General features: G+C 25.0%; 7 protein-coding genes across 10 annotated transcripts; 4 read left to right on the top strand and 3 right to left on the bottom strand.

The window, feature by feature from the left end:
* Nucleotides 1-19,110: 19,110 nt before the first annotated feature.
* On the top strand, nucleotides 19,111-76,804 carry LOC129609578 (arrestin domain-containing protein F-like). The gene is made up of 6 exons (XM_055521577.1): nucleotides 19,111-19,271; nucleotides 22,266-22,693; nucleotides 66,596-66,697; nucleotides 69,146-69,195; nucleotides 70,538-72,192; nucleotides 74,277-76,804. Exons 3-6 carry the CDS (start codon nucleotides 66,596-66,598, stop codon nucleotides 76,514-76,516), a joined length of 4,047 nt encoding a protein of 1,348 aa, XP_055377552.1. The 5' UTR covers nucleotides 19,111-19,271; nucleotides 22,266-22,693; the 3' UTR covers nucleotides 76,517-76,804.
* A 955-nt stretch (nucleotides 76,805-77,759) lies between these two features.
* LOC129609549 (U1 small nuclear ribonucleoprotein 70 kDa) lies at nucleotides 77,760-81,898 on the bottom strand. Its single transcript, XM_055521526.1, has 8 exons — nucleotides 81,644-81,898; nucleotides 81,410-81,592; nucleotides 81,268-81,330; nucleotides 81,032-81,113; nucleotides 79,156-79,257; nucleotides 78,955-79,092; nucleotides 78,542-78,883; nucleotides 77,760-78,223 (listed from the first exon to the last, which is right to left on the bottom strand). Exons 1-8 carry the CDS (start codon nucleotides 81,785-81,787, stop codon nucleotides 78,066-78,068), a joined length of 1,212 nt encoding a protein of 403 aa, XP_055377501.1. The 5' UTR covers nucleotides 81,788-81,898; the 3' UTR covers nucleotides 77,760-78,065.
* A 1,772-nt stretch (nucleotides 81,899-83,670) lies between these two features.
* LOC129609492 (A-kinase anchor protein 17A) lies at nucleotides 83,671-88,225 on the top strand. Its single transcript, XM_055521418.1, has 7 exons — nucleotides 83,671-83,911; nucleotides 83,985-84,120; nucleotides 84,255-84,715; nucleotides 84,796-85,053; nucleotides 85,231-85,438; nucleotides 85,500-86,227; nucleotides 86,282-88,225. The coding sequence occupies exons 1-7, from the start codon at nucleotides 83,850-83,852 to the stop codon at nucleotides 87,012-87,014; spliced, it is 2,586 nt and encodes an 861-aa protein (XP_055377393.1). The 5' UTR covers nucleotides 83,671-83,849; the 3' UTR covers nucleotides 87,015-88,225.
* Nucleotides 88,226-90,231: 2,006 nt separating this feature from the next.
* Nucleotides 90,232-100,094, bottom strand: LOC129609521 (HEAT repeat-containing protein 5B). 4 transcript variants are annotated; one of them, XM_055521474.1, is made up of 11 exons: nucleotides 99,938-100,094; nucleotides 98,495-98,837; nucleotides 96,803-98,428; nucleotides 96,468-96,741; nucleotides 96,340-96,372; nucleotides 95,072-95,555; nucleotides 93,762-95,008; nucleotides 92,274-93,678; nucleotides 91,588-92,190; nucleotides 91,460-91,474; nucleotides 90,233-91,208 (listed from the first exon to the last, which is right to left on the bottom strand). In XM_055521474.1, the coding sequence occupies exons 2-11, from the start codon at nucleotides 98,833-98,835 to the stop codon at nucleotides 90,865-90,867; spliced, it is 6,372 nt and encodes a 2,123-aa protein (XP_055377449.1). In that variant the 5' UTR covers nucleotides 98,836-98,837; nucleotides 99,938-100,094; the 3' UTR covers nucleotides 90,233-90,864. The 4 variants fall into 4 exon arrangements, with proteins under 4 accessions (XP_055377450.1, XP_055377452.1, XP_055377449.1 ...); XM_055521475.1 differs by lacking the exon at nucleotides 91,460-91,474 and having other exon boundaries at nucleotides 90,232-91,208; XM_055521476.1 differs by lacking the exon at nucleotides 96,340-96,372.
* LOC129609522 (uncharacterized) lies at nucleotides 99,216-99,738 on the top strand. The gene has a single exon (XM_055521478.1). The coding sequence runs from the start codon at nucleotides 99,263-99,265 to the stop codon at nucleotides 99,503-99,505; it is 243 nt and encodes an 80-aa protein (XP_055377453.1). The 5' UTR covers nucleotides 99,216-99,262; the 3' UTR covers nucleotides 99,506-99,738.
* Nucleotides 100,095-100,763: 669 nt separating the features above from the next.
* Nucleotides 100,764-102,374, top strand: LOC129609796 (polyglutamine-binding protein 1). Its single transcript, XM_055521918.1, has 4 exons — nucleotides 100,764-100,976; nucleotides 101,117-101,463; nucleotides 101,528-101,732; nucleotides 101,776-102,374. Exons 1-4 carry the CDS (start codon nucleotides 100,875-100,877, stop codon nucleotides 102,274-102,276), a joined length of 1,155 nt encoding a protein of 384 aa, XP_055377893.1. The 5' UTR covers nucleotides 100,764-100,874; the 3' UTR covers nucleotides 102,277-102,374.
* A 2,996-nt stretch (nucleotides 102,375-105,370) lies between these two features.
* Nucleotides 105,371-108,903, bottom strand: LOC129609674 (myb-like protein I). Its single transcript, XM_055521765.1, has 3 exons — nucleotides 108,648-108,903; nucleotides 106,921-107,805; nucleotides 105,371-106,848 (listed from the first exon to the last, which is right to left on the bottom strand). The coding sequence occupies exons 1-3, from the start codon at nucleotides 108,780-108,782 to the stop codon at nucleotides 106,501-106,503; spliced, it is 1,368 nt and encodes a 455-aa protein (XP_055377740.1). The 5' UTR covers nucleotides 108,783-108,903; the 3' UTR covers nucleotides 105,371-106,500.
* Nucleotides 108,904-112,866: the final 3,963 nt, after the last annotated feature.

Raw genomic sequence — 112,866 nt, 5'->3', positions numbered from 1 at the left:
CCATAAACAACCTTAAATAATACATATGTATTATGTTACATTGTCGAATAGAATTGTAGCACCAATTTAGATACACACTATTGAATCGCAAGAATTCTGGTTTTGTTTTACTATTAAATAAAGTATGTAATTGAATAGAATTGGTTGAAATTTTTAATTGAAACATTTCAATATTTCCAATGAGTTCATACACTATATGTACATTGAATTCACGTTGGTCACCCTAACCTACCTAAAGACATTATAATGTTATAACTTCCTGAAGCTAACATTACTTAGTATTTGTGTAAGTCTGTATACAACTTAAACTAAGAATTTTATATAGAAGTTTACATTAAGTACATTACAGAAATATCAACATTATTTTTAGTTCTAATTAAATAAATACGACAAACAAGTGACAACTTAAGAAATTTTAATCCTATATAGTATATGTACAAAGTTCTTTATAGAATTTGAAATAAATATACAATAGAATTTTGTGTCATATATATACTACATATGTACATAGTTTGTCATTTTATTTAATTGCAGTTACTTAAGGCTTATAACTAATTTAACTGTTACTTATAAATTTTTTTTATACAAGCGTCTAGAAGCATTTTTAAAATATTATAGAAAAACAAAACCATCTTCGAAAAATATTTAATAACAAAATTATAAATTGGATATTAAATTATTGGACTAATTATTATTAAATTAATTGATATAACTTTGTAGCTGGCAGCTCTGAATATTCAATTTCTTAAAAAGAAAAAAAATTTAAAATTATCCCAAATTCTTCTACAAATTTTTAATCGTATTTCTGTTTTTAGCGCGGGTGATAACAAATTTTTTTATATACGATAATGGCATCCCATGCATACTTATGTATATGTAATTATATAAATACATATGTGTATATGTTTGTATCGCATGATATTTTTTCAGTAAATCTTGTCAATTTATTTGGTATAAACATCATGTAAACATGTTAAAATAATATTAAAATTATCACATTATACATATATGTATGTATGTAAACATATTGTGCTTATTTTAAAAATTTCAATTACCTACTCGTATATGTATCTTACAATTTTTTTAAAAATTCGACAAATAAAGTTGTAATCAATTAAATTAAAATCATACAAACATACAAATGTTTTTGCATTGTTAATGCATATTGTACGGGCAATATTTATACAATCTATCCTTACATACGCATGTATATATGTATGTATATACTTCTGCAAAGTAATAATAAATGCACACATTATGTACAAAAAAATATACACATATGTATGTATAATACATATATATATAATTAATAATCTGAGTAATGTGGTTGACTTTAATGCGAAAGTATATACACATATTCATATGTATATACATACACACACATATTTATGCAAACAGAACGCTTATAGTAATATTATGTGTGTTCTTATCTTACCGGCATAAATTTTAAAAATTTAATTAAAGAAAATTGAAAATATTTATAATTACTTTTGAAAATTTTAATAACCAAGCGGACTTTTCTAGAAAGACTTTCTAAATGAGTCTATTTAATATTAAAATTAAAAAAAAAAAAATCACATTAGCGCCATTTTCAAAGGTCATTCACAGATTTAAAATTTTTTTTTTTATTATTTTTTTTTTTTGAATATCGAATTTTTTCAAGTTTACTAATTTTTAATTTTATTTTTTCCTTTGTATTTCTTATAAACTAAATAAATATTTTGCTTTAAATTACAAATTTATTATTTTCACATAAACCAAAAATTTTATTTTATAATTTTTAGAAACTTGTAATTTGAGAAAAAAAAATCACTTACAAAAAATATTCGCTATTTTTTGTTTCCCCAAAAATCGCGAGGATGAGTTGATTCAAGAACAAGATACTATAAACTGTATACTAAAAAGGATTTAACGCGTACAGCGTCGTATCAGAATATTCAGAATACCTTCAGTTTATTTCAAATATACTTATTACAATTATATGTATGAACAAATATATATACGTATATGAAGGTACATATATGCATAAACACATACATTATGCTAAAATATATTTTGTTTTTTCATCTTTTTCTATATCATTGAACAGAAATACCGAAATTCGTTGTCCTTTTTCTTGTATTTTTTTTGTTTTAAACACATTCTTTTTTTTTTCGTTCTCTTAATCGTATTGTATTTGTACATTTGTGCTGTTTACCGTCGTCGTATACTTCTACTTTTGTACTTCATTTCTAAAAACAAAAAAAAAAAAACGCAACAAAAAAAATATCGCAATAAAAAAAAATGTATACTAAAAAGAGGGAAAAAAATAATAAATTTTTCTTGTGTGTTATCACCATCGAAGAATCAATGATGCCAGGTTGAAAGGATTTGCTTAAATTTTAAACATTCTATATCCTAGTATGGAATTTTCAAAAAGGATATTTTGCTTACATAACTAGTGATTCTTTTGCTGCTTTACTTATCGTGTTTGTATTTTTAATACTTCACCACAATTCGCTACAGTGTTGCCAACGTCAATTCTATTCTATAACCATAGAGAGATTGACATACATATATTGAAACAAAACGTTTGCAAATTATACTACTATTTAAATAACTAAATAATTGAAGGTTTCCTGAGTAATTGAATATCACGTTTTGGACCTGGAAATTGAAACAGTTTTACAACTGCAATCAAATTTTACCTGACTTTTTCATTGCTACATTTAGTAAATTCAATTTTCAATTTTCTTTAACTGTATTATGCAATATATTGTTCACCTACATATAATAAACCTACATATGCACATATTTGTATAAACATACATACATATACATAATTAATTATTGTATACCATTACTGTGTTGTAAAGTAAATAATATATAAACTTAATCAATTATTATTATTTAAAATTTTTACATAAATATTGTAATTAATAATTCATATATCTACATCTAAATATGTATACGTATGTACAGAAATTTCTCCCACTACAAAACATATAAAAATTATTGTTATTAAAAGCACATGTTTAAGGTTTAAATTCTTTTTTAAAAATTTCTCGTTTCTTGTGGCGCATACTCTTTATCAAATTTCAAAAATAAATTACAATTTTAGTAGCCATTCCATATGAAGTTTTAATTCAATGTACACAAATAATATATGTTATTCATACATACATATATCATTGAAGAAAATTCTAATAATTTGGTAAAATTTTACTGTTTCATCCATATCTGAACAGAAGTAAAATGTCCGAAGCGAGGGATAAAATGGAATATGAGAAGAAAAAATACGAGTATAGTCAAAAAGTATAGTCAAAAAAAAAAATAAAAAACCTTTAGTTTTTATATACATATAAACAAACATACATTTAATTCGCATACATACGTACATAAATATTTACAAGCATGTACATATATTCATATATAATGTCGTCTATCACCAGTCCACTATCCGCTTTATCAGGACTTGATTCAGCTTAACGGCACTCACAAACTGTTTTGATTAAGATTTTTTTCCCTACTATTTAATTTTTATTTTCATATTATTCGAAACAACTTTCAGAGTGTTAGTAAAATCTGTAAAAAAAAATTGTAATCACTTTTTTTTTTATTATTTTTTAGTTATTTTTTTTTTTATATTTATATGGTTTATTCACCACACTATCGCAAAAGTATTATATTTATGTATGAACATATTATGTTACATATATACCTAAATGTACAAAAAGAAAAACTATATATGCTAAAGCTCTTCCATTCACGTTTCCTAAAAGAAAACAGTAAAAAAAAAATTAAAAAATAAAATAAAAACTGAAAACACCATTCTTAATAAAACAAACAAAATTAAATGTTACCAGATTGTTCGTACTTTTCTTCTCGAAATATTTTAGCTTGATAAAAATTTATGATCAGTTTTAAATCTGACGCAAAATAATTTAAATTTTAATTTATTAAAGTAAGCATGAAAAATGTTTCTATGCATAATTTTTAACAATTAATAGAATTATTCTCCAATTCAAGTTAACAAACTATTACATATGATGTACAAACATATACACGAGATACCCTTAATAACACGAAACTGACACTCTGCACAGGGTCTGTTCCTGTAAACTGATTACCAAGAAAAATTATTACACGATTTTCCCTGAGTAACTGAAATAAAATATTTCAGGAAAATCTGTTGTTTATTGTCTCTTATTTATGTATGTATTATTGGAATGAGATGAAAAAATTTAAACTAGCTAGTATGATATGGTATATTTGTTAATAAATCTGAAAGTATGCACTTAACCTAAAAATATGCAAAAATATTATAATTTGTAAATTTTTGGTTTTAAGGTGTAATAATCAAAAATACATTTGTTTGTGTAATTTACTGTGTAAATAATTTTGTTTGTTTGTGTAATTTGTTTGTGTAAATAATTTGTTTGTGTAAAAATACATTTGTTTGTAATATATGTATGCATATTAATAAATAAATATTATGTTTAAATTATTTAATCACTTAACACAAAAATTTCAGTACCGTTTAAGATAAGAAGCTGAAATTCAAAATTGTGGACTCTAAAATTCTCAAAAATTTTATTATCTTTTTTTTTGCAATTTGCAACCTTACATAAATACTTACATTCCGTAATTTAACTTTTTAAATAATGTCATTTATACATATGTTTAATTAATTAACAAATAGTTTAATTCGTTTGAGCAGAATCATTTTCTTTCTATTCTCTATTTAAACAAGGCAATAATTGTAACTTTTAACTGCTCTAAAAGGCCATCCTCCATATAATCAATATGTTAATACAGCTTTTAATTCTTGTTCTCCTCCTATGTGTATGCAATAAGAAGATAAATTTACATAAAATGAAAATGCTCATAAATAACAATCAAATAAAATAACTTTGTTGAAATTGGTATTTTTCAACATTTTAAATTTTTTTAAAAAAAATTTGTTACATCACAAATCATTTATTTCTGCAAAGGCCCGTTTCCTAAAACTTCATTAATTTAACGTACAAATTTAATAATTAATTTATGATTGAAGAAAAACTTAACCAAATTATACTTACATTTATTCACTTAATAAATGACTCGGAATTTATAGTTAACTGCGTAATTCTTATTATTTTTATAATTTTTTTTTTTCATTAATAAATAAATTTGAAATTCTTTAACAATTTTTTTATTATTTACACAACAATTCTTATATGCTTTCATTTTTCTTTAAATAAAAATGTCAAGTGTACATAGACATAAAATTGATCGATTATTCGATTTCCTTTAAAAAAAAAAACTTTCTAACCAATATGAAAAAACTATAATATGCTGTTGTTTCACGGACCGAATTGCATACAATAATATGGAGGTATTGTAATGGAACCATAAAAATTTTATATAATGGAATAAATTATTTAAGTCAATTATTTTTTTGCGAAATGTCGGTCTGTTGTAAAGATTATGTCGGTCTAATATTTAGTGAAAATTTGTGTCTGAACTAACTTTAAAAGTATGATGAGTTGATAACCTTTTAGATTATTTCATATCTAAGGAATTAGTTAAGGGAATTTCTTAGTATTTAATATTTTGTGTCCATTTATCAAAGAAAATTAGAAATCGCACAGAAAAATCGGATTATAAAAAGTGATTCTGTCCCAAGTTCCAAATTTTAATTTGGAGATCTAATAATAAAACTTCAAGTAAATTTAAAAATATATAACAAGTCTTAATTTTTGGAGATAACTTAAAGATTTATGCGCTTATTAAAATTTGTAATATTTAATTAGAATGCATATAGAATTTTGCCAGTAATATGCTGACCACATTTACAGAATATCTTAATACCATCCAAATAAAATGTTATTCTTTATACTAATTGTACATACACTATAAATATGTATAAAATATATATAAATATTTGATATTTTAAAGCACCCTATTATTATTGTTATTGTTATTTTATTATTAATCAGAATAAATAAATAAAATTGTAAGTTATTATTATTTTTAGAAAAAAAAAATTAAAGTAAAAAGTAAAAGTTATACTTAAAAAATTATTAAAAAAGATAACAAACAAAATAAATATTTTTCCAGTCAAAAACAATAATTATTACATATTGGTTATAAATTTTAATATCGCGGGAAAGTTTATACGAAGAATCGGATGCATCGGCTAATAAAAATCATATATTAAAATGAATTCTTTTATAATTATAAAGAAAATACATAAATTAAAACAAATATATCAATATAATATGTAAATATAATATATACATACATTTATATACTTTATTATGCATGTGATTATTAAAAATTTAAATTAAAAATGAGGCCCAGCAATCATTTGTATATACGTGCATATAAAGTGCATACAATCAATGTATGTATAGATGTATAGCTCAGTGTTTTATTGTTTTATGCTAATAATATTTAAAATTTTTCACAAAAAAAAATGAAAAAAAAAATTTCACTTTCAAAATTTCATTCAAGTGACAAAAATTTTTACACTAAAATTTTCATTTTACTTTAATTTTTTTGTTTTTTATCATTTTTTATTCACTTTTATTTAAATTTTTTTTTTTTAAATAAAAGAAAACAAAAATTATAATAATAATAAAGTAAAAAATTTAAGGTTCATTAATTAAGACTGCAATCTGGCGGTGCAACAAATTTAAGGTTATAAATTTTAAAAATTTATTGTGAAAAAAAGAAAACGAAACACTTAAATAAAAAATTGTAAAGAAAAAGGTAAGATTTAAAAGAAAACAAAAGTTTTAATTTTTTTTTGTATTTTACCTTTTCGATTTTTCTATACCATTTTACGATGCCCTTTAAATCAACCAATTTCAATTTTTTTCAATTCTAATCTTAAAATATTCGTTTATTATTTTGTCAGTATACTGCAAAAATCGCTTAAATCCATAATGTAACACAAGGCAATAAAAATGTTTTCGTACTGAACACTATAAAGCATTTTGAACTTAAAGGGAAAAATAAGAAAAATTAAGTAATAGGGAAAGTAATTTGTTAGGTGAGGGCAAACCTAGGTTGGCGCCCTATGCGATTTCCAAAAATTGTGCCTTCCTCTCGCTTTGAAAGTTTCACTATTTAACTTTCTTATCTCTCACTTATAAATATAAATCACTTTCTTATTTAACTTTATCATGCTTAACACATAGAATTAAAGCCTGAAATTAAACTTTCAGTTTTTCCTTTTACAATATTTGTATATAGATAATGTCTGTAAATAGAAAAAAAAAATTATTTTTCGATAATGGAAAAATTTAAAAAAAAAATTATTTTTTAAAATTTAACTTTTTTTTAAGTTTTCAATGAAGCCCCTGTTTTCCGGCGCCCATTGCAAATGCTTACTTTGCATATAAATGTTAATCCGACGCTGTATAAGAGAATGTAATTGTTTTATAATATAACAAACTAGATTTCGAAAAATTTGACTTAAGTGATTTACGTCGTACACCGGCATTAATGTGTTGAAAACTTTGAAGCATATTTTTTGTATATTTAACAATATTTATATGTAAAATGTCTTATATCCCATTAAATATGCACTTTTGAAAATGAAAATATAAATGTTTGCGGAAATATTTAAAAAGACGAAAAAAAAATATTCAAGAATTGAAAATGAAAAATAAATAAAATCAAAAATAAAAATTTTTAACTTTAATTTACATTATAATGGTATAACAAAAAAAGAATTAAAATAATGATGGTAAAAGAAAACTTCGTATAGGTTTAGATATTAGAAATTGTAAATTTTGTAAAATGATCGGTCTTCAGACTATTTTCCCAAAATGTTGGTCATTTTATTTTATTTTCATTCATTTTTTTTTTTGTGTTAATCTATTTCAAGATATCGAAAGTTAATTTTCTTTTTGATAATTCTTTCTCTATATATACTATAGTATTTATATTGTTATATTGTTATATTGTACTAGATATTGTGTTTTTAAAAAAAACAAAACAAAAAAACCGGTCTATAGGGCTTAAAATGACGGCTCTTCTTAATCATTAATATTATGTTTTTGTACTGATACTTACGCACATACATAACGTACATATATGCATATATGTAAATATGCATTTATTAATTTAGGAAATGGAAAGTTTTATTTTTATTTTGTCAAATATTTTAAATAACACAATATTATTTTAAATTAGTATAACAATAATATAACGATAAAAATAAAAGTTTTTTTTAAAAAGAAATTCTTTATATGAATTGAAAATAATTTTAAACAAATTATTTTGAAAATCTATAGGTACTGTTATTATTTAAATCGAATATTTTTGTTAAAATACTGCATGGGAAAAAATTTTTTATATATCAAAAAAAAAAAAATCGTGATTTAAATTTTCCTTACCACATCCATTGTCATACTAGTAGATGCCATTATCTATCCATTTACATCATAATTATCGTCATAAAAGCCAGTTGTCATTCATACAAAAGGGAAGATTTTGCCGTTATAATGAATTGTAAAAATTTTGATATACATATAACATTTCTGAATAAATTAAAATTAGAAGTAGCACTGAGATAAACAGAATTTGTTAAATAGAATTCGACGTTGAATAAAAATTAGTAGATTTGTGTAACCGGGGTAACATTGCACTGCAAGCACGTATAAGGATTTATTGTGCCTCTCATCTGAGTACGGGGCATGCATTGCAATACCCGCTCGGGTCCTACCCCACGTATGAGCTCGAGCACACTCCGCCGATGTGAGAGAAAAACCTCCTAGTAATTTCCTTCTCCTATGGGTGAGAGCATCACGCACTCTAACGCAAGGTGTCATGAGGTCGCCTCCAAGTTTTGAAAGAAAATTTTAATATGAATATAAAATATATGTTTATTAATTAAACACATTTGTACATTTCTCTTATTAAATATTTTTTAAATCAATAACGATAAAAACAAATTAAAAAAGCAATTTTTATTAAGTTCATTAACCGAAAGGTTATCTTAAAAAAACAGGTATAGGTATTAAAATATCAGTTATCATTTTATGTATACAAAAGAAAATAGATCACTTTTTAATGTATAGAGTATAGAAAGATTTACATTTATATGTCCATTTGGTATTAAGTATTTAAAATTATATGATAAAATAATTTTTTCAGTTGCAATGATCGAATATCAAGTTTTAATTTAAGTCTTCATACCTTTTACGATAAAAAAAAACTTGTGTCGAAAATAAAATTGAACAAGAAGATTTTTTATAGGTTAAGGATGCATTTGAGAATAAAATTTAGTTTCGATATGGTTGTTTCTCGAAATATTCTCAAAGGGTTCTGCTTTCAAAAATAAGAATTTGCCATGTTCTTTTTTCTTTTACTTAATTTATTAATGATTTTTATCTGGGACTTTGTAATTGACAAAAAATAATAATTTTTTTTTTGGATTCGTCATCGTCTGTTAACAGTTAATTTATTACCAAATGTATTACTAACGATCAAGATAAGCTTTATGTTAGTTACTTTTTATTCAAATAAACTTGGTTTTTACATTTACGTATTCCTTAAAATGCTTCAATATTATGCCTTTTTCAGAACCTTTTTCGAGACCCAAGAACTTACACGAACAATTTTTTTATATAATCCCTGAATAACACTTATAACGTATGGAACTGTTGAAAATGTTTTCTACAATATGCTTCATGAATGTAATAGATACATTTCTTTTAAACCTTTTGTTAGGACCTTTGCATCCTTTAGGTGTTTTAGGATATTTGAAGGGTTCTTAGGATTAGATTTACATGTTACTCCGCTTCTGAGATTTATTTCAGAGCCTGAGCCCTAACAGATATGATTTTTAGAAAAGTCTCCAAACAAAAGTAACAGAGCTCTTCATTACCCTTTCAATAGTACCACATTTAACAGAAAATTTCCATTTTGGGAAGCTGTTAAGATTTCATATCAATTACCATTTGCCATTTAACAGAAATTCAACAAAGTTAATTTGAACTTAATTGGATGAATAAACCCATATTTTGATATTAACGATTATAAGCTAATATTAGGAATTCAAAAACTTATTTCAATAAGAATATAAAGGAACTGAAGTTAATAAATATAATAACTTATTTTATTGATCAAAAATGTATAAGTGTGGTGGTGTCATAAATCAATTCAAATTCCTGTCCATTACCTAAAAACCCTTTAAGATAATCAAAAAAATTTGTTTTTCGTTAATTAAAACGTTATTACATTAGAAGGCTAATTTTTGATAAACCGTATCGATCTGTGTCACGAAATAACACTATTCATATTTGATTGAAAAACAAAAATAATCTAATGTGTTATAAATGCCCATATGTTATGTGCACGTGTGTGTATAGTAAGCCCCTAACAGATGGATGTTATGTGAATACTTTTTTTTTTTCATGAATATCGAAAAACAAATAAAAATAAAAGTTAATTAAAATTTGTAAAAAGTGACCTGTTCAATTTTTTATGCTTCTAAAAATAATTTTTTTATCACGTGTGTCTACAAAAAAAAAATTAATTTTTTATTAGACACTTTTTTTGTATTTTATTACAAAATTAGTTTTTAGTTTTTATGTATTTAGACAAAAATTTAATTTTTAAAATTAAAAAAGATTATTTTCCCATCAGTAAAAGAAAATTCTGACTTTGACATTATGTAATTTAAATTAGTTTTGAAAAATGATTTTGGATAATGTAAGAAGATCAGTAAAAGAAAATTCTGACTTTGACATTATGTAATTTAAATTAGTTTTGAAAAATGATTTTGGATAATGTAAGAAGATTACTAGACGTTTGTTTTCTAAAAAAAAAGGTTTTCCGCAGTTTTCCAATTCTTAACTTGCACTGCACCACAATTTATTTAAATGGAATCGATACAATATGATAATAAAACTTAATCAAAAAATTGGATAAGTTCCATCGATAAATAAAAATAAAAAATTATTGCATATATTTAGGATGAAAAAAAAAATTAAGAAAGTGTTAAAAGCTTACAGTTTTAGAATGAAAAGCGCCGATAAAGTAAATTTTAAGAAATTCGATAGGCGATAGCTTGAACAAATACACACTCGGGCGAACGAAGTTATATACTAATAACTACTTTTTCCCAATTTTTTGAAAAAGTGCTAAAACTTAGATTCTATTTTATTAGAAATTCATTTAAATTGGCTTTTAACATAACTTACTCTTTTTTCATGCACTTAGTCATTAATAAGAAAAATTTGTAAATTGGTTTAATTCTATGATACAGTTTACAGTTTTTTCAAATCCAACTTGTCGAAAACACAATATTAAGATATCAATTTCATACCCCCATCCATCTGCCGTGGAAAATTATTAGATTGACAGTTTAATGTGTTTTTACTAAATTCTTACAGAGTTTCATCAGGAGAAGCATATTTCAATTTTTGGTCCTGTAATAGTAGTTTACATATTAAGACATTAAAACGTTCTTTAAATCTAAACGTGGGAGTGGAAAATTTCCTTGTAAATATTACTTATTTGGGTGTACAGTACTCGAAATATTATGCCATATTAAATTAGTTCTATGTATACGCACGTATTTACATTAAGAATATGAATTTTGCAGCTTACATATTTTCTTTTCTTAAAGTTTTTTTAAGTTAAAATTATTTTTTAAATTCAATACCAAATTATAATAGCATAAAAATTTTATAAAAATATACATTGATTAACTCAGTTAAGAACTTTTACGTATACTCTTCTCATTATTGATGTGAAAATTTTAATTTTATAAATTTGAAAAATTTTTATCAGCTTATTTAATTATTATGATTGATCGTATTGAAAGTAAACCATTCTTAACCCATTTCTTTTTTTTTTTTATCGTAAAAATAAATATTTAAAATCTTTAAAAATATCAGTAAAGTAGATTTTATAATTTTAACCTATCAATTTTCTATTAAATGATTAAATGAAATCAACTCACTTTACTCAATACGTTTACTCACTATATATTTAATACTAGTATATATATTTTATATAAGAATCTTATACTAGTTTTAATATAAAACGTAATTTTTGATTAAGTAAAACTAGAATCGATCTTTTGTATTTTATCCCATAATCTATTTTTAATGCTTACATGTGTATTACATCTACATGTATACATATGTACGTATATATATCTATATTCCAATAATAACAAAAACTTGTTTATTTCAAACCATCATATTCAGCAGTTAATGATTTAGATATTTATTTCATATTATTTTGAAATAGAAATATTTTGTAGTAGCCACCAAAACAGAAATTGAAAACCTAATTACTTATACTCTGTTAATGTTATATATATTAACATACATATACTCGTATAATGTAGTTAGACATAAAAGATATAGATAATATGCAAGTAAATACATACATAATTATATAAAATATTAATTATAATAATCCGGTTAAATTATTTACTTTTGAATTTCGACACAATCTGTGTAATTTAATGAATTCGCCTCTATAAGTAGGAAATGAATCTTTTCAATACTTTTACATTTAAAAAACGAATTCGGAACCAAATTAAATCAAAGGGTAGTTTGTTCCTATGTTTGTGTACAGTTTACATATAAGCAAGAATTTGTCGTATTTTAACAATCTTAAGAGCTAAGGAACTATATAGAAGCTGAAACGATTCCATTACGTTTCGAAATGTAAAATTTATTTTCGCATAAGCAAAGATTATCACTTATATCATCAAAAATATCTTTGACTAATTTACATACACATATTAAATTTTTTTTTAAAAGCAGAAAATTGTATTAGAATCGCGACCAAATTCCTTGTTGCGAGAACAACGCCTTGTACTCAGTATGCGTAGGTTATGCATTGCTATAAGAGTTTCTAAAATATTCTAATTTTAACTATTTATTCAAATGATTTGATATAACTGAATGATTGTGTCAATATCTGACTTTAAGATAGATAAAAAAAAATTAAATTGCATTTTAATTTTATAATTTTTTTTCCCATATATTATATTTTTTTTTACTTTAAAAAAAAAATCCTTCAGAAATGCTTGAAATTCTTTTAAATTGATTTAAACTCCATTTAATTTTCTTAGTTTCAATCAGTTGCAAAGCAATTTGGAAATATTTATATGCACTTGTATGCAAGCAAGCATACACTGAAAGAAATATTTCAGTTATTATAAAAATTTTAATAGAAACAGAAGAAATTATATTATTGAAAAATCTGATGAAAATTAGTAAAACTGTTTGGTGAAAAAATGTATTGTTTGCAAAGAATATTTTACCGAAATTTATAAAAAATGAATTAAAAAAATTTAATAGTGCTAATTAAACTGTTACAGTTCAAAATGATCCTTTTATATGTGCAATTTCAAATTGTGCGGGCAATGGAAATGCTTACTTAAATATGTAAGTTCTATTTTATATATTTTTTAATCGTTGTGTAAGACTTTGGTAAAAAATTCATTTTCGCCATTTTACTTTCGAAAAATCGGACAGTAAATCTGCGAAGAGAATAATTTCTATTGCCTACCACAACTGTAAACAAAGCTTTTTTTTTATTTTTTTTTTTGCCCGCAACGATTTTTTTCCGTGTAATTTTAAATATGTAAAACAAGGTGTTTCTTAAATTTAAAAGAAAAAAATTCTAACAATAAATCTAAAAAGTTTACACATAAATTATTAATCTGTTAATTTATTTATAAAATATAAGTTCGACAAATTCAGAAAATTTACAAATTTGTTGAACTCAGTGTATTTCTTGTATTTTAATTTTAAATAAAATAATACTTAAGTAAGTAAAAAGCACGACAGAAGTTAGCTATTTATTTTAAAATGTAATTTGAAATTTATTACGGAGGCTAGCCAAGGAAGGGGTTAATATAGAATGAGCTCAAGCAAATAGTGAAATAAGATTAAAAATAAATAATCGGCGAAATTTGATTCCCAATCTTCTTTCTCGAGTAATTGAACTCAGATATTCGGTTCGTAAATATAGTTACTGCTGAAATTTTGGCATTTCAAATGAAAGCCTATAATATCATAGTCACTATATAATCCTAGAAATTTTATTTAACATATTTATGTGTATGTTTAATAATTGAACGAATTATAGGTTTTTCATTTAGCAGCGTAAATGACCACTGATTTTGATAACAAGTGGTAAAAATTTCTAATAAATTTTTTTAAGAAAATTATTGAAAATAATCTGAAGAAAACTGTTTGGTGCAGAAAATTGTAAACTGGTCAACTGATCAAATCCAAAAACGCGTGAAAATCGTCATTGAGTAAAATTTTCCATCTAATTTTTGATATGACTTCACATTATTATTTAATAATTATTGGATATGCAATCGAAATTTTTTTATAACACCCTGCATTAAAAATATTTAGAATTTTATTTATTGGTATTTTAAATTACAATTAATATGTGTATTTATTCATATATGTACATAAGTATGTGTATTTAACTAGTAATATATATAAATATAATATATGTATGTATGTACATATGGAATAAATTTTTACATATTTTTCTTAATATGTACATACATCCAACAATTATTCAATTCACTAATTCATAAACCATAAAGTAATTTAAAAGAAAAAGAAATATAAAAAATAAATAAAAATAAAAGTATGTAAACTAGAATCTAGTTTGTTATTATGTATATTCATCAGTATATATACCTATATAATAAAATACCTTTTATAAAATCATACCAAAACATTTGAAACCCCATAATGAATAATGGTAACAAAAACAGTAATAACAACAATAATAATAAGTGATAAAAATTGTAATTGGTATGACTCTTAACTTAAAATTAACTCTTATTAACATAGACTACTTTGTTATACATAGATAACATTATTCTAATATAACAATAGGTAAATAAATGGCATATATTACAATGCAATAAGATATCCCACATAAAGACGCTGGTGTACATTTTATAAAACATTGAAAAACAAATTGAATAAATTGTATATAGTTATGAGTTCTAAAACTGGGTTGCATATTATATCTGTTAGCATAAGCACAGATATGAATTCATATAATAGTAAAATAACAATTGTACATACTGCATAATATTTTAATATTCATTTTACTATATCGTAAGATTAATAAATTCTCAACATTATAGAATACTAAAAACAATAAATTGTGTGACTGTTTAAAATTATTTTTTTTCTATCTCGTTTTCTTTTTTACTTCTTATTTTTATTTTTCTATTTTTAATCTATTGTTTGTGTCACGGATCCAATCACCTGTACAATATTAATTTCATGTTTAGATTGAAAGCGAGGAAGTCACTATCAATTATGAGAAAAACGATTAGAATATTCTCAAATTAAATACGAGAATAAAGAAAAAATAAATTATTGTAAATTTTGTATAATAAATTAATGTAAAAATATAAGTATATAATTTTAATTTTTTTAATAATATTTCATTTTTTTTTAGTATAGTTGTACAACATTTGACATATTTTTACTGTCAAGTACAAAGTCTTTTATATTATTTGACATAAAGGTTCAGCCATTATTGACCGCGTTGCATAAAATAATAAAGGTATTGTAATCTTATCAAATTTGGCATGCAGAATTCACGACAGAAATGTATTGCCTTACAGAATAGTAGGAATGCAGCACAATTAATCCTAGCAGGATTGCCTGACAGTTTATTAATTTGCCGGTCTTTGCTACTATTGCCGAATTGATTGTCGCGAAAGTTTATATCTAATTTATTTCTGTGTGTGACAATATGTGATTAACGAATTACGCCAGATCTATTCAAGTAAAAATTTACTAGAGGTCGACTTAAAATTTCAAATAATTTTTATTAATAGAATAATTAATAGATTTGTTGGATATTTTATGTGTTTACAAGGAATGGTCAGCGGTAACAGCAACTGAAACTTTTTATTAAAATTATTTAACGCGTTTACATTATTACCTACACAATTATAAGAAAATAATAAACGAATTTTATAATTCAATTCTGGTAGCCAAAATAACTGAAATCTTGCTATAGAGAATCAGAACAATATTGAATATATTTTAATTTCTCATTTTCTGTTTGCCAAGGAAACTATGCATCTATATCCTCTAGTAAGTCAGTATGTACTAAGAATCAAATTTACACTATTTGAGGTGCTTTATAACTAGAAGGTCATTAGTTTTCTTAAAATTTTAAAGAAATCCATAAAATATATTTTTATTATCGTTTGCATTCCCATAGGCTATATCTTATGAAAGTGAAAATAGGTTCAATGAAATTCCAGAGTTAAATTGGCTAAGGCAGTTCGATCGATCATTTGATGACCACTACAGGTTTTTTTTGTATAGTAGATAACATAAATTTACTAATAGTATGTATGTATATAAGTATGAACGTATAATTTTGGTTAATTATAGGCACTTGAAAAATTTCAAATTGAATATCATATACACGAACCATATTTACATAAAATAACCTCATATCATATTGAGTAATTATTGTTTATGTATGTTAATAGCTATTTTACAACAAGAAATTAAATATCAAAAATACCAATAATGTACCAAAATATAAAATTTAATTGCCCATCATATACGTACATATATGTACATGAGTATACATATTGATGTGCATACATTTGTTGATTTGTAAATATTCTTACTAATATATCACATTTCCATAATTATTTTTTACTTATTAGAAATTTTACAATTTTTATTTCTATTTAATAATTTTCACGAGCCAAAATTAGAAAATTTTTAACCAGATTTGGATATACTCGTACAAATAAATTTAAAATATGTATGTAAATATATATGTAAATATATATGACACATTCGAATAGTATATTATAATAATTATAATATTATATTGTATTTATAAATTATTTATATACATAAAATATAATATTGTTCAAGAGTAATGCATAAAAAAAAAATAATAAACATAAGGCGTATATAGCAATATGATCACGCGTATAGCAAACTTCATTTTAGTACTTAACTTTTTTATTTTTCTAATTTGGTGTTTATAACATTTTTTTCCATTTATATACAGAACTTGTTTTAAGTTAAGGTATTTTACTATATTTTTTTTTCTTTATTTATTCTGAAATGTAATATCAATAACATACATTATGTATTTATAGTTATATATAAACAAGTGCATATTGTTATACTCATACATGTACATACATATAATTTTTGTATAACAATATAGTAATATATATATTTACATAGTCTACGGTTCTCTTATCTTAAATTCCCTTTGCTCATTTACTCTTCAAATATAATTCAATAAGTATGTAAGTATGTATATACATAATTTAAAAAAAAAACAACATTTAGAAATAAAATATAAAACAAGTTTTCATTACAGCTCAAACTGGTATATTAAAAATTTCACCTATATAATATAAAAGTTTTTGGTGTTATGATCAAAATGAAGAAAATTAAAAATTTCGAATTATAACAAACATTTTATTTATTATGCGTTAATTATAATAAAACAGCTACAACTTTTTTGGAGAAATCCCAAACACTTATTATTTTTTAAATATGTGTATATGTACATATATACCAGGAAATACTTTATTTTATTAAATTAAAAAATTTCTTACTTACGTTCTCCACTTATTAACACTCAAAATTCGTATATCATATTAAATTGTTAATCACGTCCATACTTTTTCAAAACTATATATGTAAGAACTTAATTAAATTTCTCTAAAAACAATAATTTTAATACAACCAATAAATTTACTGTTATACCTTATTAAAAATAATAAACAATCTAATTTAATATTAAAATGCTAATGCCTATATACAACTTATTTTAAAATTATTTCTCCTAAACATATGCAAAATCAAAGCTGGGGATTACTAAATGAATAAGTTAATTGAAATTTGTTTCAAAAGTTGTCTTTCATTAGTCTTCTGCAAATCCTATGTGTCTTTTCAATCAAAAGAGTTTTATACAAAACATAATGCATTGGGATTTGGAATGTATTATATAACGTATATTCAAAACTGCTCTGTATTTATTAATATTCATTAAGAAATTTTGCGAGTTTTTTTTGTATATATAACAATTTTTAACTTACAATAATGTAGTGAAATTCTCATGAAGAGCAAACTTAACCCATCTGTACTGACACACATTTACTATATCACATTACCGTTTTGCTATATATATTGAACTTATGAAAATCTCTAATATATCACGTTTCTTTTTTTGATATATGCAACATAATTTTTGAATCCCTTCAATCTAATACTTCAATAAAACAACCCTAAAATTCAATTAGTTTACATTTTATTTTAAATTGATAAAGGAATAATGCACAATTTTATTATATAATCATGACTTTAATCGGCTATGTTTGCTACTGAATGAAAAATTTAAGTATGAAGTTAATATTTTGTTTCCAATTTAAGGAATTTAAATTGTTTCTAAAATTTCACCAAATATTAAACAATTATAATTATCAGGCACCTTACCCGCACTGTAACATATTTGTGTGAAAAACTTACCCCGACTTTTTTACCACAAAGTTGACAGTAAATAAAATTCTTACAAAAAATTTGTATATAAGTATATTAAATTTCTATTTCTATTAATTTTCTACTTTTTCAATTAATATAAAATTTTATGATACCAATTTTATTATAGCTCAGTATTTATAATACATTATTTTATTTAAATAATATTATACGAGTAATATACATATATATCGGTATTTATACACAAACCTTACACATAAATGTATTCTATACAAAATAACTTCACTCTCACTGAAATTAAAATAAAGTATATACATAATATAAGTATGTATGAACGTATATAATGATAATAATGTAGTATTCAACAAGTTGTATTTATTTTTTTAAAGATCACCAGTACTACAGTCAAGTATTTACTATTGTACACCCATAATAAAAACAAAAAATAAGAATAATATAAAAAATACATGTAGAAAAGAAAAAAACAAAAAATAAAATACCTATGTGTACATTCATACATACATACGTACATATTTTTTTATATTACAAGATTTTTTTCTTTTTTGATACACACTAGAGCTATTTGACTCTCAGATCTTTTTAATTCAGTCAGTCATAATTTAAAGCTCGAGATCGATTGACCAAAACGAATATTGTGTGTGTCATGATAAATCGGTATACAAGTGTATACTACGGCAAATACGGAATTTAAAAACAAAAATATATATACATTACATATGTACATACATGTATACACTTATTTATAAAATTCATGTGCATTTATAGGTATATAAGTATATTATATGATTAAATTAAGTGCATAAATCTATTATAGAATAAAATAATTGATAATATTTTGTAAATACAATTATTTAATACGAAAAAATTATCAATCAATATTAAAATTAATTTACTGTTTATTAAAAAGAATTTGAAGAAAATTAAATTAAAAAAAGAAAATTAATAAATTCGAAAATAATTTTTTTGAAATTTTTAATTTTGTATGTTTTTTCGTGTAAAATACGCGTTTCGATTGTATGTGAATGTTTGTTTTGTGTATGTTTATTAATAATTTGTTTAGAAGTTATTAAGGAATTTTAAAATATAATATACAGAAAAATTAAAAGAAATTTTTTAAAAATTAAATCACGTCTTATGTACACATACTTACATACATATTCTAAGTTCAACTTTTTACTTGTTTTTTTTTTTATATTCACGGTTAACACGGTATTCGCACAATATAATCACAATGCTAAAATCCATTAACCATTTATCACCCAGTTGAATTAGTTGAGTAAAACTGGCGACATATTAAACGGTTATAGCTTTTACGGAAAATAAAAAAAATAAAAATATTTTTTAATAATACAAAATAAGAAAATTTATACAAATTATTCACAAAAAAAAATAAAAAAAAAAAAATGAAATAATCAATAATAATATAATAGCATAGTACATAAATTCAAAACAAAAAAAAATTTTTTCTGAAAAGAATATTAAAACAATAAGATGAATAAATCGTAATATTAAGAAAATAACAATAAGATAAAAAAAAAATTCAGAAAAAAATAACTACCATTGAGGTGAAATCAAGATTTATTTTTTTACTGATTTTGTCATTTCAAAAAATAAGCTTTGAATTTTTCAATTCCATTCAATCAGAATTGATTTTGTATAAATTATTCTGAATTTACATATGTATGTATATATTTTTGATAGTTATCGTAAAATTTAAAGCTGCAAACAGAATGAATTCGTTCCGTTACGACATTTTAAGGTGATAACAATCAATACTGCTTAATATTCTTAAACACGTACATTTATACACATATAAAATATAAAATATAAGTGTGAATTGTGATATAAAGCAAAAATACTGCACCGTATATCGAACATATTTGACATAATAATAATGTTATAATATAAATAAATCAACAATTATATTATTTACGTTAAATTCAATTATTTTAAACTTTTAATATGTCAACTCTCATACATATATTACTTCAAAGACAAACGCTATATGAGTTAGTTTATGCTATAAAAATATCAAAATATTGATTTTACTAAATTCTAGCGAAGTTTCTCATTTAGAGTATAGTTGATCTTAATTTTTCGGCCCTAATGATTACTTATATTTTTAATTTTTTTATTGAAATTTCTTAAATAAAACATTGATTTTCTTATTTTAGTAGTGAAAAATGTATACATATATGTAAATATCATTCTAAATTATGCAAGTGTCATTTTAAATTGCCTTTATACAGTAACTAATATCTATTTTTAATTTTATTATCAAACGGAATAATAAGTAATATCTATTTCTGGTTCGGATTGTTTATTTTATATAAAAAATCTGATGCTATAAATTTGATGTTTTTTTGATTATTTTAAAAGGTTCTAAAATTTAAAAACATTAATTTTTATTTTGAAATTTTAATAAAATTTTAAAAAAAAGTATAGATTCGATCGGATTAAATTAGACATAGTGTAAAAATGCACCGCGACTCAAGTAGTGGATTTGTTGCGGGCCCCCCTCGTTCCACCTACTCGTATTACGCCTAAAGTACTACCTCGAGATGTGTCCTTTTAACAAATTCGAGTATCTTATAAGAATCGATTTCTCGTAGCTACCTTGCTCAATAGGACTTAACCACCTATAAAAATGTATATATATATATATATATATTATATACAAAAATTTTGTTTATTTTGAAATTATTGTCAAATTGGACTTTAAACAAATTTTCGTATTAGTTTTAGCTCTATCTGTGTATTCATATTTCAAAAAAATTAGAAAAATTTCTAATCATTTGAATAATTGCTGAATAAAGCATTTAAATTATTAATTTTTGACTAAAATATACGTGTTTAAAATATATGAATGTACACATTATAACCTGCATGAAATAGAAAGTTTTAAATAATTTTCATAAATCTTTACCTATACACAAATGTACAAAAAATAAGAGTCTTAAGTCTAATATTTGAAAATTTCAAATCTTATTTTAATGATTTTGTATATATTATAATCTTCGAAATTCGAAATAATATTATTACGAATTAATTGAAATTTAAAAGAGTAGCCATTTAATTTGTAATTATTAAAATACTTAGATACATAGGTAGTAATGTATGAAGTTATTAATTCCTGAAAGCTTGCAAAGTGGCTGCTATTAAATTTAATTTGAAATTCGAATTTCTATTATTGTTATTGTTACGGTATAATTCCGTCGATTTGATCATCATTGCGTTTGTTATAATTTTGTTTTGTTGACGATCGTTTTACAAAAGGCGTAATGTGATGATAAATTTCGGTATTATTTGTTTTTTTTTTCTTGTTTTTATAATTTTTGCAGTATTCTTCGATCATCAATTGATTTTTTTATTATTTTTTTTTTTAAATTGATTTTTTTCTTTCGTTTGCTCAATTTGTGATTTAATTTTTGTTTTTTTTTTATTTTTCTACGATTTTCATTTAAAATATTTTCAATTGATATACGAATTAAAATTCAAAAAAAAAAATAAAAATTAAAAATTTTGAAATTTTTCTCAAAAATTTTTTGTTTTTTTATTGAAATTTTACTAAACACCACAATTTATTTAAAAAATTTTATGGATTTTTTTTCTTTTTATTATTATTATTATTTATTAGTTTCTTATGGTGTACACAAACAAACATACGTATAGCATACACATACAATCAAATATTAAATTTTAATATTTTTTTCTTCATTTGTTTATTTTTTCAAATAAAATTCCAATTTGTATTTTAAGAGGGTCATTCTAAACGCAAATTATTCGAATTTCATTTTGCACAAAATATTTTTTCTTATTCATAAACTTTTCTTAACAAAATTATTTTGTATATGTAGATTAAATAATAAAAAAGTTTTATTGTGAAAAGTGCAATTTTTTTAAATAAATAAACTTTATTGTTAAATGAGTAAAAACAAAATTTTATAAAATTATTAAAAAATTTTAAAAAATCAATGATTAATGTTATACGTATAATTAATTACAATTATACCACTTTAATGTGGATGTCTCTAAATTCTTTGTTTTTTTTTTATAAGTAAAAGTGCAATTTTAAAAAATCTATGTTTTTTTTATTATAACTTTAATATTTATTTAGAAAAGTTTTGTAATAAACATACTACATACTACATACATATATAGAGGAAAATATATTTTCGCTGTTAAAGGTAAGATTTTTTTGAAATATTATAAAAAATATTTAAGATTTTAATAATATTTATATATTTTAAATTTATTTTATATTTGAAATCGTTTGACTCGATTGTGTCAAAATCGAATGAACATATAAAAATAAACACCTAAATACACCAAATTTTATGGGTATAATATGGACGTAATGGGGTTTGGCGTGAAATTTCTCTCTACTTAATTTCACAAACCAATTTCTATATTTTTTAATATTAACCGGTTTAGCAGTCATAATAATGTTCGATGGCAATCTAATTATTGTTAAATCTATTTAAGAAGATTAAAGAAAATGTTTAATTTATAAGATTTTAGAATAAAACTCAATTTTATAGAAAAAATTTAAACGAATACATTAGGAGAAATTTAGTTCTAAAAGTGAAAATGCATTGTCCATCTCATTTTGGGCGAAATTATGCGTTAACAATTTTTATATAAATAGAACAGCTTTTTATATAAATCGAATAAAATAGAATAGCTGTTTATTAAAGACACTGTTAATTTGATAATAAGTACCCAAAAATATTGGAGCAACTTTTTGAAAAACAATTCATTTAAAATGTCAGTTGCATACTTTTAGGAACAATTTCTTAAAAAAATTTAGTTAAAAATTTTTACTTAAAAATACGAGAATTGAGAATGAGAATTTTGAATTTTGATGGTAACCATAGTCTTAAAATATACGATATTCTTTTATAAGCTATTGCGAATTGTTTTAAATGAGTTTAATGAAATCATTTTGAAAGAAAAACAAATATAGAAAGTTTAATGAACTTTCGAATTGAATGCTCATTAAACTTCTTTTTTTTTCTCTTAAATGGAATAGAATTCACTTTTGTAACTCAAATTTCATATTGTTATATAACGCTTTTAAATACTCTAATATTGACGTTTTTCATTTCCTATTGAAATTTTGGTATTTAAATTGAATACCTTTATATATTTATATAAAATTTTATTCAAATTTTCTATTGATGATAACGGTATATCATAGAAATTTAAGTACCTTAAATTTTAACATTTAAAATCTTTATGATATGCAGGTACTTGAAAATATTTCGAACCTATTTCGGATATGAACACATATGTAATAAAAATATAAATTAACACATTTTAATAAATATTGTAGTTGCCTATCAATTGTTAATAACACTATGAATTTTGATTTGAAATTCATTGTATAAAGAAGAATTTAATTATCTAATTTGATCGATCAACAATAAAATATGTGAGAATAAAAAGATCTTAAATACTTAAAATATTATTTTATTTATTCAAAATTTGATGGACAGAATTTTTTTAAAAAACATTTTTAAATTACTAATCAATGTATATGAATGTGTTTCTATGTACACGCTATGTAGAGCAATAATTTCAATTTTAATGAATATAAAAGAAAAGATTGCTTGTTTTATAAAAGCAATTGCCTGAAGGCATTTTTAATAGAATATAGAGGTATAAGAGTTAAAATACCCAAAATTCATTAACATACAGTTTTTACATAAACATATGATTACATGTATGTATATGTATATAAATATATGTTTTAAATATTAAAGTGAACGTCATTAAAAATTGAAAATATTAAAAAAATATATGATAATTAAATATAAGTACCTTATTCATTTTATTTTATTTAACAATATAAAGAAAATTTTTAAATTATAAACAAAAAAAAAAGTGGTATACAAAAATCTTAATAATATTATTTTTCAAAAAAAAAAAAATACCAAAAAAAAATTTAATTGAGTTCATTAAATAATTGAGATTGTATGCGTTCTTTGATTCTTTACCTTTGCTCTTTTGAAACTTTTGAACTTAGGCTCATTATTATACCCTGCACTTCGTGAAGGGTATATTAACTTTGGTATGGAGTTTGTAACTACTTGAAGGAGTCATCTGCGGTATGGACATATATATATATTCTTGCTCAGCGTAAAATTCTGCGTCGATTTAGACATGTCCGTCTGTCCGTCCGTCCGTCCGTCCGTCCGTCCGTCCGTCCGTCCGTCCGTCCGTCCGTTCGCACGATAACTTAAAAACGAATAATGCAATCGACACCAAACTTTCACAAGTTTTTTCTTTTGTGCCAAGGACGAGCCCTATTGTTATTGGACTAATTCGGACAACGGGTTCGGGTAGCTGCCATACAACTCAAAGAGTTTATTTTAAATATTTCAAAAACTAATAAAGCTATAAATATAAAACTTTGTATACATGTGTCCAATTATATTCTACACATGCTCTAAAAATTATAATGGGATAGCTGCACCGGTTCGGGTGGCTGCCATACAACTCCAACAGCAAATTTTTTATATTCGGCAAAATAATAAAGTCATATTCATGAAACTTGGCAGTCATGTGTCCAATTATAGGTCAAATATACTTCTGAAGTTTTAGAGGAATTGCTTTACAGGTTCGGGTACCTGCCATACAACTCCAGAAGCTAATTTTAAATATTTGGAAAAATAATATAGTCAGATTCATGAAACTTGGCAGTTGGATGTCCGATTATAGATCAGATATATTTATGAAGTTTTAGAGGAATTGCTTGACAGGTTCGGGTACCTGCCATACAACTCCAGAAGCTACTTTTAAATATTTGGAAAAATAATAAAGTCAGATTGATGAAACTTGGCAGTTGTGTGTCCAATTATAGGTCAGACATATTTCTAAAGTTTTAATAGGATTGCTTGACAGGTTCGAGTAGCTCCCATACAAGTCTTAAAGCTTATTCTTAATATTTGGAAAAATAATAAAGTCAGATCCATGAAACTTGGCAGTTGTGTGTCCGATTATAGATCATATATATTTGTGAAGTTTTAGTGGAATTGCTTGACAGGTTCGGGGACTTGCCAAACAACTCCAAAAGCATATTTTAAATATTTGGAAAAATAATAAAGTCAGATTCATGATACTTGGCAGTTGTGTGTCCGATTGTAGATCAGATATATTTGTGAAGTTTTAGTGTAATTGCTTGACAGGTTCGGGGACTTGCCAAACAACTCCAAAAGCTAATTTTAAATATTTGGAAAAATTATAAAGTCAGATTCATGAAACTTGGCAGTCGGATGTCCAATTATAGGTCAGACATATCCATGAAGTTTCTATAGAATTACTTCACAGGTTCGAGTAATTGCTACACAATAACGAAAGGTGCAGGGTATTATTCAATCGGTTTATACCGACTGAAACGTTTTTACTTGTTTTTAATTATATTTTGGGTACAGATTTATAAATTTGTGCATACATACATACATGTGTTCTAAATTTAAAACATCATATAATAAAATCTTGTGAAAGGGCTCTTTGTTAAAGTGTATTTCTTTAAAATTAGGCTGTTAATTCTTAAATTTATTTAATTAATTACAGAACTGAATTCTTTCACACAAAGAGTCTCCTCTAATATTCAATACTTATGCATCTATTCAATTATTAATTTATTATTTCAAATGACTTGCAAATATCGGATCTTTAGTCTGTGCATTATATGTGAAGCTTAATGGTAATAAAAAAGCTATAAGAAGGTCGAGAATAACGTATATATAATTTAAGAATATAGAATAATTTAGAAATAAAAAAATAAAAAAATAGGAAATTCGAAATTAATAACCAACAAAAAATACTGATATTTTTTTTTAAATTAAAGGAAAACTTTAATTTTAGTGCTATAATTTATAAATAATTTATTAAGGTGAGAAAAAAATAACAATTAAGAGTCCACAACATTCTTACTGAGTGATCCTTGAATGAAAAAATATTGTTTGCATACCCTGTAACGCTGACAACCGTCTCATGGCTGGTAAAGACATTAAGACAAGAACAAAATACCCTAATAAATCCAGAATATTATATATGTATGTTTTTTCTATATCTATTCAATATAGATCTAGGGATCTGCAAAATGGGAAATTGATTCTTAAATAATCAAAAAATAATAAAAATAATCAAAAGAGCAGACTTTATTCAGCAAAATCCTTTAGTTAAATATTTTGTAAATTTTTTCTTCTTTTTGGTACTATTCTTTCATATTTAGTCTAGATACTAATTTATTTAAAAAATATACTATTTAACTCATCAACGAATATGCTATATTTTAATAAGAATACAAATATTTCTCTGAAACACAAAAATTATATTGATCAAATCAAATAACAATTTGGCAAGTCAAAGATAAATTAAATTAAATATCTTTATTCTATAATCTAACTAATTAGAATTTATTTCTCAGCATGTTTTCTATAAATATGAGAGCATCAATAAAGTTAATTTTCAATTTAAGAAAAATTTCAATTGAATAAAAAAAGAAATCTAGACCACCATCATGTTGACTTTTTTATCAAATTCAATTTGATTTTTGTCATTTAACTAGAGATTTCTGATGTCAATATTCATCAATTTTAATAAAATTTTATATTAAGCATATTATATATAAAAAAATAAGTATTGAATAATAAGAAAATCTAATTTAACATATAAACTAAATTTAGAATCTAGATCTTTAATATTATTATAATAAAATTTAAAAATATTTTTAAGTTTTTCCAATAAAATTCTTTAATATTTCAATAATATAAATTTATATACGCAGTATGTGGTTTCTTCTATATTTTTATATGTATATTTTATCTAATTCTATATGTAGTCCAATTTAAATTCTTATTTATAGTATATAAGGTTAATGAATCTACTGTTTTAATTCTAATCATAAAATACTTGTATTTTATACGGAAGTTATATTTTTTATTTTGGTTTTTTGTTATACCCCGGTAAAATAGAATATATGGAATACAGGGTGATTACATGTAAAGAGTACAACATTCTATATATACGTAAGTACGAAAGATGTCAAAGCGCAACAGTTTCCCAAATAACAGGAAATTCAAGAAAAATTCGCAATATTTCTTGTTTGCATTTCTTCAATTAATCTATACATTCCCGACAGAATCGAACTTTCAAATATGAAAAAAATTCGAAAACAGTAATTAAGGTTTTGAACATTATGTTTTTGTCTTACGCACTTTCTTGTAAGCTTTCCCACTTATAGAAAAAAATTCAGAACCATTTTCCGTTCTTAATCCAAACGATGTTACATGTTGATGATTCTTCGGGTGTGTCAAAGACTTAACGAATGCAATAGAATGTTAGGGATTTTAGACAATTTTTGAGGAGTTCGGGGTAATTTAAATGTCGGGCGGTAAAAGGGCGATCCATCGGTACCACAACAGTCCTAAATGATCTAAGTGTAAATATCTATATATATTACGAGTAATGATATTGATTTTTTATATAAAATCAGCCTGTAGATGTATTTATGCATTTATAAGACATATCTTTAAATTCATATAATTTATAGTACACTTTTCTAAATGCCAGACTATTTTATGAGTCTCATGTAAATTACAAAAAAAAAACACGCTATTATATTATTATTATTGCTGTCTTGAAAGGAAGGAATCAACTTAATAAATTTTAATATTTAAGATGGAAATAAATTAAAATATCAACATGACATGAAAATAAAATTTAAATATCTTGTTAAATGTTATTTTAAGTTTTTTATTGTTTAATAACAAAAGAAGATAAGTACGCTACATACGTATGCATCTGCATACATACTTTAATAAGAATGCTGACACACCGGAATTGCCTTTATTATTGGATGTTGGAAAGGAAATGCATTGAACTTTAATTTGATGAAGCACACAGAGTGTTGAAAATTTGTGTACATATATTTATCCCTGTTTTCCTATCTAAATACACACACATTTAAAATCAATGATATCGAAAGATCTCTGTGCGTTTTAGTTATTCATTCAAGAATCATGTTAATACTTAAGAACTTACCATCATAGCTGTTATGATTTTTTTTAACTAAACAGATTTCAAAGATAATGTCAGACAACTTTGAAATAATTATTACTTGGAAATATTTTATATTTGTGCTTATAGTAAATATTTTGTTCATTTTTTCGGAATTTACTTTAAGTTTTTTCTGCAATTTGTTGTAAGTTCCAGAAAAACTTACAGTTAAAAGTTTTCATTATTTTTCCTAAAGTACTTATAAATTTTATTTTTTGTTATCATTTGTATGGGCTTTTACTCACTGCTACATCTATTTATATTAAGATTGTCTATACAGGAAGAAATCGAAAATAACCATTATCGTTGGTATTATTTTGAATCTGAAGATTTATCGTGAATTTCATCTCGTAGATTTCTACAAATACATGAAAAAAGAAATTTGTTGGTGAAGTATTGAAAACTATTTTCTCAAGTACATCATTGATTAAAATTACAAATTGTACTTGCTTAGAAAAAATTACTTAATTTTTGTAATATCTCTAAATTTTAGCGCATACGAGTACATACGACTTCTTACTATCGAAATAATGTTGAACATATGTATATTGAAAAAATTGAAAAAATTTACACATTTGCTTGTCGCATTTCTAATCTTTTACATTATAGATGGAATAATACTTATATAATTAATTTTTTCTTTTCCATATTGCTGTCACACACTGAATCAAACTAATAATTAAAGCTACAAATACTTAAGTATTTTAAATATTTTTGAGATTGGTATGGTAAATTAAGAATTTCCTCTACTTTCTTTTAAATGCTTCTCTTAAATCAGAAGATTCTCTATTTGTGGGCTATAGTATACATCAAAAATATCTAAGTTTGAATACATAAGTTGCAATGAAAATGTAGTTAGTATATAGTTAGTATTATAATCAGTAAAAGAAATGAATTCTATAAAAGAATTCCATAACTAAATAACAACGAAATAAAATATGCAAAATATTTCTATTGTACATTTAGAAGAACCATAGAGGCAGATGTAGTATAATTATTTCGAAAATTATTTTTACAAATTTTATTATTATATTTAGAAATTTCAAATAAATTTAAAATACAAATAAATAAAAGATTTTTCTAATGATAAAATCAAATTTGTTAAACGATTCAAATAAATAGAAATTTATAAAAATTGTTTACTTTAAATTGACGCTCAAAAACAAATTTTTCAAATTATTTTATTTTTATTTTAAAATTATCTTTAATACAATTACGACTATTATTTTAGTTTGACTATGTATGATTGACCCTGACAATGACTATAATATGTGAAAACATAAATTTAATAAATTTTAATTTTTAATAAAAATTTATATTAATAGAAAATTTCACATGAAAACATGAACCCCATCTATTTATCTGAAATAATAAATCAAAATAAATTCAAAACTAAAATTTAGTGCTTATTTCGAGCCTACATATGTGTGTATAAGTAAGTACTGATTGCACATATTCGAACAAAAACAAATGTTTCTATTGTTTTTAGTATTCATTTGTGGACAATTGAATTTTTTATAGCTTCACATAAATTTAGCAACTAGAAAGATATACGCATTCAAGTATAAAAAATTGAGAAGTAAGAAGATTCAAAATAAACATACGTAAATATTACACTCACCATTCTTTAGTATTTTTTCAAAAAACCTATATGGTCATTGAATTTAGTACACAATTTCCTATATTGTTAAAATTTAAAAGATTTTTCTGGACTAAAATAATAATTTTTAAAAGACGCACGAAAATTTAAAAAAAAACCTTGAAAAACATCTTGAACTTAATTATTCAATTTAAGAAAGTGTTTACAAACATTTATATTTATTTTTTTTTGGTTCGATTAGGTGATTGTGTTTTAAACTAACTTAAAGTTCTTATAATTACTGAAGTTTTTAATTAATTTTTCGAGTACTTTCATATATATAATAAAATGCGAAGTTCCAAATCTCATTAAAATTAAAATTTCGCCCAGGAAAGGCCCCTTATGGATGTATTATGAAACTACTAGAATAATTGATTAATAAATTGTTCGAGCAATTTATTATTTAAAAAACGTTTAAAAATTTGATATATATTGCGGCTCAATAAGCTTTTTAATTATTATTCAGAAGAAAGAAACTAAGGAGTTTTAAGCTACATAGATCAGCTCAGTCAGTCTAGTTGAGCTCAATACACATCACAACTCGATGATAGATCAGTCTAGTTAAGCTCAAAACTCATTGAACTGATTGTGCTGATCTATGCAGTGCAAAACTCATTACTTAAATCATCAGTTATATAAAATATATCAGCAGCGGTATGAAATGATGAGAATTCATAATACATTGCAAACATAGTTCGTCCAAACAGAAAAACCTACGCGAATTCGTTACTCTGATACTCAGCCTATACCAAGACCTTTACAGCCACTTTTTTTTCTTATTATTATTATCTAAAGTTAAAGAACCCATTCCAACGTCTCCCAAGTTATCGCCTCTAGAAATTCGTAAAATTTCAATTTTCAATGCCTTATATTTCCGAAATCATAAAGTTTTCCAAATTTTTTCAAAAGCTTTATCTTTTCAAAATATTTTTCGTTACTCACTAAGTTAACCGTTCAATTCAACCATTATTTTAATGCTTTTTTCCATTTTTTTCCTTTTGCTTACCCCTAAATGTATGCAATATATCGGTATATTTTGGTATATAAATAAAAGCAATAATATAATAAATAACGCTGTAGGGCGTAGATTGTTTTTAAAAGCAGTGTTTTTCTTGTTCAAGGGAAATAATTTGTATATGTACGTATACTTACGCGTTAAATTTAAAGGAATTTTCTATTTCATCTGTGTATCACAATGAACATAGAGATTAAAAAGTAATATAAAATAACCTTGAATCTAAAATAAAAATATGAACTTAAAAATTATAAATTTGTTAATGTACTTCATTATACTAATTTGAAATCTTATCAGGAATCCGAAAATTAAATACTAATATTAGCATATATGTGTTTACGCACATGCATATCTATATAAATGTGTATGTTTACTATCAAAACAAAAATATTATGCAGCGTTTTTGTTAGTGAAAGTAATTATAATACATATTATATAGTAGTATATATATATATATATTTAGTATGTATGTATATAAAAGTATAATAAAAATTAGCATATACAAATGATTAATTAATAAACAAACATATGTATGTACATAAGTGGAAAACACTTTGTTTATTATAAGGAAAACATTGATTTTGTCTATCTGATTATACAAATATGTACATTACATCAATAATTAAATAAATTTACGATTTCTGTACAAATAAAATCAAAACAAAAATGTCCACATGTTTCTGTGTAAATCTATGCTTCAAATAATTAGTGAGTTCGAATCCAAATGCGATATTAGGGCATTGATATTCTTTATTAGAAATTACCAGTTTTTTGGCAGACAAATCAAATTCTATAATTTACGTGGTAACAACCCAAATGATTGGGAAAAAAGACGAATCAATCCATGAGCATACACTTTACTTTGGCTCCAATTGCAGTATTTTTACGACTGATGTTATTTTTAAATAATGTTGCCGATGTTGCAATTAAATTTGCTAATTTAAATTCATAATAATGACAAAAGGCTTAATAAAAGTACACATGTATGCAAAATTCTTAGGTAATGTTATAGGTGTGCATTAAAATAAACGTTCTTTAAATAAATATCTTGCAAAATAGAAATTGAATAAATTCTAAAATATTCTTGGCTTTATAATATATAAGAAATTATTGCAAAATAAAAACATTGCCATTTAAATAGTAATTACTTTTACAGTTATCGACACCCACTATTTATTTAATTTTTATAATTTCGATTGTTATTCTAAATTGTGCAATTAAAAACAAAATCAAAAATTATAACATTTTATTCTGGTATATTTGTGAATTGTGACCTACTAATTAATTTAATTATATTGCTTATATATCTACCTATTTACTTATATTATGTGTTGTGTATGTCATACATGTATCTGCCCATTTTTAAATAATTCAATATAAATGAGTACACATACGTGCAATTTGAAATTTTAATATTAAACTTCCGTAAAAAGTCAATCCATTTTTAGAAAAACCTAATAAAAAATATTAAAATTTATAGGAAATTTGATCGAATTTAATTCTTGCATTGTCTTTATTATTATAATAATAATGTAGTAGGTAACCTCCAATTTAAAAGAAAAAAATAAGGAAAAATACTCCCACAAAAGTACAGTTTTAAAAACTAAATACAAAATTTATTTTTTTTTTTTTTTTCAGTTGCACATAAATTTTTGCAAATTATCAATCCAAAGCTTAATTCTCTTTTTATTTCTCATTTTTATACCCTGCACTTCGTGAAGGGTATATTAACTTTGGTATGGAGTTTGTAACTACTTGAAGGAGTCATCTGCGGTATGGACATATATATATATTCTTGCTCAGCGTAAAATTCTGCGTCGATTTAGACATGTCCGTCTGTCCGTCCGTCCGTCCGTCCGTCCGTCCGTCCGTCCGTCCGTCCGTCCGTTCGCACGATAACTTAAAAACGAATAATGCAATCGACACCAAACTTTCACAAGTTTTTTCTTTTGTGCCAAGGACGAGCCCTATTGTTATTGGACTAATTCGGACAACGGGTTCGGGTAGCTGCCATACAACTCAAAGAGTTTATTTTAAATATTTCAAAAACTAATAAAGCTATAAATATAAAACTTTGTATACATGTGTCCAATTATATTCTACACATGCTCTAAAAATTATAATGGGATAGCTGCACCGGTTCGGGTGGCTGCCATACAACTCCAACAGCAAATTTTTTATATTCGGCAAAATAATAAAGTCATATTCATGAAACTTGGCAGTCATGTGTCCAATTATAGGTCAAATATACTTCTGAAGTTTTAGAGGAATTGCTTTACAGGTTCGGGTACCTGCCATACAACTCCAGAAGCTAATTTTAAATATTTGGAAAAATAATATAGTCAGATTCATGAAACTTGGCAGTTGGATGTCCGATTATAGATCAGATATATTTATGAAGTTTTAGAGGAATTGCTTGACAGGTTCGGGTACCTGCCATACAACTCCAGAAGCTACTTTTAAATATTTGGAAAAATAATAAAGTCAGATTGATGAAACTTGGCAGTTGTGTGTCCAATTATAGGTCAGACATATTTCTAAAGTTTTAATAGGATTGCTTGACAGGTTCGAGTAGCTCCCATACAAGTCTTAAAGCTTATTCTTAATATTTGGAAAAATAATAAAGTCAGATCCATGAAACTTGGCAGTTGTGTGTCCGATTATAGATCATATATATTTGTGAAGTTTTAGTGGAATTGCTTGACAGGTTCGGGGACTTGCCAAACAACTCCAAAAGCATATTTTAAATATTTGGAAAAATAATAAAGTCAGATTCATGATACTTGGCAGTTGTGTGTCCGATTGTAGATCAGATATATTTGTGAAGTTTTAGTGTAATTGCTTGACAGGTTCGGGGACTTGCCAAACAACTCCAAAAGCTAATTTTAAATATTTGGAAAAATTATAAAGTCAGATTCATGAAACTTGGCAGTCGGATGTCCAATTATAGGTCAGACATATCCATGAAGTTTCTATAGAATTACTTCACAGGTTCGAGTAATTGCTACACAATAACGAAAGGTGCAGGGTATTATTCAATCGGTTTATACCGACTGAAACGTTTTTACTTGTTATTTTTAATTCTTAATAACGGATCCATATTAGAATTGCTGTTTTTTATTGTGAAATAAATGCATATACGTATTGGATGCTTTGTAAATAAAATGTGTATACGTAATGACGTAATACGCGTATCCGAAAAAAGTTTCCTATCAATTCAAAAACCAGTTATTGCCTCAATAACATAATTTATAGCGATCACTTTGAAGGCCCTTCTAAACGTATGGCACTCTGAGTTAGTATACCTATACATAGTAACGTAGGTACATACATTTATTTCGTCAAATTTGGCTTCATATTTATGTAAAATAGACATTTAATCTTTAATATTCAATTTTTTAGGTTAGTTTTACTCCTGGTGTAATTTTCATTCATCGGAATATCCATTCATTTCATTAGCACCAAGATTGCATCAGCAGCATGAAAGAATCATAAACTTTTGTAGCGATACGTTGTTACTGTCGCAAAATTTCACATTTTATAACTTCCCCAATATTAAAAACTTCGCATTATCTCGATAATTATGTCATTTACGAGATTTTCCTGTATTCTCTAATAAGAAAATAATATTTCTGAAATATTCATTTTTACTGTTTTGTTCGCTTTTTTTGAAATTATAGTTGAAATCTTATCTTAAATTTCAAAAGGATTTGATTACGAGAAGAAAAACGCTCTACTCTTTAAACAAATTAATTAACGCTTACAAAGCAAATTAAGAAAGTTTCTGAAAAGGATTCGAGAATTGGAATGTCTCCCAACTTCTTGCAAAAATTTTTAACTTGTGCTATTTTTAAGATGTGACATATATATGTGTGTATGTTTTATTTTTGAATACTTATGTATATACATAAGTATTCAAAAATAAAAAAAAAGAGATCAGTGAAAATTTTTAGCAATAGCTTTCCCACATATGCTCGTGAAATGCCATTTTGTAAACGACGTACAAACGAACGGACAAAATTTGTGTAAAACCTCAAAATTAATACAATTTATAATACATAAATCTTAGTTTGAACTAGTCATATAAAATTAAAATTTCTTATTTGACATTTTAATAATGTTCTCACTATATGAAAAAATATCTAAAAAATTAAAATTGCAAGGTTAACTTTTGATTAGAATTAATGAAGAATTAAAAAATCGGATTATTTTCTTCTATCTGATTTTCTTGAAATCTACAAAATTATTTAAAAATTAAAAACTGCTTTTTCTTAACAAAAAAATCTGTTATATTGTTCATCAAACTTTGTATATATGTATGTACGTATACATATGTTAATTTTTAAAATATCAATCATAAATGTAGTGAAACTACAGTTTGCCGTTTACCCTGAGATTTCAAAAAGATGAAAAAGCTATTGAGCCATATTGCATGTATTTTGTCATTATATGTGATTATATAATAGAATATTAAATTTTATTCATTGTTTTATTAGTTGTTTTCTATTTCTGTATGTGAATAATAAAAGTTAATGAGTTAAACATGATGTTACATTATTATTTAAAAAGTATTTTTGTGAAATATTAAAATTTACAGAATACTAAATAAACAATTCATTAATAATTGTAAAAATATAATAAGAAAAACAATAAGATCGTTAATAAATTTCAAGTAAACTTTAAGATTGAATTTAAGAATTACCAGATTGTTTTAATTTTAAGATCAGAAACATGATACTAGATCGATTAGAAATATTATAAAAATTAAAAAATTCTGATTTTTTACTTGCTAGTATTGCTTTTAAAAATCGAATGTTACAAATCAAGTTCTAAAAATATTTTAAAAAAACATATACTTTCGTCTTTAAACATACTTACTTATTATTAATTACTGAGTTACTAATACACATTGTATTAATAAGTATTGTGCCTATTACACTAACAATATTAACTCAATGAAAATTTCTTCATATGACTGCAGAGCTTATAGTTGACGTAATCAAAGGAACGAGTTAAAGGCAAAAAAATTAAAAAAATTTTTCTCCTCGAACTGGACTCGAACCAATAACCTACCGATTTCTAGGCGGACGCTCTACCAACTGAGCTACAGAGGTATAAAGAAATTGTCGACATAATAATTATTCTTTACATTGCTTTATACAGTAATCCACATGATTACCAAGTATTGTTTATATTGATGTGGCAGATGCAATCTTTTATTCGAAACTCACAATCAAAAGAACATATTAATAAGTAATGTGCCTTTTACATTAATAACAAAACTGAATTACGTGTAGCTGTTTAAGTCATAAGTATTGTGCCTATTAGAAAACCGCAGGTCACTTCTAGCGTTCGCCTAGATAGCGCTAAAGAACATTCAAATATTTGACGACTTCATATATGGGACAGACATATAAATTCTAATTTTCTGAGGTAAATAATATAGCATTTGTGAGTAAAACATTAATACCTAATATTTCAAAATAATATAATTACTAAAATATTACGCACATACAATCATTTCTCATCCGATGAACAAAATGTTAAAGTTATTTGATTAAATTTTAAGTTGTGATTTTTATTACATCGGATCAGGGTTTTAGTGAACTCTGTATTCGTCTGTACTCGTCTGTGATTTATTATTAATTTAGTGTATTTATTATTCAATAAATTTCACAATACATGTAAACTACTCCGGACAATTCTGTGCCCAGCATTGAAACAATACTACTTTCGTTTTAATCCAAAATATGATGAATCACTTGCAATAAACTTCATAACATTTATTTATTGCAATCGAAATTTTCTGTTTTCAAAGTATATAGGCTGATCATCATTTTTAGATCCAATATTATTAATTCTTTAATGCTGGATAACTCACAAACATGTCATTGGAATCAAAATTTTTAATTTCTACATATACATACTAACAAATTTTTAACTAAGACTAGTTTATATCAAGTTTATATGTGTATTTATAAATGTAGGTAAATTCTTATTTTGGAAATCTGATTTTGGTTAAACAACTTTAAAAAAAAAAAGTTGTACCAAAGATATAAAATTTAGATTTGCTGACAGAAATGGTTTCAAATATGATTTAGACTGACTAATTCTAAAATTAACTTATTTTAAAAATCAATTCGCACATGTATATGTATAATTATTAATTATATGTATGTAGATGTACATTAAATACTTTAACATTTTCAAATGTACATTGACTTAGAGAATTATAAATCAAAATTTAAAACAGTCGTGTATAAACGGTCTTAACAAAATGTCGTCATCAGACAAAATAAATAATTTCTTCATTTTGAAATTCAATTTAATCTATATATATATATATATAACTAAATATACGTATATCTACACGTATTAAAAATGAAATTTCGTAATTTTTAACCTTTGCAAGGATAACACTAATTTTCGTCATCTTCACTTATACTCTTATAGATTAGATTAATTCAATAATATTTTTGATTAAACCAAAATGAGAACTGCCTGCGTTAATGAATAAAATGTCTTTAAAAAATTATCATTTTTTAAATTAAATAATTTCTATAAGTTTTATTTTTAAAAACTTTCATACTTATAAGTATACTATGAATGCGATAAATACCAAATTTTTTATTATAAAATTAAAAAAATATTTTTAATTCTTAGTTTTGGGTCATATTAATAAAAAAGCAACTAAATAATTTCAAAATTTTTATAACTATCACTCAAAAATTATCTCAAGGTCACTGAAATGTTATGAAATTAAACAGAATGAAAATAAAAATCAAATCGGAAAGTAATGTCATGGTTCACAAATTCTATATATAAATTGTATAAAATGTTAATTTTATTGTTATACTTATAGTAAATTTACAATGTAACACAAATACATCAACATTAAAATTTTTGTAATTTCATTCAATTGTTTCTTTTTTTGTAAATTCATTAATTGTACATGTGTAAAGTTTCAATTGTTTGAAATTTTCACACGTAATATTGTCACACAAATTTCCATATATCGATAACGTTGTCATAAAACTCATAGTTGATTGTCAATTCAAAACATTAATAAATGTTTGGGCATTTCCATTATTCACCTTAACTGCGTTCAAAACTAAAAATTTATGTTTTTTTTTTATGTCAGACTCAGAACGAGCTCTGTGTGCTCTCGAAAAAAATTCTCAGATTTCACAAATTTTGACACTTTAAACTTGAAAAACTATTAAATGATAGAACTATTGTGTTCGATTTTAATACCAAAGTTTTCAAATTAAACAAAATTTTCGTTTGATCAGAAAATGCTTTCACAACTCAGAATCTGATCGTACTAAACCTCTGAACTAAAGAATTACTTTTAACGTTGATTCCGCGTAGAGTTTAAGAATTTCAAAATTTCTGCCTTTTTTTGAACAAAATTATTATTAATAATTATTTTTTACTTCTTCGAAAGATGCACTTATACCACGTAGGCCAATTATATGCTAACGATATTTTTTTTTTCTCACATAGCCCAAATTTTGCTCAAATCTAATCGAATTTTTCTCAAATCAATTCGAATTTTTCTCAAATCAATTCGAATTTTTAAAAAATCACAAAAATCGTTTCCAGATAAACCATTCTTCTTGTAATTTTCGTCATTCACATAATGTTTCAAATGTTTCCTTAGTATACAATTCCCTATTATAAATCTCATTTAACAAAATTTAACTTGGAAATCATTTGCATTTACTTTTTATGCGTAAAAACATACTTTTTATCGTCATTCTCTCAGTTTTTATTAAATTTTTCGAAAATTTGATAGTACTTTACTATATAACAACTCGAATAAAAGTTCGAATTTTAATTGACAAATCGGTATATTGAGTGAAACTTTTGATTTTATAACCGGTTTGTCAATTATTTTCTGATGTGTACAATCATAATATATAGCAAAAAGAATAAATGAGTACTTTTTCAGCTAAACACATACTATTACATATGTGTAACTAATTTTATTGAAATGCCGGTAATCGGATCAATGAATTGAATATATCAAGTACATTTATGGTAATGCAAAATTATTTAATTTTATTTTGATATTTTATTTAATGGTTATAATTGCAAAATATATTAAAATTTATAATAAATTATTTAATATGACGTACCATAACGTTTTCATTTTGAAAATTCCAAAACGTTTCTTGCTTATCCTATTTTTTCTTTTTTTTTTTTTTTTGGACAAATAGAGAAAAATGGCAATTTTGAATAAATTATAAAAATTTAAAAACATTTGGCAGTGTTTTGCCAATTTTGTATTTTTATATATTTGGATTTAAACTCAATACGATTTAAATTATTATGAAGACATTATTAACTTTAAAACTTACAAATTAAATTGCGTATTTAATAATAAATAAAAAAAAAACGAAAAAGAAAAGCATTTTAAGATCTTTATGTTTAATTTCATGTTGTTAAAAATAAATAAAAAATTAAAGTCTTGTCATATACACAAAACCATTACAATTGATTCATTGCTCATGTATAGCTTATAGGTTTTTCTTCTTTTATTCTTTTTTCATATTTTAATTTCAATGTTGAACAAAATTTTTTTTTTTTTTTGGATGAAAAATGATGAAGTTATAAATAATGCTGTCTAATATTGAATGGATTCACACCTGAAAATTTATTTTGAATTTTGAATTGTGTCACTGAACAAATTTAGTCTTATTATAGTTTAAAAGATTGCAACATTTTAAAGCATTTATAAGTAAATAAGTAAAATTGTTGTTTCCGATAAGCTTGTTATAAAATATTTATTTATATGCAGCTATATAATATCGTATTATACATATAATGAATTAATATAAAAATAAATTATGTTATGTTAAGTAAGTCATCGTAATACTTTTAGATATTCATTTAATTGGATATTCATTGAGTTAAATATGGGTTGAAGATGTTACTCAAGGTTTTGTTTAAAAAAAAATACTACAATTTTATGTTATCTTACTAAGAATGGTTTATCTGGAAACGATATTTGCGATTTTTTTTTTAAATTTTAGTTAATTTCATGCTATTCCCTAAAAACGATCAGTAAACACTTGTGCAGGATTTATTAAGGCCTATTTATTACTACTCTCTTGATTTTTGTATAACGTTAAGCTTTACTCATTTTTATTATACGAGTACATAGTATAACAAAATAATATATAAAACACAATGTTACATATATAAAACACAATGTTCGCGTTCATTTTCATAGGAATTCATAGAGTTAACGGTACACTGATTTGTTTAGAAATTCGATTAAACAGGAGTTCATACATATATAAATTCAAATTGTGACGATATGTGCATTTCATATAGTCATAAAAAAAATTATAGCTTCCAAAATTTCACATTCGAAAAATATATAGATTTACAAATGCTAAAAAGTATATCTTTTTATGTAACATTCTAAACACGGTTTTAACAATAAGAAGAAATTCAGCTTTGATAAAGTGCGTACGAGTATGTAGCGCGCGAAATATATTAGCGAAAAATAAAAAGTATTTTATTCCGAATAAAAGGAAGTTTTCTTTTTACACCAATAAAAAAAAAAAAAAAAAACGGTTTTAACAATTAAAAATTTTGAAAAATGTACCCACATTCTAAAAGCCGAAGCAAGTTAACAACCTAAGCAGTTAAAATCAGAAATAATTCAAAAATTTCTTATTATTTCAAATAAGATGTAAGTACAAAGTTAGGTATTTCAACTCCACCCTAAAGCTGAAGTATATATACGCAAGTTTTAATAATAACACAAAATAGAGTGTGTGTATGTATTAAACACTAAAATATCTTGTATATTGTGCAGTTTTAAACACACTCATATTTTCCCAAAATTAGAATTTCAAACTGCTTTTTGAATTTCGTAAGTGCATGAGCCTATATACTTATAAGAATTTGTAATTTTTCGTAGATTTCTACAATTTCATACATACTTTTGATAAATTCCGATTAATAAAATGTAATCTTTATTATATAATATAAGTAAATTATGTAAAAATAATATTTAACATGTAAATTATAATTATGTATATTCGTATGTGTAATTTTCATATCAAGATTTCTCAAGTCATTGTTCTTTTTAATAAAACATTCAAATAAAGTGCCTCTTATCAAAAATCTTTGAAAAATTTCAAAATAAAATCAAGTATATTCATATTCCTTACTATGTATACAGGTATGTACACATATATGCATGTATATAAGGAAAACTTACAAAAGTTACTATTGAGTTCATTGACAAATAAGGGATCTTCGTTTGATGTCATGGAATGCAATATAAAAAATTGTTATGGTAAGGTACGAGACTTTTTTTTTTTGTTATTTAAAAATAAACAATTCGTTTCGTTACCTTATTCAAAATTTTTTTCTTTATACGAAATTTATAGGTAATTGTAAATAATTTTATCATAAAGAATTTTTATATTTAACCATGAGTGTATTGTGTGTTTTGTATAAGTAAGTACAGTTAAGGCTGTATTAGAGGAACCCGAATAAAATGGGGGCCTTATTTAGTGAATTTTTCGGTGTTATTTTAATTTTTATTCATCTTAAGATAAATTTTAAGGTAAATCATATTATGAGAGAAATTTCAAATAAGGTTTATTTAAAAACTATCCCCAATCACATAAAATTGCAATTACATTAGAAAATTTGACAAGAAAAATTATCTTTAAACAGATGAAAAGCCGAATAATTTATTTTTTAATAAAATATTTTTCTCTCGTACGGTATATGCAATAATAGCATGCATCATACTATGCGGCAATAATAAATTTCGTAAATTTAACACTCTAATTTAATATAGTAAGGTAATTACAATTATAAATCACCCAGTACACGTACCACGACAAATTTTATCTTAATATAAGTAAAAATTTTTGTATAGACAACCTCAAACAATTCAATTCAGTTTTTATTTAAATTTATCATAATTATGGTATAACAATATTTTCTAACAAATATAATAATATTAAAATTATACACAAAACTAAAACCCTGTAAGTGTGATACCTTTATTGCTCGAAAAGAAAATAAATTAAAACAAATTGGTCTTTTAACGTTCCTCTTATCCAGATTCAACTGTAGATATTTATAATAAGTGCACATTATGTACGTATGTATATATTGAAAAATTTTCACATAAAAATTATAAAGATAAGCTTATATATTAATACGCTCTGACTTTTTGGAAAACAATCCGGTAATTCTACCATAATCGACTCTATTCAAATGATTATGTATTCGGGATGAAAAAAAAATAATTCTTTAAAAAAAATAACCATTGAATACAAAATTTTGAATATATTGTACTCGTTTGAACAATCGAAACTTTAAAATTAATTGTTAAAAAACGAATTCAATTGAAAAGAAAAATTTATAATGTAATCGATTGAATAAAAAATAAATCCTTTCCGAATATGTGAAAATTTTATATAATTTATTCGAGCTATTTTTGATTTTATAATAAATTTTATGAATATAATTTTGTTTTAGAGGAAATTCATCCACATTTGCAAACTTTTTGCAATTTATTTTTGAATCTTGTGCTTAAAAATTCTTTAATAACCAGTACAAGCACATTTCCATCCAGAATTTTAATGTTTATTATTTGCTACGTTAAAATATCACCGAATTATTACAAATAAAATCTGAATTAAAAAAAAATTTAAAATCATTGTAAAATTAAAAAAATTTAAAACTCCTGCTGATTAAAATAATGCAATTAATACAAAACATAATTAGAAAAATTGTAAATTTAAAAAAAAAATTACCGAAAATCATTTTAGCTTCTCTCTTGTTTTTAGAAATGAAGGTTAATGTTAATTAAAAAAATTGTTATTTATGCGCATTTTTTTTTAAATTAATAAAATGTGAAAAAAATGCGATCATGAGTCTGAAATTTTAAAAAATAGAATTTTTGTAAATTAAGCAAAAGTCAAAAACAGAGCCAATGTTTAAATAATATTGGTGAATTATTAAATTTAAAATTGCATATATTGTAGAATTGAATCATAAGTGGTGCCAGTGCCCTATAGTAAACAAAATTTCATAATTTTTTTCTTTTTTAGCTAATGCAATGTAGTAGCCATTTATTACAGTTAAAATTTATTTTGTTAGAACCCAAGATATAACAGAACTTATCGAACGTAAAACTTTTGTGTACATTACAAAATTAGTGTAAAATTGAAATTCGCTTATATTCAAATAAAATTAAATTGCTTCGAAACTCATATGTGATGAATTTTTTCATAAATTGGTTTTTAAATACAACAAAGTTTGAGAATAATTCTAAAAATATCAATAAGTACGATTTTTAACATATCCTCAAAAAAATAATTGAAAATAATACCAAATTGTATTTAAATCCAACTAAGCTGTTCAAAATGCTATGGTTATAAGGCTATAATAAAAAGCTCTTAAAAAGGTATAGTTTGCAGATCCTGCAACACCGTTGATCAACTACCTCAAGCCTAATGGCGATAGATAGACTATTCCAAAGCGAAGCAAAGAAAGAAAGACAAATACCTATTGCGACCTAAGTGGCTAGGAATCTCAACCATTGGCGACCTAAAAAACCCATCCCTAATAATTTTATCCTTGAGATAATCAAAAATCCCCATCGATTATTCTTTTAAAGAATCTGATATAGTGGTAGTTAAGGAACTCATCAAAAGAACAGCCCAGAAAAAGTTTTCACTTGTTAGCAATGCCACCAAAATCCCTCTTTTCAGCTGCAAACCTAGTATAGGCATTGAAGATTTTTCTAAGCTTCATCAGTCCGGTAACACACATAGAAGAAAGCACAATATCACAATATACAATAGAAGGAAGCACCAGCGAGTTCACCAATCTGACCTGGCACGCTCAGTTAGAAAATCAGAAAATATCCAACAGACACGCAGACCAATAAAAACCTTTGAAGCCACTTTGAATATTAATTATCAAAGGACCTATTCGAGATAATCATTACCTGAGATTTCTCCTGATTTGAAAATTATATCCATCTAGTTTGTTTAAATAAACTAGATATGCTAAGATTAGCTATGTTTAACATAAAAATTTTTCATATTTCCTCCCCCCTCCCTCATTGTAAGCAAAATATTTGAGAAAATTTATTCTAGCATTATTTTTTAAAATCTATAAATTATAAATCTCTATATGCATTTTTGCATATTTACATATTGACGTAAATTAACATATAAGTATAAAAAATTGTTAATTATTTTTCAAATAATATTACAATATTCTAATTTCCTTCAAAAAATATTAAACAATGCTTGAGTGCGAAGAATCACCCACTTAAAATTTTGTTTTATGTAATACACAAGTATGGTTTTGTGAGTATAGAAATTGTCGATCAGACATCCAACTTTTACACTTCAATATAGAATCATTAAAATAACAAGACAATACAAAAATTAAGTGAAAAAAATAACAATGAAAATAAAATAAGAAAAAGTATAAGAATAATTTCCAGCATGGACGATTAACACACACATTAAGGTACCTTTACAAAAAAAATTGTATTTTTTTTGGGATTGGTTGCATTTGAATTTCTTAAAAAACATAAAAAAAAAAATTAAAAAATTTTTAATACCTTACCTTTAAAAAAAAATTATTTTTTTTTTTTTTGGTTTTACTTGCTTTTATTTTTAAAATATTGGCGTAGGTCTTTCTAAATATCACAAAACAAATACCATTTGGAAATGCGACTTTCAAATAAAAATCACACAAATATTTTTTAAAATAAAAACTTTTTATAATGATGCAATAAAGAAGGAAAGGTGCTCTTTTTATTGATTTTATTATTTTTCATTATTCTTATGTTTCACTCGAAATTTATTCACGCCTCAAAAAAAAAATCATATCAAATATTCATCACAATTCATTATTTACCAATTTTTATCTTAACTCTTAATGTATGTATGTATGTTTGTATGTATATAAGCTATATTATATCGTAATAATATTAAAGTAAATGCACTCAATGTCTTTTTAAGGAGTTTCGGAACCTGAATTTTTATTTTATATAATTTTTTATCTTACACTTATTATACGCGTCTATATAATAAACGGAATACAAAATAATTGTTGCTCTTAAAGAATAATATTATGCGATAAAAACTATTATTAGCGTAGGTTACCTTGAATTAATAATTATTACCGCATTAATTTAAAATTTAAGCATTTATACAATATATACAGACATTCTTAAGTCATGAATGAACATTTACATAAATGCATACATTAGGTTTATTATACTTTTGAATATTATTAATAAAGATTTTTTTAATGATTTTATGTGCTATATCGTAATTTTGTCTGAAATATTATAATTTATTCAACTATAATAACAATAATTGCAACTCTTATGACATTATACGATTGCATTTGCAATTCGTACCGTAAGCAACGGGTAGGTTCTTTAAAGCGCATACGCACACGTATATAGCACATAAAAGATTAAGGATAAAGATGGGCGCATCATATTAAATTTTAAAAAAATTTTTTATAACCCTACAATTAATATTATTTTAAAAAATTATTATACAAGTCATTACTAATTTTAAAATTAAGAATTTTTTAAAATATTACCGATATTATGTGTGTGTATTTAAGAATATATTTTAAGTAAATGGTATTTATTTTATATATTAACATTTTTATTTAAAATTATTAAAAAAATATTATTATTAAAATTATTGAATTAAAAAACTTTAAAACATAACTAGTTTTATTCAGATTTTTAATATTATTCCATCAGAATTTTTTCGTATATTTTCATTAAAATAACCTGTTTGAATTTTAATTAAATTATAGTATATATAATTATGATTAAAATGTAAATTATTAATTATTTTTTTAACACTGTTGCGTTTATTAAAATTCCAAATTAAAAAAAAAAAATTATGATTATCAAAATTACAAACAGGATGAAATTTTCTTAACCTATACCATAAACATACACTTGTATATAATATGAATTTATTTGAATATTAACCCATTCATTCTTATAATTATAGTTTCTGATAATGTCATAAAATTTTAAATTCAATACAAAAATAAAGTTTAATAAAAGTGAATTATTGATATAGATTAAGTCCTCGTGAATTTTTTTAATAAATTGCAATTATTCATAAATCATAATTATTGAAATTATTTAGAGTAATTAGAACTTGTATTCTAAACTATTGTCATTGTTATTCGTCTCAAATGGTGAATCTTAGTATAGTCGCGTAAAATATTTAACTATTCGCATTTAGAACGATTTAAATTTTAACTTTTATTATTACTATTATTTTTCTTGTTTTATTTTACTTTAAAAGCACTAGAAATTCTTGAAATTGTTAAATTTCGGCAATTTATTTTTCTTAAAATTTTAAGCAATTCTTAAATTTCGTTAAAGCAGAAAAGTAAGGACTTGCATCTTGTTGTGTTAAGCAGTTAATTTTTAAAAGTACGATGGCAAAATGACATTTGAAATTACTCAAACGGTAAAATGCAAACGTTTGAAATTCTGTCTGTTTTAAGGCGTTAGCAAATGATTTATTTCCTCATTTTTGGAATCCACCTTTCACTCTTCCAATTTTTGCCTCCTAAAAGGTGCAGAATTTCAATTTCCGGCAAAATTTTATTTTGAATGACCAACTTCATTCATTCAATTTCATTTTCACTTCCTTTAATTTTGTTCTCATCCGGAAAGTATGCAATTTTTATAACAATGTTACTGTGATAATAGTAGCAAAATGTTAATGCAAAGAACCATTTTTAAAATAGTTTAACTTGGAAATTTCTTACTTAATACAAATACCAATGTTTTAATTCAAATTTATTTGTGCACGTTCTCTATATGTATCTATTTTCATATACATGCGGTTAAACTTTTGCCGAATTTCTTTTGCTAAATAGGAAATAAAAAAAATTAGACCATACCAGACTGTAAGATGCATTAATTATTTCATCGCCCACTACATGTTAATTTATAATTATATGTTTGTATGTATATGTACGAATATAACGTAATTAAGTCTTAATGTCTTTAAAATCTTTTCAAATATATTATTTTATACTGACGATGATAGTAATTTTGTGATTATTATTATATTGCGATTATTGTGAATTGAATCTGATGAATTGATAGATTATTCGAAAAAATCAAACTACATTATAAAACCATTACAATGTTACAATAATAGAAGCTTTCTCTAATTCTATATCATAGCAGTGTGTTTACGTATGTTTATAACTTTATAAAATCATTAGTACATTTCACGCATAATTTTCTATATATGAACGCTATATATATATATAAATATGAATGTGAATACGATATAGTAATATAGCCACAATAATGAAGATATTTTATTGTATTAATGCCAATAAATACGATCACAATTTCTACTTATAATTTCGAATAGCAATGAAAACTACTTTTTCTTTAATTTCACTGCTTTGGTTATACATTGAATTTTTTCTTTTTAACACTTTCAATTGAAACATTTTTATTTTTATTTAATTGTTATATTGGTCTTAATTAACCGTATCTGGGAACAAATATAAATGTTTCACAATATTTAAAAAAAAAAGAACCTGTACACATGTACAAATATTTTGAGTTGATCTTATGCTTATTTTTACTTATGTATGTGTGTTATGTGTATGTACGTATGAACAGACATTACTTGAAGAAGATGTTTCATTCATAAATACACATGCATATATGTATGTATGTTGCTTACATGTTTTCGAACGCTAGTAGTATTTTCTATACCGTTTGAGAAAAGAAATTTAGTTTATTACGTTTAAGTATCTAATTCACGCATTTTAGATATAGTTTAATAAAATTTAAAAAAAAAAGTGTATAAAATTTAAAATTTGAAAATAAAAACAATGTTTTTGGGTTTCTACAACTGTAAAATTTAAAAAATTTTATAGAAATTTAATAACTTTTCTCTCTTTTTACTTATTTTTTGTTGTTTTTCAGTTTGAATCTCTTAAATTTTACAAAATCTTTAATGAAGTCACAACGTTTTGTGGTCAAAGACATTTCTGAGAGCACGCTTGAGTAGATTGCGGAAGTACACAACCTTCTAGAATTGTCCGACGTCCAAAACAGTTGATATATGCTTAAACATTCATATTTTGTTATTTTGTTCAAGAATAAGCAGAATCTTAAAAAGTTTTCTCCCAGAACATTATTGCATTTATAAAATAGATGGTGCAAATAAGTTAAAAAAATCTTAATCAATTTGCCTCATTACTCAATTTGCCGGCAATTTCTTCATTCCTCTGTAGCTCAGTTAATAGAGCGTCCACCTAGAAAACGGTAGATCGCTGGTTCGAGTCCTGTTCGAGAAGAGAAGTTTTTTAATAAACTTTTCTACCTTGACTTATTCCTTTGATTATGTTATCCATCTCAATCTCACAATAAATATACGAACTATATACATTTGAATAATGCTAAACCTCAGAATATATGCAGTTAAGCTTATTTCCATACTAATTTACCAATAGAAAACATAATGAAGATGTACTTTGGATTGTAAATTATGTCATATTTAAATACAAAAACCCATAACATTTAATTAATATTTCTTGTGATTCATTTATATAGTCAGTGAAATAGTTAATGTAAGCCTAACACATTGTAAATAACTTTTGAACGCAAATAATTCAATCATACCATATTTTTAAGTTAATTATTTATAATAAATGTGAAAACCACAAAATTAACATATAAGTTGCTCTAAATTATTGTCACATATATGAAGTGTAAAATACGACCGTAAAAAATACAATCTTAATTTGTTATGTATATGATGTATGTAATAAATTATGGTATATTACAATTTTACGCAAATGTGTCTAATCCTAATGCATTTAAATTATATTATTTAAAATATTACAGTACCAAAATAGCTAAAGAGATATGACTAGCTATATGAATAGCTAGGTTTATATTGTATATATGTTTATATTGTATACAGAGTGAAACTAGTTGTCTAATCTCAACGCTTTCCGAAATACACAGGGATTTTAAAAATTTTCACGAAATTTCTGCTTGTCCAAGTTTTTTTCCTATAGCTTTCTTTCCGAAAAAAGTAGACAGTTTATACAAACTGTTTTTGAAAGGACTAGTAAAGGCCTTGAAAGTAAAATGTTACTTGATTACGTATTTGATGTACTTTCGGAATACAAAGCATTCGAACTTTAGAAAAATCTCAAATTTTTCCATTTTGCATTTTTTTAGCTTTCTTTATCCCAATAATTTCGTATGAAATTTTTTTGAAACTTTAAAAATTTTTTTTACAGAACTTTAGCCACCGTTACAAAAATTTTATCCATTTTGATGCCCTAAATAATGATATATAATATTATAACCCTTACTGAGAATCGCCCTATATGTTTATTCACAATATTTCCAACATTTTCTTTAAACATATACAAAGTTAAATAATTCACAATATACAAACTCTATAATTTCCATATGTAAATGTAAAAAATATAAAATATTGCGATTTGAAATGACAACTTTATTTAAATTATACAAATTGAATAAAGATAATTTAAATTATTACCTATAATTATAATAAAAAAATATGTAATTTTAATTGCCGTCTAAATAAATACTGAAATAAATCATTCAAAAATTCAAAGTAAATTATGCATATGACTTTAAATTTATTAAATTAAAAGTTTAGTTTAAAATATAATGACAGTAATAAACTCACATAGGTGTTGTTCCGCATATGCAGAAAACTTCTTAAATAATAATAAGTAATAAAATCCTTACGACGACGTACATATGCATGTAGACAAAATATTTCTAGTTCAGAACGTCTCTTTTAACACTAAACTACGAAATTATTATTATTTGCACGCAATTGTATATAAGCTTACCAATCATACATAAACCGGCGAGAAAAATATATTAACTCAAAAATGAGTTTTCTTATATTTAAAGATCTTAAAAACTTAAAATATTTATCTACGGTAAAGTAAGTTTAAAACTCACCAATGTTAATTGATAACAATTTTTCACTGTTTTTTCAAAATTTAATTTTTTTGAGTTAACACCTTTTTACTATCGATGTTGCCGATATATAAATCAATATAATTCCTTTTTTTTTTATTTTTCTTCGGTTTTACCCTTTCAGAACAAAGCATCCAATTTTCGTCTGATTTACAAGTATCACACATAAACATTAATATATGAGTGCATATAAAAGACCCGGCAACTAAAAAATAAATAAAATTTCAAATGAAATTTAACTAAATTATTGAAGTTAAAAGAAATTCATTTAAAAAAAATATTAACATAATTGAAGCTGATTACAATTTCAAAATTATTGACATTAATAATAGGTTTGCATGAAATAATGATCAAAGTTGAAATGGACCAATGTCGGAAAAATTACGTTTAATAATTTTCTTACCATGAAATTCAATACTGTTAAAAGGCAAATATTTTAGAATTTACTTGCGTGCATGCATATTTTAATTACCATTCATCCACAAGTAATAATTTGTTTTCCATATTTTAAAAATTTAAAATTCTAAGAAAAATAAATCGTTTTGGTTTTCTTCTCAAAATATGCAAAGATTTACCATGCGTTATTACAATTAATTGTACCCGTATACTATAGGTATATGTTAAATGTTAAAAATTTATATTAATATTATTTAATAATAGTTATTCAAAATAATGATACTAAATTCTGCTATTCTAAAATTAATGCACATTCTAAAATTAATGCACAGAATCAAAACTATTTGAAGCGAATTTCAGAAAACAGTATAGTTTCTGTGCAAAAATCGAATGATATATTGTGGAATGTATTTTCTTATTATAGCTTTAATTTCCCTAAAATTAGCAACATACAAGTTTTTTTTAGAAAAATCAATTTGAATTAAAATTTAAATAGCTGTCGACATGAAATGCTCACTCTAAAGGAATGGTACCTATAGTTAAATATAAGGACTTTAAATAAAATTCTGGCATTGCGATATAATAATATTTTTAACAAAATATAGTTTTACCTTATAATGAACCTGTGGCGTGCATAAATCTAAAATTTTTATATAAATTATGCAAGAAATTCTAATAAAATTATAAAAGTACCAATCGATTTTTGCGTTTAAGCAAAGACAATATAATTATTTTTAAAGTCTTTGGTTTAAGTCTTAACTATAAAAGTCAAATTTCGAAATTTCTCAATTTTTTACAATAAAAATTTAATGAAGATTGGGCACAACTCATATTTGATGTAATTGTAAGTCAAATTTTTGCTTTAGTATAATAAGCAAATTTTGCTTCACTACACATCAATAAATTTTTTGCATATTTTTTAAATAAATATTTGAAATCATTGTGTAATCAAATAAATATTATTGAAAATTAATTTCAATTATAATAATCAAATATTTTATTATTTATTTTTAAAATTAATAATAATAATTTTTATGGTTAATATTCGTAGTTACTAGTTTATGTTAATAAAATTTATTTGTAAATTCAATTATAAAATTTAAATTTACACTCATTTTATATTAAAATATTAAATTTGTGTAAGCAGCAAAAAAAACATTATTCTTAACAAATATGCATTTAGAAATTATTTGAGTTCAAGTGCAAATTATTTGAATTGAATGTTAAATTGATTGAAGTGCAGTAAATATTAAATACAAGATAGGAAGTCGAATGCAAACATGCACAATAATTTAGAAAGTATTTTTGATAAACTGAGACTCAATTATGTATACATGCAGTAATAAGCAGTAATAATAAAACGGAAAAACATGTAATAAGTTTTATACTTACTTAATAAAATCAACTGATTAAAACAGATATATTTAAAATGTAGAACAAATCTAATTTTGTAATATTATCGTCGCTAGTGACTGTTTTGGTTCATCAGTTGATGAACTTTGATATTTGAAATCGATTACTCAGCCACCTGAGTTGAGGGCTTTTCAAAGGAGGGAAAATATTTACACTTCCATACTGTATTCACTTGGTTTAACAATCTTTTAAACAAAATGATGAAAGCTTAATTCAAAGCCTTATAAGGCTCTGACAAATCTTGCATTCAGCATGAAAAAGTTACAAGAAAATGTTTTATTATAAACAATATGAAATGTTTATTGTATCCTGTTTATTACTTTGAAAACGGGAGAATATAACCGGGAGATAAGTCAGAATCGGGCCTATTTATGGCAATATTTTCTTATGCTTTACTAAAACGTACCTGTTTCATTTGCACAAATGTGAAATTAGTACATTTTATAAGTATGTGCAAATAAATTATCATCATTCAATTATAGGAACGCTCAATCTGTCTATATTATTTTTAATATTATAACAATATATACATATGTATATCTATTTGTCATTAATTTTCACATATTAAAATCAAATATTTTAAAATAGAAAAATAAATTCAAATGTGTACAATAAACTGATATATTATATTTAAAGATTTTATTACCAAATTAAATCACACTGTTCACACATTGTATAACAAATTATTTCATATATAATTAATTATAACATTAATTAACATCAAATGCAAAGGTCAAATAAAATTTCACAAGCACTCACTTATTATAATATTGAATTGATTGACACTTGACTATTATAAATTTAATCAGATTTTATGACGTAATAATCTGTCATTAAATATTTTTAATGAATTTTAAAATTAAATTTGTATCTATTTTTGCAGAATTTCAAATTTAATTTAATTTCCTGATTATAAAATTCAGATATTGTCACTTTTTAAGTGCATGCATATTACATTAGATCCACACACATGTGGTATATTAGTGTAATTTAGTACCTTAGTTAAATAATAATATTATTGTTTATTATAAAAAAAAATCACTGAAAAATATAAAATCCAATTTGTGTGGGTTAAAAGTGAAATTTAAGTATCTGGCGACAAAATAAATTTAATTTTTATTTAACGTGCCAAAATTAAAATTAATGTGCTATTAAAAGTAACACACTATTATTTTAAAATAATAAATCTTTTTTAGAAAATAAAAAACCAGAAATGAAAAACCCATTTGTCAGATTTTACTTCAAATTAATTTTAAATGATACGATTAACTTTCTAAATTGTGGTAAATTTAATTAAGAAAATTAAATTAAATATGCATTATAGCTACTACCTATCGGCCTGATTCCTATATAAGTTGATTCCTTATATTTTGGGAACTGAAAAATTTTAATTATTATAGTCTATATGAAGATTATCAAAATTTACATACGATTTAGATTTAAGTAATAAAATATTGCATCTAATAAAATAATTATTTCTCATTATTACATAACTTTGCATAAATTAAGTAGAAATCCTAAAGTAATAACTAGACATAGTACAAAATCTTAAGTAATTAATCATGGCATATCCGTGTATATTTTTGCGTTATAGAGATCAATTATTGTAGCATTTGTACTGCTATGTAGCCTCACAAATGTAAGGACGAAGAATTAAGGAAAAGAAATAACTCAAGAGTGGAAGAAGTTTCAAAGAAATTTAGTTTTAATATAATCAAACGATATCCATAAACTGTTAAAATTTGAAATTAATCCAAGTTGCCGTGTAAAATAAAAATTGTTTGAAAATTTTTTAGAACACTGGTTTGAGATAACATGTGAATGTGAAGAGTCAATTCGACAACTAATTCCTTGTTTACAGAACTGCGTTTACAGAATTTACAAAATGTTTTACATAATTATTTACTTCTTTAAAATATTTTCATATTTTAGATAATTAAAATTAATTTAAAAATGCTTGTGCTTTAGAGTATATTTTCCAATTGTTCCGATTTTTAAAATACAATCTAGTTAAATAATCTACAATAATTTTGATATTAAAATTTTAATATACCACATAAGCATTTTTAATTAATTAGTTAGTTAGAGAGTGGAGATGGCACCCTCAACGATGCCATATTTAACACTAGGCCAATAGAAGACCTATTGCCATGCCTCTACAATATACCTCTCGCCGCTAAATGCACTCAAAAACCTTGACAAAACAATTTTAGTCATCATTATAAACTACTTGATAATTTTTTTTTATATTATATTAAAAATATTAAAATACTTCCGTGTTTTCCCGCTATAAAATAATTAAACAAAAAAAAATAGTATAAAATGTGTACCTACATAAAATTGAAAGAAAAATTAAAAGAAATGTGAAAAAAATTTCTACAAATATTAGACAAGAAAAAAAATTGTTTTTTTAACGTACAATTTATGTTTATTAATTACGACGATCATCTATAAAAAAAAAATTTACTTAAATTAACTTAAGTTTATTTTTAAAATTTATATGTGAAGGCATAAGCATATTTGTGAATATAAACGTACAATATGTGAATACATACACATTCAATACATAAAAAACGAAAATTTCTAATGTTAGTCCAAGTTAAGGTAAGAAATTAAATGTAATCAGCAACTTTTTTTTTGTGATTTTTTTAATTTTCTAATATTTTCCTACAAAAGAAGATGAATTTGTTTGATTGTAATAAAAATGCATAAGATCTGAAAGTAAAATTTCGAAAAATAAAAAAAAAAAACAAGACGGTCTTCTATTATGCTACATGGTCCATCGCTACGCTACGCCATATCCCATGTTTTTGTAAACACAACAATACAAACGTCATTTTTTCTGATCTATTCACAATTTTTTTTTCTTTTGTTGATTATTATTGTTGTTGTTTCTTTATTTTCTTCCTCTTTTTCAATACACCAACAACGTGTCAACGATAACAACAAATCATTTTTAAGAAAATTTTTTTTTCTTCATTTAATATTTTATATGAAATTATACACATATACCTACTTACACATGTACCTACTTATACCTAACCTTAAAGGTATTCTTGTATATATAGAGTTTATTTCACCTGTCAGTTGGAAAAAAAGTGGGTCATATCGTGTATTTTTTATTATTTATCTTTTTAAAAAATAAGTATTTTTTACATACATACAACATAAATTTTTATTAAAGATCACGTATGTATACATTTAACAAACATATATATATATATATACATGTATGTATATATACGAATGTTTGTAACGTATAACTATGGAAAATGAAAAAAAAAATTTTAAAGATTCGCTTTCGCTCAGAATTCAAAAGTAGAAAATAAATAATAAAAATATACAACGGAAGTAATGGAATGATGTACAAATAGCGTCGCCTAATAAAACAAGTCACCAAAGTTATAAATGAGAAAAAAAAATAGAATAAAAAGTACAAATTAAAGATTTCATCTCTTGAATGGACCACCACCACCGCCACCGCCAGTTTATCTGTCCTATAGTGTTCGTCATCAACATCGGTAAATATCAAGTTTTCCTTTTTATTTTCTTACATTTATATGTGCACATGTATGTACAGAGAAATGTACATATACATAGTTATGTGCTATATTTCATTTTATTTCTTTTGAGAGAGAGGCCCGGTTTTAATTCATTCTTTATAAATTTCTTTTAGTTTTGATATTTTGGTTTTTATTTTTTTTTTTTGTAGGTAAGATCGAACCATATATCGGAATTAAATAGGTAAACAGAAATAAAAAAAAGCGGTATGACTAAACAGAAATTATAAATTTGTATTAACAAAAATAAAAACCAAGAATAGTTGAACTTACTAACTTTAGGATATTATTATAAGAAGTAGGTATCCAAAATATTGAAAACAAATGACAAAGTAAAATATAATTAAGAACAGTTTTTGTATCAGCTTAAAAATTCAATACAGAACAATAATTATGCAACAGCTCCATTCAGCACAGTCAAACCACGAGCACTAGTAGATATGTATGTATGTATACCTATACTTTCCGGGGGTATTGTAATTTGCGTTATTGTTCAAGCTTAAGTCTATTTAAAATGATTTAACACAATAATATTTATTAATCATCTATATAGTGTCACAAAACGAGTACAGTATGACAGTACATTTGACAGTTACTTATATCGTAAATGTATAAATTAATATACTGTAAATAATAAATAAAATGACTGATATGAACAAATTTCAAATATTTGCAGTTGCCATAAAATGTACGAGTACATTCAAACTGGAGCCATCGGCAAAAGTGAATTAAATAAAAAAAAAAAATAATTTCGAGGGAATTCGGCTTCAATCAATAAAATAAAATAAAATGAGGAGTTTTAAACGTACATTAAATACCTTCATTAACATACATAGGTGACAGATGGATATTTAAAAGTTCAAAGCCTGTCGATTTAAAATTAACGTACAGCAATTTTATTTACAATAACTTTTCATCAAGTCTAGAATACCCATAAAATTTTATCGTGTTTTCGATAAACCAAATTTTTCTATACTCTTTGGCTTATTTTTTAATTAATAAATTATAGAAAAATAATCAATGACCGTGATTCATTAAAGCAAATGGTTAAAAAATTTTCTTTTTTTTTTTTAGCCGATTTCTCATTTATAAAAATGAAAATTAAAATTTTAGATAAATGTAGGTGTCAAACATGAGGTAATGAATTTTTTTATTGTAATGTCATACAATAAAAATCAAAATTTGTTTTTAATTTGAGAAAATAATAAGAAAAAAATAACAAAAATTTCGCCTTAACTAATTTTAAATTTTAATTTTAGTCAGTAAACTTTGATTTTCATTGTCACCACCAATATTGAAAAATATCATCGCACATTATTTTGAAATTAACATTTGAATCGAATTTTTTTTAAGTCATGCACCGTAATAATAATCGCATTTTATGATTCTAAATGCGAATTTATCTTAGAAATGCAACCTTCAATTTTAATTTAAAAACTAAGTCGGTTAAATTTCATTGTAGGAGTCGGTCTATTGATTGTACACACAGAATTTTTAATGTATATTTATTTTTTTCTTTTATTTACTTTAAAATATCTACACTTTAAAAAAATTTAAAGTTTTTAATAAGAAAACATTAAGCAATATGTACATGCATGCAAATTAAATTTCGTGATAAAATTAAAAACAAAAAAACGCATTAAAATTGAAGAAAAAATCAAAAATAAATGAAAATACAAAAAGTCCAATTTATTGTATAGATTTAATGACCAGAAAGGATTGTTTTTATCAGTTGCTTATAACTTGAATTTAAACGGTGATATAGAATTAAACAGAAGTGTAACGTAAACACTTATCTGCATAATAGCTTTTCATAAACATAGTGTATATGTACATATATGAATTGTAAAATAAAGAGAAGTTAAGTCACATTTTGGGTCCTACATGAAATTCAAATTGAAGCAGAGCAAATTCTAGGAATATGTAAAAATGATGTAGTGCACGTGATGGGCCATAAGACTATGTTTAAATAAATTACCGAAATAAACATGAACTAAATCAAATACATAAGAGCGACAAAAAAGCGAAAAATTTTTTCAATTTAGTTTGTTAATTTAACAAATTTATTAATTAAGATCCTCATTGAGTGTCTTCCGCTTTTAGCAAGTTTTTTTCTCCACACTTTTCATATTTTTAATTTGACTTTCCTCGATAAAATTTCTTCATTCTATCTTCAATACAAATATTCACCAAAAATTTTGAAAATAGATGCCCAAATTGTCACTTTCTCTCAAATCCTACAGCAATACAAATGCAATTTTTTAGCGATTTTTCAACTTTTCTTGCGAAGTCAGTGAGTCAGTGAAATAATGAGAAATAGAATGAAACCATATATGTAGAGTATATAGTACAAATTAATGGTGAAGCTCACAGATATGCTAAGTAGCAAATTTAAAATTTTATAGTGGAAGCGTTTTGAAAGTTTGCAAATTTATGAAAAGAAACCAGTTAATTAGAATAACGCTGTATAGTAAAATTTTTTTTCTTATTGTTTTTTCTAATTATGCTACTTAAATAAGTTTTTTTTTAATAAAATTTAAATTTTTGCCCAAAAGGTTGTGCTTCATAAATACGTATATCAGTTTTTATAAAAGAAACATTCCAAGACAACTATTTTTCGTTACTTAATCTATTTGTACCACACCGATCTCGAAAGCTAATAAACGTCATTGAACTAGTATCACAGAAAGAGGGCAGTCCGAAATTAGTATTGGTGAAAAACAAAACGCATTTTGAAAAATTTGCTACATGGCATATCTGTGCACTTTACCATCAAAATATTTTTTGTATACAAATTTTTTTTAAAAGAAGAAATAACAAAAAAAAAACAACACTGACAGAAATAAGGTTGTACAGGACCTAAAAGTTAAATAATCTCGTTGCTCTCGTTGGTGTTTAATCATTACTTCAAAAACTTTCACACAAAATTAATCAAATGTTTATTAAAACCGCGGTTGCGATAACGTGAAAATTCCATGTCCTTCATTACAATTTTTTTTTTTAACTTTTCCGTATTCTTCTTATTTGTACAATAGAAGTAATAATATATAGATTTTGTTTCGTATTCAAAGATCAAATTAACATTAACGTACACAAACAATTGGTATATAAAATAGATGCATGTTTATTTTACTAATTACAATTTTCAATGTTTATTTAAAGATGGAACTCGTACCAATAACTCTAGACTTTAATGTATGTTTGTATTATATACTCTTTCTCTATTAAAACCATTAAATTATCTTTTATTTGTTCCACAAACAATTAAGTTACAAAACTGTGTAATTTTTACACTATATAGTTATTAGATTAAAAAAAAAAAAGAAGGTGTTGAAATCATATACAAAAATGAAAACCTATAACTATTAAAAAATTCTTACCTTAAGGCCAGCATTTTTATTATTATTTTTTTTCACATTTTTCTTATTGTGTACAGAGTATGTATATTCATGGGTTTAAGTTTTTGATTTCTAAGTACATTTCCAAAAAAAAATTTTTCAAAAATGTACTTAATTTTTTCTTAATACGCCCATCTAGATGTCCATTCACAGATTTTTGAAATAAATTACTGAAATTTTACAAGCAAATAGATTTTACTTAGGAATTTTTTTCTCCAGAATGAAATTTTCATTTATGTCTACTCTTTAGTAAGTTAGAGTATGTTGAAATCCTAAATTTATAGTTTACTTACCCTCTCATTAATCATTTTAGAACACAAGATGAAAATATTCGCCGATTAACTGACTTTGGCATTACTTAACTTTATTAGACTGAAATTTTTTTATACCTTCTCCTCTTTTAAGTTCTCATTCTTCTTCCTTTTTAATCGCCTCTCAAATTTGACAAAATATCAATTTCCTGTCGGTTTTTTCATTCAAATTATTAAAATGAAATGTGCTACTTTACACAACCCGTTAACTTGATCGACTGTGGTTTTTCGTTTTTTGTTTTGTGTTAATACTGTTAATTCATTTATGTTCAAGTATCATCATCACACTCTACATACAAGTAATTACATACATACATATCTTGATGGCATTAAAATTATCGTATAAAATAATCATTACAATTCAATATTATTGTATTAAAACCATTTGCCTTTCTATATGATATTGTACTATTAGAAACAATATAAGCATTCATAAAAGAGGAAAAATAGAAAAAAAAATATTTTGTATTTTTTAGTTTTTCTTTCATTGCAATTGTACTTTTTAACAATACCATAAGCTTTTATGCAATAATATAATTTATTGTTTCTTTTCATACTCATATTCACCTATTAACTTTTCTTTCCCTTACTCAAATCTACACCACCTGATCTTAATTCCGTGTTTTATTAAAGGGGGGGTGTAAGAAAGTAATTGAAAACAAAATTGATCTTAGTAAAAAAAAACACAATACCACAAAAATACTTTGTAAAAATAATTGTTGCACGTTTTATTACTTCATAATTATATTATTGCATATTTCTATATAAACTACATGCATATACCGCGAAAAATGTAATCAAATCAGTAATCGACATAATCAGTTCTATTGAAATTTCTATATGGTTTAATTTGTGATGATTTTGCCAAAAAAATAACAATAATAATAAAATTATTAGATTCAGCGCGGTTTATAAATTGAACGTGCGAATCTGATTGCGTCTACATGATTCTATTTAATATTTCCTTTTAATTTCGAATATATTTGTGTATTATTATTGTAGGAGTTATTTAATAAAATAATGAAATTTTAAATAGAATTATAAAAATTGTTTCTCCATTCGTAAAACATTTATAAAATCAAAAATTGAAAATATAAAATGTTAACTTAACTTCGAATTTTTAAATCGAAATTTTTATACAATAATGATAAGATTTTCGATAGATAAAAAGAATTTTGTCAAATTCTTAAAAATATCTTTAAAATTCAGAAAATTAGAGTGAATTTAAGTAGCCCCCCCTTCCTTGAAATATATCGCAATTATTTTTTGTTCAATATTAAAGTGGTTGAATCGGAAATCATTAACGAAGATGCCATCATCAACATACAAGTTCAAATTCTATCCAAAACGAATTGGAAATTTAAAAATCCATCTAACTTATGTACATTCGAATAGTTTAAGCTAATTAACCATATGCCAGAAATTACATATAAATAATAAATCCTGAAAATAAATTAATCTTGAAAAATAGTATAATTTACTTTATTCTTTCAAGTCACAATCTTTAGGAACCAAATCTGTTATATAGATTGAATATTGTTAGAAAGCAGTTTTTAAAGCGATGATCATATTAACATTTATTATTCTGCAAATATTTAATTTTTTTTAATGTTTGATAGCATAAAAATTTTGAAATTTATTTAATAGGGTTAAAGAGTTGTATAATACATTTTCTAGAAATTGTTAATGAGGATTATAATACGAACGTGGTCAATAAAGTAAAAATTTTCGAATATATAACTGTACACAAATATCATACCTGTGTTTTCCATCAGAATGACATTTTCGTACAATTTAATTAGCAAAAAGTTGCATTTTTATATAAATACGAGAAAAAATAGAGTTAAACTTGTCAACTCTGTGACACCCTTACGAATTAGTTGCCATAACTGGCTATGGAACAGACTGCGATTTCAAGTTGCCATATTACCATATTAATTTATGCAAAATTTCAGTACTGAGCAAAATTTTCAATATTTTCTAAGATATGCCAAACTACTATTGTAGTTGTACGGCAGCTACCAGAAGGTGCCAAGCAATTTCAACGTCTTTTATAAAACACATTGGCCCTACTAATATATTCGCTTGTGTGAAATTTCAATCCCATAGCTTTTATAGTTTCTGAAATATAGCCAAATAACTTTTGAATTGGAAGGCAGGTACCCGAACCAGTACCCGAACCAGTACCTCGATCATGTCCAATTTAAATAGGGTTCTGGCACTTACTACAATAAATCATTTGTGAAAATTTGATGAACTTAGCTGAACTAGTTTTTGAGTTATCGCTGGAACGGACGGACGGACGGAAGGACAGACAAAGCTAAATCAACTCAGAATTCGACGCTGATCAAAAATATACACTTTAGTACACTCTTCAAACATACGTTCGTACGGGTATAAAAACCAAGATTTTTAAAAAAGGGGTAAAAAAATACAATACGTCTGATCATAAAATCACCCGCGACACAGCTGTTACACGATTAAACCAGACTTTCCCTTGAACTAAGTGATAAACAACTTTAAAAAAAAAAACCATTCTACTATATTATTTAAATTATTTTTATTCATATACTTCAATATATTAATTAATTGCATACTTTTGGGATAAGCAAAGGAAAAAAATTAAAAAAGAAACCTTAACATAATGGTTAAATTGCACGATTAAGTAAGTGAGTTAAGATAAATATTTATGAATTTCAATATGGCATCATGGCTTTCGCTTTTATAAAAATTTGGAAAATCTTGTAATTTTGGAAATATCAGTAACCGAAGATTCAAATTTTACGATTTTTACGAATTTACCTAGGTGCGATAACTTGAAATAAATTATTTATTAATGCCTAAAACTTGTTCCATTTGAAAAGTTTTAGATTCCTATAAGTTGTCGTCTATAGAAGAAAAATAATTGATGAAATTGGTTTAGGGTAACGGTTAATTTTAATGGCCATTTTACATTTATAATATTCAATTGTGCTGCGCGGCGGTAGGAAGAGTTTATCGGTACCTTTCTGGGTTTTCGGAATATAAAAAATACTTGTGGCCTCGTTACAATTAATACTCAAAAAATTAGTACTCTTGGGTCTTTTTATAACTTTAACTTCTGCTTATAACTTTAATTTCTACTAAAGATTTATTTGTGTAGTATGGACAAAGTGAATTTAAAAAGTACTTTTTTTAAATTTTTGGAAAAGTGCTAAAAACAATAAAATCAGTTTGTTCGTAAAAAATAAATATTATTGAAAAAATCATTACCGTCACTTTATTTCTATTTTATTGTCATTTTAAGAAACGAAAGTTAAATTTAATTTCTTTTCTTTTCTTTTAAATTTGCATAAGTAAACTAAGAAAATCATTACGACTTTCTATTACTAATATGCGAATATTGTATATAATACTTACTTATTACAAATATAAATAATAATATTTCTTCACAATTTTTTAAAATTATTTTAAATTTCGTTTTAATGATGGTAGTTACCGAAGTTAACAATAATGTGTACGCTTATTACTTATACGTCAATTCTATTGTGAGTATCGATTGCTGCATTCAAAATTTACTAGAATCTCTATTATAATTCATTTGATTAATAAAATATATTAGACGTCTACCAAAATGCAGATCTAATATTAATTCGACTCATTCAGCAATTCTGTCATTTATTAGAGATTAATTTCAATTTATGAAGATAATCGTTCCATTATTTTTCTTCCAATAAATTATTGTAAATTTTTGTAAAATAAAATTTTTTTAGTATTTTCTAGATCAAAATAAAAGTAAACTTATTTTCATAAATTTAGAGTAAAGAAACTATAATGCACACATACATTAGGTAATTGAAATTTAAAAAAAAAATATTAAATATACAATTAATTTATATTTTTAATAAATTTTCACTTATAATATTTAAATTTATCGTGATTGAAATTTTAACACCAAAGTGCAAATTTCTATTTATTTTTTAAAATCTATACTTGTATCTGAGATATTATTTTTCATTAAGAATAATAATTTATTATTATTATTGAAAGCTTTTAAATAAAATTATTTATAAATAGCTAGCTTATAATAGTTTTTAGATCTCACGCCATTCAAAATATTAAGTACGTCTACAATTGGGTATAAAATGAAATTTACCCAATTAATTATTAATTTTAAAATTAACTAATAATTTTCTATTCAGATTTACATATTTTTATTTATTTTAAAAAATTAATGATGTTTTAGTTTTCAAGAACTCATGCATTATTATTTTTCAATAATAAACACGTATACAATAATTCTCGACAAAATTAAATTTTCTTTACCCATATTTTCGTTATATAAGAGTATTATGTTCCAGAACGTTTATGGTTTCAAATTAAACTAGAATTAATAAAATTTCGCAATAACTTAAAAAATTTCTGATTTATAACATTATACAAGTATCGCGGCAGACCGAGGCGCTATGGCCCTTCCCACCTCGACCTTAGGTGATTCACTGTTCATTTACATGAGCATCTTTTCTAGGCCCTTGATGAATCTTAGTATTATGTCCGTTTAGGTATTCCCTTAAGTGGGCCACAACCTCACATTCGCACAGCAAATATTTTGTCGCTTCATTCTCTATACCAATCAGTTTTAAAAAGCAGCACTTTCCACTTTAATCATTCTTTTTAGGTGAACATAACGTTTAAGAAAATTGTGTTTCCGAAACTATAACTTATGTTCCAGAATATCAATTAAAAATAATTTTTAAGGTAATGAAAATTTAACAAATTGGCATCCTATTTACACACATTCAGATATTCACACATGCAAAGATCTCACATCGTATATAGTTAACATTGAGCTATAAATTTCCCTAATACGAGCTTAAAACTATGCTTATTTTCGATTTTCAGCTAAAACGCATACCTATTTTTAATTTAGATTTTAAATATCTATTATAAGGCATCAATAAGTTTAAAAATATTAAAAAAATGCTCTGAATAAGTCTATTGCCTATATAGCTGAATGATTTTATAATGAATGGTATATGCAAAATATACGGGTATCAACCATACAATTTGCTTACGAACTAAGCAATACAACGAAATATAGAATTTGTATACGTCCAGTACAAAAAAAATCACGGGATATAATGCAATCAATACTTGTTAATCAAATTGTTGGAACTACTCGTATAAGAAAAATGTATGGGAAACCAATTTGTCTCTCGTTTATTACCACATAGAATGTAGATTTATATATTTACTTACCCATATAAATTGAAATATTTCAAGTAATTAATTCATTAATTCTATATTAGAAATTAAAATAAAATTATATTATATGTACACATATACATACATACTCGTATATTAATGAATAAGCTTTTTATTGCAGAGATTTATACACTAAAAGTGCAATATACCAATCATCCTTGACCATAATTTTCTCATATGAATATTTTTTTTTGAATAAATCTTGTTTTATATTTTAATCTTTTGCACCGTTATACCTTAGAGAGGTTAATATATATATATATATATATATATATATATATATAGTTATATTGAATCATATTCAAATTAGTTATTTAAATATGTGTATTTGAAGACATACAAAACATATTTTTATTTATAATTATATTTAAAGTAATTAAGGTTAATTTGCTCACTGTATATATAGTATATATAGTGTTTTGACTTTTGACATTATGCTTTATATATGTACATCTTCATATACATATTCATTTTATAAGTGAATAGCAAATTGTATATACAAGATTTTTAACATAATCTCAAAAGAATTCAATAATATTATATATTATAATTGCACCAACTCTTGAAATTTTTAATCCCTAGCTCTTAAAAATGATTCCCTGAACAGCATTACATTAGAAATAAAGTGACCACTCTAAAAATTAGAACTCTTTTAATTTGCAAAAACGATTCGAACAAAATTCAAATGCAAAATTATTAATTTAATTTTTAACTCGTTTATTTTAAAAAAAACACTGGGGTTTATTGTGATTATGCACCTTTAAGTAATAATGATACTTATCTTTAGTAAAGTTTCTAAAGCTTTATTATAGACACGAATCATTTGTATTACTTGCTTTGTATTCACATTAATAATATCGAACTTTTTACGATATTTATCATTATCACTTAGTGATTCGATTCTGAGATTAAACCCCATTCTTATAAACAGAAAATCTTAACGGGGAAATGTTCTTTTAATCTTAACTGGAAATGTTTGACAAACAATTGTATAATTGAAGCATAAGTCAATCAAATTTCGTTCCATTGAGTTTTTTTTCCAGTCTAAAACGCAGACTTAATTGCAAACTGAATTTTAATTTTGCAAACTGAAAACTCGGAAAATATATTCGGGAATATTTCAAAATATAAGTATGCACATGTACTAGATTGCCAAATTTATATAGAATTTCCAGATTTTTGGACTTTTGAGAAGATTTTTGACAGATGAAAATTTTTTTTTTATAATTCCAATTATATACTCGTACAAGTTGAAAATTAGATAACAATTAATGTACTTATATATTAGCTTTAATTTCTCAGATTTTGCCAAATTTTTCGCAAGGATAATGAAGATTTTCAGTCAATCTCGTCTAGCATCAATGATGTACATAGATAATATATGATATTGTAATTTCTCAAATGAATTTAAAGGCATGGACAAAGTTAATATGGTATAGAAGAGAACTGAAATCTTCCTAATCGGAATATACTTACATGTCTATATATTTAGATCACATAAGCCGACTAAAGTTAATTGACATTATTCTTACATGCCGATTATATACCAAATTCTGAAAATTATATTTTAATATTTAAATTCATTCATTCTTATTATTATTATGAATGAATACTTTAAATAATTTGTATTCACTGCAAGTTTTGTTATTAAAAGATTTTATGGTATAATAGGTATAAAAAAAAAATTAAATCTGAAATGATGAAAGTTAAATATTAGTCACACGTTGCTATAGAAAACTTGAAAGTTAATAGTTGACGTAATCATAAGTTTCTAAGGTACAAATAAATCTCTCATCATTTGAATTTCAATTCATTTAAATACGAAAATATTGCAATTCATATTTAAAATTTTAATAAGTAAAAAAAAAAATATTTTTAATTTTCAATTAAAGTTTGCTTTAAAATTTGATGATTCATAATTAAAGTTTTCTGATAAATTCCCATATACCAATTAATTATTAATAATTTTAATTTTTCTTTTACAGATGGGAAACGTTTTGTGCAAAAATCGTGCAAATCGATCTGGTAATAATAACACATCTAATGGAAAAAATCCTGTTGATCGGGTTATTGGAGAATGTATGCAGGTATGCATGTAGTTTTTCGGTAATTAGCACAAAAAAAAACAAAAGAGTTCTTCATCATATTATATAAAGCTTATTTATAACAAGAATATTAAAGAGAAATGGTAGATCTTGGAGATTAGTACATTATGTGTATGTTCGTATATAATTCGGTTTGAGTTCGTACTACCGACCATCTAATGTTTATAAAGAATATCATTAAGAAATACTTGAGGACATAATGCAAACTTCGAAATCATATTTTTGTTAAATTTTAAATTTATCATTCTTTTCTATAATAAAAATAAAACTACTGTTATTCTGGCCCACTTGAATATTAAAAACAGTGGTTTGAAGGGAGGGGCGGGGGGGGGGGGGGGGGGGGGGTGAAGATACACTATATTTAAAAAAAAAAACAATTATTTTATTTTTATAATTAAATTGTTTTTCAAAAAATTCATTCAGTCATTTATTTCACAAACGTTAACAGCTACATCAAAAAATGTTATTGAAAATTATTATTATACCGAAAAAAATACCGTGATTAAAAAATTTTTAAAAATTAATTTTTTTAAATAGTGGCAATGTTTGCCGCAAAAGTACCTTGAAGATCGTTATGTACTTGTTAAATATAATCTGCTTAATCTAATTCCATATTTTAATCGCCTTTTCATAGCGTATATCTAAAAGTTCCGATATATACTTAACATAGTCAAAGTTTTGGCCAACTTTCAAAAAAGTCAGTCAAAAAGAAAAAGAATTTTACTTCTAAAAACCCGTTTCTACTAAAGCAGTTGCGATAGAGATCAATGCACCGTCGCAAAGAACAACTTGCATATACTTAAGCTATTTATTCTAACAAAATCTTGTATATACAGTTCTCCCCGGTTAAATGCACCACGCTTAATTGATTTTCCCCTTTTATTGAACGAAAAACTAAGGCAACTTTAAATCCCTATTAAAATATACATGAATAACATCGTTTAATTGAGTCCCGTTTAATTGAACAACTCGCTTAAATGAATCTCTTTTTTTGGTATTACCTTATAAAAACTGTGAAAAATTCCCCTGTTTATTGACCTGTTTATTCTATTTGTTGTTGTTAAACTAGCAATAGTAAATTTATTGAAAAATTAGATATAACGTATGAAATATTTTGTTTTCTTTGTAATATGAAATATTTATTTTTAATTTTTGTTATGTTATGTGATATAAAAATATTATGGTTTACATATTTTGAATTTGAATTCACAGTTACATTACTTAGATGGATTTAAAATGATGAAAAATTTAAGTTTTAAAATTTTGAAATAAAGAAAAATTTAAGTTTTTAAATTTTGAAATAAAAAAAAATTTGAGTTTTAGTATTTCATTAGTGTATCCCCTATTTTAAATATAGCTTTTTACCTAGGATATTTTGATAAGTATATGTAATAGGATATGCTTCCTATTGTTTTTATTAATTTTATGCAGTAGCAGGATCAAATTCGTTTTTGCGCCTGATCTTCAATAGCGAGTATTCGTTTTCATGCGTAAACGATTCAGTTAAAAAAATTCGTTTTATTGCACCAATTGTTCAATTAAACGGGATTTTTTTAATTGATTTACCCGCTTAATTGATACAAAAAGTGTGCAACTTTTCTCGGTTCAATTAACCGGGGAGAACTGTACATGTTTCTTAAACGAATTTGTTTAAAATATTTACATACATACATATGTATGTTTTTATCACAAAAAGTGTAAAAATTTTGTAAGCAAACACACACGAAAAGAAAGAGGTATGGGCAAAATAAAATTATTGAGTGCATGTTTTTCCAATATAACAAATTATTTCATAAACAATCCAGACTTATAATTCCTTTACATTAGTAACAATATAAATCGCATAAAATACAGCGGATTTAATTCTCAGCCTTCTTAAACTAATATGGTGTGAAAACAAAATTTTGGTTTTAACATTAAGATGTTTAAGTATAATTTAGAAACCGGCTATTCTCGACTTTTCTTAAGTATTAATTTGAAAGTACATTTTGATCTCACTATTTTGCAAATTTACGGTGTAAGCCATTTCTTAAGAATATATTTTATTGTAGTACATGGTTTTTTTTAACTAAAAATTTGTTAAAACTTAAACTTTTACACTGTTTAATACTTAAAATTTGAGTAGGTCAATTTGGTCACATTATTGTGGGAGTATTCATTTAAAAAATATATTTTTCTTATAATATTTATTCAAATTCAGAATATTATAAATCAAAAATAAATATGATGCCTACGTATAAAATTTATGTACAATATAAAAACGCTTTAAAATATTTTTTATACGGCGTAAAATCTAGAAATATAAACCTCTTTTTTTTTATTTTTTTTTTTTAATTATACATAAGTATATACTTATTCATAATACAACACAAATACTCGCATATATACATAACAAATATTTACTTGAAAATTTTAATTTTCCATTTACAGATTTGTCCAAATGGAATCAGAAAGAAGAAGCATTTTTGGGAAAAGCAAGTGTAAGTATATTAAACGTATGTACATATACGATTATATAAAAATATACAAATATTGTATTTGGAAATAAATTTACATTAAACACATATAGTAAGGTAAAGTAATGATTCACTTAAAAAAAAAAAGCATAACATAAACCATTTAAAAACGACTTACTAAAACACTTAAGTTGAGTAAAAAAAAAAAACTTTTACTTTTAAAACTTTGTAACCTACCCATAACACATGGGTAAGCTAAAATTTCTAAATAAATAAAATTCATATAGCAATATATGTATATGTAATTATGTTATACCTTTAATGACTTGAAAACAAGCTACACATTCATATTCCTATATATACATATATATGATAAAAATTAAATTAAATTAGGTGTGAAATTAAGATAACAAGATCTTCTTCTTAATACTCATTAAATTAAGCTGTTTCACCTAAAGTAAAAATAATAATTATTTACATAATTTCCATATATACATATATATATATACTGAAAATGGAATATATACCATAAGTATGTACAGAAATAAATATAAAATAAAAATTTAGTTACTATATATGTGTACATATAAATATACTACTGTATGTACCTATTTATTGTACATGTTCATACATACATAATTAATTTGCTGTACAAGCTGGACTAGGAATAGCAAATATATTACAAGGGGAGTTTTCGTTGGTTGAACCAAAAATTCGAATTTATTTTAGGAATCGATTCCGGATGCTATTAGAGGATTATCAGGCTTTCAAAATATTTTAAACGCTTACATGAGTATAGTGATCTTCAGCTTTACAATTAATTACAATTACAACTAATTTATTTGAAAAATAATTCCAGGCTTTGATACAAATAAAATTTTTCTCTCTATATAGAATCCTGAATGTTAAAGGTCTAGAATGGGAAAATAAAAATGTTTTTTTAATTTTTTCAAATTAACCCATTTTGTCAGCAATATAAAATCTGTGTAAATAAATTTTTGTAACTAAATAATTAAAACAATTCTATTATTCTATTAATAAATTAATAAAACGTCAAAATTTTCTCTTCTCAGCGTTTCCCATCTATCTTGAAGAGAAATTTCAAAATTGAGTTTTATTTTTCAAATCGTCAAATTTTAATCTAAAATTCCAAACGTATTTTGGAACGAATCGCGTTTGACATAATGCACGTTTGGATCATTAGTTCACGTTCGGTCAGATTAATGCACTTGTAATTTTTCAACTGAAAAAAAATCTTTTCTTGCTCAAAATGGTTTATTTTATCTTTATTTTATAATTAAAAATATTTTGTATTTTTGTTTTTTTTTTTGTAAAAACTTTGATTAATTTGTACTTTTTTTTATAGATTTGAAACAGCACCACCATCCGAACCATTACAAGAACAACCAAAATCTCAACAAAAAAATGGTTGGCAAAATGCAAGTTTAACAGTTCCAGATCATCCAGTTGCTCCACCAAGAAAGAAAAGAACATTACAAAGGAATACTGATCCATCTGAAAAAAATGCTTTTGAAGAAATTAATTTGAATGGAGAAATACCAGAAAAATATAACGAAAGGTCTGTTGATCGAGAAGAATACAACGAAAGATCTGTGGATCCACCAGAACCATTAACAACAACGACATCAACTAACGTTAAAACTAATCAATTGAGTCTAACTAATAGTACTAAAAATGATGTGCCACAAAAAGTAACAAGAACAGTATCAAAAGTCGGTAATAAAAAGTCTGACAAATTTTTTGGTGAAAGTTTATCAGATTTATCGAATGATTACGAAAATGATAAAAAATTGGAAACAACAACAACTACTACAACAACAGTAACAAAAACTGAATCGACAAAAAATGACAATGATCAAATTCAAAAATCTGAAAGTCAAAATAAAAAAATTGAAGAAAATTTTACTAAAAATAAAAATAATGAGGAAATTAAATTAAAAACACAAAATTCAACTGATAAAATTGTTCAAGAAAAAGATTCAATTTCTGCTGAATTAGCTAGAGAATCAGTTATAGATTTAGTTGAAGATATAGAAGAAGAATTAAATAGAAAAATTACTAAAGAGCGTGGAAATTTATTGTTTGCAATTGAAAAACATTTAAAAGAAGAAAAACCAACAGAAGATGACTTAGAACGTTTTAAAGATGAAAAACCGTGTGTCGAAGAAGTCATTGTACCAGTAAGACGTTTAGTTAAACGTCATATATGTGACGATGATGATAAAATTAAGGAGTTTATTGGAGATAATCCAACAAGAAAACAACAATCTCAATCACAACTCGAAAATGATATTGAGAATCAAAAAAATTCATTAGATCCAAATGCACCTAAGAAACCACAAAGGGATTTTGCTAAATATAGAAAATCATTAAATGGTGATGAATTCGATATTAGTCAAATTATTGAAGCAGTTAATCTAAATGAAGAAGATAAATCAAAAGAAAAGAAAATAGAAAGTTCAACTCAAACTACTGGTAAAATAGCAGTTCGTGAAAAAGCTCATCATGCAAAACAAGAAGCTGAAAATATTTCTAAAAATGTTAAATTATTATTGGATAATTCCATTAATAAAGAACAAATAAATAGTCATAATAAAATAACACAAGAAACATCTAAATCACCAATTCCAATTGTAGAAAAAACATCATCCACAAATGTTAAAGCTGAAATGAAAAATTTCTTAGATAATATTGGTAAACTTAAAGCTGAAATTAATAAAAATGCAGAAAAACAAAATGATGAAATTGAAAATGTGGCAAAAGATTTAGTAGATAATGTACTTGATACAGCACAAGATTGTATTAAATCGGGTAAACTACAATCAGAATTCAATTCATCTGATAATGTAGAAGATACTGTAAAAATAAAAAATCAAAAGAATGAACTTTATAAATTAAATGATAAAATACAAAATAAAGAAAAAATTGAAACCAACAATAGTCAGAATGTTAAATTTGAAATTGAACCACAAACAAAAATGGAAGAAGTTGTTAAAAAAGGTAAATCAAAAATTATAAATTTTAAATTTATAAAACAAAAAAAAATTTTTTTTTTAAATTTTATATTTTTAAATACAGAATTCTCCGTCAATAACGCAAATGTATAACTAAATTCAGATGGTGAAAAGTATGTGTGTGTTAAATTGTGGAACCTCTTACATATCAACGCTAATATTCTTCAAGTTTTTTTTCCTTCTTTTTAAACAAAAAAAAAAAATTTTTTATATAAAATTTTCTAAATGTTTTCATTTTAACATTTTCATTCATTTAATGACATTTTAATGCAATAATTTAATTTTAATATTATCCTTTATGTATCCTTTTCTAAATTTATTTTTTTTTTCTTCTTGTATGTTATTTTTGGAAAAATGTTATTCTGGCTTTGTATATAAAAACTGTTCTACTATATATTTTTCATATAAACTGCTTTATATTGTATATATATTTTGTATGTGAGCTATTTTAAATAATTTTCATATTATATTTTGTTCTGAAATGCATTCCGAAGCTATCTTTCATGCAGTCCAACTCTGCAATTCACTATGTGTTTAGCCTCCTGTATTTGTATATAATATTATTGAATAAATCTATTTTATACAAGATCAGATTTTGGTACTTGTCTTGGGACAAAGGTTGCTAAAAAAAAATATTTTAATAATACAAAAAAAAAAAAGCTTGAGTCTTTTAAATGTTAATGTATTGACGTACTTACCTATCTTCTATGGATATACTCTAACAAAATAATAAATTCTAGATAGTTTTTTAATTAAATATGCAAATTAAAGAAAAAGGTGGACAAAACCAACTTCAAAAATTTATTTAGCTTCTTCTTTTTAAAAATATTTTATATAAAGAGAACAAACCTATTTAAAAAATGCCCAAAATATTTGAAGTCGTTGACAAATTCTTTAATGGTTATAACCCAAAACCGTTTTACCGAGTATTTAAAATTAAATTTGGGTTCTTTGATATTTTAAAAATTTATTATCATATCAAAATAAAATTAAAGTTTTCAAAAATTATTCATTAATTAAGGTAGTTCAAAATACTTTCAGTAAATTGTATAACAATTATTAAAATAATTTTGACGCTCCAATTATACAAGAATCAAAATATTTGTAGTCAAGTGAATTTTATTTATAAATTAACATTTACGCGCAATACAAAAAGTACGCATATTACAAAATTTATTTTTCTACGATTTTGATTAGCGTAAACCCCGTTTAATAACCTTTGATTCAATAACCGTTTTAATAAGTTATCCGTTTTAATATGTAATGTTAAAATATCGTCGGCATAAACATTAGCTAATGATTAATAAAAATCCAACGATTTACACTCATGGTAAATAATTGTAAAATGAACGAGGTCAACACAAGCAAAAATATTGTATTTAATCGTTCACTATTAACTAAGAAAAGCTAAATATAATAAAAACCTAAATGTAATCAAATTTTTTCGTATGTACGGTATATACCTACATACTTTGAAATATTGATTTCGTTCAATTAATTCACATATAACATAATCTTAACTTAAAAATCTTTCTTGGACTACAAAACAATAAATTTTCGCAGCTTAATTAATAACTAAAAAGGCTATAATAACTTTTTCAAGTAAAACAAAAAAAGGTGGCTTATTAATATTATTTAAAATCGAAAAAGAAACTGCAAATCTTCCTTTGAAAATAATCCAGATAATAGTATATGCTTATATTTAATAATCCTTTTTACAATGACATTAGGTTTAGTTTTCGTAATATGCCAGAATTATTTTTTAATTAATATTTAAAAATTTAATCAATCAATTCTACATTATGCAAAAACAATTTTTTTCAACAAATTGGACACATTTTGTTAGATAGATACACATATCATATTTCATAAAACATTTTATATACCTTTCGTGAGCCACCATCAATTGGAATACTTTAATTAAAAAAAATCTCCATTTAAATTTTATTTTTACGAGAGAACATTCATTTAGTAATTGAAGATGCGTTAGTAAGTGATCTTACATATCATGACATTACCTATAGATTCATAACTTCAAACATTGTACATAATTTCATGTTTTATTTTTAGATTATCTTCAAGAAATCATTACTGCTCCAATTCTAAAATTATCCGATAAAACAACAGCTGCATTAAAAGAAGCCCAGGCTTTAAAAGAAGAACTCAATTCCTCAATGCTAATTGAATCAAACATTTTAAAACATACTGATAAACCTTCCAACATTTTATCTGAAAATTTAGAAAATGATACATCAGAAGTTCGGAACGAAGTACAATATATAGAAGATGAAAAAAATCATGAAAAACATTTAAAAAAAGAAAAATCTGTTGAAGATTGTATAGATTGTATGAAAAATGATGCTTCGGAAATTATCAAAGAAGTTGTGGAATATGCTGAGCAAGTGGTTAACGATCCAAATATTCTAAAAGAAAATATAAAAAATAATTTTTCAACAGAAAACGCAACAAACAGAAATTTAGATGAAAATGAAAAAATTAAAAAATTGATGAAAAAGCCTTCAATAACTTTATTTGAAGAAAACGGTACAGAAAATTTTATTATCGAATTGAAAAAAGAAGCAACTCAAACGGTCAAAGATGTATGTGAATATGCGCAAAAGACAATTAATAAGAATTCAGATGAACCATTTCAATTAGCTCCAAAAAATGATAAAAATATAAATGGAGTTAATCTGGAAACTGAAGAAATTTCACGAGAATTCGAAACTAATTTATCAGCAATAAAAACTCCTCAAAAGAATAGTTTAAATATTCGACCAAATAGAATTTCAGAAATAACACCTCCAACTCAACTACAACAACATGTATATAGACGAGCGTTTAGTACTCAATCGGTTGAAAATGATGCAGAAGAAAATCAAGAATCAAATAATGATAAAGTTTTTAATGAAATATTTTCAGCAGTTCAAGTTGCCCAAGAAAAATCAAAATCAACGGATAACATATTAGAAAACGATAAAATAAATCATGGACTACCCCCAAGGCCATCCAGAAACTCTGAAATCAATAAACCAAGTTTAATAAACTCTGAAAAAATTTTACGTCGCTGCTTAAGCACTCAATCATATCTAACCCCCAACTTAATTGAAAAAATTGCATTACAAGCTAATATTTTATCGATGCCAGACCCAGAAGATATGGGAACAAACGATGGAAGCTCTTTGGTTTCACCAAATTATCGTCTTGATTCAAAAAGGTCTGTTATAAATTCACAATCATCTTTGAACAGTGAAAAGTCAACTGATTCTGATATAAAAAATATGAAAAGTACTCCTGTTCCACCATTGCCACCGAAAAAACCAGTTAAAGAAGAAATTAATAGAGTAATGAATGAGGAAAACAAATTTTTAATTGCACCACAAATTAATCAAAAAAGTACTAAAATGGAAATATCAACATTACCTTTACAAACAAAGGAACAAAAAATCACTGCTCCTGCAATTGTTGTAAGATCACCAATAACAACAAGATCACCTAGTCCAGCAAGGCCATCAAGAATTCCTGAATTGCCAAAAAGTAAATTAACTAAGAGATTAAGTCGTTCCACATCAAAGCAATCTAATCCAGATTTAACAGACATTAAAAAATCTCAAGAGTTATCTGAAACCTTGAAAAAATTTTTAAATGAAAAAGATTTAAAACCACAAGAAATTTTAGATTTAATTGAATTTGAATTTGGTGACGATATGTTTTTTGAACTTCTATCAGACAATGATAAGAAAATTATTAACGAACTTAAAAAATCGGTTCAAAAACAACAAATACAAAAATCGTCACCACCACCTTCATATAATGCTAAACCACCGCAAAAATCACCCCCATCAAGATCTGCCTCACGAGAACAACTTATTAGACAAAACTCTCAAAGTAGTGATTCATCATCTTCAAAAAAATCACCAGATCGTTTAAAATCATCAAGAATCCCAATTCTTAAAAATAATAAAATAAATGAATTACAAAATAATAATTCAGAATTTCGTCGCCATAGTATTGATGATTTAGATTCATGGTTTAATCCAATAAAAAATAATTTATCTCGAAAACGTGATAATAGTTTGCAATATGATTACAATTTCGATGAAAATTCAATGAACTCTTCGTTAACTGAACAAAATATTGCCATAAAACAATTTTTAGATAAAAAAACTAAATCTTCTAATGATTTAAGCAAATCTTCAATTCCATATAAAATGACCGCGATAAATTTTGACCAGCCTCAACAAAATGAACAATTTATTGAACAGAATGATCATTCCGCTTTATTAAAATATTTAGAAAATAAAAACTAGAATTAATTATATTAATTTTAATAATTGTTTGCAAAAAAAAAAAAAAAACACTATAATAATGTTAATAAGAAATATTAAAATTTTTTTTTTTATGTAAAAATGTTAAATTTGTTACATAATATATAACTAAAATACTTAATAAAAACGTAATTATATAGAATAAAATTATTTTAGAAACATATATCTACATGGTATATAAAATGTAGGAAAATATATGTAAGAGTTTTGTTAAATTAATTAAAATTGTTAAATTTAGTAAAATAATCTTTAATTTCAAGGTGCTTAAATATCCATACAAAAATATACATATACAATATATTTATACTTTACAAAAAAAAAAATTTGCTTTTTAATTTAGATAAAAGCACTCAGTTTCCACTCTAATTAAAAGATGAATTGTGTAGAAAACAATATTAGTGTATTGTGATCTAGAAATGATATGTAAATGTTATTTAAGAAAACAAAATTGGCATTGAGCAAATTCTTTGTTAATTTATGAATGATTAGTAAAACCTAATTAATCATAACCAAAATTGCAATAATCAGTTTTAGTCACTGGTTTGATAATTATCACTTATGATACTGCGATTTTGAAGTGAATTCAATTTTTAACTCTTAATATAATCTTAGCAAACTATAAAAACTTTGTAACGAATTTGCAATCACATATTGAGCCAATTAAGTTGACTAACAAAACATATCGGAAAAAGATTTTTAAAAAATTTTACAAAGTTTGTATGTATTACATAAAATTAAATGGAAAAAACACAATTAGACTGTTCAAAAAGAGGAAAACACAAATTTCTTGCACATTTCATCTTTTTTAATTACTTTTTTTTGGTCAGGGAACTCATCAGTGGATGATACACCCATAACCCCCATATTGAGCCAGAAAACCCCCAAGAAATTGAGCCAAGTTGCAATACTTATAAATAAAAAAAAAAAACTTTTTTTTGTAAGATCTATAAAATATTATTTCAAAAGTTATAAAGAAAAATACGCGTAATAAGCAAAAAAATTAATTCTTTATGTCTTCTTACTTTTCTCAGTTCTCAGTATTTTTTTTTTAATTTATCCATTACGAATATGGGAAAAAATAGTAGAGCAACTAACTTGTTTTGAGTCAATGAGTCATTGAAAGATTGTAAATTAAATTTAAGCAAAAACTTTAAATATTTTTATACATAAAAACGAATGGTAAGAAATATGAGTTTGAAAATAAAAATAATTATTAATATTTTGCATTTGTTTACTTATGAAGATTAAGTTTATTAAAAAAATTATATTATTATAATTTGTTTTCAATGGAAAATAAAAATGTAAACAATTGGTTTTACTTTTTAATTTGTTTAACTAGCGCTAACATACATTGGTAAAGTAAAAAGTTTCTTAATTAAATCACGATCAAATTAATTTCTTGTTTATCTATAATTTTCCGTATAATAACCTCTATACAATTTGAAAACGTTTAAAATACACACATGTAACTTTTTTGTCCTAGTCTCGGGTTAACTTTAGCACTAATTCATTTATTTTTAATTTCATTTGTTTAACGCCACCATCCTTCGCCTGCATTTTCATAATTTTGTCCGTTTTCACGTTCACGATCTCTTTCAATTTCAGTTGGTCTATATTTTTCTTCATCTTCATTTTCATATTTGATAGAAGTTTGTTGATAATTAATTTGCGCCGAATAATCAGGATAATCTAAAAATATATTAAAATTTGAAAAATATAGTAATGTTAGATAATACGATATAATAAGATTATAAATCTTTCAATTAACAAATTTAATTGAGAAAATTAAATGTTTGAGTTGTATACTACCACATAAAAGGTATTTGTAAATAGTGGTCCTGTGAACTCTATTTAAAAATAAATGATATAGCGATTTCTTTTTAATAAAATTTGAATAAAATTTTGCTTCAAACTATACAGAAATTGTATATAACATGTAACTTATATATTTTTAAAAAATCTATCGCATTTTAAAATAGTATTTAAAAAAAATTAAAAATTACATACCGTCAATTGGTTCTTCTTTAATTTTAATATCACCCTCACGGAATTCTGGTTTTCTTTCTTTCTTTTCCCGATCTCTGTCTCCACGATCTCTATCACGTTTTTCACGTTTCTTTTCAGAACGGTCGCGATCTCTATCGCGATCTCTCTCACGTGATTTAGAACGTTTCTTTTTCTTGTCCTTTTCTCTTTCACGTTCTCGTCTTTCTCTCCTTTCATAGTCTTCATCCCGATCTCTGCTTCTTCGTTTTATTCTTCTCTCTCTTGATCTACTTCGATGACGAGATCTTTCACGTTCTCTTCGATCAATTCTATCCCTGGATCTTGATCTACGCCGTTCAAATCCTTATGAAGGCATGAATGAAATAAAAAATATAAGATGACTATATTTAAAAAAAATATTCATAAACACTTACTGTCACGATCTCTCTCTCTTCTATCTTCCCGTTCTCTTTCGAGGCGATATCTTTCACGTTCCCTTTCGTTGTCTTCTCTACCAGAGTGTTTAATATTCACGTCAGCACCACCTCTACGTGTACCACCAAGTCCACCACCTAAATTAATAAAACATGTTTTTAAAAATGTTAATGTATTATTACGTATGCATGTTCGTTTACCTAATCTGCGAGGGAGCCAACCTTTAACTGTACGAGCTCTTTCAACATCAACCAAAACACGTTTACCATCAATTTTTTTGCCATCTGCATGTTTATAAGCAGCTGAAAAATTATACATAAAAATCAAGCATAATTAAAATATATTGACTATTTTGTCTATTAATAATATAACCGACAGAATAATTTTTATGGAAGAGCAAATAGCAATCAAAATTTTGAGTCTCATAATTCAAATCTTTTCAAGATTTCTTGGCAGTGAGATTCAAAAAAAAAAATTGTTTTGTTATGACAGCTTATCTAGAATCACTAAAATTTTTTTTAGTAAATTTTAAATAAAAAGGTATTACACTGGAAAATCCAAAAAGCTCGATGTATTATTAAGTTAAATAAGAAAACAGAGCTCTTCAAGTATTATGTGACATGAATACATGATTAAGTAAAATACATAATTGTATTGGAAATAAATATTCTCATTGAATTCTCACATATAAAGTAACGTTCATACATTGGGATATCTTCATAAATAAATTTTTTCATTTGATTGCTATTATTTTTAAAAATAAAAGAAATCCTATGGATTCAAAAACAAAAGGAAAATTGCTATTTCACATTCCAGTAAGCCCACTACTGTAGTAACTTCTTCCGAACCGATATTTTAACAAAAAAAAGATTGTTTGTATTAAAAATATAAAAATATACCTACGCTTTCACCAATTCAATGGCAGTTTAAAAAAAGAAAACATTATACCTACCCCGATCTTACTTACGGGAGAAGGCACTGACAACAATGTTTAAAAATTGAACTTATTTTGTTATATGTATATTTTCCTCCAATTAGTTAAGTGAAGGGAAGCCAAAATTTTATATTAAATTTTTATGTACATTTTCACATTGAAACTCTTTCAGGACATTACCTGGTGCGCTTTAATACTTACGTATATGCGCAAAAAATACCATTATTTACAAAATAAGTAACCAAAAAAATATATTATATATTCTTTTAAATTAAACTTACAGAATACCTTCAAATACCTTTTCGATTCCATTAGATTTTTATAATTAATAGCTATTACATATTTCAAATATGAATCAATTAAATTTTACCCTTTTCATCGAAATTTTATTTCAAAATTACCAAATATTATATTATGTTAAATTAAAACCTCAGAGGGTCGAAAATATTGTATTATTACCATTTATACTTATGTACCCGCAATCAAGTTTTTCATTAAATACCACTTCTACTTAATAAACATATAAAGTTTAAAACCTAATGTTATTAATATTTTATGTAAGTATAACCACTTGTATGTATGGTGTTTCTTACCAAACACATACAAACCTATTGAACCTTTTTCAACTGAATTACCCTTTTCAATAATTTTTATATACCTATTTACTTTTATAGCAAAACATCTGGGATTTTAATGATTTTGATACTATTTAGAAGCAACAACAGTTGATTTTTTGGCAGGTTTATCATTCAGTTGTGGCAAAATACTGTATTGGAACAAGAACAGAAACGCGAATTAGTGTAATATAAAGTACCAATATTAAATTAACTTATAATTTTTTAATTTCAACTTAATTAAAATAAAATGTTACTTTAATTTTAAACAAAATCTGAAAAATACAAAGTTACGTTGTACCATTTATTTAATAAAATTGTTCAAGGATTGTTTGAATATGTATGTATATGTAATTGCAATTTAATATTTAATCATTTTTACGTTTGATTTATAAAATATATGTAGCACGTAATAACAAAAAAACTAAAATTTCTTAAAATAAAATTCCTACTTGAACAATTTTATTATGAATTCTCAAACATTCTTGAACATAGATCAGATTTTGCTCTTAAATTATTAATACTTACAATGCATGTCCCTTTCATGTTCATATTCGATAAAAGCGTAACCTCTTGGTTTTCCAGTTTCAGAATTTTGAATCATAATAATCTAAAAGTTACAAAAAAAAAATAAAAAGACCACGATCACGATCGAATAATTCAACTGCAACATATTTTGTATTTTTCAAGTGAAAGTAAGTACAAATCATATAGCGAAGAAAATTATTGAACATTATGAACTTTTCAAAAATATGCTTGCTTACCTTTTTAATAGGTCCATATACTTCGAATTCACGACGTAATTTTGATTCAGATGTGTCATAATTCTGCAAAATAACGAAACATAGAACAAAAAAAAAGTAAGCCATTTTGATACACGACCGGTTTCCATTTAAAAAGACTTACAATTCTAGCAACAAATAAGGTTTTAAAAGGATCTTCTGTTGCTTCTCCAACTTGATTTGGATCCCACATTGCAATTTCTCGTTCAAGCTTATATGCTACCTGTTCGGCTTTTTCTCTACGCCTCCTTTCCAAACGCTCTTCTCGAGTTTCGACCCTCGTCGGAGGAGGGGTATCTTTGGGATCCTAAATTTTCATTTAATTCAAATTTTTTATAAAAAATTATTCACTTATTACCTCAAATTCATTTGCAAACGCTCCGATACCTATATATCCACGAGACTTTTTTTCATGAGGTAATTTATCTGTTGGTGGCAAGTAAGGAATTGGATCCCTAGGTGCAAAAAGTGCCAATAAATTCGGCGGAAGATATTGAGTCATATTTAAAAAACTAATTTAATTTGAATTAAGTCTTTCTACTTTTTTAAAATTTCAATATTGCCTTTAATTAATATATTTTTTATTCTTTAGCCTTCATGGCGTCAAGCCCAAATGACAATTGGCAAATGACAATGACATTAGCTTATTCTTATGCAGGAAAGTAGGGGTTTACCATTTTGTTTTGACAACACGGTAATACAATGTATCCATCTGAATATTACATATAATATTCGAAAAGTAAAATACGATGGCGTTTGAATCGATAATGTTAATATGAATTAAGAAATTTTAAGCAGTACTATAATTTTCTTGTTAATTGAGTAGAAAATTATAAAAAAAAAAAAAAATTTATTTCACGTATGTATTCAAATGTACACCATAACCACCCCTCGGCAACAGCACTAGATATTAATTTCCAATTCCAACCATACGATATTGCAAGTAAAAAATTAATTTAATTGTTTTACCTTGTATAAAACAAGTCTCAATTACAATTTTATGACAATAAATAGAGATATAATTTTGATTACGGCTTCCATGTAAGTCTGCACTTTAAATTTCTAAGAACTGTCAATTATGTAACATAAAAATTTGATAGCAAAATGGGAAAGTTGGAAGAGTAATAATATGCAACAACATCATATCTGCTAAAAGTACCGTACTTGTACCCAGTTTCGATGTTAAAGTCTAAAAACATTATCAATGCGATGAACGGTAATAGCAGCCGGCAAAATAAACTATTCAGTATTTTGCCTATAATGCACACACGTGGGAACATATGATTTAAAAAAAACCGCTAGCTTAAATAGCATTACGTTATTTTACAGGCGTCGGTTAAATTCGCATTAGTAATTTTGCTTTAATCCGGTCAGTTTTATTTTTATTATTATGTGCATTCTATATGAATTTTGATATTAATTCTGTTTTTACCCCAAAGTTGGACATAGAACAAGACGATTTTCGCAACGAAACGACAAAATGCATATAGAAAAGAATGCACGTGTTAAAATAGGACTAGTAAGAATTAAGTGAAATTAGCGCTACTACGGTGAAATAGCTTAAATTTCTATTTTACCACTGGCGGTATTTTTTAGCGTTATTTATTTTCATTTATGTACGACATTTTTCTCAAAATATGTTTCAATTTATTTTGCCGTTCCGATCTTGTTATTAACAACGTTCTCTGTTTGTTTTCACGGTAACTGTGTTGAATTTTTCACTTTTAATAATAAAAGTATTCAATTTAGACTGGCAGCAAAAAAAACTTTCAACACAAAAACGAAAAATTCTTGAGTTCCCACTTTTACTTGCTTCGCCATCACTTTATCTTCAAAAGATATTTTTCCTAAAGTAAGTACCATCCTGCAGTTTTCCTTTTGTGTTGATTCTTCTGGAACTATATATTTGATTTATTAAAAAGTTTTAATCAGCTCCAAATTTTCATGTTATATCGTAACATTCTTTTAAGGAATGTGTTCTAACAATAGTTAGAACTGTAAAATAATGTAGTTTTTAAAACCATATAAATTCCCAAATCGTAACTTTTTACGGAAATTTCATGAGAGATAAAAGGAAAGGTAGACTCAACTGCCAATCTTAATCCACTAAATTTTCACCTTTCATAATCTTTACTCGGCAGGGTTGAAAGTTTATAGGTTTTTAGATTTTGAAGTTTTTCAATAAAAATGTCATTTAGAAAATCAAAAACACAAAATATAAATGTCATTGTAATGTCATATTAGTAGTTAGTTAATTGAGTGTGGCTGCGAATTTTTTCCTAATCGAGTCGTTTTTATAAAAATAAATCCGCGTTTCTACTTTTTTCTATTTACAAAAATATTTTTAGGGATATTTTTTGATTCAGGGACAATTTTATTTTATTTTGATTCGTTTTTAATTTTGTTAGATTTTAATTTTAATTTTTAATAGGGTTTCTTTTCTTGTTTTTGTATTATGATTGAATCGATTTAATTTTTTCTTTCAAAATGTCTGCCATGTGAATTAACTTCGGATAATTTTAAAAAATATAAAAATTTAAATTAAAACAAAAATATTATCCAAAATGAATATACAGACTATAAGTGATGTTTCTGATTGTATTCCACTTTATTTGCCACATAGCTTGTGAGTATAATATTTGAAATGTTAATAAATAGGTATAAAGAAGTAAAAAAAATCATTTTGTACATACCTATAGATATCTTAAGCCTGTGGCAAAATTTAAAGTATCAGTGTCATTACCTAATAATAAGCTAGGAAAAACAATTTCAAATTATGATATAATGGATAAATTAAATAGTGCTATCAAACCGGACAAGTTCCTCGTTCTCAAAGTAAGTTAAATATTGTATGTAGATATACACACACGTAACACATAAATGTATTCAAATAGAAATGTTTGCTAAAAAAATAAATGTTTTTATAAAAATAATGCATTCAGCTAAAATACTTCTTAATTTATTTTAAGGTTTCCAAAAGCACGATTGAATTTATACGCTTTGAGGGGGAGCTTGAAAATTTACAAAAATTAAGAAAAGTACTCACTCGCTTGGACGGACTTTCTTTTAGATTAAATGGTTTTTCGGAATCATTCAAAGTGCGTGCAAGCGAATGTAAAGATGATTTTCCTAGTCGCCATGACTGGGATTCTTTTTTTCGAGATGCTCGAAATATGGATGAAATGAAGGCCGGAGAAAGGCCTGATACTATACACATTACAAACCTACCTATTAGATGGTTTTGTCCTAGACATTTAGAAAATGATGACAACGTAAAACCAAGTGAAAATATTTTTAAGAGGATATTTGAAAAATTTGGTAGTGTGCGATGTGTTGATATTCCAATTTGTGATCCATATCGATCAAAAATGAAAACGGAAATAACAGGAATGAAAACATTCAGTTTTGATAATGAAGTTATGTTTGAAGGGTATGTTGCATTTAAGAACAAAAACAATATCAACTATATAAAATTGAACTATTCAAACTTAACACTATATTTATTTATAGTTATGTACAATTCAGCGAGTACGTCGGCTTTGTTAAAACAATGGACGAGTTTCGAGGAATGAAACTTGTAAAAAAATGTGGCGATAAAAACCAAGCTGTTAATATTTTAGTTAACTTTGACAAAACCAAACATTTAAGCGATGCAAGCATTAAACGAAGAACTATAGTTAGAGATCGATTAATGGCTAAGGAACGTGCTAAGCAAGAAGACGACATAAAAAGAAAAAAAGAGGAGGAGGCTAGAGCTGAAAGGGAAAGGTTTGATTTTCACAAATTTTTAATGGTTTTATGCGCAATTTTATAGAAGTTATAAAATTTCGCATAAAACAAAATTTTGATATCCAAATAATTTTATACCGACCATTTTGCAAAATTCGGTTTGTATAATGAAATTTATTTAAATAACCCATTCGAAGAGATAGCGATATATTTTAGGAAAAGACAAGAAGAATTAAAATTACAAGAACTTGAAAAACAACGGGAAAGAGAAGAAAAACGTAAACAGAAGCATTTAAAAAAATTACAAGAGAAAGGAAACATTGAAATCAATCATAAAATAAAAATGGAAGAAAGAAAATTAATGATAGCTCAAAGAAAGTTGGAAAGTATTAGAATATTAGAAGCTTTATTTGAAAGAATAAAGGTAATCCAATTCCCTCTTTTTATACTATTTCTATAAAAAATTAAAAAATTTAATATTTCAGTTAAAAGAATCACTAAACAGTAAAACACTTAAGAGCAAAAGCCAAGTAAAAAAAAATAATAAAAATTTGGAAACTATTGATTTACGTAATAAGTTAATAAATCGATATAAATCTGCTCATGAAGAAATTATAGAGAAACAAAAATCTAAACTTGCTCAAGTAAAAGGAAGAACTGGACTTCTTGCGCTATTAAAAGAACAAAACAAATCTCGATCTCCAAGTGTAAATTCAATCAGTTCAGATGACTTGAGTGATATTTTAAGTGACTCCAACATAAGTGAAAGTCAAAGAAAGAAGAAACTGAAAAAAAGAAAAAAGAAAGGTGGAGATTCTTCCACGGAATTATCGTTAGATGAAGAAAACACTGAAGAGCAAGTGGCAACAACAAATCAGTTTGGTGCTGCAATGTATAACTCTGAAATAATACCCGAATGGTTTCAAATGGGATTTTACCCATATGGAGCACCCATGTTTCCTGGAATTGCTCCGCAGTTGAGGCCAAATTATGCCGGACCCATGAACAACTATAACAGAGGGTTTATTAGAGGAAGGGCAAGAGGGCGTGGACTGCGTGGTACTCGTGGTAGAGGTCATTATAATAATTCATACAATACCCACAATAGTGAAAAATATAATCATAAATATGCTGACGCCGAATATGAGGAAGATGAACACTATCAAGATGAACGGAAAAGAAGTTCTAGGTCATACTCTCGTGCACGTTCGAGGTTTGTCAGCATAATCTAGTTTAAAATTAGAATTAATTGATTTTCTTTTATCAGGAGTCGTTCCAAATCATATCATAAACATTCAAGATCCAGGCGATCCCGTTCAAGAAGAAGTCGTACGAGAACGCGAAGCAGGTCTCGCTCCTCTCACCACAGATCAAGGCGACGTGGACGTTCTCGAACTCGTTCAAGGTCCCGCTCTCGATCTCGTTCAAGATCGTACTCGAAACATAAATCTAAGAAACTAGTATCGACTCGTCGCTCCAAATCTATATCATCATCTACTGATCGTTCTCGTTCAAGATCTAGGAGCAGAAATAGACATCGCCGGTCATGGTCAAGACGATCAAGTAGGAGTAGGGTTGATGATGTCTTAAAAACTGTTGCAGGCATGGTAGTTGAAAAAGCCGAAAGTTCAAGAAGTCCGGAAGACTTTTTGCAACCAGAGAAGCTTACTCTTTCAGCTAAAGAAATACAAAGAACTGTCCAACAGAAATTACAAGAACGTCTTGAAATGGAGGAAAGGAAACGTAAACTCTCAATTGAAGGAAATGATTCTTCCACTAACGGACATTTAATCAAAGAACATGTTAAAGAGAACTCCACTCGAAGATCTCGTAGCCGTAGTAATAGAGATGATCGAAATGAAAATTCAGTCTCACCTTCAAGAAATTCTAGTAAAAGAGGGTCACCTCCTAGCAGAAATAATTTATCACCCCAAAGCACAGCATCTTCCACAAAAAAATCGCCTAATCGTTCAGAAAAAGATGATGATTATGAAAATTAGTAAATTCTACAAATTTTATGTTTTGCAATTAAGTATAACAGATTTGTAAATTAATAAATTAATAATATCAATTATATAAGATCAATATTTTGATGTAATAAAATCATTATTAGGTAATAGAATAAGAGCATTTCCTTCACGATCCAAGTAAAATTATCAAAAAAAAAAATTAGCTTTAGAGATGAATTTTTTTAAATAGATCTATGAAATAAATTATTTCGTACCTTTACAAATGCGCTGAAAACATAAATTTTGCAAAATATCACATTCAAAAAAATTTGATAAAAGCTGTTCACATTGTACACTGCTAAAAACTTTTGCTAGACGTAGTGGATACATAAAATGAAAGTAAGTAAGTTAGGTAGCGAAAAAACTAAGCATAAAAAATTTCTGTTTTTTCCACAACTGAACATAAACATGATTATGCACATTATGTATTTTTAAAATATCTATGTTTAAATATTGTAAAAACTTTATTTTAAAACATGGCAATTAGATCATATTTATTATTCAAATAGAATCAGATTTATTACATACTAAAAAATCTAAATACTTTTTACAAATTTATCGGCTACTTAACTCTTGCAATATAGTTATTTTCCAACGCAACGGAACGGAATTAATAATCTAAGCACTTTTTGGTTTCATATAGAGTTAGGAACCTTGAGGCGAGTTTTATTAAAATTTAACATTTGTGTCTATTAAAATTATTAAATACTTGAAAGATGGTGGATATCGAATCTTGTTATTTGGACACTCAAATACATATATTAATACTTTAATATAAAGTTTGAAAATCTACATTATGTATTTTCAAATATTCTGAATAACATTGGCATTTATAACAACGAAGAGAAAACTTGTAATAATGCTTATAATTACCAAGTTTAACTAAAATTTCTGTGTCAGAGAATAGAGGATAAATCAGCCGTTATTAGATAGAAATTTTTTTTTTGTGGACATTTATAGGTTATACAAACTAAATTATTTACCGACTGTATATTAGTTTTTTAGTTATGAAGAGTGCTTCACTACCTTAAAAGAAAGCATTGGTAGGTAATGGTAAATTCTTAAACGTCAAATTTTACAAAATCTGAGTTGTCTGAGTTTACGGATACTCTACTACGTTTTTACTCTCAGTCAAAGTTTAAATTCTTAAACGTTTAAAAAAAGTCAATTAAGCGTCAAAATTGTAGATTTTTTTTTTTACATGCAGACAGTCTGACGTAGTAATTCAGGAAATAAATTTGATGTGTTGAGTGACTTTTATTACGTTAAAAATAATATAAAAAATATTTTTATTGTTAATTTTTAATATGTAAATATAAAATTATTTTAAATCTAAAAAATTTTTTTTTGTTTTGACGTTTACGGATGATCAAAATTCAAAGTCAATTACGGGTAAAAAGTTTACTAGATTTCTGTCCGTAAAAGTTTTAGTTTCAGACAGTTTGCAGACTAAAATCAAAATTTTGACGTTAAAGAATTTGCGGTAACATGACGAACACAAAGAACGTACTAAGGTTATTTGAGTGAAGTCAACTCAGTTTTCTAACAATTCTCAATAGGCTCACCGAAATGGCACTTATTAGTCCTTCGAGCACGTAAAGAAAAACTTTCTTTAAACACGTTTCTCCTTCACCAAATCTGTGTATTACGTTAACATACAGGTGACAAACTGTACTACTATTGACAATTTCTACCAGAAAACTTCAATCAAATAGTATTTAAAATATTATCATAGTAAAATTGGTAACATTCACCCAGCCTTGCTTTAGTTTAAATATTCTTTTATATATGTATACCAAATAATAATTTTAACTAATAACTTTACTATATTTTTTTTTTTATTATGAATAACTTTATTATAATTTTATTATAAACATTTCGGCTTTTCCATTTTTTTTTCTTATATTATTTAATTCATAACTTAATAAAAGTTTCTATTTTAAATGTTTGCAACACGTTCTCAAAATGTATGACTATTTGAAATTCACCTAAAGCAAAGTAAATTGTAAAATAAAATACGAAATTATTTAAAATTATAATATTAATTTTTATAAAATAAAACATTTATATTTTCTTTTAATATAATAGTAGTATGTGAGTAGAATTTATTTATAAAATATATTTATAAAATTTTGAGAATGCATATTTAAAAATTTAAAGTATCCGGACAAATGCCTATAGCTATATGGCATTAATTAAGACTTTAAAATTTTTAATAAAGAGTTCGAATGCTTCAACAAAAAATCATATTGAAAAATTCTGAATATAACAAATTGTAAAAGTTAAGGGTAAAAAAATTTGAATTAAATATTCGTACATTAAAATGAATATTTTTTGAAAAAAAAAAAATGTAAAATTTGAGCAAATTTAGAGGGTAGCTTTTGTAACATTGTTTATTATATTATTTTCTAATTGACTACATAAATACATATTAAAATTTAGTTTAATAAATTAAATTTGATTTTTAAGAAACATAATTTTATAACATTTAATTGAGTTGTTAAAAAAAATATTGTCTTTAGGTTTAAAATATCTAGACGGATTATTTTCTTCTTTTTTTTCAATTATTTTTATATTATTATCATTTTATTTCTACTTTAAATTTTAAATGAAGTTACATGCTTTTGTATACATTGATATTAATAATATATATAAATATGTATATATTTTTCATCAGATATTATTAATACCACAAATTTTTAAAATAGATTCAATTTTCTTCATAGTTTATAACAATACATATTTGGTGTATTTTATATAAATATATAATTAATTAATATAATATTTTTATGTATACAATATTATAAAAAATACTTTTTATATATAAAATTATTGACAATTTTTTCACCCTTAAAAAATTTTTCATAAATATTCAGTTAGGGAAGAAAAAATTGTATTTAATAACATTGCTTTATTAAAATTAATAATATATTTTAAAAATTCTTGCACTAAAATACTCTCATTTTTGTATATATATTTTTAAAATTTAAATTTTTGTTATATTCGCTAAAAAGCAAAATATTCTTAACTAAACATTTAAGTAAGAAACTGAATTAAAATTTTTAGTTTTTATGCTTTCACTTTAATCAAAATTTGCATTAAAAAAAGTAATCATAGTTTTTATAATTTATTCATTGGAATTTTTGCAGCGAATAAATTATAATGGAGAGTTCAAATTTTATTTAGGTTTTCCAAATGTTTTTAATTAAATCAATTTTAACAAAACAAAAAAAAAAAAATATGTAAAAATTTTTCATAGAAACCTTGAAGACATTATTTTTTTATTAAATGTATTTCTAGAATACCAATAGGTACAAAATATACTAATTTTTTTTTTTGGTTTCTGGACAAATAGGATGAAGAAAACAGAGATGAAGTGAACGTAAATGTAAAGAATTCATTCATCAATTCGTAAAGTTGTAATAATAGTTTAAAAACTGTTCATATTTCTTTTTTCGTTTAATATCATATTGTTTTAAATATTTTTTATTGCCTTATTTCATATTTTACATAATATTTTGTATATATATACTAATTATTTATGTACTAATATAAAATATATGCATGTATCTATAAGAATTTAAATTCTTGATTTTAAAGAATTTTTTAAAAGTCCAATAATTTATTTTACTTTTCTCATGCTTTATTCAAAAAAATATATCCTAAAACATAATTATATATGGTAGTAATTATTATAAATTAATTTAATTATATCATTTGCTTTAATTTATATTGTCCATAAAATCATATAAAAAAATCTTTAAATACTCGTAACAATAAAATAAAAATATTAAATAATATTAATCATCAATTAGTATAATTTTCGATCAAAATTCTCTCTTTAAGAAAAATTACTAAAATCTGTTTTTAATTTGATTGTTGGTTTTAATTGCAAATTCGAGGGTTGTCTTGTTCCACTGTTCTGGCCATCATTATTGTTTCGATTATTTAAGTTTGTGGTGAATTGTTGATTATGACGTATAGCTGTTTCCAATTTTATTCTTAATTCTGGTGTTTGACCAATTAAACTCTTAAATTGTTGTGGATATTTTGGTCCAATTTTCATTAGCCAACCCAATGATTGATCGTGTAATTGACGAATTGGTTTCGATAAAGTTTTCAATTTCGTTGGATCCGAAAGAAAATTTATTAAGACTGGAACTAGAAGTGTCAACATTTGTATACCTATAAAATAAATAAATACAATAAAATCAATGCCAGATCATGAAATAAAATTTTAATTGGAAAACATTTTGAATAATTATGATCTTTTAATAAAGCTTAGTATGTAAAAAATAAAAAAATCTCAATTTATTTCATTATTTATAATAAAATTAATTTTAAAAAAATTAATACTAGCTACTCGAATTTAATCTTGATATATTTATGTTTCTAAATACAAATATGGTGCAATTAAATAAAAAAATCTTCTATACCTTGCATTAAGTTTCCTTCAATCACAAATTGAAAGCATTAAAATTTAAAAATATTTATATAATTAGCGAGATATTTCAACGTTTGCTAAATAGTAACTAATTTACAAAAAGGGTAAAATAATACTAACGATTTTGTGGTTCAGCTAATTCGATTAGAGTTTCGACGGTGTTGATTCTTTCCAATGTAATAGATAAATCTAAATCACTTTTTGGTTGTCTTGCTGTTTCAATATACAATCCTTCAATAATTCTTGGCGCTAAAGCGTGTATGTAAGGTGTTGAAACTTTTAAGTCCGAATTTGAAAATATCGAACGAATTGTTTGTATACATTTTAATTTTACTGTTGGATTTTCAATTTGCAAATATTGTCGAAACAGATTTATGCATGGATACTGTAATGATGGTACTGATACTACATTTGATCCTGCATGCAACAAAAATACAGCTATGGATAACATCATAGTAACTTCATCAATTTTTGTATCTTCTTGGCCAGTTTTTGTTAAATCTATAACACTTGCAAGAGTGCTTTGAAGATACTTTTTCCAGACTTCCTCAGATCTCTCATCACTTGCATATCTATCTATGCAAATTGTTTTTAAACAATGTAAAGATGCTTGAACGGAACCACTATTTGCTAAAATATTTTGATCTTTTACAGTTTTAATAGCAACTTCTTTCATTATGTTTGTATTCATGAAAAGAATAGTAGGTAGAATTGCTAATGCTCCTAAAATTATTAAAATATAGTTTGCTATTGTAATTTTTTACTCTAAATGATGAACAAAAGATTAAATTTTTTTTTGAAATTACCTTTCGGAGAACAAAGTTGAGTTAATGACTCAACACACTGTAGTCCACTTGCTATTAAAGTACCCTTGTCTTCTCCTACATTTATTATACCCAAAGAACATTTTTTCTTTGCAATTTCTTTCTTCAAATATTCTGTTGTTAGCTTAGTTGAACTGCTTGGGTTTATGGTTGGAAGTTGCCTAACAAATAAACATAAACATACTTCAAGCACAGCGTACACATGAGATTTTCCAGGAACAATTTCACCATCTTCGCCTCCTTCGCCTAAATAATCCAATTCCCTCATAAAATCACTTTTCATTTCGTTATCTGGATTTTCATGATTATTAAAATCGTTTATTCTCTTTGATCTTTCTGTCTCCAAACATAGTTTGGCAGCACTTATTGTTTGTTTTAAAATTTCCATGCATAGTAACTGAATAAACAAATTATCTTTTGTTAAAATTTGTCGATGGAGCACGTTACAGAGTTCTATGGTTAAAGATTTGTCTTTTATAAGCATTTTCCTTGACCATTCTGAATCGAATATAGTATATAAAGATTGTAAACAACTTATTGAACTTTTTGTATCATCATTAGTTCTTATATTACACAAAGCTTCCATGCATATTCCGAAAATCATGTGAAAACGATCAGCACTTATACTGCCATGAGTTACAGTATTATTATTTTCATGATGTAAGTTTGAATTGTCATTATCATTTAGGTCTTCTGTAATGTCGAAACCACCATTATTTAACCAAAGTGATGCTGCATATAATATTGGCGGCCACGAAGCCAAGTAATGTGGTTTTGATGAGTTTATTGTATCTGTAGTGTAAAATGCTCCACCATCGTGAGGTAATTGACTTTGAAACTCTTGAGGTAACAGCAACAATGCATGATCTTTTAAAGCAGCTAGCCAGTGTTCCGATAAATTATCTAATTCAGGCTTAACTAATGATAATAAACTTTCACCACGCGATTCGAATTGTCCAAACTCATTATCGTCAACGGAATCTCCTGTTTGGTTGCTATACTCATTGTTATTGTTAATTTTATCGCTGTTACCGTTATTGTTGGCACTTGCAGCTGATAAAGAAATTTGATTTGATGAAAGCTTTTTTTGTAATAAACTTGCAGGAGCAGACCCATTGTCTATCATAGCAACAATATAAACTTCAGCCCAAGCTTTCAGTATGCTTAATTTTTCCAATGTCGCCATGCTTTCATTGTAAAGTTGAGTGCTATTTGTTTTAGTATGTAATTTAGATAAACTTGAGACAAGCAATTGATGTACCCGACGGAGGTCATTTAAATCGCGAGCTACACCAGATCCTATCCATGCTGAACAAACTTTACATGCGGCTGCAGTAACATGACTTGGAGTTTCAGGAGAAAAGGCTGGCCGAAGGGCGGCCCCGACCTAAAACAATTATTTCTAATATGAATCAATTATTCTTACAAAACTTTGTAAATTTGAGAAATTATGCAATATTTAGCTGATACCTGAGCTTGATACTGTTCCAAGAGTAAATGACCTGGAAATTCAGGTTCCGGGACACCAGCGAATTTTTCGATTATTTCTTGTAGAGTTTTCAGTCCTTCAAGTCTTAATTGATCTGAGTCACTTGTTGCAGCCATAAAAGACATTCTTATTAAATCCGATAGATGCAAAATCAAATAATCGCCAGAATTTCTTGTCATCTGCATTTCTTTTGCTTGCATCAAATCAAAATGTATAGAATTAGAGGTTTCACACGCGGAAATTATTTTCCGAACACATTCTGCAGCAAAGACTCTCGTAGGCCAACGGGGCTGTACTGCGGGATGTGTAGATATATTTTCTTCAGCATGATACTCTGTTATATCATCATCATTTTCTATTTCATCGTCATTATCTGTTAAGTTCTTCTTAGAAGAATCGTCATTAGTTGCAGTGTCTACCGTTATTGTTAAAACATTCTTACACATGCCCAACCAATGAGTCAAATTTTCGGAAGCCAACATTTGCAACATTGATGTCAAGGTGTCATGAATATTTTTTATCATTTCGTTATCGGTCTCAGTGTCTAACATGCTAAACAATATGCCAGGCAGTCCAAAGTCCGTTAAACTTAGATCAGAACATTCTTCCGTAGGAATTGATAAAGCATGTTCACATATTTCTTTTGCTTCTCGTTGCGCTAATTGTCGTAAACAAGAAACTGCTGACTTGCGCAACATTAAATAATTACTTGACAAGGTTTTTAATAAAGTTGGTACTAATGTTGAAAGATTAACATGGCGGCAAAAAAGATGAAGTTTTTGAAGGCAATTAATAGCTTCAGCTTTTACCAATGGATCTGAATGTGCTTGCATTATTGCAGTTGAACATAGAAAAGATGAACGCATCGCGCTTACAGAAGGTGTATTAGATTGCAATTCTGGACCTATTGTAGTTATTAATGCATTTAAAACGCGTCCTATACATTGATGAACATCAACATTTGAATGAGGTACTGACAGTAATAGTTTTAAACAGAGTGACAATGTTGCTTCTACAAATCCTCTAAACATAGGGCCCCCTGAGTCAGCAATCAAAGAAAGCGCATATAAAGACCACACTTGAACTGCAGGCGAACTTGTATCTTGAGCTAAAGCTAATAGAATGGAAACACTTGTGTTTAAATGCTGTGAGGAGCCCATTCCACCAACATAACGATGAAGGCATCCTAAAGCCAACGAATGCCCTGTTCTAGAAACTACATCTCTCGCTAAAACATATTATACAATATTTTTATAAAAACATAATGCTTTATGTAATACTGTAATGTTACCAGATTTTAATTTATCAAAACTAGTTTGAGCCAATTCAGCAGTAAATCTTGAATCTCCCACAACTTGTGCTATACGCCCTAAAGCTTCACCAGCAGCACACCGTAATGTTGAATTGTTACTAATTAATGCTGCTATTATAAGATTTGTTGCGCTTTTTTTAACTTCTTCTTGTCCAATTCCACTTTTACTTTCCGTTAAACCTTTTAAACCACTTAAAAGTGCCGTAAAAATATTCATTTGTACGGCTTCTTGTCTTGAGCTTTTGGCTTGCTTAATACATTCAACAAAATGTTCTAGCATTTGAAGGCGATGTTTATTAGCAACTCTGGGAAAAATTAAACCATACAAAATAACAGACATATCAATTACAGCCACTCCTAAAGGAAGAGGTCCCGGACATTGTTCATTCTTTGGCAATGATCTATATAAACAACATGGATCATGTTCTAATGCTCCTGATCCTGCTGCACTATTAGGTTGTAACTAGAATAAAAATTTTTTTTTACAATGCTATTAATTTTTCAAATAATTTTCTTCTTTTTTCCTATCTTAAAATTAAAAATTAATATCCATGCTGAAATAACACCTAATAACACTCAAATATGCTAAATGTTCAAAATTAAAAATTTATGTATGTATATCAATTAAAAAAATACTTTTCGTATCAAACTGTTACTAAATTAAGCATTTTAAATTAACTTGCTTTTTGTTTTAAACACAAGTTTTTCTTTCCAAGTCTGTGCTAACCTATTAAAATCCAACATATTCTATTCTCATATGAAGTACACGACCTTCTTGAAACACAATTGTAGATATGAACAGGAAAAATTTGAAAGTTCAAAAAATTTTTTATATTTAATTTTGATTGAATTTTTGTTAGAAAATGTAATCGTGATAGATATAGAATTAAGTTAAAATTCTTACTTAATGGAAAGAAAAAGTGCATAATTTGCAAATTGTAATACGCATACATACATATCTATGTACACTAGAGATAAAACTTTAGGGTTTAATTGAATGAATGTACTAGAAAACATTCTTATCATAAAAACAAAACAAAAAGTTTTTGCAATTTGAAATCATTATATGCTCCAATATCTACAATAAAAGACCTAATTTGCAAAGAAACTGTTAACGTAGTCTTTTTTAAAAACAAACTAAAACAATCAGTTCGGCTTTGTAATTTTAAAAAATAGTTAAATAAAACCAAAACAAACACAAATAAAAAATAATTTTGAAACCAGCTACAGTTTTATTCTGAACTTACATGTTCTCCATCAGATTTTCGGTTAGGTTCCATCTTAGCAATAAACAAAATGAAATAGTTTGTTTCATTTTCAGACAATTTTCAATACAGATTATTTTAAATTATATTTTGTACAAATTGCAATTTACCTGATCTTCAATTGTTCTATGATCTGTCTCTTGCAGCCATGTGCCTAAAATAACTGAATCATCTCCATGACAAAGTGTTCTTAACAGAGAATTTGTCGTATTTGCAGGATTATCAGATAAAGTGAACTCCGAAACAAGCATTCGTAGTAAATGTGTATACGAAGATTCTAAAGCATTTGGCGGTAGTAACGTAAGTGTTTCGTATAATCTCAGACGAACCATAGCTGCAGGAGCTTTCAAATGTTGACCGTAATTTTTTAAAACCGAAGTAATGCTACAATATCAAAAAATTTATATCAATGAATTTTCACTATTTCATAATTTGTAAAACTTACTTAACCAACATTGCAAGAGCACTTTCAATTGGAGTTAATAGTCTTCTTGTCAAATCTTCAGTAACTAAATCATTGCAATGTAATAAAAAGCTATGCATAACTGACAGAGCTCCGGCACGACCTTCTAATGTAACTTGCCATGTAAACGAATCACCCCTGGCTTTCTCTGATTCAAGTTCTTTAGCCGATCTAGGAAATGAATTGCGCCATAATAAAAGCATTCGTGGTAATAAACCTTTAACTACTGAAGAACCAAGTGTCATTATTGCTCCAATTAATAGCCAACCGGCTTGGGTACGATTCAAAGAAAGTCTACTATTTTGACTTGCAGATCTTAAAAGCTCTTCTCCGGTATTAAATACTACTTTTCCTTTAGTGTGAGGTATGCCCAATGGAGAAAACCTTACACTTCCTAAAACTGCAGCAAGAGCACTACTATAACCAGAAATTGCTTCGGGAGAAGATCTCATTTGTTCTATTGCTTCAATAAAGCGATCAATCAGTGGAGTTATCTGACTTGGTACAGCAAAACAAACACATCTCAGACACCAGGCACTAGCTAATCTTGCTGCTGCGCAAGGGTGTAATAGAACTGCACAAACAGCATCAATAAAATTTAAAGAGGGGTCGCTTAATAATATATGAGCTGTAGTTCCTAAACCAGACACTAGGCTTCCAAGTTCTTGTAATGCACAAACGAGTAAATGTTGACTAAATAATGTTTCTTGATTTGATTCTTTTGCATTTTCTGGGTTAAAATCAATGGAATTCATTTGCTTGGCTATAATATGAATTAACTCTTTACAAGCTGACGTTTGTGCTTTTTCTCCTAACATCTTTCCAGTAATAGATCTTAATATAAAGTTTATGCACTTCCGAGAATATACAGCATCAACATGTGATGAAGCAGCTTTCGGATTTGCCACTAAATCCAAAACATGAATTAAAAACGTTTGTAAATTTCTTTCTAACCAAACGCTTCCCATATAATGAACAAATATTACATAAGCATGTGTAACACCAACACGAACTTCTCGATTAATTCCCGATGTACCTTTTATAATTTCACCAGTGCCTTTTAAAAACGAGACCCCACCTCTAAGAAAACCTGACATCAAAATTCCAAAAACTTCATCAAGTGAAATTGTTTTTATTTGTTGATGTTTCGATTGGGCAGATCGAATTTTTTTTCCGTTTTTTGGAGATTCTTGTTGCTGTGTAAAAGCTAAAAGCGTTCCTAAAAGTTTTGCAACAGCACATCGAACTTCATAATTGCTACCATCAAATGCTCGAAAACACAAAGTAGCAAGACTTTCAAGTTCAGTTGTATATAGAAATGGCGCATGATTAATCATTTCCAATAAACATTTCGCAGATGAAACACGAACAGCCATAACTCGATCAGTTAAGCAATGTTTTGTAGCTTTATATATATCTTTGTGAACATTTGATATTGCAGATCCCATTCCTGCACAAACTTTTTCTAAAGTTTTCATTATTTCTATACGTGTTTGAGACTCTGCACTTCGAAGAGATCGCAATAAAATTTGAACGGTCTCTTCATATGAACGACCCATCATTCTTCCTAGTTTCTCATACATGCTTCCTAGTACACATATAGCCGCCCTATAAATAAAAAAATCTTGCTTCACTCTTTTTTATTTTTTTTTCTATTTGTATATAATAACTTACAACTTTGTTGGCAAAAAACTTGGTGAATCATCTTTATTTTTCAAAATGTCATTACAGGTATTTACTGTGTCGAATAATAAAAATGTATCGCCAACTGAAAATAAAGTAGCTAAACAGTCAGCTATCAGTTTTCGTGTCGGAGGTCCCGGTGAACCTTGAATATGTGTAGTTAATTGCTGCACTAATTTTTTTTGGCATCCTTTAATATCAGACTTTTGTGCTGCAACTAAAACTTTACTCAGAAATCTTAACCATTCAAATATAAAAACTGGACGTTTTTGTTCTGGTATCTGAGCAAGAGCCTCTTCATTAAGAATTAGGCTATGAGAAAACTCTTCCATCCCTAAAAAATAAAATATAATATTCAGTATTTAGAATTAACGTAGAACGTAAATTGAAAACATAAATCGTCTTTCCTTCACATTTAAGTTAATTTTAACAATAATACAACAGAGAAGTACATTTAGTAAACAATTTCATTAGTATGAACTATGTACAAATGTACGTAACAATTAATTTGGATACTTTTTCAATGTAGGTACGTACATACTTATTGTTGTACAACAAATTGCAGCAGAGAAAGTTGAATCACATAACTACTTGGTATGAATATGTTGGTAAAATACAAATAACGTAATAAAATTAAGTGGGAATATATAGGTTAAACTAATGAAAAAATCAAAGTTACATTTAGTACAATATTACTATTAGAGTCGTTTGAATTAAGTACAATTATTGTGTAACAAGATATTATTTTGAATTTAATATATGGGAACAAAAATGAATAAATTTGTTTTTTATATACTTATAATTGGAATCATTACAATAATTCAAATGAATAATTTTGTATTTGCTTTAAAACCACGGGGTCAAAATTTTCAATATTTTGAAAGACCATCATATCGTTACCCATATTATGACGAAAATGGACGTGGAAAACTTCTTTATGGTTATGGAGGACCTGATTTATATACGTATAAAGCCTATACTCCGTTAGAAGGAATTCATTAGCAATGCATTAATTTATTAATTTTGCTTTTTGGTAGTAGAAATTAATTAACTATGCGTACATACATACATAAGAAAATATTTTGCAAATTAAGTTTCAAAATATGTCAAGTAGTTTGTAATTTAATGACACGCTTTTTATTGGTACAATTTATTTTGTAAAGTGTAAATTATAAAAAATATTCTATAAAAATTTGCAGTTTAGTGGAAACTTTTAATTAATCGATTATTTATAGTTCACCTAATTTATGATTCATTAAAAATCAATATCATTTTTAAAATTTCGATTTTCAAATTTAAAAATTGCATAAAGAAAATAAAATTTAAGAAGAATTTCTTTAGTTTTGTTTTTAGTTTTACAGATTTGGAATTTTTTTTTCATTTGCTATAAATTTTATACCGATTAATATTGAAAATCGATAAATTTTTACTTACTTTATAAGGTTATGATATCAAATCTCTGTTACTAAAATAAATTTTTAAATAACAATATTTAAGAGTTTTTTCTTTATTTTGTTTAAATTATTTCAAAACATTTTTTATTTTAAACTTAAAAATTTCTGACGAAAAAGAATATTCTGATAATTTTCCTTTTGACATTTAATGAATAATGTGACACTTTAATCTTATTGACGTTTTCCATTATCTTTTAGCAACCAACTAAATGTATAAAAGACAAATTAAATGTAGATTGGCAAAAATAAACAAAATCTTCGAACTAAATTCAAAACAGCTGAGTTCCCACATTTTCAATCTCCTAGAAACTTCAAAACTAAAAGAAATTTTTTCGTTGAACAATTTTATATTTATATTATAACTAAATAAACTAAGTTAACTATGAACTTAAGTTGAATAATTTTACGTTCTTCAAAATGCTGAGTAATGTAAATTAAATAAATGAAAAATCAACTGAATGTCAAAAATAAAATATAACTGAGTTATTTTTTAACTTTTATCTCGTTAATAGACTAATATTATAATTTTGCTCATGCTCCATCTTTACACATAACGATTTAAATTAAACAGAACTACAAAAATGTTTCTAAAATATTAATTGAGGGAAAATAAAATCAATTAAAATAAAATTGTTTTTTACATTAGAGAATAAAATCAAACTGTCAGTTGCAGGAAAACCTTTTAACGAAGAACGATTAGCTAAGCAATTGATTCAACTTCTTTTCCGTGCAAATCTAGCTTTATGTAAATTTTAGTAAAATGACAATTGACAATCATATGTGGAAAATATTTTGTATATGTTTGTTGAAGGGTGCCCCTCACGGCTAATATTTTTGTTGTGTTAAGGAAGATATTACTTGTAATTTAATAGTAAAATTATAAATCTTTGAAATAAAAAACAAGTTTAACTAAAAATATGTCTTTACCGCCAGCTCTTTTAAAAAAATTAGCTAACCGCGGTCTTGTATCAGTCAATAATAAAGGTTCAGAAGACCAAAAGGCTAAATCTATACACCAAGTATATTTCTGTTTAATTTATTTGTGTTAAGAAAAATGTTTTCTTAATTTTTTAAGAATTTTTATTAAAAAAAATTCTCAAAAAATTTAAAAAACATTCTAAATTTTTCTTTTTTATTAAGAAGAACTTTTTCATAACAGAATGAAGAAATTATTGCTGAAGACTATGATGAAGTGGAGGATCCATCTCAATATGACTATGAACCAGCAAAAAAACCAGAAGAAAATTTTTGGAAAGAACGGATGAAACGTCGTATAGCGGAAGGCAACAACACAGGATACAAAGGATGTCCAAACAAGTACAACATATACCACAAATGCACTTTATACTGCGTTACTAGATGGATGGATGGTATAGTCGATCCAGATAGAGAATATTTAAAGAGAAAGGATCGATTGTTAAAAAAATATCCATTACCCAAGCATTGGGTCGAAGTGTACGAGTTTGGTTTAGGAATTCATTATTACTGGAACAAAAACGATGATATGTAAGTTCGAACATTAATTAAACTCGGAAAACACATTTTGATACCTGATACTTGACTTCTTTAGAGTGTCTTGGCTTCCTCCAAATCACCCAAAAGCAATATTATCAAAAAGTGCTGCTTCTTTAAGAAAAGAACTTGAAGAAATTCAACCTCAAAACATTGAAGAAGTTGAAAGTGAATTCAAAGAATTAACCGATGAAGATATTGAAAGAATTTTAAATTCCCCTATGCCTCCAATTCCAAAGGTAAGAGTAAAAAAAAAAGTGTTCGAAAATGGGATCACTACTTATATTAATTTTATTTTATATTCAGCGCGCAGAATCACCGAGTCGATATGAAAGACATCATCAATCATCACCGGTACCATTAAAAAAACCCAAATCTCGTGATTTAGATAAAACTTTGAGACAAAAAGCACAAAGATTTAGAGGTTCGCAACGCGATGACTATCGCACTTCAAGACGAGATGATTTTCGGGATCGGGAAAGATCTGAACGCGTTGAAAGAAGAGAAAATGAAAAGAGTAGAAATTCTAACGACAACCCTTTAGATCCCATGGATCCTGCAGCTTATTCTGATATTCCGAGAGGTAAATGGTCCGATGGACTGGCAAATGAAGGTGGTTCACAAAAATCTGGAGCTGCCGATCCTACAGTTTCCGGTACTGCATATCAGCAAAGACCTTATCCTAGCCCAGGAGCTGTACTACAGGCAAATTCTACATCAGATAGAAAAAGAAAAGAAAATGATGGAATTAATTCTGCACTTGACATCAAAAATAAAGAAGAAGATTATGTAGAGGAATACTATTAGAATTAGTATTTAATCTATAGTAGATAATGTTAAAAATATATATTCTAAATACGTATAGCATATTATGTTGAAAGAAAAAATAAACCTGATCATAAGTATGTATACCGTTTTACTTTCCGATTAAGAAATTTGTTGTCCCCAAGTCGTAAATCGAACATGCCGATAGAGTACTAGATCGTATAATATCTAGTTAGAAAAAAAACTTTGAATTTTCTTTAAATTTCCATTAAAATAATTTTATGAATGGTCTAATCTAAGGTACTAGTATTAGAAAGTAAAGTAGAGTATTTGAGGATAAAAGACTAAACCCTTAACATAACAGCGGGTAATAGGTTATTAAAAATTTAAATTTCAGGTCTATTTTTTATGTAAATATGTATTTAAACCATAATATTAATAACATCTGGACATTATTCTTTTTTTGCATTCTTGTTTTTTATCTTAACCGAAGTTTAGCTCGAATATTCTTTACGAAATACTAACTTGAATGATTCTTGTGGAGTTATTTTGAAATATAAAAAAATATAATTTAAAATTTTCATCTCTGTGACTAAATATCTTGCGCCGCAACATTATCCATCCTTGTGAAATTTTGCAGTTTTCATTTTAAAAATTACAAACTTTAATTTAAAATTATTAAATTTTATTTTTAACTTAATAATAATAATTCAATTTGAATTTTTAAAAATCGATAAATATATGTATGCAAGTATACAAAATAAATAGTAATGTAAGGTATGGATGCTTTAAAGTTGTATTCATAATAATTAATAACACATCAATATTACGCTACTACATATAACTCAGATATAAAAAACTAAATAATAATTCAGATATCAAAAAATATCTTTATTAAAATTAAAAAAAAAATATCCAATTAAGTTATGTACCTAAAACATATATAGATTTTTTAATGTTTTAATTAAAATAGTTAGGAATAATGAAGATTTTATCTTAAATTATTAGATAACATAATTATTTGAAAAAAATTAAAGCGCATGCGACCATAAATTAAATTTTTTCAAATTTATTGAAAATAATTTTCTTGCAATTAATATGAATATTTAAAAAAAAACAAAAAGATTTCAAAATTCCCTATTATTTTTACAATATTTTGTTATTTATTATTTAAAAATCTCAATAATATTTTATTCACATTATTTTTTCTCATTCTTAAACACAAATTTTATAATTACTTTTGATCAAACAGATGCAACATAGTTTGATTAAGTTTTAAATATTTTTTTTATAATGAAAAATATAAATTAAATATAAATTTAATGAGAATATTTTTATTTTTAATATTTTACAAATAGGCTCTTCAACAATAAATTTTTAGTGATTATAAATTTTTTTTTCTCTATTATTATAATTAGTATTATTACAATTTTGATTTGAGAAGCTTTTAATATAATGTTAATAGTATTTAATTTCATAAAATATTTTTTTTTTATTTTTTTAAATTTTTTTATAATATATTCATTTATGATTGATGAGGAACGGACAAAGTTTGGCTTTATGCATTACCTTGCAAATTTAAATTTTGAAATTAAAAATTTGTTTTAGTAAAAGCCTCTTCTATTAAGTTGAAAAAAAAAAAATTACTAATAATAAAATTAAATGAAAAATTTTAAACAATAATAATAATAGTTTATACTCAGCCTGCAGTTTCAGTATACTTACTAAAATATATGTAATTATAAAATTCGAAACAGAAATTTTTATTGATTCTAAAGGATTTATTTTCGGATTTATGTACATTTAAATAGTCTTGTTAACTTTTTTTTTTTTTTTAATTTCTTATTTAATTAATTTCATATTTTTAAATTATCTAATACATTTTTATAAATGTTAATTGAATTTTTTTTTTGATTTTAATATTTATATTTGTACATATTTTATAATTTTGATAAATATTGCATATAAAATACATATAGAAATTGTTATTAAACAAAATATATAAATAAATGAATACTATAATCTACATAGAACCCAAAAATAAAAAAAAATTCATTTCAATATTGTACGTATATTCGTCAATTTAATAGCAATCAATATCATATTCCGAAAAATTAAAATTTCAAAAGTGAAAATATGTAAGTAAATATTGCTTTTGATTTCAAACGAATATAAAAGGAAGAAAAAAATTAATAATTATTGTAATTGAATTTATCTTAATATTCCCATATATTTTTGAAAAAATATTTTACTACATATACAATTTATATAAATTTTATATATGTAATTTTATACATTTTTTTTAAACTCAAACATTCTAGATTTTCCGTGCATCTTTCCAAATTCTTATATATTATGAAAATTTTATAATATTTACATATATGTACATATTATAAAATTTTAAAAAGTGCAACTTTTTAAAAAATATTTATATAATTAAATATAAGGCAATGAATATTTTATTAATTTCGAAAAAAAATTAAAACAAAAACAAATATTATTTCGAAATTCTATGCACCAATGTATTGTAAACGTAAAATTTTAAAGTTCATATCAAAATACTATGCAAATTTTTTTCTCTCTTAATTCTAATTAAAATTTTCATTTCTTTGTAAAATTCATAATAAATTTTCTTTTCATATACAATTTATTTAATATATAATATATATAAATAATAACGTATGCTTATTTGATATTTTTTGCACCATCGAATAGTTTTTGAATTTTTTTTTTTTTGCATTTTTTTAACAATTAATTTCTAAAACTCTATTTATATTTTAAATCCATATTAAATATTTTAATTAACAATGATTTTTACAAATTTTTAATATAAATCAAATAAAATCTATTTACTATAATTTTTGTTTAAAATTTCTTTAAATATTTACAAAAATATACTTTTTTCTATAATAACAATTAGTTTTAAATGTTAGATACTTTAGTAAAATCTAGTTAAGAAACCTCCTGGAAATTACTATATAAAAATAAAAAATTAATAAAGTAGAATAACTGAATTTTAATAATTTTTGTTAATTGATTGAATAATAAGTTGAAAACATTTAAATTTTTTTGAAAATCAAAATTATTCTTTTTTTTTATATTTTATCTTTTTTGTTGTTTTTTTTTTTATATTTCTAACATTATTTGGTAGAAAAATGTAATATTAACATGCATTTAAATGTCTCAGAATTATTTACTTTTAGTTTAAGATCATGAAAACACGATCGAATTTATTTTTACCAAAACAAAAAGTAAATTATTTAAAATACGATTTTAATACAAAACTGTTTTTGTAGATTATGGATTTTTGGAAACAGTATGGTGGGTGACAAGAAAGTTTTTCCCCCCAAACCACCTCAACTTTTCGCAATTTATTGTAAACCCCTTCACGCTCCGACCTACTGCTATTTGTGTAATCAATTAATTACCGGTTGATTAAATTTTCCATGAATTTTCCAAAATGAACAATAAACTCAAAAAATTTTATATAGTTCCTTATGTAATTATAATTAATTTTATATAATTTCAACATGATTAATATCCACTGTTCAAAGTAACGCAACCAACAAAAATTAGATTCCTTAAGAAAAAAATTACATTTTTTTCAATTTTTACAACTGTTATTAATTACAATTACAAATAAGTATAATTAATTATATAGTATTATAAAAATGTATTAGTAAATTATTTTTTTTTCTATTTCTAAACTACAAAATGTTATTATTCAAATATTTATTATAATATGGCCGAATTGTGATTAATCTATGTTCGGAATCTCTCTAATCTACAGGTACTTGTTAACGAGTGTTATTAAACAAAATCATAATTATAATAAACTTTGAATTAATATTAATATTATTAAAATTAAATTGAGAATATTGATGAATTTTTTGTTGCATATTTATTATTTAATATATGGTATTTATTTTTACTGGAGGATATTTTATATTATGATTTTTTATTATTAATTTTTTTAGTCAAGGTAATTTTCTCTAAATAAATTTTAATATCCCTAATTAACTGATGTAAAATGCATTTCAATTTAATTGAAAAATATGTAAATGATTTGAAAAAATACCTGTATTTTTTTATTACATGTTTTGTTTTTAACGCAAACGCATATAATACGTCATATTTAAATTATAAAATAGTTAAAATTAACTATTTTCTGTAAAAAATATTCCAGTTTGATTTTGTCTCCGATATTTTTTTTTTGGGTTTTATGTAGCTATTGACAATTTTTAAACTATTTCTTTAATTATTATATTAATTTTTAGAAGGTGGTTCGATTTTGGGCTGAAGTAATTGAATTTGCGTTCTCTGGATGTCAGATGCCGATTTTCTAGTATTTTTTTTACCTCTACCTTTTTCAGTTGGCATTTTCTGCCCAGAACTTCTCCTACTAATCGACGAAGGGGCAGAATTTTGTTTTCGTGTATTAAATGGATTTAAGAGAATTTTAGTGGTGTTATCGTAGACCCTGTTATTTTTTTTAGTACTATTTTCACTTGCTAAAGATTTTTGTTTCTCTAAAGAATCTCGTTGCTTTCTCTCAACTCCAAAATATAATTTCTTTTTCATTTCTTCTCGAGATACCTTACCTTTTGGTGGGGCCTTAAATTAAAAAAAAAATTTTATAGAATTAGAATAAATTTTGTTATAGATTTATCACAATTGTATGTATACCATATCAATTTTTAAACCCGATAAAGTAGTCTCAAGACAGTTTTTCAATACCCTTCTAGTTTTTAGTTGACTACCCAGTCTCTTTTGAGCAATTTTCTTTCTAGTGATTTCTGCAGGACTTAAAGATTTTTTTTCTTGTTGGTCATTTTTTGTTTTATCATTACTCTTATCTATGTTAACATTGGTTTTACGTTTATTTCTGTTTTGTGATGTACCAAAAGATATTGATGATCCACTTGATAATTGCATAACATCACTGATATTAGCAGTATTATTATTAGTACTGACGTTATGATAAGATTCTACTTCACTTGACGGTGTCAAAGTATTTATACTATATCCATTTAAATAAACCATTGATGACGTTGAATTATTTAGTTGTGTTCTATTACCAGTATTTATAATATTTTCTGTTGAAATTGAAGATTCTGTTAGAGGACCATCTCTAGTATTTTCAATAACGCTATCGGATAAGTCATCCACAAGTATGTCATTATCAGGCTCTGTTTTAACAATTATTGGCATAATTGGAAAACTGTTTGTTACCCTACGAACTGTCGGAGATATTGGAGTACTATTTGATGCTGTGAAGTTGCTGCTTCGAACACTTGCTGTTTCAACATTTGTTGTTGAGATATTAGTATTATGACGATTATTGATACTTTCCGTATTATTGTTACTACTTGAAGTGGGATTTTTCAAATTTGAATTATTTGGTATTTCACTGTTTGGAACCGAATAATGAGAGGTGATTCCATGTTCAATGAAATATTGTCGAAGTTTAGTATCATTTTCCACAGCTTGACGCTTAAAATTGTAGGCAACATTTAATTGCACAATGCAGAGATCACATATTAATCTAGGTAAATCATCGTTTTCCTCTATCTACAATCAACAATATTAAATTAAATAAAATAATAAAATGAATATGAAAAATTGCAAGAACGATTAATTTTTAATCTTAAAACTATTTCCACTGTTGGGATTATCAGTAGTCTACCTATTTTATTTTTTTTTTAAGAGAAATACAATTATCGAATTTTAAGAATGGAATTACTAATAATAAATTCAAAATGTTATTGTAAAACAATATGAAGTCATTATAAGAAATTCGCAATGTTGAAAAACCTAAGTCCACTTAATTTCCATTTACATATTTTTAAATAAAATTAAATTGATGATAATCCCTGGCTGTTAACCTTGCAAACAGAAGGACTTTACGCACCACTTTCCCAAACAGAATCTAATAACTTGAATAACAATTTTTTAACTGATTCTCTTTATTTCGTTTTATCATGTGTATTACTTACACATTATTTATTTGCCTTTTACTAAATATGTATGTAAACAAATATTTATTTCTAATTCCTTTTTGATCTTGGTCAATTTTTCTAAAATAAGAACAAAAATAAATATCAGAAATACAAATGTACATACAGATTTATAATATATGAATGTATCATTCATACATACAATATATGTAATCATAGTGTAAAAAAGAACTGTAATCTTTCACTAAAAAAAATATAGTTCACATAATATGTACACATGTATGTCATAAATAGAATTTCTTATACACCCTTGATGCAATAGCAGATTGCATTTTTATTGTTGCATAAGGATTCAACCATTTGTTTACTAAGATTCTTTCACACTTTCTTTTACTTCTAATTCGTTCTTGCAATTTTTTTTCTTTTTTTACACATAACACTATCATATGGAAATACCTTCATCATAGTGACATATCGCATTTTTTCTAAAAGCCTTTCGAGTGGACTGTTTGGATCTATATTAGATCGATGAAATATATCACGACTTCCACTAGACATACAAATCCTACAAATTTTACTATAATCATGCATTTTTTTCTTAATTTCTTTATTATCACAATTCTTCAAATAAATATATAATTATTTTTATTTTATTTTAGCACTTGATAGATACTTTCTCGTAAAAGTGCGCAAAAATACACATCATAAGAAATTACCAACAATGAGAAATTTTGGCATTTTTGTTAATTCAATAGACTAAATTTTCCTTAAATTTCCTTTCTCTCATATTAACAATTTAGTTGTCAAAGTTCTCTTTTTGAGATGTTCACAATAATAAATTTTTTAGTACAGAATATCGTTAATTTTCAATACCTGTGTTTACACGACGTCTTCTGCATCAATGTCTGACAAACATTTCATTCCCACATTACGACAAAGGTTATGTTTGAATATACAACAAAATCAAAGACAACATCTACGATTAAGTTTGCAAACTATAAAGCAGAAAAAAAATATCTGATATAGCTTACATTTTACCTAAAAATCTTTGTTCAAGAAAATAAAAAAACTGACATCAAAGTTGTTGAACGAATGTACGTGTAAAAGGATATTTATTTGCCTTAATATAAATTTTAAAATACGTAATTACGATTTCGATATAATGACAATAATGAGTCTAAAAAAATAATATAAATTTATTGATTGCCATTTTGAAAAAAGAAAATGTAATTGCTTTTAATAATACTAAGTTTTCAGTTTTTTCACTGAAACTTCAAATAGTTTATTTAAACAAGACTGGTAGTTTTTTCCACCAAAAAAAGAGGAAATGAAATATTAACGGCGAAGGCTTATTTGTATTAAATTCAAAAATTTCAAATGAATTTTATGACTGCAGGAAATATATTACACATTTCGAAATTCAATTTTTTCAAATAAAAACTCAAAATTGACAATAAATATTTTTAATTAATATTATGGTTTCAGATGCCTTTTTAATCTTATGTACTAAAGTAAAAAGTACTTCAATTATTATAAATCTGGCAGGACTTTATTTTATGTGAGACAAATATATAAGTTGAAAAACGATATTTTAAAAGAGATAGATAGAATGTTAAAATTTAAATTGTCACTTTAGTGGACCTTTGTGAAAATAGAGGTTTTTTTTTGCTTAGAAAATTTTAAATCAGTGATTTTGTAAAACATTTTTATATTTACTATACCAAAAAGTATTTTTAAATAATTAACTAATTGTTGTAAAAAAGGATGAGTGGTAAGTTAAAATATTAATATTTTGAATATAGAGTATTTTTTTAATTGAAATGATAAAAAAGTATGGTTATGTTTAAAATTTTGAATGCCTTATATCTTGTCAAAACGGGATGGGTTACAAAATAAATTTGAATAATATTTTTTTTCTTTTAAAGAGCACAAATTTTAATTCAATATTATTAGAGAATTTTTAAATGGTGACTAAGATAATTAATTTTTTTTGAAAATAAAATAATTTTTAAAAAAGTTTTTCATTAAATATTTTAGTAAAATCTTATCAAAATTTCTGAACAAAATAACTGTGAATAAATACGCAAAAAGAGGTCCCCCATTCGATAAAAGAAATGACGGTGCATAGCATAGCTATAATGGCCAGTCAATGTACTTTAAAAAATTCAAATACATTAATGAAATTTTGTTTAGAGTTCTTACCATAAAAAAAATGTATAAAATTTAATTATTATTTGTTTGTAAAATGAATTTACTTAAAATTTTCATATATAAATGCGTATATTAAAAATAAATTAGATTTAGGGAAAAAAAATATATGGATGGATGTATGTATATATCTACATACATACTCTGTATATATAATATGTAATGTAGATGAATATGTATGTATGTATAATTATATATGTACATACATATGTATATAATAGTACACTTTTCCAAATCCAATTTTGACAGCATATTTTTTTGGCATATTAATGTTAAAAATATAAGTTTTTTAGATTTTTAAGGAAATCATTTGTGTTATTTATGATAATTTCTATTTTCTTTGTTGATTTTTTGCTGTTAGTTCAAAAGCAAAATGAATGTTTTTTTTCTACATTGATCAAACTACTTTGTTGTTAGAAAATAAACAAAGAAGAACGAACATGAAACATTTTTCTGTTTTCTTTTTTTTTTTTTGTTAAATTGTTTATTGAATGAACTTCCATTTTATTAAGATATAATTCTCGCGTCTTAGATGTAGCTATTTCTAATTAACTGTTTCAAAACATATTGTATATGTGTGCATGTAGGTACATAATTAATATTTTATAACTACATTAATTTACATTGTTTCAAAGAAAACCTGGATGTCTCAAAAATTTTTGAGATTGAAATAATTAAAAATTTAAGAGATTTTTAGTTTATTTAAGATCTAAGATGTGATTCATAAAAAAAAAAAAAAAATTATTTTGCTTTGATAGTTGAAATTTGTAACCTACATGTAATACATCCGTAAATTAGTACATATGTATGTATATCTACCTATGTACGTTTGTGAATATACTTATATAACTCTATATGTACATAATATATGCATAAGCATTTACGTTTGTAAGCATTAACAGTTTTCTGAAATTTTTTTTACGAGATCTTGTTAATTTGCTTTACTTTAATAATATCAATAATTTTTATAAAATATATGTATTTTTATTTTACATATTTTAGATTTCTCGTTAAACGTATTATATATATTTCGTGCTGTACATATATGTAACAGTTAAATTGCTACATTATCAAAATAAAATAGATCGAGAATCCGCAGAAACCCAAAACTAATACATAATTGTAATAGCATGACGTACCATACACACATAATGTATGTAAGTTAATTTTTGTCTCAGACACCAATAATAAAGTAAACGTCATAATTTTAATTAGTAGGTCTATTAGTATAGGGTTGTGACATAATGCGTAACATACAGACAATATGTAAATATGTAGAGTTCAATTTTCTGCATAATATAAACATCTACAATTACACTATTTAATAATTTTATTTCAAGGAGCTATTATTAAGATAAATAATAGTAATTTATTTCGAAGTTGCAACCTTGAACGATTCAAAAAGATTTGCTCTTCTTGTCTCAGAAGTAACAAAATCAATCTCTTGCGAACAGAGGGAAGGATGTGATACAATTTCTATTTTTCAATTTTTTATTACGAGTTAATATTTATTTTTAGATTTTAAGTTTCCCATTAAGATTACAAACACCAAAATTTTATAGATATGTATGTGATGTATATATATATACAGATTTCCTTTATAAAATCGGATTCGTTTCAAATTTTTTTTTTTAATTTTTCAAACAAATCGCAGCCTTATTAAAAATATTATACTCTATATTATTTAAAATAAAATTGAAATATTTTTTTGAATGTGCTCTTCTGTATTTTTATTACTTTCAATAATAGAATATTATTTTAAAACGAAAAGTTCTTCATTTCAATACAAAATAAAAAGGAGATACTATTTTATTCATTTTACTGATAAATCTTATGGTGTAAGGACGGAAGAAGGACAAATTATTATTGCTTCCTTTCTATTTTTTTTCGGAAATTTTAATTTTGTTATAGTATTCATCGTTTTAAGAAAATTTTCAATTTAACGTTAGCAGAGACATCTTTTTTGTTTTATTATAGACTTTCTTTAAAAAAAAAACATGTGCTTTTTAATTTGAAAATTATAAAGAGAATAAAATATTTATTAAGAGAATTTAATTCATAAATATCAATCCTATATCCCGACGTAAGAAAAAAAAGATTCTTGGACATTGAGAGAGCAAGTGAGCGATTAAATACTGATTTTATGATTGCGCATAAGATTCCTTTTTACCTCAAAAATATCAAATAACGTCAAAATTTGTAGATTTTTAATAGAAAATATTAAAATTTAATACTTTTGATGCTAAAATTTAATACATACATGCTTTTAACAAATCGATCATATTCTTTCTGTCCAAAATAATAAATAACAATATAAAATTAAGCATAGAATTTTTTTTATGGTATCTAAATACTCAACACATATAAGAATTAAGAATAAAAAGTTCATAGTATAAGAGTTGGTTTTCGTAACTACAAAATCTGAATATACGTATGCACATTCGTACATACATACATATGTGATATA

This window comes from Condylostylus longicornis, unplaced genomic scaffold (assembly GCF_029603195.1).
Source record: "Condylostylus longicornis isolate FDR11 unplaced genomic scaffold, ASM2960319v2 ptg000040l, whole genome shotgun sequence".
NCBI classification, from domain to species: domain Eukaryota; kingdom Metazoa; phylum Arthropoda; class Insecta; order Diptera; family Dolichopodidae; genus Condylostylus; species Condylostylus longicornis.
This window is presented reverse-complemented; position numbering and strand designations above follow the sequence as displayed.

Bases quoted from the DNA above. Each gene is read 5' to 3' on its own strand.
- LOC129609578 (XM_055521577.1), top strand. From the start codon at position 66,596: ATGGGAAACGTTTTGTGCAAAAATCGTGCAAATCGATCTGGTAATAAT. The intron at 69,196-70,537 runs GTAAGTATATTA...TTTTTTTTATAG, and splicing joins CATTTTTGGGAAAAGCAAGT to ATTTGAAACAGCACCACCAT. The intron at 72,193-74,276 runs GTAAATCAAAAA...TTTTATTTTTAG, and splicing joins GGAAGAAGTTGTTAAAAAAG to ATTATCTTCAAGAAATCATT.
- LOC129609549 (XM_055521526.1), bottom strand. From the start codon at position 81,787: ATGACTCAATATCTTCCGCCGAATTTATTGGCACTTTTTGCACCTAGG. The intron at 81,593-81,643 runs GTAATAAGTGAA...ATGAAAATTTAG, and splicing joins CGTTTGCAAATGAATTTGAG to GATCCCAAAGATACCCCTCC. The intron at 78,224-78,541 runs GTATGTAATTTT...ATATATTTTTAG, and splicing joins TAAAGAAGAACCAATTGACG to ATTATCCTGATTATTCGGCG.
- LOC129609492 (XM_055521418.1), top strand. From the start codon at position 83,850: ATGAATATACAGACTATAAGTGATGTTTCTGATTGTATTCCACTTTAT. The intron at 84,121-84,254 runs GTAAGTTAAATA...ATTTATTTTAAG, and splicing joins ACAAGTTCCTCGTTCTCAAA to GTTTCCAAAAGCACGATTGA. The intron at 85,439-85,499 runs GTAATCCAATTC...TTAATATTTCAG, and splicing joins CTTTATTTGAAAGAATAAAG to TTAAAAGAATCACTAAACAG.
- LOC129609521 (XM_055521474.1), bottom strand. From the start codon at position 98,835: ATGGAAGAGTTTTCTCATAGCCTAATTCTTAATGAAGAGGCTCTTGCT. The intron at 95,009-95,071 runs GTAACATTACAG...AATATGTTTTAG, and splicing joins TTTTGATAAATTAAAATCTG to CGAGAGATGTAGTTTCTAGA. The intron at 92,191-92,273 runs GTAATTTCAAAA...TAATAATTTTAG, and splicing joins TCAACTTTGTTCTCCGAAAG to GAGCATTAGCAATTCTACCT.
- LOC129609522 (XM_055521478.1), top strand. From the start codon at position 99,263: ATGGGAACAAAAATGAATAAATTTGTTTTTTATATACTTATAATTGGA.
- LOC129609796 (XM_055521918.1), top strand. From the start codon at position 100,875: ATGTCTTTACCGCCAGCTCTTTTAAAAAAATTAGCTAACCGCGGTCTT. The intron at 100,977-101,116 runs GTATATTTCTGT...TTTTCATAACAG, and splicing joins AGGCTAAATCTATACACCAA to AATGAAGAAATTATTGCTGA. The intron at 101,464-101,527 runs GTAAGTTCGAAC...TGACTTCTTTAG, and splicing joins TGGAACAAAAACGATGATAT to AGTGTCTTGGCTTCCTCCAA.
- LOC129609674 (XM_055521765.1), bottom strand. From the start codon at position 108,782: ATGCATGATTATAGTAAAATTTGTAGGATTTGTATGTCTAGTGGAAGT. The intron at 107,806-108,647 runs GTATTTCCATAT...TGTTGATTGTAG, and splicing joins GATATGTCACTATGATGAAG to ATAGAGGAAAACGATGATTT. The intron at 106,849-106,920 runs GTATACATACAA...TTTTAATTTAAG, and splicing joins CGGGTTTAAAAATTGATATG to GCCCCACCAAAAGGTAAGGT.